The sequence below is a fragment of the Bombina bombina genome, chromosome 3 (assembly GCF_027579735.1).
Source record: "Bombina bombina isolate aBomBom1 chromosome 3, aBomBom1.pri, whole genome shotgun sequence".
Classification (NCBI taxonomy): domain Eukaryota; kingdom Metazoa; phylum Chordata; class Amphibia; order Anura; family Bombinatoridae; genus Bombina; species Bombina bombina.
Window position 1 is genome coordinate 86,618,566 of NC_069501.1, and position 144,179 is coordinate 86,762,744.

General features: G+C 36.1%; 1 protein-coding gene across 2 annotated transcripts; it reads left to right on the top strand.

Moving 5' to 3' along the window:
• The first annotated feature begins 4,918 nt into the window (after positions 1–4,918).
• TMPRSS2 (transmembrane serine protease 2) lies at positions 4,919–120,061 on the top strand. 2 transcript variants are annotated; one of them, XM_053705906.1, is made up of 14 exons: positions 4,919–5,031; positions 33,659–33,735; positions 45,072–45,288; positions 55,217–55,303; positions 57,839–57,949; positions 59,131–59,260; positions 68,268–68,378; positions 70,611–70,654; positions 78,742–78,910; positions 82,930–83,102; positions 85,116–85,211; positions 89,496–89,638; positions 96,211–96,363; positions 115,142–120,061. In XM_053705906.1, exons 2-14 carry the CDS (start codon positions 33,721–33,723, stop codon positions 115,151–115,153), a joined length of 1,461 nt encoding a protein of 486 aa, XP_053561881.1. In that variant the 5' UTR covers positions 4,919–5,031; positions 33,659–33,720; the 3' UTR covers positions 115,154–120,061. The 2 variants fall into 2 exon arrangements, with proteins under 2 accessions (XP_053561881.1, XP_053561882.1); XM_053705907.1 differs by having other exon boundaries at positions 4,941–5,094.
• Positions 120,062–144,179: the final 24,118 nt, after the last annotated feature.

The window sequence follows — 144,179 nt, forward strand, 5'->3', positions numbered from 1 at the left end:
GAAATGTGTGTAAATACAAATTTCTTGAGTTGCCAGGGACTTGCGGCACGTTAGAAACTGCTGGCGCCTAAGGAAAAAAAAAAAAAAAGTTAAATATCCTGTAAAAGTCTAACTCGCCTCCCAAAAATAAACCCGACACGTCAAATCCCCTTTATCCACCCTCACCCCAATATCAGAACTAATAATAAATGTATTAACCCCTAATCCGCCATTCGCCCACATCACAACCTACCTAATAAATAGATTAACCCCTAATCCGCCATTAACCCACATCGCAATAAACGTAATAAATGTATTAACCCCTAATGTGCCATTAACCCACATCGCAATAAACCTAATAAAACTATTAACCCCTAATCCGCCAAACCCACACAACACAATAATCCTAATAAATCTATTAACCCCTAATCTGCCAAACCCCCACAACGCAAATAACTAATTAAATTACTAAGCCACCTAACCTAACATCCCATAAATTAACCAAAATTATCTAAATTTAAAAATACTAAGTTACAGTTTGTGCCGAGAAACGCATTGCTGTGCAACATTTTGTTTTTATCAACAATTTAATAAATCTTTTTTATTGCACCTTGCTCTTCCTTGCGGTTATTTGGAGACACGCTGGTGACCCTGTGTTACGTGGACCTCTTCGGAACATGACGTCATAGGAGACGAGCCCCTCCATGGCCTTGCTGTCTTGCCGGAGTGCTTGAGTCAGCCGAGCGACTCTGAAGCCTCGGTCTGTACAATATTGCACTGGATGTGCATCTCCCTTTGTGAGTACACTACTGTTGTTTTTACACGCTACTACACAGTTCTTTGAGATACTGCACCATAAGGCGCTTCTTCTCCTTTTGTCTTATAGCACATTGTTTTCTCTTACCTACTTCTGTCGAGAGAGCAGCCTGTCGTTTTCACATCGTCCAGTCGCCATTTGACACACTTGGGACTTTTCAGACTTTTAATTTAATTTAATTTAATTTTATTTGCTCCTAACATGTGCCACCATTTGTTCATATGAGTATATGGTTAATTCTATCTACCGGTATTGTTACACTGTGATTTGTACTTTGCCTCGCACCTCTTACACAATATTTGGTCATATATTGTGGTGTTAAACATCAAATGTATACAGAAATATGTATTTATGAATAAATAGAACATTTTCTTCTATGTGAAGAACATTGGAATGTGAAATACGAATATTTTCATGCCGGGTTAGCTCACTTGAGAAAATGCGATTGGGTTAGCACGCAATGTTTTTTCCCTTTCAACCTGTAATATAAGGGTTACCCGATGCATACAAACAGCTTACTTCTAGCAGAGTTACCTCTCGAACAGGAGCGTTTAATACTGCTCCACTTGTAATCTGGCCCATAGTTTCCAAATGGTTTTATTTATATATAGTATGGAGCCCTTGAAATCATGCACATTCCTTTTTGCTTTATTATGCAGATGATTTGCTTAAAGTGATGTTAAACAGTCTGTTTCATTGTTTTAATAAAAAAAAAAAAACACTAAGCAGTTTTTTGTACTTAATATAAATCACTGCAATATGTATTATTCATATATTAAAATGGATTGTAGCTTTTATTTATTTTTAACACTACATTTGTGCTTCCTGTCACAGCCCTACAAGGAGGAGGACTTTGCAGGAAGTTTTATCTTAGCCTGATGTCATCAAACGTCTAGGCTAGTGAATAGACCAGATAACAGGGAGTCAGATTTGCTCATAAAAATGTAGGTTTTGAAAATCATCTGCTCATCTCACACTGGGGACTACACTGAGAATTTCTAAGTAAATTATTTGCTGATTTTTTACACAATCTGTTTCTTTTTATATTCACTTTGATTTAACATATTTGTTTTTACCAAATGAGCACTGTTTAATATCCCTTTAAAGTGAAAGTAAACTATACTGAACCTCTAAGTTGCAACTGAAAGTACAAATCAATTAAGGTGGAGTTTAATTCATGAATTTCTTTCTTTTGTTATAATAAAACTATAATTTTGCCTTTAGATCAGCTAATCTAAACCGCCGTCACTCTGCCTGGTTCTAAAAAAAAATATTTTTACATGACGAAGATCATCTTCTACATTCTGATAGGTCCCCCAGTGGCATCTAAATTCTAACTTTATGCCCCTAAATTAAAGTACGCATGCGTGTCTCATTGAATTGAATGACAACAAACAAGCGCGTTCATGAGACACGCATGCGCATTGCAGGTGGGACCGCTCTTACTATTGAAAACGGAAAATCCGTAAATGAGCGGGTGGGTGGAGCAACATAAATATCGGTATATTCATACAATACTAAATAAAAAATAAATAAAAAGGTATTTCTTTAAAAAAAAGGTAGTGATTACATAGAGGTTTAGGAGATGAATAGATGTTAATAAAGTTTGGTTGGAAAACTTACTTTCACTTTAACGCTGTGCATGATTCCTTAAATAGGGTCACAAAAATCACTAAGCTGGCACTCTGGGGCCCCGTAGCGTGGAAGTATTTTATACAATATTTTATAAAGTATTCCTTAACTTTATATGAGGTCTGTTACTGGGCTGCATCTACTACAAGGGGAAATGATTGTCTTTACAGTTCATTTCCAGGGAGAGGTACTGAAGGAAAGAATGAATTGCTGTCATTTTATAGTAAAAGTTACCAATCCCTTCATATCTTGTTATTTATCTGATAAACATAGAAATGAACCAATCAGCCTTTGTTATAAATGACTTCACTGTTCCCTACTGTTTTATTGATTCTGCTGATGTCATTGAGCAGAAAGGAAATAGAGTTGCACAAATGTGACAATCATTAATTGGATCCACAGATTATTTTATTAAGGGACAAAAGACAATAGATATTATATGTTTACCTCTCACTCCTTGGGACATTACTTGTTTTAACCCTTTGGATGGCCAGACCCATGTGTGAAGGTAAAAAATGATCTAACCTACTTTGTTTCCCAGTTTCTCATGTGTATCTCTCTCTACTGTACATTATTGAATTTATCTGCAGTATTTAATCTAGTTAAGGAGACAGAAAAGTAAATAAAATGTATTGTATTGTAATGTAACACAGCATGCTATTGGCACTTGCATATACAGTTACTATGGGTTTAATTCCTGCAAAGAGGTTAAACATATAGGTAAAGTCAGCTCTTGAGCAGCTATGCACTACTAGGAGCTAGCTGAACAATCTAGTGAGCCAATGACAAGAGGCATATGTGTGTAGCCACCAATCACCAGCAAGCTCCCAGTAGTTCATTATTGCTCCTAAGCCTACATCAGATTTCAAGAATAACATTGTTATTGCATCTTAAGGAAGAATATAACAATTATAAATTATAAGTTTGTTTAGTGGTGATCTTCAATATCATTTCTCAAAAATTCCCCCTTGTAGTCTACAATCTGCAGTTTTTAGCCTCTTTATAACGGACATACAAGTGAAAAAAAGCCTTTTTATTGCTGCAATATAAATGTGTGTTTAACCCCCTACAAAGGAGTTAACACATAGTTAAAGTAAATTCTAGTAGTGCACTACTAGGACCTAAAGGAACACATTTAGTGAGCCGGTGACAAGAGACAAATGGGAATAGTCACCAATAACCCTTTAATTTTAGAGAAGAACAGACAGATAAATAGATAGATAGATAGATCTAGATACATTGATAGATGATAGAGAGAGAGAGATAGATCGATCTAGATACATTGATAGATGATAGATAGATATACAGCAATAGAAGATAGATAGATAGATAGATAGATATAGATAGATAGATAGATAGATAGATGATAGATACATCAATAGATGATAGATAGATAAATGATAGATAGATAGATAGATAGATAGATAGATAGATAAATCATAGATATATTGATAGATAGATATATTATAGATAGATAGATACAGCAATAGATGATTGATAGATAGATAGATAGATAGATAGAATAGATATATAGATGATACATCAATAGCTGATGATAGATAGATAGATAGATAGATAGATAGATAGATAGATAGATAGATAGATAGATAGATAGATAGATAGATAGATAGAATAGATATATAGATGATACATCAATAGCTGATGATAGATAGATAGATAGATAGATAGATACATACAGCGATAGATAAGTGATAGATGATAGATTATTATTATTATCGGTTATTTGTAGAGCGCCAACAGATTCTGCAGCGCTGATAGAGATAGATAGATAGATAGATAGATAGATAGATTGTAGATAGAGAGATAGATAGAAACATCAATAGTTGATAGATAAATTGATAGATAGATAGATAGATAGATAGATACTAAGAAAGAAAGAAAGAAAGAAAGAAAGAAAGAAAGAAAGAAAGAAAGAAAGAAAGAAAGAAAGAAAGAACACTAATCCCTAAATCAAGCCTTATGTTGATTTTGATTTTTAAACTCTCCTCCCCAAACTCATCACCTCTTTTTTCTGTAGCGATGAACAGGTAATAAAATGGTGTGGAATTTCCAACTCATTATTCTTTAAGTTTTTTTGTTTCCTTTTGTTTAATGTTTTTGTGTTTGTTAGCTGGAAATGATGTGAAGTTCCCAAATATACAGTCATCTTTTACAAAGAAGCAATTTGCATATTGTATGTGTTTAAGTTCATCCAGGTGAGGGTGTATGACTGCTCACACAGGTATGAATGCACTCAGATGTTTTATAAAACCTGTCACATACACTGTCATCATGCGTGCTTTACCACTGACAGCCGGCAGCAATTCCAGCCTAAGGCTTGTTTTTTTTATTCTATCCAGTCACCTGAGCCAAATAACTGAATATCTTTTGCAATCCCTCCACATGTTGTGCCATCCAGTCCTGCAAAGGTTAAGCCTAGGAATCTGTGTACACCTTAGAGAGAGGTGTGACCTGTGTACTGGGGGAGGAGAGGAAACCTATACCTGTGTCAATAACTAACTGGAAGTCCATGGTGCACAGCACCACCCAAGCAGAGAAATACCCAGACCTCAGAAAGATTTACAGAGAACATCCCAATCAAGGTATTGATACGAGCTCTGTTGATTATGGGAGACTTTTTAATATTGATTGTGATTCTATGAGAGGTCAGTGTGTTATAAAGATGAGGTTAAACTCACTGCTTTACATACACTTTATGGTTGCTAAGATTGTGTGATTAGCTGCTGTTATACCATTTTGTGATTTGCTCACATTTATTAGTTATTATAATTTTAGGTTTTTTTTTAGTTTTTCTTTTGTACTGGTAATATAGTGTGTATGTTCTTGTTTTTTGTTTTTGTGTTTTTGTTTTCTTCATTTTATTAACCCCGTGGCTCCCAGAAACAGATGAAACACTTTGTAATTCAATTGAAAATCTAAAATCCGTCCTTGGGATCAGTATTTTGTATATAATTTCCTCTGTTTATAACATTACTTATATTGTTGTAAATTATAGGTTGTGCTGTAGTTTTTATAATCTACAATAACTTATTAAATGGAAGCTATAACCATGTTAATTATACATTGGAGTTTAGTTTGAGATTTTAATTAAGCATGTCTAATGAAGACAATAATAATTTCTTATATAGACAAATATAATTTTTATATTTATACATAAAATGTGCTTTATTTTTTGTTTATATGGCCGTAATAAATCAAATATCCTAGTTATGGTTTTATTGGCTGCATTTTTTATTTTCAATCGATGCTATATATTATCTATAGATTTAATAGATTTAAAAATTTTTTTTTTAATGATTTTTAATGTCCGTTTAACTATAAAAAAATAACATGGAAAGTGAGAGTAGTTATTTATTTTTGTTTTTTGTTTACAAGATTTTAATCAATTTGGCTACATTCTCTAAAATATTTTCCACCCCTGTCCTAGAGGCAGTAAGGATGGCCTAGATCCTTATATTTTTACTTGTGGATCCTAATATTTTTGGTTGTATTTATGAATGTCCAAAAATGTTTCCATAGTGTGTTAATGCCACAATAATAGTATTGTTACTTAAAGGGACATGAAACCCAAATGTTTTCTTTCATAATTTACACAGAGCATACCATTTTAAACAACTTTCCATTTTACTTCTATCATTTAATTTGTTTATTTCTGTTGTTATCCTTTGCTGAAAGGTTTATCTAGGTAAGCTCTGGAGCAACTGAAAACCTAGGTTCTAGCTGTTGATGGGTGGCTGCATATATGTACTGATTGTCATTGGCTCGCCCATTTGTTTAGTTAGAAACCATTAGTGCATTGCTGCTCCTTCAACAAATAATACCAAGAGAATGAAACAAATTAGATAATAGAAATAAATTAGAAAATTGTTTAATATTGTATTCTCTATCTGAATCATGAAAGAAAAAATGTGGGTTTCTTGTCCCTTTAATAATAATAATAATAATAATAATAATAAAAGAAGAAGAATGCATTTGTTTATCTTATGGATGAATTAAAGCTGTATGTGCCGGCTAGAGAGGTTTTCTGCTTTGTAATTGCTGATAAAAACCTTTCCTTTTCTGTTCAAGACAATGAGGACCATTGCATGTGGGGTCAGAGGCACAATATGATTGTCACGATTTTGTGTTATTACATTACAGTTAGCGTTATACATCACACAATTTAAAATGTTATTTTGCCTGCATTTCCATTCATTTTGCTCTCATTTTGTTTTTACCTATTCCACCGTCCTTGTCACAAAAAGGAAGACAGCATAAACATACAGAAAGCTTTTTAAAGGACCAGTAAATACAGTCAATTTGCATAATTAACAAGCGCATGATAAAAATACAATGCAAAAGCACTGAACCTGAACTTTAAATGAGTAGTAGATTTATGTATTTATTTTTAATTTCAGTTATATCTATTTCCACTCCCCCTGTATAATGTGACAGCCGTCAGCCAATAAGAAATGCATATACATATTCTGTGAATTCTTGCACATGCTCAGTATGAGCTGGTGACTCAAAAAGTGTAAATATAAAAAGACTACACACATTTTGTTAATGGAAGTAAATTGGAAAGCAGTTTAAAATTGCCTGCTCTATCTGAGTCATTAAAGTTTAATTTTGAGTGTCGCTTTAAGGGGTATATTCTGGTCTTGTGAGTTAACTAAATCATGTAGGGTAACAAAATGATAGTAACAAATTAAATTTGTAGATTGTTGAAATTCAGTGCATAATTGATGTTGTGACCAGTTTTCCCTCTAAGGCCAGATTTTGTGAGCGGCCCAGCAGTGAAACAGGTAATACGGTTACTATACCTTGTTGTCTGCATTGTGTAGTGTTTGCTAACTACAGGGTGTGGTTCACTAATTAACTGTTTCACTGCTGGTCTGCTCACAAAATCTGGCCTTAGAGGGAGAACTTGTTACCAGGGATTTTCAGGAGATAGAACTGATTACCTAAAATATATTTTACTCCATATTTTGTGGTGCTTCACCTAATATAACGTTTTGTATATACAATTCCTTGCAAATTCCTATAATATTTGTGTAGTGCTTTTACAATTCTTTGTTTGTGCAAATTCTTTGCAAAGCTGGAGATTTAAACATATTACCCATCAGAATCCAAAAATGCTTTTTTTTCGGTTTCTACCCAAGTATACTTGTTTTTAATGGAATGATACTGAAGTTTAATAGATGGCAAAATATTGTGTAATGTTTTCTAGGAAGAAGGAAGTCAGGGTGCAAATGTTTAGCTGGTGCTGGATATTTTAGCAATGTGCCACTGACCAGCAAGGGCACTAGAATACTGGCATTTTGAAACAGTGACTGTATATCTAAAAACATATTTGAATGCCCCTTTTTAAAGGATCCTTGAAAAAGCTGACATTATACCAGTGAAACGTACGTTGGATGTTATAGGACTGAAATGGACTTGTGTTTTGCACTGAAAGGTTCTCTAAGCATACTATGTAGTGTTGTTATATGACAATGAGTAATACAGTGCCTACACATGTATTTTCACAGACTCCCCAAAAACGTTCCCTAAAAAACTTAAAACAAATAGCAATAGTACAAGGTAAGGGAACGCCAAAAGAGGCTAAAGTTAAACAATTAGTACATATATTTAAAAGGTAACATTTATTCTCTACAATACATAACAGTAGGGTACCCTATCAAAATAATTCCTAAAACAAATTATGATACATATGGAAACAATAGTAAAAGTCCTAAGATAAACGCAAATGTTCCAATTTTATAAAATGTCCTGTAAAAGAAAATGGCAATTACGCCAATATTCCAGCCTTCTGTGAAATGTGTCCTTCGTCGTGATGGGATCCTTTAAAAAAAAGTTCCAAAGTGTGTATCCCAAATGTGTCTTTCCATTTTTTTAATAATTTGGGATACACACTTTTGGACTTATTTTATAGAATTCCATGACGACGAAGGACACATTTCACAGAGGGCTGGAATATTGGTGAAGTTGCAATTTTCTTTTACAGGACATATATAAGATTGGAACACTCTCCTTTATCTTAGGACTTTCACTATTGTTGTTTCCATATGTATCATAATTTGTTTTAGGAATTGTTTTAATAGGGTACCCTACTGTTATGTATTGTAGATAATAAATGTACTAATTGTTTCACCTTAGTCTCTTTTGGCATTCCCTTACTTTGTACGATATGTATTGTTGTTTAGCAGGCTTGCTGTTACCCTGGCTGGCGACTCAAGATTGGTTACTTGCATGCTGTGTAGCTACCATGTGTATACGGTTTGTACCAGGGTCCTGTGTTTTTTAGAACTGATGTTGTATTTATACCCTAACTTTTGGGCCCTGAGTTTCCTGGGGAGCCATGAGGCTTTAAACCAGTCTGCTCAACAACTAAGAGTAATTAGTGATAGCTCAGAAAAGTATTAATCCATTGTGGTCTGGCCATATTGTCCCTTCAGTCTTCACTAATATATATTCTTCTCTACTGTGAGTTGGATGAAGATCCCCACTACAACCAAGCGGCTTTGGGACATTATCCCTGTCATTCTCATTAAGATACCATTTGCATACTGGACTTTCTTACATATCCTTAATCATTTGGTATAAGACTGGTTCTACTACCCCCTTATACAATTATAATTAGGAAGAAAGCCCCCAAATGCATTATAGCTCTTTTGTGATATTTTGCAATAAAAAAATAAACCTTTAGTCCATTATTATTATTATTATTATTATTATTATTATTATTATTATTAAAAAAAGTCTACAAAATGATTATAATTGCAAAGGAAAAATAAAACAAACAAAATAAGAGATTTACAATCGAAAACAAGGTGGCTTTTACCCACCAAAAGTGGCACTTCCATCACTCGTATTTGTAGTTTCCATCGCTTGTATTTTGATTGGTTCCCGGTTGAAAGATACAGGAACCAATCAAAATACAAGCGTCGGAAACAACTTAATTCCAATAGGCAGCTTGATTACTTACATTTTAGGCTTAACATAGGCCTGTATACATGCCGAAACATGTAAGCTTAGGAGCTGGCCTATTTTTGATTCAGCACCTGGGTAGCTCTTGTTGAATGGTGCCTAAATGTAGCCACCAGTCAGCAAGCGCTACCCAAGTGCTGAACCTAAAATGGGCTGGCTCCTAATCTTACATTCTTGCTTTTTCAAATAAAGATACCAATGTAAAAAAGTGTCTCCTTGCAAATTCATTGTAACTGACTACACCTTTGAGATCTGGGGGAGCTAATGCTATAGTAATAATTTGGGATGTATAGCATTATGCAAAACTGCCAGATATGCTCATATAGATGCATTACATTGTATTTAGCAGAACTCTATAGTCTACTTTATTTCTTCCCTTCAGTGCCAACCACCCGTATCCTTGTATGCAAAGAATGTGGTGACAGTGGTCAGATGAGGCTAAATGTTTATTTTGTTTTAATAAGGCAGTGATAGGATCTCGCTTCAGACAACATTCTCAAATTTGTAATGAATAAAGAAATGGATTAAATTGCATTAACTTGCTGAGCACAGAATCTCAAGGGGATTTCAGTCCCTATTTGCTGGGTGCTCTGACAGTGGTGCAGGGAGATTCTACTGCTGATATAAATAGGTACAAGCATGGGTAGTCTCAGACCAATGATGGGCAACTAGTATCATTTAAAAAGCCACAAATGTGGTCTCTGAGTTATCAAAAAGTTTATATTCTATTTTTAAACCCTTATATGACCCACAACAAATTTAAATCCACTGTCTAGGAGAAAGTTTATTAATCAGTCAAATCAGTCAATATGTTGTACAGGTGCGTGGGGATAAAAGATGATATATAGACAACAAAGGAAACCTCTGAGAAACCTGTGCAGCTTTAAAGCTGATATATATATATATATATATATATATATATATATATATATATATATATATATATATTCTAACAGTAACTGTAAAGGTCACAATTTCACAATGGATTTATAGGAAAAGAGGACAAAATAAATATTGAAACTATATTGCAAAGTTTTTTTATATATGATGTATCATTTTATATTACCATCTCAAAGTGTTTAATGTCCTTTTAATTTGTGTTTGTATTTTATTTACTATATGGCATCATGCACGTATGTGTTTTTTTTTTGGACAAATAAATTATAATATTTTATATACTCAAGTTTCCTGTTTGATGTAGGCAAAAAGAGGACAATTTATGATGGATACACAGACACATGCACAAGTGCACAAACACACACCGACATGCATTCACAGACAGACATGCGCATACAGACACATGAATATATACATGCAAACACACACATGCACAAACACAGACACAAACACACTCAAACAACACTCACAACATGCACACACACAGTCGAAGACACGTGCATACAGACACATGCATACATACACGCAAACACACATGCACACACACAAACTCTCACAAACAGACACGCACACATGCACACACACCGACACGCATGCACACACTCACAGACATGCACACATACATGAAAAACACACACGCACACGCACAAACCCACACAAACAAACATGCACACGGACATACACATGCATATTCCATGCACACACATGCAAATACACACACACATGCATTGTCCATACACACACATGCAAATACACACACACAAGTACACAGACACATGCACACTCACATTCATGTACACACACAGACAACCTTACCCTTCATGGTTACTGTCATTTACCAGAAAAACCTGATTGACTTTTGTACAACAGACTCTGCAATAAAACGACAAGCTCAATTAACTTGCAGTGGTCAGAAGAAATTTGAGATCAGATCACAATGTTCTCAGTTAGGGTCAAGTTATGTTACTGGAATACTAGGGGAAACAACAATATAATAAACTTAAATGTATTGTAAAGAGTAAATATTAAACTTTAAGTATTCAGATAGACATGCAATTTTGAACAAATTTCCAATTTCCTGTTATAAAATTTACTTTTTTCTCTTGGTATAGTTAGTTAAAAAGAATACCTAGGTAGGCTAAGGATAAGCAATGCACTACTGGGAGCTAGCTGATTAGTGGCTGCACATATATGCCTCTTGTCATTAGCTCACTCAATGTGTTCAGCTAGCTCCCAGTAGTACATTGCTGCTTCTTCAACAAAGGATACCAAGAGGATGAAGCACATTTGATAATAGAAGTAAATTGGAAACTTGTATAAAATTGTGCACTCTCTCTGAATTATGAACTAAAATGTTTGTTTTTCATGTTGCTTAACTTACAAGAATGAATTATAGCCATACAGATGTTATGTGGTTTGGCTGCTCCATCCACCAAATGCAAAACACATCTCACAGCTGTCCTGATATCTGATTGGCTGTACAAAATATGATGGGTTATGAGAGATGGTGGAGCTTTAAACTGTGGAGCAAAATAATTTAAAAATATATATATACCTTATGAGAGGAGGAAATTGGGATATGAATGTTTTGGCACATTTGTTAAATTTGTTAAAGAATATTAGACACAGGGGAAATGTATTAAGCTGCATTCACAGCAGCTTTTGAGGCTTTGTGGTGCTGTAGCACAATTTTAAAAATCAGAAACTGCTTCTTTAGCCTCTTTGTCACCTCAGAGATTGGGAGATAAATCACCCTGACACGCCTGTGTATTGTATCATAGTTTTACTTGCATCCATTGTACCCATGGACAGTGCTGAAGAATATGTTGCTGTATTATAATAATAATAATAAATATACTTATATGCTGCAAACTCTTGCACATACTCAGTAGGGCTGGCTGGTGCCTCAGAAAGAATGCATATAAAAAGATGCACATTTTGAAATTGAATTATTTATGTTTTATATACATCCTCTATCTGAATCATAAAAATATAATTTTGACTTTAATGTCCTTTTAAACACGCACAAACACACACAAACAGACACGCACACGGACATACACATGCATAGTCCATACACACACATGCATTGTCCATGCACACACATGCAAATACACACACACAAGTACACAGACACATGCACACTCACATACATGTACACACACAGACAACACATACATGTACACACACAGACAAGGACATTAAAGTCAAAATATAATTTTGATTTTAATGTCCTTTTAAACAAAAGATAAATATATGAACTAAAACTTGTCTTTTTTTTTACCAATTCTGGTTGGTCTATTTTCTTGATAAATTCCATTAAACATTACATTTTGTCTCAGTCATATCGTTTTTACTATATCAGGAAATATCTTCTGAGAGCTCAGAGTAAACATATAACTTGTGTGGGTAAATCACAAACAAAAAAAAAGAAGTGCATGATTTTAACTGCAAATGTCCAACGACCTATACCTGGTTTATCACAGGATTTAACAAAGTTCAGTAGCAACTGTGCCAATATTTGATTTTACTTATGCGTTTATTTATTTTTCCTTGACATAATTAAGCTACAAGAAGCATAGTCAGACTAATACTAACTGCCAGATAATTTCAAAATAATATAATTCCTAGGAGACAATGAGCACCTTTATAGCAGACATGTCTTTAAAATAAGCTCACTATCCAGGTCTCCATGCAACCTTCACCTAGGCAACCATGAAAGTGGTATCCTAATTAATAGCTAATTATAGGAATTTACAAAGCATCATCTGTGATCCTCGTTGAACACAATGGTTTGCCCTTGGATATAACTTTAGAAAATAATAACAGAATATTAGTATATAATACATTGAATGCAACTGACTGTAGTTCACTATGGCACTTTTTAATGTGATTTTGTTTTTTAGAATAAAGTATTGTCCACTTCATTCATTCATGTTTATTCACCTGTAAACTGTGTAATGGATTTGCATTACAAATAAATTTGCTTAAGTGACATTGTTTCCAGACAAGTGAGCACTGAAGTGTCTTTATATTTTGTTTGGTTTAAATTACTGGTACATTAAATAAGGTTTATAGCCTGCGTCATGTTGAAGATAGTGACAAGGCACAATTCTACTTATTAACCCTTTAGCTTAGCTGCAAGATCACGTCTAACCACATCTACAGGATGTTTATTTAAAACGAGACGGTCACAACACAAAGGAATATTATGAAATGGAAACTCTTTTCTACTCACATATCACTAATTAACCTTATCTTATACAGCTATTAGCTATATGATTATAATTATGTTGTATAAAACCAGGGTTACTCATTAACTTAAAGCTACAAAATCATAATGGTAGCACTGGTTGGTTATTGTCAGTATTCTGTAAGTTCCAGTTGAGTCATAATGCTGTGTTTATTGTTTTTGTTATTTATTTATTATGTTCTTTTACATGTTGAAGTGACTATGAATCAAAGTTTAAGTGCAATTGTGTACCTGTACTTTGTAACTGAACACAACTTTATAACTGAACAGAGATTTGCAAAGATTGATTGATTGGTAATGATTCTTCAAATCAAATTCACTGTATGACACCTCAGCTTGGTGGGCTGTTTTGGTGCAGGCAAACTCATGGGATAGTGCAGTGATGTGCGGTGACTTCAGAGGCTGGTGAGGCAGTGTCTAGGAATCGGATACGCCTTCATTCTTTAGATGTCCTTTGTTGAAGAAATAGCAATGGCACATGGGCGAGCCAATATCTATATGCAGCCACCATTCAGTATCTACTGAGCATATTTAGATATGATTTTTAACAAAGGATATCTGATTTTCTTCATTCTTTTGATATCCTTTGTTGAAAAGCATATCTAAATATGCTTAGAAGCTATTGAGCATATTTAGATATGAATTTCAACAAAGGATATCTGATTTCCTTCATTCTTTTGATATCCTTTGTTGAAAAGCATATCTAAATATGCTCAGTAGCTAATGAGCATATTTAGATACGTTTTTCAACAAAGGATATCAAAAGAATGAAGGAAATCAGATATCCTTTGTTGAAATTCATATCTAAATATGCTCAATAGCTACTGAGCATATTTAGATATGCTTTTCAACAAAGTATATCAAAAGAATGAAGAAAATCAGATATCCTTTGTTGAAATTCATATCTAAATATGCTCAGTAGCTACAGAGCATATTTAGATATGCTTTTAAAAGGATATAAAAGAATGAAGAAAACCAGATATCCTTTGTTGAAAATCATATCTAAATATGCTCAATAGCTACTGAGCATATTTAGATATGCTTTTCAACAAAGGATATCAAAAGAATGAAGGAAATCAGATATCCTTATTCTCATTTTTGAATAAGTAACAGATATTTTCAAAGGGTTAATAACCATTGGGCCACTGATTTCACTATGAATTTATACAGGGTAGATCCCCCTCCATGTCATGCAATTGTTTTTAGCCTGGCCCAATGGTGTTTTTGGCACATAAATTGATGCCAACACTGGCATAGGTGACATAATTCTCATTTTTGAATAAGTAACAGATATTTTCAAAGGGTTAATAACCATTGGGCCACTGATTTCACTATGAATTTATACAGGGTAGATCCCCCTCCATGTCATGCAATTGTTTTTAGCCGGGCCCAATGGTGTTTTTGGCACAGAAATTGATGCCAACACTGGCATAGGTGACATAATTCTCATTTTTGAATAAGTAACAGATATTTTCAAAGGGTTAATAACCATTGGGCCACTGATTTCACTTTGAATATATACAGGGCAGATCCTCTTCCATGCCATGCAATTGTTTTTAGCCTGGCACAATGGTGTTTTGGCACAGAAATTGATGCCAACCCTGGCATAGGTGACATAATTCTCATTTTTGAATAAGTAACAGATATTTTCAAAGGGTTAATAACCATTGGGCCAGGCTAAAAACAATAGCATGGCATGGAGGGGGATCTACCCTGTAGATATTCATAGTGAAATCAGTGGCCCAATGGTTATTAACCCTTTGAAAATATCTGTTACTTATTCAAAATTGAGAATTATGTCACCTATGCCAGGGTTGGCATCAATTTCTGTGCCCAAAACACCATTGGGCCAGGCTAAAAACAATTGCATGGCATGGAGGGGGATCTACCCTGTATATATTAATAGTGAAATCAGTGGCCCAATGGTTATTAACCCTTTGAAAATATATGTTACTTATTCAAAAATGAGACTTAGAGCACCTATGCCAGGGTTGGCATCAATTTATGTATCAAAAACACCATTGGGCCAGGCTAAAAACAATTGCATGGCATGGAGGGGGATCTACCCTGTATATATTCATAGTGAAATCAGTGGCCCAATGGTTATTAACCCTTTGAAAATATATGTTATTTATTCAAAATAGTAATATTTGTAGTGGTGCCAACGTATGCCCTTTTTTAAAGTTTGTATATATGTTATATAAAGAGATTCCACCTCTGTGTAACTACATTTATATGAATCATATTATTATTTTAATAAAACCTATTTTTTTATTTTAAAAAAAATTGAATAAGAAACCAACTTCCATGAATAAGAAACAGAATTTCACGAATAAGAAACAGCTTGAATAAGAAACCAACTTCCTTGTCATGTGACTGAGCCTGCTGGGGCCCTGGGCCATCTTTTCTTTTCTTTTAGGCGGCACTAAGTTGAAGTTAGATAACTTGAGTTGAACTTGTCAATTTGATATACATTTATTACAACGAACTTGACTATTTTGGCAGCGAGGCTGCAAGTTCGTTGTAATAAATGTATAAGTTCAACTTCATCTCACGTTATCTAACTTCAACTTAGCCGCACTGCCGCCTAAAATAAAAGATTGGCCCAGGGCCCCAGCAGGCTCAGGAGTCACTATAAAAGGCTGAGGCCCGCCACCGCCACTGACAGTCTGAGTGACACCTACCTATCAATCTAATCACAATTATTATATCACATCGAACTTAGTGCCGCACTGCCGCCTAAAATAAAAGATTGGCCCAGGGCCCCAGCAGGCTCAGGAGTCACTATAGTCAACCTGAACCCCGCCACCACTGACCTACCTAAAAAGATGCGCCGCCGCCAAATATAGATAACAACAACAAGTTGAAGTAGTCTCCGGTTGCAATCAATGCTGACTGACTGTTAATAACGGTCGTTGTTCAGTACCTCCACGTCTGATTCTAGTCTGCGTTGAGCTGCTCTGAGACACGTGACCGCACGCAGAAGGATCTATTTTATTCCCGCCCGGCACTCAGAGACAGCCAGCCCCAGTCAGATTCAGACGAGTTCTGAATTCTGAATCTGATTGGCTGAGAGTCAGACTAGTAGTGAGAGGCGGCCAGGACGGAGGCTAGCCTTCTGTGGAAGCGTATGGGGCGCATTGGAGAGCACTGCATTAGCACCTTTTCTCCTCTGGTGGCAGTCTCTCAGCGTCCCATACACTTCCACAGTAGTCAATGCATTCATATTGCGCAATGCAAGGACAGCCGGCTGTCCTTGTCTTGCGCAATATGAATGTATTGATGTATAAACAGTGAGTCGGTTTTAATAAAATTTACACAGAATCATGATTTTGGTGGAGGGGTGGGGGGGTAGGGGGGGTCACCTTATTTTATAAAAAAAAAAATATGAAAAAAATAATAATATTTTTTTTATTTTTTTATTTTAAATAAATGCTGCCTGTAATTACATAGATTGGCCAGGGGAGGCGCTGCCTCACCTGCCTCCTGTGACTGCACATCACTGGGATAGTGTACGGTAAAACTGCGTTCCTACTAGTTATACCAGCTGCAGAGTATAAAATATGAGAAATTGATCCTTTTTGCTTATTTTTGTGAATTAGATAGCCAGATTTGCTCTTTGAAACCACAACCCATACAAATAGGCTAAGCATGTAGAGAGATAAGACTTCCTTATCTTATCACTTAAATCCTTCCGTTCCTTATCTCTGTCTATATACAATACTTAGAACAATTACAAATTAATATTTTAGAACATTATCTCTCACACACCCCACTTGGAGAGTAATTTCTTCTCTTGGCTGTGTTTACACAGCTTGTTTATAGGCAATACTTAAGTATTGAAATATTCAGTATAGATAAGGATAAAACAGACACAATCAACTATTTCATATAACAAAATAAAGGTAATGTATATATTTGTAAACAATTCAATACACCCCAGAGGGTAAAATAGAACATTAGAAACACATTAAAGGCAAGACAAATTTTGAGTACCTATAAGAAGACAACTTCTATAGGATGACTGACAAGCCTTGCTCTCATGCAATTGGTTGAGTGAGAGCAGGAGGATGGGGTTGCATGAGAGATCTTAAATTCTGGCAGCCAGTGTGGTTTAGGAGGTCCCCCCAAAGGTGTGCGGACAGGTTCTGTTTGTGATAAATGGGTCCCCAAGGCTTTAAGCAAGATTTCAACCAGCAGGAAATGTATTATTCTGAATAGGTGATACTACTGTATTAATGGTAACTGGATGACAGGACAACTACTGGGAGCTAAATGCTGATTGGTGGCTGCACATATATATCTCTTGCCATTTGCTCACCAGCTAGCTCCTAGTAGTGTAATGCCTGCTCCTTTAAAACAGGATAGCAAAATAGTAAAGTCAATTTGATAATAGAAATAAATTAGAAAGTTGTTTAAAATTGCATTTGACTCATGAAAAGAAAAATTGTTTATTTCATGTCCCATTAAGCACAAAAAAATGCCAATTTCAGGGGTTTTGTGATTATATCCCAGGTTGAAAGTCCTGCACATTGATTTATCCCTTTTAATAGACTGTAGTAATTTGTGATGTGTGCAGCACCAGCACCACAGAGATATGTGTGATTGTCTTTTTAAGGATTTAAACAGGGGCATTATCAGCATTAGGCAAGTGCATTCGGCAGTTTCATTAGCTGCTTACTGAGGAAGAAGATGGCCGCTCACAGCTTTCAGCTGGATTTATTCCACTAAGATCTGGAATTGTACAGATTTTAGTGTGTTGCATTTTCATAAGAAGAACTGTTTTCCCACGAGCATAAACCCAATACGTGCAAAAAGCCGAACTTAGGATATGTGCATTAATGTAATCCCCATATAGCAAAACCTGATTGCATATTCTCAAATGCGCTAACCCGACATGAAAATATGAATATTTCACAATGCACTTCACATCATAGCAGAATATGATCTATTTATTCATGAATACATATTTCTACATATGTCTGATGGTATTTTTGGTACAATCTAGCTATCTCTTTCTCTCTCTCTCTCTCTCTCTCTCTCTCTCTCTCTCTCTCTCTCTCTCTCTCTCTCTCTCTCTCTCTATATATATATATATATACATGATTTTATATAGATATATATATGGGAATATATATTTAGAAATACATAGATCCTATTCTGATATGTGCAGAACATTGGAATGTGAATTATTTACAGTACATATACACTATAACACACACACATATATATATATGTGTGTGTGTATATATATATATATATATATATATATATATATATGTATATAGATAGATATAGATATGCCTGTAAATAGATACATACACTTATAAATACATCTGTACACACACACACACACATATATATCTTATCATATCTTTGAGCCCTTATAACTTTTTTGTGCAATATTCTTTTAAAATAATTTTCATCAGAGGCTGTTATTATGATGTGTTTTATAACACAGTTAACCAGAGCTCTGAGGACGCACTATCCCGATGAGTATTAACTTCAATTTCAGTCAAGCGATCGCATTTACTTTCAACTTGTAATATGAGCAAAGAAACCAGCGTGCGAATTGCTTGTAACTGTTAGCGCTCCACTCATAATCGGACCCTTTATGCGGAATTCGTTTTTAAGTTTAAGGTCCCTTTAACTATGTTTTATGTAAGTCATCGGGAAACTATGCACACCTATATTAAAATAAAGAACAATAAATGTTATATAAATAGAACTGTAGTGGTATAAAACAATATAATAGTATAATAATATAATATAATAGTGTATATACAGCTCAGCTGGCAGCTGCAGGGCACCAGTGCGTACCAGACACACCCTGTAGTTTCACTTATGACTTTCAACCAAATTGTGCTTAATAAATAACAGTCACCGTCATGAGACTATTATTCACTTTTTATTTAAGTAAAAATGTTTCCAGATATGTTACCTGATAACCAAATAGTTTATAAATGCGCAATCTTATCAGCGCAGCCACAAACAAACAGGGGTGTAACATGAGATTCCTTGCAAAAGCCGAAGAGATCGTACGTTGCAGTTGAAAGACTGATACTTATCAGGACATTTTATTTGTTATACAGTGAAACTGCTAAAGGTGGTTCCCACGGTACCAGCTCCAAGATCTGCTGTAAGCGCTAAGTGACGATAAACAATTTGCAGTCATAGACCTGTGTTTTTTTGTGGACTTACCTGCCCTGCAGGTGTTCTGTATATGTCCAGTATCCCATTTATTTTTATAGTGTTTAATAATAAATTGTTAACCTGAAGATCCAGTGGTTGTCCTGGTTGCCTTGTCAGAGAGAGGTGCTTCACACAACGCTTATTTGACTGAGAGCTCAGTTTTAGCTCTCTAACACGTGAGTAAGGTCCTGTCGTATTTTGGAGTTTATCTAGCTCACACAGCACTTTACTACATGTGCTTATTTTATTTCATTTGAGTTTCTTTTTCGACAGCAACGTTCCTCATTATGGGACAGATTAAACGTGGAGCGAGAATTTATTGTGTGCCCGCAAATGGGCAAATACCCAGCCTTTACAAGTAGCAATTAGAGCTCAAAAAATTAACCAGAGATCAGATCTCTGGTTAATTTTCTAAAAGTCCCCCAAATTCGCCCCAAATGTTAACATAGTAATCTTTATTAAAAATAAAAATGGTAGCATCTTTATTTTTTAATAAAGTAACTGCACAAAGCAGTGAGTGGTGTTAGAAAAAAAAAGACAGCACTGAAAAGTGCCTTTATATAGCGTTCTATGTGAAATGCGTTTGCATTGCACCTCACTTGTAATAGCAGTGCACATTTGCGTGCGCTGGTATTACTCAGTTGAGCGCACTTTTGCAGCACAGTGTTAAGTTCAGTACTATTTTTGTCTTTTGATTCTAGTATATATTTTTGTGTACTTATACTGAATGTGATATTTTGTTTGTTTTTAAATATCTACATGCCTTTTGTTGGACTGATTCTTAACCTTTTATCGCCGTTATGCCGTTGTATTCCGTCACTGGGCTTTAAAGCCGTCATGACAGAATAGAACGTCATAGCTAACAGCTGTCCTGAAGCCTACTGTGCTTCTCAGATTTGATCGCGGTCTGGAGGGCGTTCCTAGGGTTATAGGGACACCCCCCAGACCTGATCCAATAATTGAAATCTTGCGATCATGTGCACGATCGCGTGATTTCAATTTGTCTACATCGGAACAGTTGTTTCGATGTAGTTACTTTAACCCCGGCAGGAAAGGGCTAAAGGGACAGTATATTGTGTTTTGTCTCTCCTTTAATGTGTTCCCAATTATACATTTTACTTGAATGTATTAAATTACTTACAAACAGATCCTTTACTTTTATTTTGCCATTTGAAATAGCAAAGTTTGCCTTATTTTATCCCACTTATACTGAATATTTAAATTCTTAAATATCAACTTTAAAAAAAGCTATGTAATCAACACAGTTTAGAAGAACTTACACTGCCAGTAAGTGGTGGGACAAAGAAGTACTAAAATGTAAATTTTTCCTTGTTCTCTCTAATGGCCCGATGATGTAAAGGTCTCTGGTCTAGAGAGATTACTAAAGAAAGCTCACCATTACTTCTATTTACCTGGTGGAATTATCTAAAGCCCCCTTTTACCCTGAAAACAGGGTGTCTCACTAAGGGGCGTATACAGCATTTTTATATGAAAAGGGCACAATAAAATTTGTATGTTAAAGAGACAGTAAAGGTGTAGAATAATGTTATATAATTCTGCACACAGTGCAGAATTATATATCATTATTTTAGCGGTAACTTCAAAAATTTTCAGATTCTGCAGTGTAACGTTGGACTCCGCTCCAGGATCTACTGAGCAGGTCTTGGATATCCAAAGCACTTTGCGGGCTTCCTGGCTAGCATTGGAATAAATGTAGCTCGCTCCCACTCAGGTCTAGTAGCGGGAGCGAGCTCCAAGATCCTGGAGCGGAGTCCAATGTGACACTGCAAAATCTGAAAATACTTTTAATTTTTGAAGTTACCGCTTAAATAATGTTTAATGTGTGCAGAATTATATAACATTATTCTGAACCTTTACTGTCTCTTTAACCCTTTAATGACCACAACACTTTTCCATTTTCTGTCCGTTTGGGACCAAGGCTATTTTTACATTTTTGAGGTGTTTGTGTTTAGCTGTAATTTTCCTCTTACTCGTTTACTGTACCCACACATATTATATACCGTTTTTCTCGCCATTAAATGGACTTTCTAAAGATACCATTATTTTCATCATATCTTATAATTTACTATAAAAAAAAATATAAAATATGAAGAAAAAATGGAAAAAAACACACTTTTTCTAACTTTGACCCCCAAAATCTGCTACACATCTACAACCACCAAAAAACACCCATGCTAAATAGTTTCTACATTTTGTCCTGAGTTTAGAAATACCCGATTTTTACATGTTCTTTGCTTTTTTTGCAAGTTATAGGGCCATAAATACAAGTAGCACTTTTCTATTTACAAACCACTTTTTTTCAAAATTAGCGCTAGTTACATTGGGACACTGATATCTTTCAGGAATCCCTGAATATCCATTGACATGTATATATTTTTTTTTAGAAGACATCCCAAAGTATTGATCTAGGCCCATTTTGGTATATTTCATGCCACCATTTCACCGCCAAATGAGATCAAATAAAAAGAATTGTTCACTTTTTCACAATTTTTTTCACAAACTTTAGGTTTCTCACTGAAATTATTTGCAAACAACTTGTGCAATTGTGGCACAAATGGTTGTAAATGCTTCTCTGGGATCCCCTTTGTTCATAAATAGCAGACATATATGGCTTTGGCATTTTTTTTTTTAATTAGAAGGCCGCTAAATGCCACAGCGCACCACACGTGTATTATGCCCAGCAGTGGAGGGGTTAATTAGGAAGCATGTAGGGAGTTTCTAGGGTTAAGTTTAGCTTTAGTTTAGTATAGTAGACCAGTGTTTTTCAACCAGTGTGCCGTGGCACACTAGTGTGCCGTGAGAGATCCTCAGGTGTGCCACGGCAGACTGACAACAGTGTGACATATTTTTTAAACTTTGCTTGTTTTTTACTCCCAGTGCAGGGGTAGTTTGTAGGAGGCATGGCATAACAGCACAATACCTACAGTATGTGTGTGTTTGTGTGTATGTGTATATATATATGCTGTATTAGACTACAATGTGTGATTTTTTTTAAATTTTGGGATGGTGGCGTGCCACAGGATTTTTTAATGTAAAAAAGTGTGCCATGGCAAAAAAAAGGTTAAAAATCACTGTAGTAGACAACCCCAAGAATTGATCTAGGCCCATCTTGGTATATTTCATGCCACCATTTCACCGCCAAATGCGATCAAATAAAAAAAAAACGTTCACTTTTTCACAATTTTAGGTTTCTAATTGAAATTATTTACAAACAGGCTGTGCAATTATTGCACAAATGGTTGTAAAAGCTTCTCTGGGATCCCCTTTGTTCATAAATAGCAGACATATATGGCTTTGGTATTGCTTTTTGGTAATTAGAAGGTCGCTAAATGCCACTGCGCACAACACGTGTATTATGCCCAGCAGTGAAGGGGTTAATTAGGGAGCTTGTAGGGTTAAGTTTAGCTTTAGTGTAGTGTAGTAGACAACCCAAAGTATTGATCTAGGCCCATTTTGGTATATTTCATGCCACCATTTCCCCGCCAAATGCGATCAAATAAAAAAAAATCGTTCACTTTTTCACAAACTTTAGTTTTCTCACTGAAATTATTTACAAACAGCTTGTGCAATAATGGCACAAATGGTTGTAAATGCTTCTCTGGGATCCCCTTTGTTCAGAAATAGCAGACTTATATGGCTTTGGCATTGCTTTTTGGTAATTAGAAGGCCACGAAATGCTGCTGCTCATCACACGTGTATTATGTCTAGCAGTGAAGGGGTTAATTAGGTAGCTTGTAGGGAGCTTGCAGGGTTAATTTTAGCTTTAGTGTAGAGATCAGCCTCCCACCTGACACATCAGACCCCCTGATCCCTCCCAAACAGTGCTCTTCCCTCCCCCATCCCACAATTGTCTCCGCCATCTTAAGTACTGCCAGTACTAAAATAAAAGGTATTTAATATATATATATATATTTTAGCATATTTACATATGCTGATGTGTAGGATTCCCCCCTTAGCCCCCAACCTCCCTGATCCCCCCCAAACAGCTCTCTAACTCTCCCCCTCTACCTTACTGGGAGCCATCTTGGGTACTGGCAGCTGTCTGCCAGTACCCAGTTTCTGCAAAACAATGCTTTTTTATTATTTTTCTTTTTTTTTCCTGTAGTGTAGCTTCCCCACCAAAGAACAACCCCCCTCCACCTTCCAGATCACTTCGATTTTTAAAAAAATCATTTTTACCCAACTTTTATTTGCAAGAGTTTTCTGTAGTGTAGCCGTTCCCACCCGCATCCACCCCGTGCACGTGCCCGCTCCCCCCGTGCTCGTGCACACGTCCTTGCGCGCCCTCCAGCGATCCCGCCCATGATCCCGCCCCCCCTCGACGTCACATGGCCCATCGATGGCCGCCCACCCGCCTCCCACATAAGCTCCCACCCACCAACGATACCGGCCATCGATGTCCGGTGCAGGGAGGGCCACAGAGTGGCTCTCTCTGCATCGGATGGCCAAGGGGGGTTATTGCAGGATGCCTCGATATCGAGGCATCACTGCAATAACCGGAAAGCGGCTGGAAGCAAGCAGGATCGCTTCCAGCTGCTTTCCAGACCAAGGACGTACGCCATACATCCTCGGTCATTAACTGTATTTTTTTTGAGGACGTATGGCATACGTCCTTGGTCGTTAAAGGGTTAAACATCATACAAAATGAATAATTGAAGCATTCACACAAAAATAAGCAGGAACATTTTTTTTTATTTTTTTTGCAGGATCATTTTTTTATAGTTAAGGTGCATCAAATATTGTAATTAAAATGTTCACCAAAAATCATATTTTTATTAAAAACGTAAAATTTGTATGTAAATTACACAGGAATAAATCGTATTAACTATGCACAGCGTAAATTGTAATTTTAGTACACTGGATGTGCAAACAAAAACATTAGTAAAATGGTCTGAACATTGGTGTTCTTTGGGTGTATATGAAATTGTCTCTGTAATCCCAGCGCAATTCTGTAAAGATTTTCCCACTACAGATCTCACAGTTTTTTCTCGCCAACTAAAAAGATGGCGAGCTTTTATCGAAATAATTATAACCCTAATAGACAAACAAATGCATATGGACATATAGGTGATTTTAAGATGCTATAGACAGAATGCAGCATAATGTGATTTAAATTGGCTGCAGGATTTAATTTTGAAAGTGCGTCCCCAGTCCCCTTACTGCTCACTTTGCACCACAGTGTGATTTTCCTTTCCGGCGAGCTCCATTACTTTCAATAGGGGACTTGTTTCCACTCTCACGGAGTGCCCCTCTTTTATGACAATTCCACCAGGGCAGCCCCTGCGAGGGTCGGCAAGAAAAAAAAGCCACGTCTGAAATTGGCCCTAAGGGTTGGTTTCACTGCGTATTCAGAGAAAAGGGGATTTTGTGTAAATAGAGGGAGATGACTTAATGAGGTCTGTTTTCATTAGATTGTGGTTTTAATCAGCAGGGCCAGTTATTTCATATTCAAAAGTACAGTATACTAAAGCGAGCAATTTCCACATTTTAAACCTTGCAGCTAGTATAACAAGTCATTGTAAACACATTAAAGGGACAGTCTAGTCCAAAATAAACTTTGGATAGGGCATGTCATTTTAAACAACTTTCCAATTTACTTTTATCACCAATTTTGCTTTGTTTTCCTTGGTATTCTTAGTTAAAAGCTAAACCTGAGAGGTTCATATGCTAATTTCTTAGACCTTGAAGGCCGCCTCTTATCTCTGAATGCATTTTGACAGTTTTTCACCACTAAGGGTGTTAGTTTATGTGTGTCATATTGATAACACTGTGATCTTGCACGTGGAGTTACCTAGGAGTCAGCACTGATTGGCTAAAATGTGTGTTAAAAGAACTGAAATAAGGGGGCAGTTGCAGATGCTTAGATACAAGGTTATTCAAAGAGGTAAAAAGTGTATTAATATAACTGTGATGGTTATATAAACCTAGGGAATGGGTAATGAAGGGATTATCTATCTTTTAAAACAATAAAAATTCTGGTGTAGACTGACCCTTTAAGGGGAACCAATTTTACAACACACTGTCCTTTTAATGTCAACACCATGCACCATGCAACAGCAATACCATATAACTGAAGCATAAAAAGGAGCAATTTCACTTTTTTTTCAAACATATCATTTATATCAAATCTGAATAAATATAAAAATACAAACTACAAAGCTACAAGCATTTCTTTATGTTTTGGCTGCCTTTTTTCCCAATACCTGTGACCTCCTACCTTTGAGCACTTATAACTTTTTTGTGCAATATTTTTTTTCAATAATCTTTTTTTGGATAGTGTTATTATGAGTGGAACTGTAATTTGTAATGTATTTTCAATGTGTTTTGTAACACTTTTTCGTTTCGCGAAACAGTTAACCCGGGCTCTGAGGACGCGTAATCATTTTAGTGCGTGCTCAAGCGAATGCATTTTCTTTCAACTAGTGGTAACTAAGCCCAATGAGCACAAATACCCGCTATAAACCCCTTATCGCTCGTGCAAACGTTTGCGCTTCACTCATAATTTGGCCCATATTCTTTTGCCTTTTTTTAAATAAATATAAAAATAGAAAGATGGCTTGAAGCGTATTGACACAAATTGTAGCCAAAAAAAGCTTGAAAGTGTGTAACTGTTTTTAAGTCTAGCAGTTTATTTCTTTGATATATATCTGTAATCAGTTTGACTTTCTCTGTTTGATAGAGGCAGCATTCTGCATGTTTGCTCACTGGTGAGTTGAAAAGTATTTCAGGTTCTTCAGGTTACAAAACAAATCGGTTTAAAACTAATTTATTTACTGTACAGTTATACGTTGTAGTTTTGTGTGTAAATGAGCAGATACAGGGAAGCAATGGTTAATAAAAATGTTTTTACTATTAACCATTTTATAACCAGAGGGGGCAACACACTACACAACAATGCACTGTTACCCTTGTGGCTGACAAAGGGTTAAAGGGCCAATGTACTCACATTTATTTATTTATTTATACATATAATAAAAACATATATCATTTTGTATGAAAATATGAAAGTAAAAGATGGTTAGTGGGACAGAAAATGAGAGAATGCTTTAGCGCATTTTATTTTATAGCTATGCGCTTAACCCCTGCAAACCCCTGAATCTGCATTTGGCCGTATGCACAAAGGACATTTTGACTAATAAAAACTCCAAGACAAAATGTAAAAGTTTATTTTGTGCATTTTGGAGCGTGCAGGTTTTTAAGATACATTTGTTTATATATCCCTTTAAATATTCTTTAAATAAAAAAGAAAAGGGTCTTTAAAAATGTTTTCATCAAGCAGTTATCAACCATATTAAAGGGATGCTAAACTCAAAATGAAGCTTTCAGCATTCAAATAGAGCAGTCAATTGTTCTTTCCAATTCACTTCTAATATCTAAATGTGCACAGTCTTTTCACATGCACAATCTCAGCAACTGAGCATGTGTAGGAGTTTACAGTATAAACATATAGGAGTCTGTTATTTGCTGGTGGCTGTCACATGATACAGGGGGGCCAGCAAATTTATGTACATTTTTAAATGTGCCAGGAAAAGAAAAATCGACTTCTTATTTAAAAATCATAGTAAGGGGTCGATTTATCAAAGGCTTTTTCCAGCCTTTGAGCCCCGACGGCTGCAGGTTCTCATACAAGAACGGTTCGAACCTGCACACCGTATTAAACAAGCAGCAGTAATTAGACCGCTGCTTTGCTAACCTCTTCGCCACCTCTTGTTTGACGGAATTCAATCTTCCCGGTCTTTTCCGACTGGGGAGACTGACAGCTCCTGCTCGAGCATGATTGGCTGGGCAGGGGGCGGATTGCATGCGAGCACAAATAGCGTGTGCAATGCTGAATTCTTTAAGGAGAATTCAAACCGAGCTGCGGAGGACAAGGGCTCATATATGCGCCCCTGTCCGCCTCAGCTGGATAAATCGCCCCCTAAGTGTTATTACATTCATTTTATTTTAGCCACGTATACTTTGCTTCTTTTGGGGCTTTTGAATACCCCTGCAAAATCCTCATTGAAAAGCTTGTGAAAAAAAACTATTTATTTTGTGTGTGTTTGTGTATTTAACCAGATTTTTATATAATATTGTGTATTCATTTGTGCTCTTCTAGCAGATTGATGGGACCAGAGTTAGCATTAGATGTAAAAAGCTACAGTTTGGTGTCACTGCTAGTTTTTGTAGCAGAACAATGATCAAGTAATGATTGTATTGACCACGCCCACCTAATTCCATAACTCCGCCCACACATCTACACACCAGAATCCATTATTCAAGAGTGCAATAGTTTAGCAGGCTGTTCAGTAAAATTTTCAAAAAAAGACTTGACACTTAAATGTCCAGTTTTTTAAAGTCCATGAGTGTTAAATGTATAATGCTGCCTGGTTCTCAATGCATTACAAATATGGAGCAGAAAAAAAAGTGAAGGACAGTCAAGCGAGACAAATCTCTACTATTTATTTGTGTTACTGGCAATCAAAGAGGTATAATTGATTTGTGTGTTACTGGTAGTCAAAGGGTAAAATTACTGCCTATTTATGAAAAATATACATGGTAGAATCAAGAGTGCGGTCTAAGGTAGAGCGTTGGTGAGGGGGGCATTGTGTGATCGTACAGACCCTCATGTCTAGTCGGTCACCTACAGATTGTGCTGTATTGTACAGTGTTTTTATAGAGAACTGCTGGCAACCATAACCAAAACATCCAATGTAAATTGCACACAATATGCACAAATGTTACATATGGTGTTATTGAATGGTATTATTTAGTATTCAGAGAAAGACCTCACATCTGATTCCCATAGTCAGGCATGCTAAGCTCACAAATCTGGGCAAATTTTTAAAATATGAGACTCCTGGGACAATTCTACCACACGACAGGAGGCTAAAAACCGGGACTGTTCCGGATAAGTTGGGGCAGTTGGCAATTATGATAATGACAGCTGCATCTGTAGATTTATTTTCTAAACATTAGTTTACTAATTTTGTATGCAAAAGTAATTTTTTAATGTCTACACCATGCTTATTTAACCCCTTTGTTGACTGAGGTTGAAAGTTATCATTGGGTTAAATATATTATGTACGTTTTCAGGCTTCTGTCTTCAGGTTAATATTTGCCATGTATAGATTTCAGAATTTACATTGATACACGAAAAATGAATTACAAAACTATTCTTTTTCTCATTCTTCCTGCGACACACCCTAGTAAATGATTCTTTTTCGTCTAAGCCAAAAATGACTCATTTGTCTCCCAATTAATTTTAAATAACCATATAATGAGCTGTACAAAAAGTGTTTATGTTTAATTATATAATTAATTGAAAAATTATAAACATTTTCATATAAATTACATTGTAATGAAAACCTGTAGTTTAATTAAAGGGAAACTAAACTATAAGATGAACAGCATACATTACATAGTATCTGATTTAATAGCCTTTGTACCGTGCACATGTCATGCTGGTTTTTGATATCAATGTGGTGCTACTGTAAATCTTTTAAAGGGACACTGAACCCAATTTTTTTCTTTCATGATTCAGATAGAGCAGACAACTTTCTCTTTTACACCTGCTATTAATTTTTGTTTGTTCTCTTGGTATCTTTATTTGAAAAAGCAGGAATGTAAGCTTATGAGCCGGCCCATCTTTGTTTCAGCACCTTAGTAAAGCTTGCTAATTGGTGGCTAAATGTGATGCTAGGAGTAAATTAGAAAGCTGCTTAAAATTACATGCTCTATCTGAATTATGAAAGAAAAAAATGGGTTCGGTATCCCTTTAACTACTGTATGCAATATATAGTATTTTCATTTGGTTTAGGTAAATAATATAGGTACATAGGCACAGTTAAAAAGAGATGTAAACTCCAAAACAGAAGAAGTGGCACTTAAATAAACATATTTTTTGTAGCCTCAGTAAGTTTTGCTGAGTTGGTTATACTTCAGGTTTTTCCAGATACATGGATAAGAAATAGTAGTGATATTGACTAAGTTAGGTTAAGATTCCATAGTTGGAGGATATAGAATATTATATTAGGATCCTGGGGAAGGGGGGGGACATTTCTCCTCTTTTTTTTTTTTTTTCTTCTTTTTTTTTTTTCTTTTGCCTTATTCCATAGGTGTTTTAGTTTATGTATATTAGCAAAATTAGCCACTTTAATTCGATTATTGTCGGAAAAGTGGGACAAGGTTATTCATATTGGGGAGAATGTTTCTTTAATATGTTTTTTTATCAGTCTTGTTATATAATGTGTCCTGCATGACATTGTTTATGTTGAGATCATGTGTCTTCTTTTTTTTGTTTGTAGTGGGTAAATGTAAATAAAAAGAATTAAAAAAAAAACAAAAAACAAACATATTTTATGTAGAGTAAAAGGTTGATAAAATATGATGCAAAGAAGGAACAAAGCAACAAAAAAGTGGTCTGATGAATTTTAGTATATGCATTACTTATAGAACTTTGCGCAGAAGCATCTGATTCCCACTAACCACCAAGCCACATTCGGAAACCATACTGACTCCACCCAGCCACACCCATAGAACTTCAGACACACCCACAGAACTCCAGCCACACCCACAAAACTCCAACCACACCCATAGAACTCCAGCCACACCCATAGAACTCCAGCCACACCCATAGAATTCCAGCTACAGCCATAGAACTCCAGCCACACCCATAGAACTCCAGCCACACCCATAGAACTCCAGCCACACCCATAGAATTCCAGCCACATCTATAGAATTCCAGCAACACCCATGGAACTCTAGCCACACCCATAAAACTCCAGGCACACCAATGGAACTCCAACCACACCCATAGAACTCCAGACATACCAATGGAACTCCAGACACAACCATAGAACTCCAGGTACACCAATGGAACTCCAGCCACAACCATGGAATTCACCACACCACATATGGGCTGATCCTTCCCCAGGCTTGATTCCCTCTTTCCTGGTCCTTTTTTTTGCTTTACATCACAATGTTGAGCAGTATGCAGTGCCGCAACAACATTTTTCTGTCCTAAGCCAGATCAATTACTGGGGCATGATTAGGAGGGAACTCTGAATTATTTAAAAAAATATTTAAAACATATGCCAAGGGTTTTCGTTGCATTAGTTTGTTATTTTGCATGTTATCCTGGAAGCCATATTTCCTGGGCAAATGCTAATGTACAGCCCTAAGCAGCAGGGAACAATTTTCAGTGGGAGAAGTTGTAAGATATTTTAAGAAGTATAAAAATAAAAACCTTTGCATAAGCACATGCCTAATTATTATATAAATACCTGTGTTATCCCTTAACTATGATCAGTTCCTACAAGCCTTAATCCCAACCACTACCTCAGGTTGCCAGTTGTCCTCTGCAAACATAATTGACAATCTGTCTGTGACTGGGCACAGCTATTGCACAATATCCCCCTTGGCTGCCAGTAACATACAAATAAATAATTTTACCTCTTTGGCTGCCAGTAGCATACAAATAAATATTTTTGCCTCTTTGGCTGCCAGTAACATACAAATAAATAATTGTACCTCCTTGGCTGCCAGTAACATACAAATAAATAATTGTACCTCTTTGGCTGCCAGTAACAAACAAATAAATAATTGTACCTATTTGGCTGTCAGTAACATACAAATAAATAATTTTACCTCTTTGGCTGCCAGTAACATACAAATAAATAATTGTACCTCTTTGGCTGCCAGTAACATACAAATAATTAATTGTACCTCTTTGGCTGCCAGTAACAAACAAATAAATAATTTTACCTCTTTGGCTGCCAGTAACAAACAAATAAATAATTTTACCTCTTTGGCTGCCAGTAACATACAAATAAATAATTGTACCTCTTTGGCTGCCAGTAACATACAAATAAATAATTGTACCTTGTTGGCTACCAGTAACATACAAATAAATAACTCTTTGGCTGCCCGTAATATACAAATAAATAATTTACCTCTTTGGCTGCCAGTAACATGTAAACATAAGTTATTTGAACCCTTTAGTGACCCTCACTTCTTTTTGCTCTATATTTTGAATGCCTTTTACATTTATCTGGACAGCCTGCTAAAATACTGGACTGTTCAGTTGAATTCTGGACACCTGACAATCCCACCAGCACCACTGCTTTTAACCACATACTGCCTGGGCTACCACTGCACCTATCGCCATAACATTAACATATTATTTTTGTCAACCTTGTGTGTTGTGCCCACTCACACACTGTCTTGCCAAATGACCACCTGCCACCTCATTTAAACCTGTCTGTGACACAGCACATAGCAGATGTCCCTTCTAGTATCCAACAGTCTCAACAAAGAACCTAAAACCAAAACACGCAAGGCTCCCACCCTATTAACCCCTGTAATCATAAGGCCTTCCTCCCTCTAGCATCTAATTATTACCCAGCCTTATCTCCCCATAACCCTCATCAAAAGACCACTCTCACACTAGCACTTCACACTCATACAGGTTCCTCTTGCCCCCACAAGCCCCTCATAGCAAGGTTTTCTATCTTTAAAACCTCCCACTCAATGCAAGGGGGTAAGTGTTGTACTGTTACAGTATTTTAATCTACAATAACCATCTCAGTAAACCTTAATATATAACATTCTAATACATAAACATGTAACAAATGCAGAGTAATTGTGATCTCTTAATAATGTACAGCAGGCAGGTGCATTACTTCTAAGTCATCAGTGACTTATTGTCAATAGATGAGAAAAAAAACTTACTTAAACCATTACATCAGCTGAATGACTAACACAAATCTCTCAAAACAAACCCTCTGGAGGTAAAGGTCGCATGTTAGTGACAAACTGATTATGAAGCGTCAACACAATCTGATGCTGAGTTTTTCAAATGTTTGAGAAAAATAAAAAAAATGACAGAATTTGTTTGCAGTTTCTTAAGTTAATTTTTTATAACATCTAAAAGAGGACATTTTAAATTGTATTTTAGTTTTTTAACTTATATTTCTATTTTGTAAAAAAACTAATTTTGCTGGTACATTTACAGCTTACAGTGAAGTTACATTTTCAGCCAATGAGAATCAAAAGGAAGTATAAACACAGCAGTATTTGTTTTTAACAAATTTAAACAGGGGAACATGTATAAAGGCCTCTGCCAGGCTGATCTTCCTTACAAGTCGCTCCTCATCTGCTGCACCTCTCTGCCAATCCTTTCAGTGGCCTCCTCTAGTCTCCAGAATAAGTCCTGACATTCAAGGCCCTCAATAACACTGCTCCCCCTATATCTCGTCCCCAGACACTCACCCCCTGTCCCCTTCGCTCTGCTCATGACCTCCTTGTTGCCTCCTCTCTTGTTACTTTCTCACCTTCTCATCTACAGGACAACTCCAGAATGCCCCTATCTTGTGGAACTCTCTGCTCCACAAGACTCTCCCCTAATTTTCATTGTTTCAAGCTCTACTGTTGAGGGATGCATACAATATATGCTAACCCTTTCTAATCTCAGTTTCTCTCCTTCTCCTTCGTTATCACCGCAAGACCCCCTTAGCATAAGTCTACGAGCCCAGCTGTTTTGTGGATCACATTCATGAGAGGTGATTTACAGCAGCACAACTCTTGTCAGGGCCCCCTATGCATTTGTCTCTTAGAAATGCTTATGTTTATAGCGCTGTGGAATCTGTTGGCACTTTAAAAATAATTGATAATAATAATAATCATAAATGTTTTTGTTTAAATTATAGTTGAAGGTCCCTTTAAAAGAGTAATATAGTTGTATTCTAGTAAGTAAAACATTGCACTATAAATAGGTTTGTTTTTGTAGTACTTTAGAGCAATCACTCAGGTTTCGGGTGTACAGAGATCAATATATATATAAATATATAATTTGAAATTTGTTTCTTTACAATTTTTGTGTTTTTTTTTCTTTTTAGATTATTTGAACAAAACTCTTTGAAAGTATTAAAGGACTCCACCTTCTTAACGTGTGCTTGGCATGGCATATAACACGGTATGTTAGATTATGGTTGAATATAAATGCGCAGATAATAACTAAAAAGTTGTATACAAACATATATTTTCTTTTATTTATTTATTTATTTATTTATTTATTTATTTATATATATATACAGTATATATATTGTATTTGTTTTTGTAAAATGTTTTATAGTGATCTTTAAATACAAAGCCAGACTTTTCGTTTCCTTTTGTATAAAAAGATCTGGAACGTTAGCAATATTTTAGATGGAGTTTAAATAATCAGTTGTAATGATTAATGTAGTGCTGAAATTCAAATAACCCACGCTCATTTTTGTGAACTAACTGTTTAAACTGCTCTCCAGTTGGCGCTCTAACCATATAGCACTCACACATTTTTTTGTGTGTGTGTATATGCGTGTGTGTATATGCGACTGTGTATGCGTGTGTGTATGTGCGTGTCTGTATATGTGTGTGTATATGCGACTGTTCATGCATGTGTGTATATGTGACTGTGTATGCGTGTGTGTATGTGCGTGTCTGTATATGTGTGTGTATATGCGACTGTTCATGCATGTGTGTATATGTGACTGTGTATGCATGTGTGTGTATGCGTGTCTGTACATGCGTGTGCATATGAGACTGTTCATGCATGTGTGTGTATGTGCTGTATGTATATGTGACTGTGGGCTCGTTTCCATTGAGCCGTAATTAGGTTTGAGTGCGCTCGCAAACCGATAAATCTGCTGTCGGAAGCAATATCGTTCACCGACTGATTCCAACGGCCCGTTATAACTCAATTTCAGCAACTGGACTCCGGCTGCCGAAAACATTTTCGTGTCCCATAGAAATTATCAGAAGCCGCTAGGCTTTAAATAATACCAGGTTTCCAATGACCATGCAAACCGTTAATACACTGTCGGAGGTTGCTGATAGATTAACAAAAATTACACCCAGCTCAACTAGGTGTAAAATAGGAAAAAAGTGCTTTTTCAGACCTTTTTCCCATTGAAATCTAACCCGCCTCCCAAAAATAAACCTGACACATCAAAATCCCTCTATCTGCCATCCCCCCACATCGCAACTAATAATAAATGTATTAACCACTAAACTGCCATTCCCCCACATCGCAACTAACAATAAAATGTATTAACCTCTAAACCACCATTCCCCCACATCACAACTAACAATAAAATGTATTAACCTCTCAACCGCCATCCTCCCACAACACAATTTACTTATTTAAACTATTAACCCCTAAACCGCCATCCCCCCACAACGCAAAGTACCTATTTAACCTATTAACTCCTAAACCCCCATCCCCCCACAACGCAAAGTATTAACACCCCCTAAGTTAACCTAAAACATTTTAATATAAAATTAAAAATACTGTTAAAATTAAAATAAAAATCCTAACATTACTTTAAAAAAAACAACTAAGATTAAATTAAAATAAATCTAAAATTACAAAAAAATGTCTGAAATTACAGAAAAAAATAAACCAATTTTTTCAAAAATAAAAAAATCTAATACCCCTATAAAAATAAAAAAGCCCTCCAAAATAAAAACACCCCCTAATCTAAGACTAAACTACCAATAGCCTTTAAAAGGGCCTTTTGTAGGGGATTGTCCTAAAGCGATCAGCTCTTTTATCTCAAAAATACAAATTAACCCCCAGCCCACCAAACCCCCCAAAATAAAAAAACCTAACACTATAAAAACCTAACTTACCCATTGCCCCAAAGGGGCATTTGTATGGGCATTGCCCTTAAAAGGGCAATCAGCTCTTTTGCAGCCCATTAAAATAAAAAAACCCTCATCAAAAACCACCCCACCCAAAAAAATAAAAAAAGCCTAAGTCTAACCCCAAAATAGGTATTTACAGTTCCTGAAGTCCGGCGAAGAAGGTCTTCTTCCAGGCGGTGACATCTTCATCCAGCGCTGGGACCTCCTCCTCAATCTTCAGTGTGCGACGGCGATCGCATGAAGAGGCCACCACCGATCCGCGCCGCCTTCCCTCCGGATGAAGATAGAAGAGGTCCCCGCGCTGGTTAAAGATGTTGCCGCCTGAAAGAAGACCTTTTCCACCGGACTTCAGGAACTGTGAGTACCTATTTCGGGAGTTAGATTTAGGCTTTTTTTTTGGGGGGGGGGGGTTAGATTAGGGTTTTTTTTGTTTTTTTAATGGGCTGCAAAAGAGCTGATTGCCCTTTAAAGGGCAATGCCCATGCAAATGCTCCTTTAGTGGCAATCAGTATCTTAGGTTTTTTATTTTGGGGGGTTTGGTGAGTTGGGGTGTTTACTGTTAGGGGTTGATTTGTATTTTTTAGGTAAAAGAGCTGTTTAAATTAGGGCAATGCCCTGCAAAAGGCCCTTTTATTTTAATTTAATCTGTTTGTTTTTTTAAAGTAATGTTAGGATTTTTTATTTTAATTGTAACTTAGTATTTTTTTATTTTATATTATTGGGGTTAATTTAGGGGATGTTAGGTTAGGGGGCTTAGTGATTAGATTAGTTATTTACGTTGTGGGTGGATGGCGGTTTAGGAGTTAATAGGTTAAATAGGTACTTTGTATTGTGAGGGGATGATAGTTTATGGTTTAATAGTTTAAATTGGTAGATTGAGTTTTGGGGGGGATGGCAGAATAGGGGTTATTAGTTTAAATAGGTACTTTGCGTTGTGGGGGATGGTGGTTTTGGTGAAGATCACCCTACCTTGAGACGTCTTCACCCAGCCGGGCACAAGTGGTCCTCCATACGGCAGAAGTCTTCATCCGATCGGGGCAGAAGAGGTCCTCCAGACTTTAGAAATCTTCATCCATGCGGCATCTTCTATCTTCATCCTTCCAGAGCGGAGCGGAGGCATCTTCTATCCAGCCGACGCAGAGCCATCCTCTTCAATCAAAGTCCTAACGAAGAATGAAGGTTCCTTTAAATTACGTCATCCAAGATGGGGTCCCTCGAATTCCGATTGGCTGATAGGATTCATCTTGGATGACGTCATTTAAAGGAACGTTCATTCTTCGTTAGGACTTCGATTGAAGAGGATGGCTCCGCGTCGGCTGGATAGAAGATGGCTCCGCTCCGCTCCGGAAGGATGAAGATAGAAGATGCCGCATGGATGAAGATTTCTACCATCTGGAGGACCTCTTCTGCCCCGACTGGATGAAGACTTCTGCCGTATGGAGGACCACTTGTGCCCGGCTGGGTGAAGACGTCTCAAGGTAGGGTGATCTTCCAGGGGTTAGTGTTAGGTTTTTTTAAGGGGGGTTTAGGTTGGTTTTAGAATAGGGTTGGGTGTGTGGGTGGTGGGTTTTAATGTTGGGGGGGTTTGTATTTCTTTTTTTTACAGGTAAAAGAGCTGATTACTTTGGGGCAATGCCCCACAAAAAGCCCTTTTAAGGGCTATTTGTAATTTAGTATACGGTAGGGAATTTTATTATTTTGGGGGGCTTTTTATTTTATTAGGGGGCTTAGATTAGGTGTAATTAGTTTAAACTTCTTCTAATTTTTTTATTTTCTGTAATTTAGAGTTGTTGTTTTTTTGTACTTTAGTTATTTTTAGTTAATTTTATTTAATGTTAGGTAATTGTAGTTAATTAATTTAATTTATTTAATGATAGTGTAGTGTTAGGTGTAATTGTAACTAAGGTTAGGATTTATTTTGCAGGTAATTTTGTATTTATTTTAGCTAGGTAGCTATTAAATAGTTAATAACTATTTAATAGCTATTGTACCTAGTTAAAATAAATACAAACTTGCCTGTAAAATAAAAATAAAACCTAAAATAGCTACAATGTAACTAATAGTTTTATTGTAGCTATCTTAGGGTTTATTTTATAGGTAAGTATTTAGTTTTAAATAGGATTAATTTATTTAATTATAGGAATATTTATTTAGATTAATTTAAATAATATTTAAGTTAGGGGGGGTGTTAGGGTTAGGGTTAGACTTAGGTTTAGGGGTTTATTCATTTAATATAGTGGCGGCGGTGTGGGGGGGTAGATTAGGGGTTAATCAATGTACTGTAGGTGGCGGTGGTGTAGGGGGGCAGGATAGGGGTTAATAAATGTAATGTAGGTGGCGGAGGGCTCCTGGTGCGGCGGTTTAGGGGTAAAACAATTAATTTATTTGCGGCGGGGTCCAGGATCGGCTGGATAGGGGTTAATAACTTTATGTAGGTGGCGGCAGTATAGGGGCGGCAGATTAGGGGTTAATAAGTATAATGTAGGTGGTGGTGGGGTCCGGGAGCGGCGGTTTAGGGGTTCATATATTTATTATAGTGGCGGCGGGGTCCGGGGGCGGCGGTTTAGGGGTTAATATATTTATTATAGTTGCGGAGGGGTCCAGGAGCGGTGGTTTAGGGGTTAATAAGTTTATTTAGGTGCGGGGGGCTCCGGGAGCGGTGGTTTAGGGGGTAAAACTGTATAGTATAGTGTGGGTGCTTAGTGACAGGCTAGCAAGAAAGCTGCAAAGAAGCCGATGAGCAGCGAGATCGATGACTGTCAGTTAACAACAGTCCGCTGCTCATCGCACTGTACTTGGTGCGCGGCTTTTTGACAGCTTTCTTGATAACTTTGGCGAACGTATTCAGGTCCGCGGCGGCGATGTTAGGCGAGCTTAGGTGAGCGTATTGGGCCGGCGAATGCAGGTAAGTAGACACGTTGATACCTAGAGGCCATAGTGTGAATGAGAGTAGTTTTGTGTTTGAGAGTGTGTGTGTTTGAGAGAGGGAGTGTGAGAGTAGGTTTGTGTGTGAGTGTGAGAGATAGTGAGTGTATGTGTGAGTGAAAGTGAGAGTAGGGTTGTGTGAGAGAGAGTGTGTGTGTATATATAGACAGACAGAAAGATAGATAGATAGATAGATAGATAGATAGATAGATAGATAGATAGATAGATAGATAGATAAACTGTCACAGAATAATAAAAAAATGTGTAAGTAATTAGAGACAATAATGTCAAAACAAAAAACTTTCATGAGTCAGAACCTTTAAGCACCATTATGTGTAGCCAAATACATCTCGTAAAAAAGAATAAAGTGATGTAATTTACTTAATCTGGGCTTGTCCAATCAGAATAAAGAAAAACAAAACATATAATAATAATGAATTTGGCTAAACCCTATATTTACATTTCCTATAAGTAGTTTCTGTTCTTTAATTCTCTAAATATTATTCTATAGCAGCAAGTGCCAGTAAAGATGAAAGAAATAGATAATCCTCAATTTGTTACTCTGGATCTATAATTACAGAATTTTCCCAAAGGAAAGCAGAAGTAGATTAGCAGCAGGAATGTCACCTGTGTTGCAGCTAACACAACCGGTAGTGACACATTTAAGGGATCATTAAAGGGAATTATGAAATCCATAGCATTTGTTTATGTAGTTTGTCTCACTTTAACCTCTCCCCTGCCAGGAGAAGAACTTGCCCAAAATACTGGAGAATCTTTAGCATTTTTACTATCACTCCATTTAAAAATAAATAAAGCCTTGTCTTTTTTTATTCACCTGTGAAAGCTATATATTTTTTTGCATAGATAACCCAAGGTATTGATTTAGGCCCATTTTGGTATATTTCATGCCACCATTTTACAGCAGAATGCGATCAAATAAAAAAAATTGTTAACTTTTACACAAACTTTGGGTTTCTCACTGAGATTATTTACATACCGCTAGTGCAATCATGAAACAAATTATAATAAAAGCTTTTCTGGAATCCCCTTTGTTCAGAAATAGCAGAGATATATGCCTTTGCCATTGGTTTTTGATAATTAGAATGCTGCTAATTGCAGCTGTGCACCACACTTCTTTTAAACCCGGCAGTGAAGTGGTTAATCAGGTAGCTCCCACCTGACACTTCCCACCCCCCCTGATTCCTACCTGATCCCTCTCAAACAGCTCTCTTCCCTCCCTCACCCACTCACTGGTCACCACCATCTTAGGTACTCACAGACAGTCTGCCAGTTTGTGGTTTAGCTTTTTTTTAAATTATTATTATTATTTATTTTTTTGTAGTGATCCTCCTCAACCCTCCCACCTCCCTGATCTCCCTACAAAGCTCTCTAACCCTCCCACTTATTGCGGCCACCTTTAGTACTGGCAGCTGTCTGCTAGTAACCATAAATTTTTATTTTTTTCTGTAGTGTAGTGGTGCCCCCACCTCCCCCCTCCCGTAACCATGAATTTTTATTTTTTTCTGTAGTGTAGTGGTGCCCCCACCTCCCCCCTCCCGCCATCATTATTTAGGGTCCCCTGCCTTTTTTCTGTAGTGTAGGTCCCCATCCCACTCCCTCCCCTACCTCCTCCCTCCCCCTTCCTCTGCTGTACCTCCCACCCGCCTCTCGGTTTCCTTCCCACAGCTCCCGCCGGCACTAGCAGATGATAGTTACAGACGGTGACACAGACAGTGCCACCATCTGTAAAGATCTGGCATCTGCCTTCATATGGAACTGTGCCCCAGTTATATATGCAGGCAGATGCCTGCAGCTCAGGAACTCCAGCTCTGCTGAAGCTTCCTGCAGCTCAGATGTATATATACATCATGTGATACTATAGGCAAAGCACCACATGACGTATATATACGTTCTTTTGGGTTAAGGGGTTAAAGGAATATGAAACCCAATTTTTTTTCTTTCATGATGAAGATAGAACATGCAATTTTAAACAACTTTTTACTGTACTTCTTTTATCTAGTTTGTTTTGTTCTCTCGGTATAGTTTGTTGAATATCATACCTAGATAGACTCAGAAGCTGCTGATTGTTGGCTGCACATATAAACCTTATTTTATTGGCTCACCCTTGTGCATTGCTGTTTCTTCAACAAAGGATACCAAGAGAATGAAGCAAATTGGATAATAAAAGTAAATTGTAAAGTTGTTTAAAATGATATTCTCTGTCTGAATCATGAAATAAAAAATGTGAATCATGAAAGTTTAATTTTGACTTTACTGTCCCTTTAAGTTCATATGAAAATTACCAAGTTTCTTATTCTCGTGGCAAAATGTTCCTTTTCTTTTGTTTATCTTAAAGGACCAGTCAACACTGTAGATTTGCATAATCAACAAATGCAAGATAACAAGACAATGCAATAGCACTTAGTCTGAACTTCAAATGAGTAGTAGATTTTTTTTCTGACAATTTTAAAAGTTATGTCTTTTTCCACTCCCCCTGTACCATGTGACAGCCATCAGCCAATCACAAATGCATACACGTACCATGTGACAGCAATCAGCCATTCACAAATGCATACACACTTATTCTTGCACATGCTCAGTAGGAGCTGGTGACTCAAAAAGTTTAAATATAAAAAAAAAGTGCACATTTTGTTAATAGAAGTAAATTAGAAAGTTGTTTAAAAGTGCATGCTCTATCTGAATAATGAAAGTTTAATTTTGATTGAGTGTCCCTTTAAATGAATAAGTAATCTATTTGAAATGGAGATAGATGTTAAATCTTATCAGCAAATCTGTAAGTACATATTGCTGAGAGCAAGTCACAAGCATAGAGTATAGTAAAGAGCCATGACATAAAAAAAAATCATAGAATAGTTTAATGCATAAATTAACAATTTATTATAATTAAACATTTTAAGGGAACATTATAATGTCAAAATGATATGCTCTAATTTGTTAAAACATGCGATTTAAACACTTGCGACACTGCAATGAAATTGCAAATGAGTTAAACACATAGTTAAAATACCTTTTGGAGCCAGAGGTACTGCTGGCCCTGAGCAAAAGCTGCCATTGACTCTACAGCAGTGCTTGTCACACAACCCAGCAGTGCAAGTAGGATTGTTTCAACTGCATTTCCCGCTTGGAACCAGCAGTTCTCTGTGTTTCTAAGCTGTACTTTAGCTATGTGTTTAGGGGTTAAACAAATAGAGTTGTTGGGTGGGTCCCTTGTGTTAAATGACATCATGACCTAACAACTTAGAGCATGTAATTGTACTAGAATGTCCAATGAACAACATTTGCCTTAGCTGACAGAAGGGACAGATTCTCTGGCAACCAATCAGTTGGACAAATTAAAGTAACTTTATACAGGTGAAACTCGAAAAATTAGAATATCGTGCAAAAGTTAATTTATTTCACTAATGCAACTTAAAAGGTGAAACCAATATATGAGATAGACTCATTACATGCAAAGCAAGATAGTTCAAGCCGTGATTTGTCATAATTGTGATGATTATGGCTTACAGCTCATGAAAACCCCAAATCCACAATCTCAGAAAATTAGAATATTGTAAAAAGGTGCAATATTCTAGGCTCAAAGTGTCCCACTCTAATCAGCTAATTAAGCCATAACACCTGCAAAGGGTTCCTGAGCGTTTAAATGGTCTCTCAGTCAGTAGGAATCACAATCATGGGAAAGACTGCTGACCTGCCAGTTGTGCAGAAAACCATCATTGACACCCTCCATAAGGAGGGAAAACCTCAAAAGGTAATTGCAAAAGAAGATGGATGTTCCCAAAGTGCTGTATCAAAGAACATTAATAGAAAGTTATGTGGAAGGGAAAAGTGTGGAGGAAAAAGGTGCACAAGCAGCAGGGATGACTGGAGAGGATTGTCAGTAAAAGGCCATTCAAAAGTGTTGGAGACTTTCACAAGGAGTGGACTTAGGCTGGAGTCAGTGCATCAAGAGCCACCACACACAGACGGATCTTGAACGTGGGCTTCAAATGTCGTATTCCTCTTGTCAAGCCACTCCTGAACAACAAACAACATCAGAAGCGTCTTACCTGGGCTAAAGAAAAACAGACCTGGTCTGTTGCTCAGTGGTCCAAAGTCCTCTTTTCTGATGAGAGAAAATTTTGCATCTCATTTGGAAACCAAGGACCCAGAATGGGGAGGCACACCCTGCAAGATGCTTGAAGTCCAGTGTGAAGTTTCCGCAGTCTGTGTTGATTTGGGGAGCCATGTCATCTGCTGGTGTTGGTCCACTGTGCTTCATTAAGTCTTAAGACCGCTGCTTCTTAACCTGAAGGCTCGAGCGAAAACAGCTGCATCAAGCTCCATTCGGAGCTTGATGAATTGGGCCCTATGTGTTTAACCCTGATAAAATGGTTAAACTCATATTTAAAGTAGCCACAGAGAACTGCTGGACCCAAGTGGACATGGCTGGTGAGCCAGTTGGCAGCTGCAGTCCTGTGGCTCGGTTATAGAACAAATGTAGCTTATTGACTTACAGGCCTTGTTGCTTGGGATCAGTAGTTATCTGTGGTACTTTACCTTTGTGTTTATTCCTTGCAGTGGTCACTAGTGCTAAAATCACACACACATACAAATCATAGCATGTTATTTTTTTGCACTATAATAGCCCTTCCAAGCATTGCATAGAATTACCTTTTGTAATTCCATAATACTGTAAGGTTACGTATAATGGTTTACTGGGTCCAAATAATCCTATTTTTGCTATTGAATTTATGCCCTTTTTATACTTATTATTTCAGATAGTTTGATAATATATATAATTAGGTTTATCTTGTGAATGTACAAACGCATCACCTGTTCTTCTATTTAAAGAATATAAAGGTTTTTCTATCTTTTGAAGTGACATTTGACAGCTAATGTTTACTGTTGCAACAATCAGCATATTATTCATACGTCAAAAGCCACCACATTGTAGTACAGACACATTTTTAGATCTGTGATGAATTATTCACCAAGGATTGTTTAAGCTGATCTTAAAAAGAAAAAAAATATTTTTATTAGAGGTGTAGTCCTTAAACTAATTTCTCATAACATTTTTAATAAACAAAAGTACTTTAAATCCTACAAGTAATTAAATAAAATGTATTTTGTCTGCAAGCTGAACATTTTTATGCTGATATCACTGAGAACAAGTGTGTTTATAATGTGTGACCTGTGCCTAGGGCTGTTATAGATGTAAGCCTATTTGTAATAAGGAGCTTTCATGCTGAAGAGATATAAAGGAACATAAGGTGATAATTATAAAATGCTCTAATATGCCAGATCATGTTTTATTGTACAGTTGCATGATCTGAAGAACCAATGTATTTGTTCCACCCCTGCAAAGGGATGAAACACATAGTTAAAGTCAGCTTTGGGGCAGCAATAGACTGTAAATCCTGAGCTGAACATGGTGATTGGTGGCTACTTATATCTGCCTGTCTATTGGATCAGCGACCATTTTCAGCTCCAGATCCCGTTTGAATAGACATCTGCAATACTAAAATTCTCTTACATATTAGCTTCCTTTTACAATTTTAAGTTTCTTTAATTACTATTTGGCATTAGTAAGTAAATGTCTCAATTATAATATTCAAACGGTAGAAAAAAAGTTCCCCTTGACATTTGTTCTGCCATTAAAATGTTTCTATAAAACAAATGTTAACATTTGAATGTTACATGTCACTTTTGCATCCCACTTACACTGGGACTTACACTGGTTTATGATAATCAACATTAAGATGTTAATATCTGAATGTTACATCATATAAAGGGATGTTAAAAGGAAAGTGTACTGTAAAATGGGTTTTCCCTTAAAGGGCCATAATAGTCGAAAAATTACATTAGAGCATATCATTTTAAGACTATCATCCATGCACTACTGTGTGTTTGTGGGGGTTAAACACATATTAGTTCTGGCTCATTAGTCTTAAAATGACATGATCTAACACCAGGGGCAGACTGAGACAAATCAGGGCCCCGGGCAAAATTTAGTGAAGGGCCCCCACTGTCTCACACTGACCCAAATGTATTAAAATGTATGCAAATTAACATGGTAGCCTCCCTGCCCTACCCCGGCCAGGACCCACAACGTCAAGGGCCAGATACAGGGCCCCCAAACTCCAGGGCCAGTCCCCACCCTCCATGGCCCTCATAGCGACAGACCACCCCATGCTCCAGTTCCCCTGAGCAACAAACTCAACATCAAGGGCCCAGACCCCACTAAACCCACACTTAACTGCTTAGTTACTGATAGGACAGCTGTCAGCTCCAGCTAAAGCAGCACACCAGGAGCCATAGAGATGCCATTTGAGGGCCCCTACATGCTGGGCCAGCGGTCCAGGTCCCATTTGCCTAGCTGATCAGTCCACCCCTGTCTAACACAATGCTCAACAAATATGTTAAATATTAAAGGGGAGGAACAACTATAGTAAACTGTCCCTTTAACATTTCTTTGCAAAAAAATAAAGGTTGAATGTTCAGCAAACATTCAGCATTCGTTTAAAAAGGAAAGTTTTTGGGCAACAATCCTTATTTTTAACTAATGCATCAAAACATTGCTCTGTGGGATTTTCTTGCTTCTTGGATAAGCTTTCAGAAATATAACGTCTTTAATGAAAAATGAAATACTTCTGCAGTTTATTTTGCTAACTTTTCTTTTCTTTTTCTGTTTGGATGTAGAATTCTCGGCCACCTCCTTATTACGATAACTCTGGTTTTCAGCAAGACAACTTTCATTCTTATAACTACCCAGTTCAACCCAATGTGTATGCACCTTATACTATACCCCATAACCATATATCTTCAGTGCCTCACTATATCCCACAAGTAGCTCCTCACCAGTCGGTTCCAGTGACACAGACGCTTCCAGTAAAATCCCAGTCATGCTTTTCTGCAAGTAAGTAACAATCATGGCTTCTACTTCATTTCCTGAGTGAGACAGTCTACACCAAATGTGTTATTGTTTAAAAATATAGATAACGCATTTATTACCAATTCCCCAGCTTTGCACAACCAACATTGTTATATTCATATAGATTGTAACATATAAACCTCTAAATGTCTGCCTGTTTCTAAACCACTACAGACAGACTCTTATCACATGCTTTTTTATTAGCCATTCACAAAAGACTGCAAATTAATGTGAGCCATATAGATAACATTGTGCAGGGCACAGCACTGATTGGCTAAAATGCAATAGATAATAAATAAATAGTCATGTGATCAGGGGGCTGTCAGAAGAGGCTTGGATAGCAGGTAATCACAAAAAGTATATTAATATAACCGTGTTGGTTATGCAAAACTGGTGAATGGGTAATAAAGGGATTATTTATCTTTTTAAACAATATACATTTTGAAGTAGACTGTCCCTTTAAAGCTTACTGATTTTATAATGTATTAGTTGTTTTAATTTAAAGGGACAGTCAACACTAGAATTTTTGTTGTTTAAAAAAAAAGATAATCCCTTTATTACCCATTCCCCGGTTTTGCATAATCAACACAGTTATAATAATACACATTTTACCTCTGTAATTACCTTGTATTCTGCTGACTGCCCCCTTATTTCAGTTCTTTTGACAGACTTGCATGTTAGCCAATCAGTGCTCACTCCTAGGTCACTTCACGTGCATGAGCTCAATGTTATCTATATGAAAGACATGAACTAATGCCCTCTAGTGGTCAAAATGCATTCAGATTAGAGGCAGTCTTCAAGGTCTAAGAAATTAGCATATGAACCTCCTAGGTTTAGCTTTCAACTAAGAATACCAAAAGAACAAAGCAAAATTGGTGATAAAAGTAAATTTGGAAGTTGTTTAAAATGAGATGCCCTATTTAAATCAATTTTTTAGACTTGACTGTCCCTTTAAAGAACATCAGATTCATATCTATAAAATAGTTTGGTTCCAGTTCCCAACATTTTTATTATTCTATTTAATTTACAAAATTAATTAGCTTCCAATTTATGGTGTCACCCATACTGGACTACACTCCTGTTATTTTTCTTTACCCTTCTTCTTTCCATATATTCTTATTAATATTAAATATTTTTACATTAAAAGGAGATGGTATTTTTTTTCTTTCATGATTCAGACAGAGTGTTCAAAAATATTTTTTTTCTTCTAATATCAAATTTATTTTGTCCTCTTGATATCCTTTGTTGAAGAGCATACTTAGGTAGGCTCAGGAGCATGCATGTTTGGAACACTATATGGCAGCATTTTTGCAACAATGGCAAGGCTATAATGTGTGCTGCCATATTGTACTCAAGACAGCACCCTCATAAACATACAAGGTATGCTCTTCTACAAAGGATACCAACAAAGTCATGTTTTACAAAATACATTTTGTTTCATGATCTTTTACATGTAGTCTATACAGAACTGTGGCAAACAAAACAGTAGCAGTGTCAGTATTTATAGTGAAAAGTTAACAAATCATATAAACCTAAAAAGTTAAACCTAACTTTTATGATTGGAAATTTGAAATAAATTATATATAATTATACATATTTTTTTAGAGTTCTGTCTTCTTTATTTTTTTGTTGGTTCACGGATATTTGTTTCTCCCTGATTTTTCCTTCTGATTTTTGTTAAAACTTCATAGTTCTATGGTTTATAACATCTGTTATTGCTCTTGGAAATTTTTTTTCTTCTCATCTAAAAATTCAAAATGTTAAATATATAGAAGGAAATTATTTGAACAATATAGCTACATGATCACATTTTAATATTTAACAATCTATTAAAATGAAATACAATGTTATTAAAGGGACAGTAAACACTTTGTAATTACATTTCTGTGCAGACTTCCAATAGATTAATGTATCATCAGAGTTTAAATAAAATTAGATTAAAACCTTGTTTGCTGCAATGTTTTTTTAATACTCAAATTCCACCCACCACTTTACTTATATGGAGGAGCCAATCTGGACTTGTCCCAACAGTGCACGTTTAACCTCTCCATTAGTTAAATCATGCTGGTCAGATCCAGCTGGGATGATTGACAAGCCCTGCTCTCACACAATGGGCACAGCTGCACAATGCAGAGCAGGGAGGTTCCCAACCAAATCTCCATTGTTTGCAGAAAAGATAACATTTCAAAATGCAAATTTTGAACATATATGTGGCAAGGTTGGCCTGTCATGTGCTGTTTCAGTTTCCAAGGCTGGAAAATCCACAATTTTCTGATTTAAATTAAAGGAAAAGGTGAGGGGGGTTATAGAAGTGGGGGACTGAGTCAGGGGGCAGGGTGGTAATTGCCCCCAGGCTATCTTGGTAATCAAATTAGGGACAGTGCAGAAGGTGCAGTGCCCAGAAGTTTTTATTTTTATTTTGTTATCAGTATTCTGTATATACAGTATGTTTATCTATCATTATGTGTATATAAACCTGCATGAATATATATTGTGTGTATATAGTGTAGTGTTTCTTTGTCGCTGTAGATATATGTGTAACATGCGGATGCTCCTACACTGCCCATTGGCAGAACTGTACCTGACCAGCCTGTTGCATGTACCCCCACAGAAGCCCTAGTTAAAGGGTCAGGAAACCCCAAAATTTTCTTTCATAATTAAAGGGACAGTCTAGGCCAAAATAAACTTTCATGATTCAGATAAAGCATGTAATTTTAAACAATTTTCCAATTTTCTTTTATCACCAATTTTGCTTTGTTCTCTTGGTATTCTTAGTTGAAAGCTTAACCTAGGAGGATCATATGCAAATTTCTTAAACCTTGAAGGCCACCTCTTTTCAGAATGTGTTTTAACAGTTTTTCACCACTAGAGGGTGTTAGTTCACGTATTTCATATAGATAACACTGTGCTCATGCACGTGAAGTTATCTGGGAGCAGGCACTGATTGGCTAGACTGCAAGTCTGTCAAAAGAACTGAAATAAAGGGGCAGTTTGCAGAGGCTTAGATACAAGATAATTGCAGAGGTTAAAAGTATATTAATATAACTCTCCATAAGAGGGGCGTTACCCCATTACTAGAGACTAACAAGTTCCTTAAGAGTTTAAAAGTACCGTATTTTCATAGGAAAGTTAGGCAGTTTATACTATCTAGTTGCTTTTGGCTCAACGTGTAAACATGATACTCATGACTTATAGTTTTAAACATAGCCTTTTTACTGAGTGGCTGAACACTTTCTCACTACCCTTGTATCCGGGCTATTTGGCCCCATACTATATGCCTGAATCCTTAATGTTAATATTAAAATGTAGCTCTATATTGCATCTCGAGACTTTATACATCTTGATTATATCAACATGAAACCAGATATAGCACAACAAATCTAATAGTCTCTCTTGTCTTAGTGAGACCTATAGGAGATGATTTTACTCATGACTTATAGCTTTAAACATAGCCTTTTTTAATGAGGGGCTAAACATTTTTTCACCACCCTTATATCTGGGCTATTTGGCCCCTTACTATATGCCTGAATCCTCAATGTTAATATTAAAATGTAGCTCTATTTTGCATCTCAAGATTTTATATATCTTGATTTTAACACCATGAAACCAGATATAGCACAACAAATCTAATAGTCTCTCTTATTTTAGTGGGACCTATAGGAGATGATTTTTAGTCTTGTAAAACTAGCCTTATATGTTTCCCCCTCCAAGAGTTTGTCACACTGATTAAGCTATTTCCAAGTAAGCTTCCTCTTGATCCAACTGTAATTTGGTCCATGCTTCCTGTCCCTACACATCATCATGACTGATATAAGGCCTCCTTCACCCCCCTAAGAAATGAGTCCCCTAGCAATAGGAGAACTAAATACACGGCTTCTCTTGCCTATGCCGTAATTTTCATTACCCCCTAAGCACTTATTTACTCTTTTATAAAACCACAGTATAGAACCCATCCCCTTATTTAGATCAGCAGGTCTGATCTACAGTACCTGTTTACCAAACCACCATTTCTAAAGCATTTTTCAGAGGCTTCTTTCAAGATCATCGAGATTAGAGCAAAGCCTGTATGTGCCTCTATATCTAGTTTGATGTCCCTAGTATGGATTCTATTTGTTAATAGGGGAGTGTATATTACATTTTACTATACTACAGAATGTATCATATCCCACATTTCATATTTTATTTTGTACTGTAGCTTTATTTCATAAATCCTAATCCTGCCTACAAATAGAGTTAAAGCTTTTTGAACCCAAGCTTACTGTTTATTACTACACTACATTCTACTAAATGCAACATTCCCATATATTATATTACAACGACTATCTATAATATTCTTAACTCTATCCATAACCGATATAAAAAAGAAAAGAGGTTGGTTTGAGACCCAAAAGTGGTCTCTCTTATTATATATTAACCTTCGGTAGAAGCTCTATTTTGCTTATGTTTGAGGTTTTGGTGAGACCTCTAGAGTGCATTAGAAGGTTTACACCCAAATTGGCAAATCACAACTGTAATCTAGTGTTGTTTGTTCTTCTTTCTAGATGGTTTGTATACACTCAACATTGTAATGTACTTGACATTCTGTGTAATGACTAATTATGTATACTGTTTTTTTTTTCTTCTTTTATTGTGATTTGCTCTTCGAAACCTCAATAAAAATATTTAAAAAAAAAAAAAAAAAAAAAAGTATATTAATATAACTGTGTTGGTTATGCAAAACTGGGGAATGGGTAATAAATGGATTATCTATCTTTTAAAACAATAAAAATTCTGCTATAGACTGTCCCTTTAAGATAGAACCTTACATTTTAAACAACTTTCCAATTTACTTCTATTATCAAATTTGCTTCATTCTCTTGTTATCCATTGCTGAAGAAGCAGCATTGCACGGCTGGCAGCTAGCTGAACACATCTAGTTAGCCAATCACAAGAGACATCAGCTGCTATTTCCCACTAGTGAAGGATATATTCTTTTTAAACAGGGGATACCAAGAGAACAAAGCACATTTGTAATAGAGGTGAATTTAAAAATGTCTTAAAATGAAAGCTTTCTGATTCATATAAGTTTAATTTTGACTTTCCTATACCTTTACTATGACTGTAGGCAGCTCTGCATGGGGTCGATCCGATAAAAATCGTCGCCCGCAAAAGCCGGCGACGCCAATATTTGCGCTGGTTTGGTATCCTATATACGGCGTAACCTAGAAGTTACGCCCGTATATTTCTGCCGTCGCCCGTAGTTTTTTTGGCTATAGGCAGGTATACCAAACCAGCGCAGTTTGGTATCCAATATGCAGCGTAAGGACTTACGTGGCGAAAATGGAGAAAACTTACTCCATTTTCACCTCGCCACAAAAAGCAGCCGTAAGAAGCCTTACGCTGACTATTGGAGCCCCGTAACTCCCTAAACTAGCTAGAAAATAAACCTAACACCTAACGCATGCGCAATGTCTATCTACCTGTCACCCGCGATCTGCTAAATAAAACCTAACACCTAACGCATGCGCAATGTCTATCTACCTGTCAACCGCGATCCCCCCCCCCCGAAATCCCTAATAAAGTTATTAACCACTAAACCGCCGCTCCCGGACCCCGCCGCCATCTACATAAACTAACCCCCTACTGTGAGCCCCTAAAACCGCCGCCATCTACCTTATCTATCCCCTAATGTGAACCCCTTACACCGCTGTCATCTACCTTATCTATCCCCTAATCTGACCCGTTACACCGCCGCCACCTATATAAAAATTATTAACCCCTAATCTAATCCCCCTATACCGCCGCCAGCTATATTAATATTATTAACCCCTAATGTAAGCCCCTTACACCGCCGCCATCTCTATTAAAATGATTAACCCCTAATTTAATCTACCTACCCCGCCGCCAGCTATGTTATCTATATTAACCCTAAGTATATTATAGTTAATATAGGTATTACATTATATATATTAACTATATTAACCCTAATTATATTAGGGTTAATATAGTTAATATAGTTACTATAGTATTTATATTAACTATATTAACTCTATCTAACCCTAACACCCCTAACTAAATTTATATTAAATTAATCTAATTCATTTATAAACTAAAATATTCCTATTTAAATCTAAATACTTACCTATAAAATAAACCCTAAGATAGCTACAATATAATTAATAATTACATTGTAGCTATGTTAGGGTTAATATTTATTTTACAGGTAAATTGTTAATTATTTTAACTAGGTATAATAGCTATTAAATAGTTATTAACTATTTGATATCTACCTAGTTAAAATAATTACCCAATTACCTGTAAAATAAATCCTAACCTAAGTTACAAATATACCTACACTATCAATAAATTAAATAAACTACAAACATCTATCTAAAAATACAATTAAATTAACTAAACTAAATTACAAAAAAAAACAAACACTAATATACAAAAAATAAAAAAAAGATTACAAGATTTTTAAGCTAATTACACCTATTCTAAGCCCCCTAATAAAATAATAAAGCCCCCCAAAATAAAAAAAATTCCCTGCCCTATTCTAAATTAAAAAAATTTCAAAGCTCTTTACCTTACCAGCCCTTAAAAGGGCCTTTTGTGGGGCATGCCCCAAAGAATTCAGCTCTTTTGCATTTAAAAACATATACAATACCCCCCCATTACAACCCACCACCCACATACCCCTATTCTAAAACCACCCAAACCCCCCTTAAAAAAGCCTAACACTACCCCCCTGAAGATCTCCCTACCTTGTCTTCACCACACCGGGCCGAACTCCTCATCCAATCCGGGCGATGTCTTGCTCCAAGCGGCAAAGAAGAATTCTTCCTCCGGCGATGTCTTCCTCCAAGCGGCAAAGAAGAATTCTTCCTCCGGCGACGTCTTCCTCCAAGCGGCAGCAAAGTCTTCATCCTTCCGGCGGCATCTTCAATCTTCTTTCTTCGCTCCGCCGCCGCGGAGCATCCATCCCGGCCGACGACTGAACGACGAATGAGGTACCTTTAAATGACGTCATCCAAGATGGCGTCCGCCGAATTCCTATTGGCTGATAGGATTCTATCAGCCAATCGGAATTAAGTTAGAAAAATCTGATTGGCTGATTGAATCAGCCAATCAGATTCAAGTTCAATCCGATTGGCTGATCCAATCAGCCAATCAGATTGAGCTCGCATTCTATTGGCTGATCGGAACAGCCAATAGAATGCGAGCTCAATCTGATTGGCTGATTGGATCAGCCAATCGGATTGAACTTGAATCTGATTGGCTGATTCAATCAGCCAATCAGATTTTTCTAACTTAATTCTGATTGGCTGATAGAATCCTATCAGCCAATCGGAATTCGGCGGACGCCATCTTGAATGACGTCATTTAAAGGTACCTCATTCGTCGTTCAGTCGTCGGCCGGGATGGATGCTCCGCGGCGGCGGAGCGAAGAAAGAAGATTGAAGATGCCGCCGGAAGGATGAAGACTTTGCTGCCGCTTGGAGGAAGACGTCGCCGGAGGAAGAATTCTTCTTTGCCGCTTGGAGGAAGACATCGCCGGAGGAAGAATTCTTCTTTGCCGCTTGGAGCAAGACATCGCCCGGATCGGATGAGGAGTTCGGCCCGGTGTGGTGAAGACAAGGTAGGGAGATCTTCAGGGGGGTAGTGTTAGGCTTTTTTAAGGGGGGTTTGGGTGGTTTTAGAATAGGGGTATGTGGGTGGTGGGTTGTAATGGGGGGGGGGTATTGTATATGTTTTTAAATGCAAAAGAGCTGAATTCTTTGGGGCATGCCCCACAAAAGGCCCTTTTAAGGGCTGGTAAGGTAAAGAGCTTTGAATTTTTTTTAATTTAGAATAGGGCAGGGAATTTTTTTATTTTGGGGGGCTTTATTATTTTATTAGGGGGCTTAGAATAGGTGTAATTAGCTTAAAAATCTTGTAATCCTTTTTTTCATTTTTTGTAATTTAGTGTTTTTTTTTTTTTGTAATTTAGTTTAGTTAATTTAATTGTATTTTTAGATAGATGTTTGTAGTTTATTTAATTTATTGATAGTGTAGGTATATTTGTAACTTAGGTTAGGATTTATTTTACAGGTAATTGGGTAATTATTTTAACTAGGTAGATATTAAATAGTTAATAACTATTTAATAGCTATTATACCTAGTTAAAATAATTAACAATTTACCTGTAAAATAAATATTAACCCTAACATAGCTACAATGTAATTATTAATTATATTGTAGCTATCTTAGGGTTTATTTTATAGGTAAGTATTTAGATTTAAATAGGAATATTTTAGTTTATAAATGAATTAGATTAATTTAATATAAATTTAGTTAGGGGTGTTAGGGTTAGATAGAGTTAATATAGTTAATATAAATACTATAGTAACTATATTAACTATATTAAGCCTAATATAATTAGGGTTAATATAGTTAATATATATAATGTAATACCTATATTAACTATAATATACTTAGGGTTAATATAGATAACATAGCTGGCGGCGGGGTAGGTAGATTAAATTAGGGGTTAATAATTTTAATAGAGATGGCGGCGGTGTAAGGGGCTTACATTAGGAGTTAATAATATTAATATAGCTGGCGGCGGTATAGGGGGATTAGATTAGGGGTTAATAATTTTAATAGAGATGGCGGCGGTGTTAGGGGCTTACATTAGGGGTTAATAATTTTAATATAGATGGCGGCGGTGTAAGGGGCTTACATTAGGGGTTAATAATTTTAATAGAGATGACAGCGGTGTTAGGGGCTCACTTTAGGGGGTTATAGATTTAATATAGCTGGCGGCGGGGTACGGGAGCAACGGTTTAGGGGTTAATAACTTTATTAGGTTGCGGCGGGGTACGGTAGCGGCGTTTTAGGGGTTAATAGCTTTTTTTATTGTTAGGCTAGTGAGGGGGGATAGCGGATAGAGGGTTAGACGTGTCGGGCTATGTTTAGGAGGCGTGTTAGTGCGGGTGATTTAGACTTTAGTCAGGTTTTATAGGCGCCGGCAGTTTCTAACGTGGCGCAAGTCACTGGCAACTCCAAAACTCTGTACTTACGCAGATTTCTGGACATCGCTGGTTTGTGAGACTTGCGCCACTTTAGCAAGTGACGGCGCCGCATATTGGATGGCTCGAGTTGCGAGCTGAAACTGCGGGCGACGCGGGTTCCCTCGCTTGCGCCGCAAACTGCGATCTATATCGGATCGCACCCCATGAGTGCTGTAAAAATGTCCATATTATAACCAATGATCCACTACCAATTCATTTTTAATTTATAGCAAATATAGCATTTTCAGAGGGGTGGTTTATATACCTAGGCCACTTGTTCGTTGTATATTACAAGAGAAATTGCAACATGAGAATGGAATATTTAAATAACTTTAAATGTTATGTAAAATGTGTATTGTATACAAATATGTGATCATCTAGTTATCTAATAAATCATTTCCTTCTATAAAGGATACAATGTGTCTGCCATTACACTAAATTATAAAACTGTGTATTGTATACAAATATGTGATCATGTAGTTATTTAATAAATCATTTCCTTCTATAAAGGATACAATGTGTTTGCCATTACACTAAATTATAAAACTGTGTATTGTATACAAATATGTGATCATGTAGTTATTTAATAAATCATTTCCTACTATAAAGGATACAATGTGTCTGCCATTACCCTAAATGATAACTATGTGTATTGTATACAAATATGTGATCATGTAGTTATATTGATTCAATAATTTCCTTCTATAAAGGATACAATGTGTATTGTATACAAATATGTGAACATTTAGTTATATTGATTAAATAATTTCCTTCTATAAAGGATACAATGTGTCTGACATTACACTAAATGATAAAACATGTAGATAATGTTTTTGTGTAACCCATATTTGTTTACTAATTCTGTCATTTACTTCTTTTAGAATCAAGAAAGTATGTTTGGATTGTTGCAGCCATCTGTATACTCGTTGTGGCAGCAATTATTATTGGCGTACTCTGCTGGAAGTTTTGTAAGAATAATATTTTTTTATATTTTTTGTTAAATGGAAGAAGTTTGATAAACCAGATAAAGAACCTTTATGGAAGGAATTGAAAGATTGAGGTTACAAACAAAATATTTCTGTCTGTATAATGTTCATTTCATAGGGGTCTTATCAGAAGCAGCTGGACTTTAAAGGGACAGTAAAGTTAATATAAAACTCTCACGATTGAGATAGAGAATGCCATTTTAAGAGACTTCCCAGATACTTTCTTTATTAAATTGAGCACTGTAAAGTGAAAACTGCCTTAAAGTGAAACAAGGCAGTTTTAGCTATCTTTTACCTTGCCAGTGTGTTTAAAAACTTAAAAAACATGTTTAAACTAACATATATTAGAGATGCAATATTGCTAAGTTTAGTTTAACACTAGCTCAGCACAGTATTCAATAAATACTGTACCTGTAAAATAGTGACAATTACTGTAGTAAAATTTGCCAGACTATAACACTGAGACACAGATTGCACTGTAATGCTGTAAACAAAGTGAACTGTGCATAACAAAATGGTGCCAGTCATTTTTCTCGCAATCTCACGAAGATTACAGCACTGTTTCAAATATTTGGAGGTTGAACTGCAGCTCCACAAAGCGCTGTAAAGTGAAGCGCTGTAAAGTGAGGTATACCTGTATATGAATATATACATATATATATATATACACATATTAACACATAAATATATATGTATATAAGCATATACATATATATATACACATATTAACACATACATAAATATGTATATAAGCATATACATATATATATATATATATATATATATATATATATATATATATATATATACAGTCACATATTAACACATAAATATATATGTATATAAGCATATACATATATATATATACACATATTAACACATAAATATATATGTATATAAACATATACATAAATATATATATATATATATATATATATATACTGTATATATATATATATATATATATATATATATATATATATATATATATATATATATATATACATTTATATATACATTTATATATATATACACACATATTAGCACATAAATATATATAAGCATATTCATATATATATATATATATATATATATATATATATATATATATATATATATTCACATATTAACACATAAATATATATGTATATGAATATATACATATATATATATATAAATATATATATATATATACATATTAAAACATAAATATATATGTATATAATCATATACATATATATATATATATATATATATACATAATAACACATAAATATATATAAGCATATTCATATATATATATTCACATATTAACACATAAATATATATGTATATAAGCATATACATATATATATATATATATATATATATATATATATATATATATATATATATATATATATATATATATATATATACACACACATATTAAGACATAAATATATTTTTTATATAAGCATATACATATATATTTATTGAGAACACATAGTCCGCATATACCGTAATGGAAAGGCACTTTTCAGTGCCAATTTGTTTCTAACACCCCACACACATCAACTTTAATCCCTAAAAAACTGCTTTGTTCAGGGTTTTTTTTAAAAAACAAACAAAGATGTTATTATTTTTTTTCAGAAGGCACTACACATTTTTTTGGTGGGGCAGTTGGGCACATCTAAAAAAATTAACCTGAGGTCTGACCTCTGGTTAAACTTTTGAGCGTTAATTTGCCCGTTAACAGCATGCAATAAATTAGCGCTCCCCTTGTAATCTAGGCCATATTTTTTTCCAGAGTATTTTTGTGTGAATGGTTCAGTTTTCTTTCTCTTATTTTAGTAATCGATTATACAGGTTGCAAAAGTTCTGACCACTCCCACCATTGCTATTTAAAGCCCCGCCCACTGTGTGTCACCACAAGACATCTAATACAAATTGCACACAATTTGCACAAAAGGGACATGAAAACCAGATTTTTTCTTTTCTTTCAAAATTTAGATAGAGCATACAATTTTAAACTTTCTATTTTATTTCTATAATCTGTTTCCTTCTTTTTGTATCTTTTGTTGAAAAGTATACCTAGGTAGGCTCAAAAGCTGCTGATTGGAGTTTGCATATATATGCCTCTTGTTATTGGCCATCAGCTAGCTCCCAGTAGTCCACTACTGCTCCTTCAACAAAGGATGCAAGGAGAATGAAGCAAATTAGATAATAGAAGAAAATTAGAAGTTGTATGCTCTATCTGAATCATGTTAGAAATATCCATGCCAGGGCAGATTTTTACAATGTGGGACATGTTCCTGAGACACTTATACTACAGCATAGTAGACCAAAAACTTGGGCTGTCCCAGGAAAATACTGACAGTTGAGAAGTATGCAATATGTGCTTTTGCACTGACACTGAAAACATTAATCCCTAAAGTAGTTTATATGTTATGGGAATGGATATTTTATGCCAGTTAGCTGCAAATTTGTCTTATGGGTTGAGATTATTCCAAACATTTATTTCATGTGTTTTTACAGTATCATGTAGTTCTGGCATGGCGTGTGGCTCATCAGGAAAGTGCGTCAGCGCATCAGAGTGGTGTGATGGGACACCGCAATGTCCTAATGGAGAAGATGAAGCATTCTGTGGTAAGTATGTTACAGCGAGTCACCAAAAATGTTCTAACAAATAATTATATGTTAACAAGCAACCCCCCATGACCCCTTTTTTAAAACTATGATAAGTACCACTGTGCACCTTTCCTTTCTGGGCATTAGACTCTTGTATTTAAAGGGACACTGAACCCATTTTTTTTCTTTTGTGATTCAGATAGAGCATGCAATTTTAAGCAACTTTCTAATTTACTCCTATTAAATTTTCTTAATTCTCTTGGTATCTTTATTTGAAATGAAAGAAAGTAAGTTTAGATGCTGGCCCATTTTTGGTGAACAACCTGGGTTGTTCTTGCTGTTTGGGGTTAAATTCACCCACCAATAAATAAGTGCTGTCCAGGGTTTGAACCGAAAATAGTGTAGATACCTTCTTTTTTCAAATAAAGATAGCAAGAGAACGAAGAAAATTTGATAATAGGAGTAAAATTAGAAAGGTGATTAAAATTGCATGCTCTATCGGAATCACGAAATAAAAAAATTGGGTTCAGTGTCCCTTTAAGTAATGTTTTTTAAATATAAAAAAATCAGATCTCAAATATTTCTTCAATATTTAGCACTTAAAATGCAAAAATGATATGTATAACCTGCCGTATTAGGATTTGTTCATTTGTTAGATTTATTTATCCACAATGACACTATACCATGTTTGTTTGAGAAGATAGAAGCAGTAGATTAAATGGACATTATATTTATTTTTGTTATATATGCATAGTATATATCAGTTGTTAAAAGTACATTAAACACTTGTTGCTTTTGTGTAAAAACTGTGCTTCTCACACACGCCCTAGAGAGGCAAACAAAGCACATTCTGTACCCTGTAAACAGTGCAAATCAATAGCTAGTTTGGGTAATTTAGAGCATATGGAAAACCTAGGTTACATTTTTTGCTTTTCTGCCTCTTTAGGGACTGTAGAAAAAGTCCAGTGGTTCACACAAAAGCATGAGATGTTTAATATTTCTTTAAATTCCTATTAATTTTGTATAAAAAGTGTTTGTCCTACACACTGTGCACAATGTATTAGGATTCTAAAGTCTGTAGTAAACACTCCAGCCTATCTCGGGGCAATAGAAAACCACAATTTTAATAATTATTTTTTTAGAAACAATTGCCAACATAAATCATGAAAGTACATAATAATCTTGCATTTCTGTGACAGTTCGGCTTTTCGGACCTACGTTTCAGCTGCAAGCCTACTCATCAGAGAAAACCACATGGCTCCCCGTGTGCAATGAGAATTGGGATAATGAGATTGGAAGGAAAGCCTGCAGTTCAATAGGATATAGTGTGTAAGAATAATCATCTCTTATTTATTTATATTTTAGAACACATTACTAGAGCTAGACAGGAAGTTTCAAGATCAAGGTATAAAACCTTTTAAAATTCATTAAAAAATACAAAAAGCATAAACTGTTCCTAGTACAATTTTTTTTTATTACATATTTATGTTTCAATAGTCAAGTATTAAATCATTGCTAGAAATGGAAGGTTATTGCATGACTACTTAATTATTTTAATGCTAAATTATGCCTCATTAGAGTTCCTAGATGTCCCATCTTTTTCGGGACAGTCTTGATTTGGAGCTCTGGGCTTCTGTTTCTCTCAAATCTATTATATATGTCCCTGTCTCATAAAATAAAACCAGGAACTTCCTAAAATCTACCAAGTAATTCTAAATTACACCAAGAACACGTAGCAACAATCCCAGGTCACCTGCCTGTACACAACCCATCCTGAACCCTCCCAGGATGCACTGACTCCGCCATGTGTTGTATGGCCCTACCATACCAGGTTCCACATACCTGCTCTCACCCAAGGTTATCCTGAAAACCTGGCCTGTTAGGGAGGCCTGATGACAGGTTTGAAAACCAGTGCCCTAGATTAGACAAGAATGCAAAGAAAAATGTAGTGTGACAATAATCTTTGGTTACATTTGAGCTACATCACCCTCCATAGAAAAATTACTGTATAGAATTTTCTAACTAAATATGTCCTTGAGAATCTAGAGAAGTAGGTAATATCCATAAATCAGTAGCAAAAAAACAGAAGCCTTACCTTATACCAGAAGAAGATTTTTTTTTTCTATAGTTTTATCTGTGTCTTTAGAATTATTTACTTTAATGAAAGTCAGTTAATCCTCTATGCATGACTTGCAGTTTGTTACCAGAAACTGAAAATCCTACTTCTTCTTTCTCCTAGTCTTAAAAGGACATTAATGATCTCTTGCTTTTGTGTAAAAATGTTGCTTGTCACACGCTCCCTAGACAGACCAAAAAGCAAAATCTGTAACCTGCAATTTCTGCAAATCAGTAGGTGGTTTAGGAAATTTGCTGCATCTGAAAAACCTAATTAATATATTTTGCTTTTTGGTGACATTAGGAAGCGTGGAACAAAGTACAATTTTGACACAAAAGCAAGAGATGTTTAATGTCTCTGTTGATTATTTGTTGATAAATGAAATCCTAGAGGGACGTTACCAAACCTAAAAACCTGTACATAAAAGGTTTGTCCATCCATTTTTTTATTTAATCTTGTCCTTGTTATTTGTAATGAAAATATGTTTTGGTAAAATGAATTACACTAGTAGCTTCTCAAATCAAATACAACAGGAGCAGTCCAACTATTTCTCAGAGAGGGAACAAGGTGCATATACTGTATATATAAATAGCTCATCTGTTTACATTGCTGAGAATTCTGAAAACCAATTTCTAAAGATAAACAAAAGCATAGTTGTGTAGACAGGTGTCTCCCTAGATAACAAACTTTTAAGTAACCTTACTGTTTACTACCTAAACACTAAGGGCTAGATTATGAGTGGAGCATTAACAGTTACGCACAAGTGAAAAGGGGTTTATCCCGGGTGTTTGCGCACGTCTATTTTTTCACTCGTAAAACAAGTTGAATGTAAACGCAATCGCTTGAGCGCAATTGAAGTTAAGTATTTATGTGTAGTGTGATAGGAGCGCCTAAAGGTGGATTCCTGCTGCTAAAAAAGTTCTTCCCTCAAAGAGAACTAAATGGTGGATAAGAAGAAAAAATGGGGTTTATTTAGCAGCGCTAAAAAAAGCTAGGAAATGATGATACCAATCTAATTTATGTTTTATACAATCTATTTTATTTAAAAATTCTTATAACACATAAAAACAACAGCAAATGCTTTTCCTAATTAATAAAGGGACGTCTCCCTTATACAACACTTATAAAAACAGACTAGAACCATATAATCCTAGAATTTAAGGTATAAAGGAATTAATTCTATAGATAACATATGGCAAGCAACAAATTTCTAAGATAAATGGTGAATTAAATATTTAAAAGGCACAAATGTATCAATCCTAATAGCTTTACAGTTCTTCAGTAACAAATTCAGTTATAAAGTTACACAGTTACTTTCCTTGGACATATAATTGGCTCAGGTGTGCTGGATAGTTAAAAAGGCAAAAAACAGCCAATATTCTGATTTAGGTGCCAAAGCAATTGTGGTTAATGGAAATGGTTAATTTAACAGATGAATACCTTGATGTCTTTAAAGTTCAGTTTGCGTGTTTTAAAAAACGTAGTGCAAATTAGTGTAGAGGTACCTTAATCTGTCCTGGTTGCAACCGCTGATTATCTTCACTGTGAGGGATTCACAGACTGTTTGTTCCTGGTGCTTCTGATAAGTCATCTGACCTTCTCTTTGATTCAGAGGTCAGGGGTGATGATCCGTTCTGGTGATGTAGTTATCCTTTTTTTGTTTTCCTTTCTTCTTATAGCCCAAATATTGTTTTCATCTGGGTTCCCTCAGACTTCTTAAGGTTTGAAGAAATCTTTGGTCAGTGTTTAGCAGTAACACCGTATTCCCTGAAGTTACCAAAGGTAGATTTTAACTTGCAGGGTCAGGAGAAAAGTTTAAAGTTGCAGGGTCACACAGCTTTGTGACAGTAGTAAATGAAGTTTAGTAGAGTGTAGCAGGTCCCATTCAACGCGTTTCACCCTTCTGGGCTTTATCAAGAAGCCCAGAAGGGTGAAACGCGTTGAATGGGACCTGCTACACTCTACTAAACTTCATTTACTACTGTCACAAAGCTGTGTGACCCTGCAACTTTAAACTTTTCTCCTGACCCTGCAAGTTAAAATCTACCTTTGGTAACTTCAGGGAATACGGTGTTACTGCTAAACACTGACCAAAGATTTCTTCAAACCTTAAGAAGTCTGAGGGAACCCAGATGAAAACAATATTTGGGCTATAAGAAGAAAGGAAAACAAAAAAAGGATAACTACATCACCAGAACGGATCATCACCCCTGACCTCTGAATCAAAGAGAAGGTCAGGTGACTTATCAGAAGCACCAGGAACAAACAGTCTGTGAATCCCTCACAGTGAAGATAATCAGCGGTTGCAACCAGGACAGATTAAGGTACCTCTACACTAATTTGCACTACGTTTTTTAAAACACGCAAACTGAACTTTAAAGACATCAAGGTATTCATCTGTTAAATTAACCATTTCCATTAACCACGATTGCTTTGGCACCTAAATCAGAATATTGGCTGTTTTTTGCCTTTTTAACTATCCAGCACACCTGAGCCAATTATATGTCCAAGGAAAGTAACTGTGTAACTTTATAACTGAATTTGTTACTGAAGAACTGTAAAGCTATTAGGATTGATACATTTGTGCCTTTTAAATATTTAATTCACCATTTATCTTAGAAATTTGTTGCTTGCCATATGTTATCTATAGAATTAATTCCTTTATACCTTAAATTCTAGGATTATATGGTTCTAGTCTGTTTTTATAAGTGTTGTATAAGGGAGACGTCCCTTTATTAATTAGGAAAAGCATTTGCTGTTGTTTTTATGTGTTATAAGAATTTTTAAATAAAATAGATTGTATAAAACATAAATTAGATTGGTATCATCATTTCCTAGCTTTTTTTAGCGCTGCTAAATAAACCCCATTTTTTCTTCGCAATTGAAGTTAAGCCACGTCAGGTTAGTGCAACCTCAGAGCTCTGGTTACTGTTTCACAAAACAAAAATGTGTCACAAAATACAACAAAAATACATCACAAAGTACAGTTACACTCATAATAACACTGTCTAATAACAATTAATTAAAAAATATTGCACAAAAAAATTATGAGGACTCAGTTGTTAGAAAAAAAGGCTTCAAAGGGCTTTAACATAGACATACATATATATACATACATATATATACATGTCTAAAGATGTATATGTGTATATATGTATATATATATGTGTGTGTGTGTGTGTGTGTGTGTACATATGTGTATATAAAATTATCTACTGTATGTATTTATATGTGTATATATGTATTTACAGACATATACACACATATAAACACATAAGTACATATCTATACACACATATATATATATATATATATATATATATATATATATATATATATATATATATATATATATATATATATATATATATATATATATGTATATATATATATATATATATATATATAAGTTCATTAGTGCCCTTGGCAGTTAAGTAGATGAAAACATTTCAAAGCATATTTATACAATATTCATGTTTAATAAAGTGTTATACTGTGTATTTACTTTAAATATTTCACATCCAATGTTCTGCACATAGCAGAATATGTTCTAAGTATTTATTAATAGATGTTCCTATATATATATACAGGGAGTGCAGAATTATTAGGCAAGTTGTATTTTTGAGGATTAATTTTATTATTTAACAACAACCATGTTCTCAATGAACCCAAAAAACTCATTAATATCAAAGCTGAATATTTTTGGAAGTAGTTTTTAGTTTGTTTTTAGTTTTAGCTATTTTAGGGGGATATCTGTGTGTGCAGGTGACTATTACTGTGCATAATTATTAGGCAACTTAACAAAAAACAAATATATACCCATTTCAATTATTTATTTTTACCAGTGAAACCAATATAACATCTCAACATTCACAAATATACATTTCTGACATTCAAAAACAAAACAGAAACAAATCAGTGACCAATATAGCCACCTTTCTTTGCAAGGACACTCAAAAGCCTGCCATCCATGGATTCTGTCAGTGTTTTGATCTGTTCACCATCAACATTGCGTGCAGCAGCAACCACAGCCTCCCAGACACTGTTCAGAGAGGTGTACTGTTTTCCCTCCTTGTAAATCTCACATTTGATGATGGACCACAGGTTCTCAATGGGGTTCAGATCAGGTGAACAAGGAGGCCATGTCATTAGATTTTGTTCTTTTATACCCGTTCTTGCCAGCCACGCTGTGGAGTACTTGGACGCGTGTGATGGAGCATTGTCCTGCATGAAAATCATGTTTTTCTTGAAGGATGCAGACTTCTTCCTGTACCACTGCTTGAAGAAGGTGTCTTCCAGAAACTGGCAGTAGGACTGGGAGTTAAGCTTGACTCCATCCTCAACCCGAAAAGGCCCCACAAGCTCATCTTTGATGATACCAGCCCAAACCAGTACTCCACCTCCACCTTGCTGGCGTCTGAGTCGGACTGGAGCTCTCTGCCCTTTACCAATCCAGCCACGGGCCCATCCATCTGGCCCATCAAGACTCACTCTCATTTCATCAGTCCATAAAACCTTAGAAAAATCAGTCTTGAGATATTTCTTGGCCCAGTCTTGACGTTTCAGCTTGTGTGTCTTGTTCAGTGGTGGTCGTCTTTCAGCCTTTCTTACCTTGGCCATGTCTCTGAGTATTGCACACCTTGTGCTTTTGGGCACTCCAGTGATGTTGCAGCTCTGAAATATGGCCAAACTGGTGGCAAGTGGCATCTTGGCAGCTGCACGCTTGACTTTTCTCAGTTCATGGGCAGTTATTTTGCGCCTTGGTTTTTCCACACGCTTCTTGCGACCCTGTTGACTATTTTGAATGAAACGCTTGATTGTTCGATGATCACGCTTCAGAAGCTTTGCAATTTTAAGAGTGCTGCATCCCTCTGCAAGATATCTCACTATTTTTGACTTTTCTGAGCTTGTCAAGTCCTTCTTTTGACCCATTTTGCCAAAGGAAAGGAAGTGTTGATGCCATTAGACCACACCCCTTCTCATTACAGAGATGCACATCACCTAATATGCTTAATTGGTAGTAGGCTTTCAAGCCTATACAGCTTGGAGTAAGACAAAATGCATAAAGAGGATGATGTGGTCAAAATACTCATTTACCTAATAATTCTGCACTCCCTGTATATTTATATATCTTTACCTATATATAATCATCTATATATAAAGGTATACATATATATTTTTGCAAAAACAAACAAAAACATTAGATATATATAGAAATATGTATTTATGACTAAATAGAACATATTCTATGTGAAGAGCATTGGACTGTGCAATATTCATATTTTTATGTCGGGTTAGCACACTTGAAAATATGCAATCAGAATGCGCATGAGTAGGGTGTTTGTTTTCTTTTTTTGCTCTATTGACTTCTATTGATTTCTAATCGACTTACGCTTGTCGGGTTAGCGTGCGAAAAACAGTTTACTTTCAACTTGTAATACAAGCACAACCCAAGGCACAGTTAACGCTCGATCGGGAGAGTTAAATCTGGCCCTAAATGTGTTAATGTTAAATAGAACACTAATGGCTAAAAATGTTAACCTAGTTTCCGTAAATAATACACTTAACGCTAGATAACAGATGAAAGCTATCTGATAGGTAGCCAGATATCCTATTGTAACAATGTGAAAAAACCTGTGAAAGAAAAAATATATAGTGCAATACTGCTAAATATTCACCATGCACAATAACAATAACCGGATATTATGGAATAAAAGGTCAACGTGTTTTTAACTTTTTTGTGGGACATATATTTTTGGAACATAACACAGACTCGTCTAAGAACTTTTTCATACATTATTCTTGTTTTTTTTCTATTTGGGACTTACAGGACTTTTTTTCATCTTTGTCATATGTTTTTATTGTACATGTAATATATGGATCCATATTTGTATCTTTTGTGAGAGATCTCAATAAATAAATTGCTAACTATTTTTATTTTCATATTTATGCTTAAATACATTGCTACATTTGTCTGTATGGCAGATTAACCCTGCAGCTGAGCTTTTGTTTAGCGCTTCTGACTTTACACATATAAAAATCTTAACCTGAAAATTGAATATATATATATATATATATATATATATATATATATATATATATATATATATATATATATATATATATATATATATATATATATATATATGTTACGAGTAAGGTAAGATATCCGGGTAATCCTAGGATTACCCGGGTAAAACGGACATTACCCAAGTGACTGTGGGTAAAGCCCGATGTACTGTAATTCCCCCATCTACATTATTTTTTTTTTGCCTCCATTTGGAGGGTTGAATGGTGGTGCCCTGCCGATCCTCTGCCATCCATCCCAAGTAAACCTTGGGGAGTAAGGTTTAAAAGGGGGGCTTCGTCCACCTTTAAACCCCCAGGCAGAGGCAAAAAATATAGTAAAGATGGTGGAATTACAGTGTATCATACATGTTTGATGCGGTGACTTGATGAAGCGCATGCACTCTGAGGGGATTTATGATCTTACATAAGGGTTTACCCACAGCCGCTTGGGTAATGTCCGTTTTACCTGGGAAATCCTAGGATTACCCAATATTAGACTTTACCCATAACATATATATTATAGAACTTGTTAATATACATTGAACTTTGCTAATATAAGATTTTTTTAAATATATGTATGAAATATGGTTCAAACTAGATTTTTTTTTATTATCATTTGTTTTGTTTTTTTTGCTTGTTTAAGACTCTTTAGTGTTGCAGAATTCTCTGTATGTTAATTTGTGGAACACAGTTATTAGTGGTTGTTGCCGGTCTGTGTTTGGAGCCAATGTCATCTCGAGAATGGCAGGTGCTTTACTGTTCTCTGTACAACATTTTGTTTATGTTTATACATTGTTTGCCTATATGAGCTTTGTGCATTATTAGACTAGTCATGAAAAACGTATGAAATATATTATTCAGTGTCCCCTACATAGAGCAGGTATCTGTGTATCTAGACACATTACACATCTGTATACTTAGTGGATGTATATTTCAGTGAATTTAGGTAAAATTTGTCTCTCTATCTACCGCTGTCCACCAATAGAGTAAAGGGAGTTATCCTTCCCCCTAGAGATAAACCTGTCTCTGGATGAGCTGTGCACAAATATGTATTTTTTTTTATTTTTTTTTAGTTTGAAAAGCAAAACAAATCATTTTTAATTCATGCAAAATTATAAAACCTTTTTTTAATTAGCATAATAGTTTTTTTGCTTGTAGTTTAAAGGGACAAAAACCCCTATATATAGATGTGTTCAGCTAGCTCCCAGTAGGGCATTGCTGCTCTTTCAGCAAAGGATACCAAGAGAGTAAAGCAAATTTGATAGAATAGATGTAAATTGCATATGTCTAAACTTAAAAACTACACTTTTTTTGTAATAATGTAACACTTTTGTTTGCTGGTAGGATTTATGAGGTATTGTAAGCCAATGGTAGTTTAGGAGTACTCCCACCGGTGACATCAGTGTTCCTGTTCTGCTTTGCCTTGGCCAGTTACGGGCAGATGGGCATAAGCTCATTGTGTAGCTTTGTTATTTAAAAACAAGCAAAACGAAGCACAACTTCCTCAGCCGTATTGTTGGAGAGGGGCACGCCACTACTGTATAAGCATGAAAATAAAGTTTTGGTTTATTACGATAAATAATAATAATAACAATAATAATACATTTTTAAAATACTCCATTTAAGATAAAACAAATGAAAAATAAATGAGCTACAATGTCCCTTTAAGTATGGAGTGGCAAATCAGTCAAAATGAATAATTATCATATACGGCAATGCTGTATAATTTTCCTTTATTAAATATTTTATGTGTGATTACCGTTTGAGTTTAATGTCCCTTTAATACATCACTTCCATTTCCACAAGAGAACTGCATAATAGAGCCATTTAAAATATACATGTTTTATACAATCATATTCTCAGTGTACCTAAGCCTATTCCTGCAGCCTCAATTCATCACTCACTGGTACCACTTTATGTGATGGTTGCAGCGAAGCAGTCTTTTTTTCTATGGCAGCACACAAAAGCCTCTGATTGGCTATAGAGCCCACAGCAAAGGAAGTGTTATGTAAAACATATAGACATATAACATGCATATAAAAGATTACATGTACTGCTCTGATGATAGGAAATGAAGTGAAGCTTCATGTATCATTACCGCGTCCTTTTCTGCCTATTTTGACAACCTAACTTTACCATTCTGTTTTGCAGGAGCACGTATTATAGAAGTGAACCTGCAGTGCTTTCGTCTTTGGATAGTGGTGTTATGAAGCTGAATACAAGCAGCTCCAACTCTGATTTCTATAGGAAGCTTTACAGAAGGTACATTCTACCTTATTATTTAGCTGAATGTTCTGGCTTTACAGACAACTTACTGTGCATAATCACATTTTATGTTTCTGATTCTAATGTCTTTGTGGAAGCTGATAGTGAACACACAAAACTACATAAATAATTATGGCATTTATCCTCTTATAGGCTCCATAACATATTTTCCTTTGTTCTTTCTCCGACAGGCCCATTTATCAAGCTCCGTATGGAGCTTGAAGGGCCGTGTTTCTGGCGAGTCTTCAGACTCGCCAGAAACACAAGTTATGAAGCAGCGGTCTAAAGACCGCTGCTTCATAACCCTGTCCGCCTGCTCTGAGCAGGCGGACAGGAACCGCCGGAAATCAACCCGATCGAATACGATCGGGTTGATTGACAGCTCCCTGCTGGCGGCCGATTGGCCGCGAGTCAGCAGGGGGCGGCGTTGCACCAGCAGCTCTTGTGAGCTGCTGGTGCAATGTTAAATGTGGAGAGCGTATTGCTCTCCGCATTTAGCGAGGTCTTGCGGACCTGATCCGCAGTGTCGGATCAGGTCCGCAAGCCCTTTGATAAATGGGCCCCCTAGTCTTAAAAGGACATAAACCATCTCTTGCTTTTGTGTAAAAATGTTGCTTGTCACACGCTCCCTAGACAGACCAAAAAGCAAAATCTGTAACCTGCAATTTCTGCAAATCAGTAAGTGGTTTAGGAAATTTGCTGCATCTGAAAAACCTAGGTAATATATTTTGCTTTTTGGTGACATTAGGAAGTGTGGAACAAAGTACAATTTTTACACAAAAGAAAGAGATGTTTAATGTCTCTGTTGATTAGTGGTTGATAAATGAAATCCTAGAGGGACGTTACCAAACTTAAAAACCTGTACATAAAAGGTTTGTCCATCCATTTTTTTTATTTAAACTTGTCCTTGTTATTTGTAATGAAAATATGTTTTGGTGAAATAAATTACACTAGTAGCTTCTCAAATCAAATACAACAGGAGCAGCCCAACTATTTCTCAGAGAGGGAACAAGGTGCATATACTGTATATATAAATAGCTCATCTGTTTACATTGCTGAGAATTCTGAAAACCAATTTCTAAAGATAAACAAAAGCATAGTTGTGTAGACAGGTGTCTCCCTAGATAACAAACTTTTAAGTAACCTTACTGTTTACTACCTAAACACTAAGGGCTAGATTATGAGTGGAGCATTAACAGTTACGCACAAGCGAAAAAGGGGTTTATCCCGGGTGTTTGCGCACGTCTATTTTTTCACTCGTAAAACAAGTTGAATGTAAATGCAATCACTTGAGCGCAATTGAAGTTAAGCCACGTCAGGTTAGTGCAACCTCAGAGCTCTGGTTACTGTTTCACAAAACACAACAAAAATACATCACAAAGTACAGTTACACTCATAATAACACTGTCTAATAACAATGAATTAAAAAATATTGCACAAAAAAATTATGAGGACTCAGTTGTTAGAAAAAAAGGCTTCAAAGGGCTTTAACATTATTTAACGTTATATTAAAAAAAGAGTTTTTGGTTCAGTACCCTGGATAGCGATTGCTTAATGGTGGCTACATTTAGCCACCAATAAGCAAGCTTAACCCAGGTCTGAACCAAAAATGGGCAAGCTCCTAAGCTTTACATTCCTGCTTTTAAAATAAAGATAGCAAGAGAACGAAGAAAAAATGATAATAGGAGTAAATTAGAAAGTTGCTTAAAATTGCATCTTCTACCTGAATTAAAGCCCAGATCGTGATGTCATCAGTGGGCTGAGCTTGACAGCCATTTCAGTGTCCAGAAACAATAGTCATTTTAAAATATTTTTTTTACTGTTCCTGCTGCATTATATAGAGAGGGATGCAGGGGGCTATTTGCAGCTTAATCTAAGGTAAGAGTTTAAGATGACTAAGGTGTAGACTGTCCCTTTAAGGTTTTGGTGAGACAAAAGGACTCTTTTGTAGTTCAAAGGAAATTTTACCCAAGTGCAAAAACAGAAAGTTTGTAAGATAAATATATCAAGACAAATGACATCATCAGCCTTGTTACCAATCAGAGACCTAATTTCTTCTCTATTTCTACACTAAAGCTATATCAAACTGTACCTCTATCTCTTGGTATCCTTTATGTAAGAGCATACTAAGGTAGACTCACTAGTGTGCTTGTCTTGAGAACTATGTCCCTTTAAAAGAAAATATATATTATGATTTAATCAGCTGATCTATTTTAATTTGTTTTGCAGTAATTCTTGTTCATCTGGGAGTGCGGTTTCATTAAGGTGTATAAGTAAGTACCACTATAGAGCAAATTAATATTTCTCAACTCCTGTCCTCAAGTCTAAATGTATTTTTGTCTATCCCTATTGGAAGATGTAATAAAACCCTGATGTCTTTTGAAATATTAATTTGTAGATGTTTCAGAAGGTTATCTGGCGTACTGATCTTGTGAATTTAAAGGGACAGTTAACACTTGTTCTGTTACAAATGTGAATTCGTGATGAGAACACGGATATTTGTTTCATGAAACAAATATTCGAACAAATGCACTAACGAATTTAAAGAAAACAATGAAATACTAAATATGGTTAAATTCTTACCTCTAGTGCAGTGGAGAGCCGCGCTAATCACGACCCTTCTTTATAGCACTACGAACTGTGCTAATAGGGGGTTTAGCTTGATGTATCCCAGGGCCTGCGTTAAAGGAAAAGGTCCTTTAGAGCGGCCTCTGGGATCCGCCATACTAAGCCTAGTATTAGCGTGTCCCAGAGTTTAATGATTAAGGGTCGGGATTAGCGTAGGTCTGAAGCTCGCTAGAGGTAGGTAAAGCCTGAAGCTTTTTACCTGTAGCAAATGAACATTTACATTTAGTTAACGAAAAATAATGTAAATGTCCCCTGAATATTCACTATTTTAATAAAAAACATAGTTACAAGACATTTCTGTTGTTTTGCTATAGAAAAACATTTGATTAATAAATTGAAAAACAATCTAAAGCCCTTAAAAGGACACACTCCACTGGTGTCACTAAGACTGGATGTGACCTCTGACCCTGCTCACAGGTCATCCTGGATCAGTACCCAGTCTTCCAGTTTTAGATACTGTTTAAAAAATGTATTTTAGGTATTTTATTATGTAGTCTGAAGTTCACAGCCTTCCAACCAAATGAGCTCAGTAGAATGGAGATCATGTATGTCTAAGTGAATCTAAGAATTTTTCCCAGCATTCCTAGCATGAGCATACCTCTTGTTTGAAGGTGTTAGTGTTTATTTTGTGGTTGCAGGCCTGTCAACTCAGACAAATATATAAATACAATGAACTTGCAAACTAAACAGTCCCTTTGTTCTTTCCCAGCGTCTGCAGCACTATGCAACAGAGTATGTTATGGTTTTATTAGTCACATGAATACATAGAGCAAGTTTTGGAGACTTCTCCTTTGTCAAGCTCAACTTTGAAAAATATTTTGTTACTGTGTATTAATTTGCATATCTGGCAGTATCAGAGATATTTACTATATCAGGACTTGACAAAGTAGCTGAAAATATAGGAGCCATCTAGGAAGTACAGCCAACGCTAATCTTTGTTGCAGGTAGCTAGTGAGCAGTGTAAGAAGCAAGAACAAGCGGTTGCCATCTCTACCACTGCAAACAACCAGTCACGATTACTGTTAGATGCACATTGCTGTGTGGATGTTTCTGTCCAACTTTGTATATCAGTCAGACTTGTCTCTCTAATATGCTGCTCTAATACTGCCCCTAGATGACTTTCAGTAGTACGGCAGGAGGTAGAGAACACTGAACCTTTCTTCCTGGCCAGACAAAATGTCTTCTGGTTGTGCGGCAAATCCATATCGTGTGATGAAGGAGACGTGGCTGCTAGTCTGCTAGTCATACATCTCTCTCTTTTTCAAGGAACAATCAAGGAGCCCCTCGTGTTCAGTTGCTGGGGATATTCAAGCCCTGTACTGTATCATACAAATTGGCTTCTCCTTCTTTATATTTTATTTAAAGGGACATAATACTCATATGCTAAATCCCTTGAAACTATAACGGTAAAAAGCTATAAGGAAAATATCACCTGAGCATCTCTATGTAAAAAAGGAAGATATTTTACCTCACAGCTCAGCAGAGTAAGTTCTGTGTAAACAGTTATACTCAGTTACTGCCCAGCTGCAGGTAAAAAAAAAATCGAAGAAATGAACAGCAGCCAATCAGCATCATCAGTGCTGAGGTCATGAACTCTTTTACTGCGATCTCATGAGATTTCACTTAACTCTCATGAGATTTCATAGTAAACTTCCTTAAACTGAATAGGGAAATAAAATGAGTGTGCACGGAGCTCAATCCTTCGACTGTCCCGGGACATACATACTGATTTGCTGCTTAAAGTCCTTTGCAATGGGGTTTGAATACTTAGGACATTTTTAGGTAAAATATCATCTTTCTTTTTTATATAGAGATGTTCAGGTGATATTTTCTAGTCAGCTTTTTACAGCTATGCTGCATCACTTTCATGTACTTCAACATTTGGGTATCATGGCCCTTTAATTCTTAGGGATCAATGATAAAAAAAAAACTCACCAGCATAGAGAGAAATCACACAGAATGTTTGAGATTTTTTTTAATTTAATATTGTAATGTATGCATCTCTCTCACATCCAGAACCTGCATAATGAGATAAAGAGCCCTCACACTAAAAGTTACCTTTCTAAGATTCCTTGTGGGACTGGCAGTGCTGACAAGACTTTTTAGCTAATCTCACCAGAGGCCCCTAGTGAGGGATTAAGTTTAAGATTTTGTCATTTATTGTTCACTAATTTCTTAATATGATTCTCAAAGAAATGTAAATATTTTATTAGCATATACAACTTTGAAGTAACCATATTTTGGTTATAAAACTATCTAGATTTACTTTTATTACTTTAAAAATAAATGATGTAAAGTTTAATAGTGAAAATTGCTTTTAAGGTGAAGAAATAAGATGTATGTATTGGGTACTTGTAAAGCGCAGCTAATCACCTGTAAGGGTCTCAAGGCGCTGCTCATTTTATCGACCTCGGAAGGATGAAAGGCTGAGTGGACCTCGCCGGGGATCGAACCTGCAACCTTCGGGTTGCTACAGAGCTCAGCCACAGTGCATTAGCATGCTTAGCTATCTGTGTCCGGCTGGGACAAATGTAAACTTCTTGCATATTTCCGAGACCAGGGTTGACAAACCTTTTTCAGTATGTGCTCCAAATTGGCAATAATCTTCAAAAATATCTCAAATAGTGATGTCCCGAACTGTTCGCCCGCGAACAGTTCACGGAGAACTTAGGTTGTTCGCGTTCGCAGCTGCGGGCGAACACATGCGATGTTCGATCCGCTCCCTATGTGTCATTATTGAAGAAACTTTGACCCTGTATGTCACAGCCTTCTGACACATTAGAGCCAATCAGCATCAGACACTCCCTCACAGACCCTCCCCTCTTCTTGGCAGCAGCCATTTTAGACTCATAACGACCTTGCTTTGTTAGTGAGAGGACGTTTTGTTTTTCTGCTGCTGACATTATAGGGAAATAGATAGCTTGGCTAGTGTATTTAGTGTCCACTACAGTCCTGAAGGACTCATCTCATCTCTGCTGCAAGGACAGCACCCCAAAAAGCCCTTTTTAGGGCTATAATTTTTTTTTTTTTTTTGTATTTTTATTAGCATTTGCCTGGATTTCAGCCTGTGTGCAAGGCTCACAGCATATGCTGTGATTACTGCCACCACTGATATCTTCTTAACAACATTAGTTTAAATTTAACCAACAAAAATTTGAAATTATTTTGCTAGTGTAATTTATTTTCATTTTCTATCAGGCCTGTGTCACACAGCATATACTCTGGTTCATTGCTCTGTGCCAGCCACCAGTGGTTATATCCGCTTATAACATTATTTTAAATTTAAAAAAAAACTTTTAAATCATTTTGCTAGTGTAATCTAATTTCATTTTCTATCAGGCCTGTGTCTGTCAGGCTCACACAGCATATACTTCAGTTTTTTTCAGTCTTTTGGTTAATTGCTCTGTGCCAGGCAGCCACCACTCATATCTGCTTCACCTTATTTTAAATTAAAAAAAAAAACTTTTATTTTTTTTTGTTAGTGTAATCTAATATCATTTTCTATCAGGCCTGTGTGTTTTGCTGACTTACAGAGCATACTGTGTTTAATTGCTGCCCTCCCTAGTCTATGAGCCACGACTGATGTGTGTTTAACCTTTTTTTAAATTCCCCCCCCAAAAAAAACTTTAAATCATTTTTCTAGTGTAATCTAATTGTATTTTCTATCAGGCGTGTGTGTATCAGACTTACAGAGCCTACTGTTTTTAATTGCTGCCCTTCCAAGGCTATCAGCCACGACTCATATGTGCTTAACCTTTTTCTTTAAATTCCCCAAAAATATCTTTAAATCATTATGCTAGTGTAATCTAATTTTATTTTCTATCAGGCCTGTGTCTAACTGTTTATCTGACTTACAGAGCATACTGTTGTTAATTGCTGCCCTACGTAGCAGCCAGCCAGTGCCACCACTCATATGTGCACTGCTTAACATTATTTTAATATTAAAATATAAACTTTTAAATTATTTTGCTAGTGTAATCTAACTTAATTTTCTATCAGGCCTGTGTTTTTCTCGCTTACACAACATACTGTGTTAAATTGCTGCCCTACCTACCAGCCACGACTCATATCTGCCAGCCTGTGTGCCAGGCCCAACTAGCCAATTAGTGCCACCAATCATAGTTGTTGTAACAGTATTGAAAACATTGTAAATCATCACTTTTTTGACTGTGAATCTGCAGTCTAGTAGTGCCATTGAATTGCAGTTCCCTCCTGCCTGCCAGCCTGTGTGCCGGCCGACTTGCCAACTAGTTACACCAATCCTAGTTGTTGTAACAGTATTGTTAATCTTTAAAATTACAAATTGTTCGATTGTGAATCATCAGTTTGCTCGTGCCATTGAATTGCACTTTCCTCCTGCCTACCAGCCTGTGTGCCAGGCCCAACTAGCCAATTAGTGCCACCAATCATATTTCTTGTAACAGTATAGAAATTTTTTTAAATCATAAGTTTTTTGACTGCAAATCTTCAGTCTCCTAGTGCCATTGAATTACAGTTTCCTCCTGCCTGCCAGCCTGTGTGCCAGGCCCAACTAGCCAATTAGTGCCACCAATCATAGTTGTTGTAACAGTATTAAAAAAATTGTAAATCATAACTTTTTTGACTGTGAATCTGCAGTCTAGTAGTGCCATTGAATTGCAGTTCCCTCCTGCCTGCCAGCCTGTGTGCCAGGCCCAACTAGCCAATTAGTGCCACCAATCATAGTTGTTTTAACAGTATTGAAAAAATTGTAAATCATCACTTTTTTGACTGTGAATCTGCAGTCTAGTAGTGCCATTGAATTGCAGTTCTCTCCTGCCTGCCAGCCTGTGTGCCAGGCCCAACTAGCCAATTAGTGCCACCAGTCATAGTTGTTATAACAGTATAGAAAAAATTGTAAATCATCACTTTTTTGACTGTGAATCTGCAGTCTAGTAGTGCCATTTTAATTGCAGTTCCCTCCTGCCTGCCAGCCTGTGTGCCAGGCCGACTTGCCAACTAGTTACACCAATCCTAGTTGTTGTAACAGTATTGTTAATCTTTAAAATTACAAATTGTTCGATTGTGAATCATCAGTTTGCTCGTGCCATTGAATTGCACTTTCCTCCTGCCTGCCAGCCTGTGTGCCAGGCCCAACTAGCCAATTAGTGCCACCAATCATATTTCTTGTAACAGTATAGAAAAAATTGTAAATCATCACTGTTTTGACTGTGAATCTGCAGTCTACTAGTGCCCTTGAATTGCATTTTCCTCCTGCCTGCCAGCCTGTGTGCCAGGCCGACTTGCCAACTAGTTACACCAATCATATTTGTTGTCACAGTATTGTTAATATTTAAAATTAAAAATTGTTTGATTGTTATTCTGAATCATCAGTTTGCTCGTGCCATTGAATTGCACTTTCCTCCTGCCTGCCAGCCTGTGTGCCAGGCCCAACTAGCCAATTAGTGCCACCCATCATTTTTCTTTTAACAGAATTGAAAAAATTCTAAATCATCACTGTTTTGACTGTGAATCTGCAGTCTACTAGTGCCCTTGAATTGCATTTTCCTCCTGCCTGCCAGCCTGTGTGCCAGGCCGACTTGCCAACTAGTTACACCAATCATATTTGTTGTCACAGTATTGTTAATATTTAAAATTAAAAATAGTTTGATTGTTATTCTGAATCATCAGTTTGCTCGTGCCATTGAATTGCACTTTCCTCCTGCCTGCCAGCCTGTGTGCCAGGCCCAACTAGCAAATTAGTGCCACCAATAATATTTCTTGTAACAGTATAGAAAAAATTTAAAATCATAAGTTTTTTACTGCAAATCTTCATTCTCCTAGTGCCATTGAATTGCAGTTTCCTCCTGCCTGCCAGCCTGTGTTCCAGGCCCAACTAGCCAATTAGTGCCACCAATCTTAGTTGTTATAACAGTATTAAAAAAATTGTAAATCATCACTTTTTTGACTGTGAATCTGTAGTCTAGTAGTGCCATTGAATTGCAGTTCCCTCCTGCCTGCCAGCCTGTGTGCCAGGCCGACTTGCCAACTAGTTACACCAATCATATTTGTTGTCAAAGTATTGTTAATATTTAAAATAAAAAAATGTTTGATTGTTATTCTGAATCATCAGTTTGCTTGTGCCATTGAATTGCACTTTCCTCCTGCCTGCCAGCCTGTGTGCCAGGCCCAACTAGCCAATTAGTGCCACCCATCATATTTCTTTTAACAGTATTGAAAAAATTGTAAATCATCACTGTTTTGACTGTGAATCTGCAGTCTACTAGTGCCCTTGAATTGCATTTTCCTCCTGCCTGCCAGCCTGTGTGCCAGGCTGACTTGCCAACTAGTTACACCAATCATATTTGTTGTCACAGTATTGTTAATATTTAAAATTAAAAATTGTTTGTTATTCTGAATCATCAGTTTGCTTGTGCCATTGAATTGCACGATCAAACTATCAAACGTATCTATCAAATGTAGATTGCATCTATTGATCGATGTAATTCGTATCTATAAAATGTATATTAGATATTTTGGTTGATGTAATTCGTATCTATAAAATGTATATTGCATCTTTGATTCGATAACATTCGTATCTATTAAATGTATATTGCATCTATTGATCGATGTAATTCGTATCCATCAAATGTATATTGCATCTATTGATCTATGTAAATTGTATCAATCATATGTATATTGCATCGATTGAGCTATGTAATCTATGTATCTATCTATCTATCTATCTATCAAATCTATCTATCTCGTGGTTGTGCAAATGGACTGTTCGCGGTTGATTGCGGTGCGTTACACTTGGAGTTTGCTCTGTCACTGTGAAGCGGCCGTAACCCTTACACTACCTGATAGATACAACATCATAACAGATGTTTTAAAGCACGTTATTGCAAACAATTTGGTAATGTTAGGTGATTTAGGCCCTTTATGGGTTTAAAGCAGACTCTGCATAAACTAGGTAATTTTCCATGGGAGTTTTGCCAGGGATCCCCCTCCAGCATGCCACAGTCCAGGTGTTAGTCCCCTTGAAACAACTTTTCCATCACTATTGTGGCCGGAAAGAGTCCTTGTAGGTTTTAAAGTTCGCCTGCCTATTAAAGTCAATGGCGGTTTTTAGGTTCGCGACATCACTAATCTCAAATCCCCATTTAAAAAATAAAATAAAATAAATAATAAAGTATTAATCCATATTATAAAAATCTGTAGTGCTGATATATAGCACAAGAAAAATAATCCATTAAGTACTAACATCCTGTACTACTTTTTCTCACATTATTATTATTCTTTATTATTATTATTATTATTTTTTATTATTATTATTAATAATAATAATAATAATAATAATGTTATTGTTTTTATTAATATTATTCTTTCTTCACCTTCCATATGTTCTCTCCTTGCTCAGTAGAGAGTGCTGGAAATAAGGTACTAGTTTGCAAATTCAGGGCAGCTTCTGCTTTTGAGGGGGTGCTACAGTAATAATATTGTGGGTATATGGAACCATAGCAATCCCACAGAAATAGCTCTGCGCTGTTTCATTTTAAATTTTTATTTTTTGAACAGACCTCAAATATTGTGTCACATTGTCTCACAGAGGTTGATTTTGATATTCCAATAAGACTCAGCCTCTGTCCTGGCTTCTTGTTTCATGCAACATCACAGAAACCAATATCAAGGGTCATTTTTGATAAAGAAATATAAAATACATTATGTGTTTTTTGTATCACTGCAGCGAGTAATGCATGGTTTTAATTTTCAGATTGTGGTTATTCTACAAAGGCTTCAAGAACCAGAATAGTAGGTGGCTCACAAGCATCTATCGGAGAGTGGCCATGGCAAGTAAGCCTGCAAGTCAATCAAAAACATGTGTGTGGTGGATCTATCATTTCCCCCAACTGGATAGTAACTGCAGCTCACTGCGTTGAAGGGTAAGTTCATGTGCAGTATACATTATTCAATTAGATTTCTATTCTAAGTACCATTATGATTAAAAGGGTTCATAGCACAAAATAAAACTGTCTCAGCATGAAAAAAATGTCCTTTAAACATGTGAGGAAGTTCCACTCCAAAGGAACCATTAACCACCGTCAATACCAGAACCTTCAAGGGACCTGTTACACAGATTAGTAGCAATAATTCATCTCCAAAAACTCCACTCTGGTACTGGTTAGATATTCCTATTACCATAAAGTGCACAGTGCCTTAGAATATTTAAAAATATATCCTTTATTGGTACATACGCTAAAGATCAGTTCACAGGAAATGAGCCCAGAGAACAGGGTCACAAGGTGTACTACACCTCTGACGCATTTCACATCATATTGTCGATTTCTCAAAGATAGATGATAGGTGTAGCCACTCTCTCTCTTTCATAGCATTGCTATGGAGCGCTCCTTAGTGACATATTCTTAAACATGCTTAATAATACAAAAACAGTACAGATTGGCTAGACAAATTCGTCACATAAGTAAACTTAACACCAGGTTTATGTACTTAGGCTAATATAGAATCAAAATTCAATAGTCTATACCATTACAAATGTTGATACTATTACAAAGTAATATAAGATTTGGATAACAACTAAGTAATTAGTTATTGGTACAAGAAGAAAACTTTGTACAACTAGCGCAAAGCTGTTGGTTTTATTTATATATATATATATATATATATACATCAGCAATGTATCTGAATCAGAGAGCTACTGGATATTTTCATATCCATAGGACTTTTCTTATTTAATTTAGGGTGACCAATTCCATAAAGAGTTACAAAAGATCCTATTTCATTAGAAACAATTATAAATCTTGGTATAAATCTAAATCCCACCGCAGGTTAATGCCCCGTAGTTCTTTTGTTCCTAATATAAATATCTATTGAGCCTCCCTATCTAGTAATTTTCTAAAAGCGATCACCTCCTCTTTGATTTATTGCTACATAATCAATAGCTTGGAAATAAAAGGCTTTTTTGTTCTCAGTGTGTTTACAAAAATGTTTTGCTATTGGAGTCTTTTCTCTATTAATGTTCACAAATTCTATCCTTTAGGGTTCTACTAGTATATCCTGTATACTGGTTGTTGCAGACTGTAGAGGTTATTAGATAGACCACATACCGAGAACAACAATTAATCCTATATTTAATCTTATAGGAGTTCCCTGTAGTTGATGACTCAAAAGTGTCCCCTATAATACAATGTGGTCAGACATTACAGGGATGATTGCTACATTTAAAAAAACCTTTCCTAGGGAACCAAGTCTATTTTGTTATTAATTTGAATTGTACACATACTGTGACTGCTTACTTCCTATAGTTGGCATTCGCCTGGATACAAATTTGACTCCACCTTTCAGGATATCTTTCAGTGTTTCATCAAGTTCTAGTATATTAAAATTTTGTTGAACAATGTTACATACCCTATTAAAGGGACATAATACTTATATGCTAAATCACTTGAAACTGATGCAGTATAACTGTAAAAAGCTGACATGAAAAATATCACCTGATTATCTCTTTGTAAAAAAGGAAGATATTTTACCTCACATTTTCCTTAGCTCACCCGAGTAAGTGCTGTATAAAGATTTATCTTTCAGTTACTGCCCAGCTGCAGGTTTAAAAAAAAAAGAAGAAAGAAGTGAACAGAAGCCAATTGGCATTAACAGTGCTGAGGTCATTAACTCTTTTACTGTGATCTCATTAGATTTCACTTAACACTCATGAGATTTAGTAGTAAACTTCCTTAAACTGAATAGGGAAATTACATGAGTGTGTATGAGGCACGCTCCCTTGCCGGTCCCGGGACAGAAATACTGATTTGCTGCTTAATATCCCTTTAAAATGAATACTTAGGACATTTTGAGGTAAAATATCTTTCTTTTTACATAGAGATGTTCAGGTGATATTTTCTAGTCAGCTTTTTACAGCTATGCTGCATCACTTTCAAGTGTTTCCACATTTGTGTATCATGGTCCTTTAAGGACTAGATTGCTGTGTGTTAACTTTGATAGAAGTAAGCTTTTTGAGTGCGTTGGGTAGCGCACATAATACAAGTTGAAAGTTAAAAGTAAAAATTGTTGCATTAGCGCTAACCAGAAGCACTCAAAAAGCGAAAAGTGATGATATAGAGGTTAATAGTGTAGAGGTTTAGTTTGTAATGTGGGGGTATGATGATTTAGAGGTTAATAGTGTAGAGGTTTAATTTGTGATGTGGGGGGGTGATGATTTAGAGGTTAATGGTGTAGAGGTTTAGTTTGTGATATGGGAGGTGGTAGTTTAGGAGTTAATAGTGTAGTTTAATGCAAAGTTTGAGCAGTAAATGTGATTGCATTCGCGTGATCACATTTACTTTCAACTTGTAATACAAGTGCATATTACCGCTCAACGCTACTCATAGAAAATATGGGAAGCATAAATTACCATGAATTTGCACAATCAAATTTGTGGTAATTTGAACAGTGCGCCACTTGTGAATTTGAGTGTAAAGAACACCGCAGTCTCGCTTCACTCATAATCTAGCCCTTTGTGTATATGTTAAAATGCTCTTAAACTGCTTTATTTTTGTCACCATATTAATGCAGCAATATTTCTCCATCTAACATAATTACCTAAACAGATCTGCAGCATTTTATATTAAAAAGTCCTTAAAAGATACTGTACCCTGAGTGGGCACAGTCTCATTGAAAAATTAAAAAAAAAATCAGTTTTTGTTACTTCCCAGTTGAGTGAGTCTGTCGCTTTCTTCTTTGTGTGATGAGATCAATCCCTTTTCCGTAAAAGGTCAAATGTTCAGGCATAATTTGGAATATGATCCAATTAAAATAAGGCACAGTTTACTCAGGCATTAGATTTAAAGCAGCTACACGAGCTTCCTTTCATATGGGCTGGTCTCTCTCCCACCACCAATGTGGGGTTCATTTATGCTGATGCCTCTTGTCTACGTAGCTTTTCTATAGCCAACACTGCAGTGTTGACATTTTTTGTATAGGCGGTAGTTTTAACTGGTTAAAGCAGATATTTCAAATGGCAAAATAAAGGTAAATTAACTATGTGAAAGAATATAATACACTCCAGCAAGTAAAATGGACCATTGGAGATGCATTAAAGGGGACAGAAATTTAAAGCACAATGTTCCTTTAAATCCCATTTTTTATCTTGAGATTTCCTGGCCTGTTGGGAGGAAGGTTTGAAAACAGGTTTATTCTCCAGTGTCCAAAGCCACACACAATATTCTTAAATTTGGTTTCATGCTTCAGTTAGTACTTAAAGGGATAGTAAACACCAAAAATTTTATTTTGTAAAAAGATAGATAATCTCTTTATTTACCATTCCCCAGTTTTGCATAACCAACACTGTTATAGAAATATACTTTTACCTTGTAATTACCTTGTATCTAAGCTTCAGCAAACTGCCCCCTTATCTCAGATCATTTGACAGACTTGCATTTCAGGCACTTAGTGCTGACTCCATGTGCATGAGTACAATGTTATCTATTTGACACACATGAACTAACGCCCTTTATCTGTGAAAAACTGTCAAATGCATTCAGATAAGAGGAGACCTTCAAGGGCTTAGAAATTAGCATATGGGCCTGCCTAGGTTTAGCTTTCAACTAAGAATACCAAGAGAACAAAGCAAGTTTGATGATAAAAGTAAATTAGAAAGTTGTTTAAAATGTCATGCCCCATCTGAATCATGAAAGTTTAATTTGGACTTTACTATCCCTTTAAATTATATTTCAAACTTGGTGCCGGTATCGACTTCATGGTCATATACAAAAGTCCTTAGAGAGTGCACAGGATTTACAGGGCTCTATTATCCCAAGGCAGATAAATCCCCAATAAAAATCCAGCTCCACTTGAAAACGAGTGGTGCTGGATTTTTATTGTGGCTGTGCCTGTATGGAATAAAGCTTACTTCATGTCCTACCTTTAATTTTTCCTTTTCATTTTTCAGGAGCCTTTCATCTGCTTACAGATGGTACGTTTACGCTGGAACACTAACGTCACAAAATTTCGGCTCCAATTACGTAAGAGTAAACAAAATCATTTCACACAAAGATTATGATGCAGACACAAAGAACAATGATATCGCTCTCATGCAATTAAGCTCAGATTTAACATTTTCTCGTAAGTATTTTTTTCATTATGTAGCTAACAAAAAATAGAGAGTGTTCACAAATAGACAAACTTAGTTCAGTGTTTTCCCAAATTGTAAAGATACCAATAAATATCATTACTAGCAAGATACTGTGAAGTTTGCTTGCGTGGTCTAATCTACCAAGACCACAGTCCTCCTCTCACTCTGAGTTTTGGGAATACAAACAAATCAACAGAAACGCCATAGTGACGGTGTGTAAGGTAAATAGATCCCAATATTTGTATATGAAGATCCTCAGTAACGTTTATAAAAAACAAATCCTTTATTAATAAATGCTTTAAAATATGACAACCCTCTATCTATCTATCATCTATCTATCTATCTATCTATCTATCTATCTATCTATCCTAATCTATCTATCTATCTATCTATCTATCTATCTATCTATCATCTATCTATCCTAATCTATCCAAATCTATCTTTATCTATCGTTATGTATTCTCTATTACGCCATACTGAGGTAGGTATAGGAGTGTGGATGTGTGAGCATGATATGACAGTAGTGTTTACAACAATGTTTGTAATTGTAACAATGTAATAAATCTAGTGCACAAGACACGTTTCAACAAAGCATTCCAAACGGAGAAGAAAACATTAATAATGCAAGAGAATTGTACACTCCATCTGAATCAATAAAGTTTAATTTGGACTTCCATATTTTTTTAATATACTTATATGTTTATTTTATGCTTCTAGTATTGATATTCCATATTTTATTACTAATGTGTCTGTTTTGTTTTATTTCTTTTTATATGAATGTAAAATCATAAAAAAACTTTAGGTTTTATAAAACTATGTATTATTTGTGGTCACATGATTCAATGAAAGGGACAGTAAAATACAAGTACCAGGTAGCCCTCAGTTTACGCCGGGGTTAGGTTCCAGAAGGAATGGTTGTAAATCGAAACCGTTGTAAATTGAAACCCAGTTTATATTGTAAGTCAATGGGAAGTAAGGGAGTTAGGTTCCAGGTCCCTCTCAAAATTGTCATAAGTAACCACTAATACATTATGTTTAAAGCTTTGAAATGAAGACTTTAAATGCTAAACAGCATTATAAACCTAATAAAATAATCACACAACACATAATATATCATTAAACTAAGTTAAATGAACAAAAAGATTTGCTAAACAGCATTATAAACCTAATAAAATAATCACACAACACAGACTTCACTTGCATTTTTCTGCAAACAGTTCTTTCTATGCATTCCAATCTGGACTGATTTATAGACAGGAAGATCTTGTTCCTTTGAAATCTGCTCTATAGCTCAGGTCTGGTTAAACTGATTAATTTCAGCTTGCTTGGCTTTGCCGCAACACAAGCGGACAGCTCCACCTACTGGCTATTTTAATAAATGCACTGCTTCTCAATGCTTTTCAATAGCAGTCACATGACTGGAAAAAAAGGTTGTTATTCTGAAACGGTGTAAATTGAACCGTTGAAAAACGAGGGCTACCTTTATAATTATGCATAGTAAAACAACATATATTATTATTTGTGTTCCACCCTTTTCCTATATTTTAAGTTTTAATAAACACATAACAGGTTTCACAAGTCTAACCCACATATCTCTCTCTAATTTGTAGTCCGTTATATTTTCTGTTCAAGTTAAACAATCCAGATTTTGTTAACGTAATGACAGTGGCAAGCTCTGTCATCATTAGACTTTTATTGGCTCCTCTAAAGAAGAAAAATAGAGGGTGGAGCTTGATCAGTGAAAAACAATTGCACCAAACAAGATGTTAATCTATTCCTATAACATTCAGACTCTGATCTGTTAATCTATTGAAAGACTTAAAAACCAAACTGATGTCATTACAAGGTGTTTAAGAAATGTATTTTGTACCTATTTTGCTGTTGATATTGTATGGATAGTTTAATTAAAGCTCAAGAATGTATGTAGTTTACAAAATATTTTTTAAAAAGTTTTGTTAATAGTAAATTGAAAATAAAACCATTAAAATATGCTATTATTTCAGCGACCATCGGGCCGGTTTGTTTACCTAATGCTGGAATGCCTTGGGCGGCCGGGCAGACTTGCTGGATTAGTGGCTGGGGAGCTACTTTTGAAGGAGGTAAGGCAAAACATTATAAAGATGAGCAAGATTCACCATTAAATGCACCTGATAGGGTTAATATGTTAGTAAATTTTAGCAGTCAGTTTAATAATTGGAGTAAATTAGCATGTTGTTGTTTTTTTTAATTGTATACACTTTATTATGAAAGAATAACTTGAGGTTCCATCTGCCTTTAAAGGAATAGTCTAGTCAAAATTAAACTTTCATAATTCATCAGGTAGAGCATGCAATATTATCAATTTTTATTCGTTCTCTTGCTATCTTAATTTGAAAAAGCAGCAATTTAAGCATAGGAGCCGGCTTATTTTTGGTTCAGCACCTGGGTAGTGCTTTCCGATTGGTGTCTAAATGTAGCCACCAATCAGAAAGTGCTACCCAGATGCTGAACTTTAAATGGGCCAGCTCCTAAGATTACATTCAAATAAAGATAGCAAGAGAACGAAGAAAAATTGATAATAGGAGTAAATTAAAAAGTTGCTTAATATTGCCTGCTCTATCTGAATCATGAAAGTTTAATTTTGACTAGACTATCCCTTTAAGAATATATGGCTAATTTTAAGTATTTTTGTTGAAAACTCTTTAAAAACCTTATTTTCTTATATTTAGATCCTCTCCTCCCACCCCCCCCCCCCCCCAACCTATCTCCTCCACTCAACCAGCTGCATCTTTTCTTTCTTTTTAATTTGTTTTTGTCTGTGCAGCCAATAACAGATCTAAAGTAGCGCACTCTCCTGCTGCTGATGCTGTTAATCTCAAGGGAGTAAGTGCAGTTTGCAGCCAAAACCCTTGAGCTAAATAGCAATAGGGTAAAACCTGATCTGCTATAGATATTTATACAATTCAGGGACATCTTTAATATTGACTGGACCCTGGGGAAACATGTTCTTGGGCCCCCCCATGCCATTTCGCTCTCCACCCCAACATCCCAAAACACAACTAAATCAATTTTTTATTTTTTTTTAATTATTAGCCCAGCAGTGGATCATCCACTGCTGGGCTAATCATTTTTTTAAAAAAAAATTAAACAAATTGCAAAATGTGAAACTTGATCTAAGAAATACTAATAAGTAAATAAATAAATAAATTCATCCACTGTGGATTAATTTAATATGCTTTTGAATGTGATTCTGGTGTGAGGTTAGCTGGTTAAAGAGATTTAGGGCAGCCAACAGGAGCAAAGCAAGGTAAAGACTGAGGAGGAAGCATGGAGGTGCAGACAAATATAAGTTAAATATATATAAAAGAGAGAGGAAAAAAAACTATAAAATAAACCTTACCTTAATGTGTGAAGTATCAGCATGACACTATTACATCAGCCACAGCAGCACATGCCACTTATTTGATAGGAACAAGTTGCCTCTCACCCTGCACTAGACAACGCTGCATGGGGGAGGGGCGTGTGTGCACTCACTTATTCTTCCCACTGACACCTTTCTACAAAGCACTGTTCCTCTAACAAACTTCGGTTAGTTGATCTTAGGGCCACAGCAGAAAGAGCAGGGCTAAGGGGACCAGCAGACTGGATGCTGTCTGCCCAAGGATGCATGGATACAGTGTGAGACGAGTCACACAGCCTCAGGAATGAAGAGAGTAGTGTGTGCAGCTGCACAGATGCTCAAATCCTCACATGCCTGCTGCTCCAGCTTTCTGCTGCATGCGCCTACAGTCAGCCCTACCCAGAAACAATCCCCACCACCAGAGCAGTAACCTGGTAACCCCAGCAGGACATTTTCTGATGCAGTGGGATTGGCTGGATATCGAGTTAGGGCTTAGCATTCAGTGCTGCACAGTGCACATCTAAAACAGCACATGGCACTAGCTTGGCATGTCACATGACACTGGCACGGTCTCACAAATAAATATAAGCAGAGAACTTTTGACTGTGACAGTATTAGGACTGGCTGTGTGTTCCCCATGTCACATAACATGAGCATTCTGGCATGAATTTTTTTTTTTTTGGACTCTTGGGCCCCTCAACAAAGACTGGGCTCTGGGTAGCTGCCCCTTTTGCCCTGTGTTAAAGACGGCCCTGATACAATTCAACGTATATTTGCCATTGGATGCAAAAAAAATGCACTGAGTTGAGCATAGGATACAAGGTTTTTGGTTGTTAGTTTTATTTGGGAGTGGGGTCTAAATGTAACATCCTAAATTATAAAAGGCCAGGTATGTTTGTCCGATGCAGTCATGCGCAGTAGACACTGCAGCGTGAGACAAACATACCTGGCCATAAGGAAGGATCAGCAGTGACCACTGTGAGGATCAGACACCAGAGAGGGTGCAGACGGAAGGTGTGTGTGACGGGAGTTGGCGTTGTGAGGGCAGGAGTTGGCGTGGTGGGGCAGGAAGGGGCATGGCGGGGACATGGGCGTGGCCGGTCGGGCCAGTGTACACAAGCTTTAGGACTAGTAAGAAATTAAACATTTAAAAAGTGATTTAGAACAAAAAATGTAATTAGCCATGAATTGAATTTTTGACATTTATTGAGATTAAGGGCTAGATTACAGTTGGAGCGCAACGCTCCCATGCGCTCACATTGGGGCAAAAATGCACCTTTTTGTGCACACCCGAAAACTACTCATTTTACAAGTTAATGCGTCCGTGAGATCGCGTTCACGTTTTGCGTATTGGTAAACACTGTTAACCTTAAACCTCTGGTTAAGTGAAAAAAGTTGCACAAAACAACTCAAAAATACATAATAATTTCCAGTAAAACTCATGTTAACACTGTATGATAAAAACTGTTTCATAAAAATATTGCACCAATAAGTTGTAAGGGCTCAAAGTGAGGAGATGTGAGGTGTTAAAAAATAAAACAGGCTGAAAGTTCTTTTATATAGGGATCCTATGTGACACATTTATTAACATAGAAATATATTTAAAGGGACACTAAATCCATTTTTTTTTTCTTTCGTGATTCAGATAGAGCAAGCAATTTTAAGCAACTTTCTAATTTACTCCTATTATGAACGTTTCTTTATTCTCTTGCTATCTATATTTGAAAAAGAAGGTATATACGCTAAGGAGCCAGACAATTTTTGGTTCAGACCCTAGACAGCACTTGTTTATTGGTGGGGGAATGTATCCACCAATCAGCAAGAATAACCCAGGTTGTTCACCAAAAATGGTCCGGCATCTAAACTTACATTCTTGCTTTTCAAATAAAGGTACCAAGAGAATTTCAGTTCTTTTGACAGACTTGCAGTCTAGCCAATCAGTGCCTGCTCCCAGATAACTTCACGTGCACGAGCATATGAAATATGTGAACTAACACCCTCTAGCGGTGAAAAACTGTTAAAATGCAATCTGAAAGTGGTGGGCTTCAAGGTCTAAGAAATTAGCATATGAACCTCCTAGGTTAAGCTTTCAACTAAGAATACCAAGAGAACAAAGCAAAATTGGTGATAAAAGTAAATTGGAAAATTGTTTAAAATTACATGCTCTAGCTGAATCATGAAAGTTCATTTTGGCCTAGACTGTCCCTTTAACTATCAACTTGTAACGCTTGTGGGATATTTCCCTATCAGACCAAACTTGGCCAGTAGTCTTCTTATCCCTGCATCAAGAGGTAGGATAAGGAAATATCCCAGAACAAGAGAACAGAAAAGTAAATGAGGTAAGCAGGGCTCACAGCAGTTTCCCAGCTGCAGATATTGCATTACATAGCACTGCAAAGGACATAACACGAATACTAGTAAGAGCAATGTGCATATATAAGAAAAAAAACTAAATAACTAAACAGTCGTGATAGAAAAAGCGACATCCCTTCAAAATGTTCTGGGGACAAAGTTAAAAATGAGACAATCCAAGACCGGACATCCGGTCACCCTATCCTAAGTGGGAATAAATATTTATAAACCAAATATTAAAAGTAATCCATTGACCTAATATAAAGTAGATTCCTGAGTATTTAGGCACAGGTAATAATGGAATTGTCTGGGTTTTTTAAAAAAAAAATTATTACACATGGGTTCTTGAAATATTCAATACCCTGATACTTAGGAATATCAACACAGATCAATATTGCTGTCAAAACTTTATATTTTTTAAATGTTTTATTACGTTTCAGATATTAACTTTCTAATGGTACAATAACTATTAAGGCATCATTCACCCTTGTTTTTTGAGGGAAAGTCTGAAGCTAACTGTGATTATCAGATATTGAATATTGTTAAAACTAGATATTGTTATTTTTCTCTCTCTGTCTATATATAAATAATATTTTCTAAAATGTGCTGAAAATAAATCCATGTCTTTTTGTTCTGTTCTATTTGACAACAGGCTCCTCCTCTTCTACATTGAGGGCTGCTTCGGTACCGCTGATTAGCCCCACCACATGTAATAGGCCGTCTGTTTACAATGGCGCCATAACGTCTGCCATGATATGTGCTGGCTTTATCGAGGGAGGGGTAGATTCTTGCCAGGTAAAGAAAACAAAAACTGTTTTTTTATACTTACTGCTATCAAAATGATTGTTCCTTTTTTTTCCACTTTACTTTTATTAAATTTACTTTATTCCCATGGTATTTACTTCACTGTCATGGTATTTATGGTGGTATTCATGGTACACTACCTAGGTAGGTAGTGTGCACATGTCTCATGAACCATATAGCTTTTAAAAATTATAAAAACTTTTGAACACTAGAGGGCAGCATATAGTGCTCCAAACACATATTGCTACCATATATAGTGCTCCAAACATATGTGCACTCCTGAGCATACCTACCTGCTTTTAAAAGAGAATTAAGTACATTTGATAATAGAAATAATTTGGTACATTTTTTTTTTTAAAAAAACTTGAATTATTAAAGATACATTTGGGTTCTATTCCTCTTTAAAAATTGTAAAATATTTAATCTATTTTTGTTTCAATTATATATGATGTATTTGCAACTCTTTAAACTATTAAAGGGACACTAAAGTCAAAATTAAACTTTCATGATTTAGAAAGCTTCTTAAATTGTTTCATTAGAAAAGTGTGTGCAACCCCTAATATTTTAATATATTTCCAATCAAACCCCTTGTCAGGTGGGTATACATTTTTTTATATACATCAATATACCACACAAATGATGGGGTTATTAAAATAAGTAAATTCAACTTTTGTAGCCATTGCTTATCATTAATGGTTAGACTATTCAGATTCCATTTACTTTCTATGTAGTCTTCTCTTGCGTGTGGCAAGAGCAATGCCCACACATTTGAAGAGGTACACAATTATTGTGCCGAACTTATATTAAGCAATATATGTAAAACAAATGACTCCCTCATACACAAACACACACACTCATACTCAAACATTCACACACACATGCACGTACATACACATTAATACACAGTCACAACACACATGCACTCATACATACCACACACATTCACTCACACAACACACATACACTCATAAATTTACACACGCTCACTCACAATACACATACATTCACCACACACACTTATAAAACATTATCAAATATTTTGGGGACCCCAAAATTTGTATAAGGAACCTCCCAGCCTCCTTTTTTTCATAAGGTGGTAAGAGTCCATGAGCGATTACTACTGGTAATTCAACTCCTGGTCACTAGGTGGAGACAAATATACTCAATATTCCACAGGCCCCTCTCACCTCTCTGATATCCCAGTGTTTATCTTTGCCTCACAGGAGTAGGTGAAGAACTCAGGTGCTCCAGATTCTTTGTGAGAAGGGGTTCTCTGAATTAAATTCAGACCCATTACTTCCCTCTGACAGCTATTATAAGAAGAGAAGGATATAGGAGATTATTAAAGGGCCATGAAACCCACATTTTTTCTTTCATGATTTAGAAAGAGAATTCAATTTTAAACATCTTTCTAATTTACTTATATTATCTAATTTGTTTTATTCTCTTGATATTCTTTGCTGAAAAGCATATCTAGATATGCACAGTAGCTGCTGATTGGTTGCTGCACATAGAAGCCTCGTGTGATTGGCTCACCATGTACATTGCTTTTTCTTCAACTAAGGATATCTAAAAAATGAAGCAAAATAAATAATAGAAGTAAATTGTAATGTTGTTTAAATTTGTATTCTCTATCTGAATCATGAAAGAAAGATTTTGCGTTTAGTGGCCCTTTTTAAGTCTGTGTAAAGTAATTTTCCTGCAGGAAATTTGGTCACTAGGCCTTCCACAGGTGTCGCAGGGATTGGTCCCTTGCCTCCTACTGTTTGGCCTCATTGTTTTTCTCAAATGGAAAATTTTCTGCTGTTTTATACAGTACTGGATGGGCTCTCTACTGAATGCAGCAACTAGTCAGCTGGATAAGCACAGTAGAGTGGGTTTCTGTCAGGTAAGTATATTCCCTCATATAGCCCACATGCTATTAGTAGGTACATATGAACATGTATATCATATCCAGAGGACATTTATTAGGTAGGTACAGACAGTGTCACGTCAGGAGCTGGGTGCCTGCAACATGTATTTGCTTATGTCACTTTATTGTTTAATGAAAAACTGACAATGTTGCATTACTTTTATTTTGGGGACTTAACATTGTTTTTAGTACTTTTTTAGTGCACTGTTAGTTACAATGCACAGCGTCTCACTCAGGCAGCAGGAGCGCTAATCATTTTTCCCACCATGCTACAGTTGGACGCTCACTCTCTCTTCCTCAGTCGTCAGTAGCCATTATTTCTATTCAGTAGTGTTGTTTCTTGATTCTGGTGTCTGCATTAGCTGGGAAGAGGTAGGCGTGCTTTATAAGAGGGGGGGGGGGTGCTCCATAAGATATTATTAAAGCTGCAACAATTATATGTAACATTTTTGGGGAATTTAATTTTGTCAATAACATTATTAGCTAAACTTGTCTTTACTTTTTCACTTTGTGCTGTGTATTTCTTGGTTATATGGGGAACACTTTTTTGTTTCTTCATATTATAAGTGACTTTACTGAGCAATGTTATTATTCCTTATTATCTGTCTGTTCTGCATACTTTATAGTAAACAATGGCTGCTTTGCAAACTGGCTATTGTATTTCTCCCAGTTCATATATATTATATATAAATATATTATATATAATTCATAAAAATGTACTTACTATTACTGGTGGGTTCTTTGTATTGATATTGCTGGGGTAATTGCAGTCTCTTTAGTTTGATGTATAAAATCTATCTGATCTAGTTTCAGAAGATACCGCTGTTGAAGTTTTTCAAAATCATTTGAAATCATTTTTAGTCATTATTCATATTAATGCTAATAAATTACTTTTGCAATTCACCTAGGAGAGCTCTGTGGCTCAATTCATGTTTAGTAAACATGGTCTTTATGGTAGACTTTATCTCTGCTTTTTTCTAGGTAAGGCTTTACCTATCCTTAGTTACATACCATTATTTCTGCTGTGCCTGGAGGATGTAGGACCTTCCTTTATGAGGACAGAAGTCTAAAGGCAAATACTTATTTTAATAGCCATTTTTGTTCCTTAGTCAATCGAGGAACTTAAATTTTCCTCCTTTTCACAAACTCTAGATTTTTCCAGAGCTGCCTAGAAGTCTAGTATTATTTGGAATAAGGCCAAAAAATCTAAGAAACCTTCTTCCTCTTACAAATAACTTGAACCACCAATCCATATTCTATTTTGGTAAATGGTAAGCTATTCCTTTCTCAAAGGGCCTAGTTGCAGTATGTCCAGAATCTCTGGATCCTAATTATAATTGCCTATGGTTACAGTATGGGGTTCAGGCCAATATTTCCTTCAATGAAGGTTATTCTGGCTTCTTTCTGACAGATGCTGTACAGACAGGAGTCCTTTTTTCTCTCGGCCCTTAACCTGGAACCTAGGAGGTGTTATTTCCAGTTTTTAGAATAAGACCAAGGATTTTATTCCAATTGTTCTTTGTTTCCATGAAAGAGGGAACTTTTTGACCTATTTTGGATCTCAAAACTTTAACAGGTTTCGCAGAATTCCTGCTTTAAGATGTATTCTGTTTGGTCCATTTTACCGTAGTTCATCATGGTTCATTTATGTTTATGATAGATTTGAAGGATGCTTTCCTTCATATTCTTATCTCAAAGGACCTCCACCAGTTCGTATATCTTGTCATTCTAGACAAATGCTTTCTGTTTGTGACTCTTCCTTGGAGTTTACTATGGCTCCAAGAAGTTTTGCATAGGTACGTGGAATTCCTTTATCTATTATAAAACCTCAGGGTATTTCAGTGGGCCCATTTGTGGAGGCTATTTTTAACCTTTAGCTGTATTTTAACAATAGTTTACTTTTATTTTTCACAGGCTTGGTAGGAAAGTCAAATTTTCAGAATGTTCTTTCTCCTTAATTATCAGTTTTATTTCTAAGAGTCTTTGTAGACTGTACCATGCAACTTTATTTCTCTTAATAGATCAATGCAGATCCAAGTTCAGACAGCTTGTTCTTTCCTCCAATATTTATTCCATGTATGGAAGTTTTGGTTGAATTGTTTCACCGTCAGATGTTCCTTTGCACATTCTATATCAGCTTTATAAATTTAGTTTGTTATTTTCTTAATGCAAGGATCACAACAATCTGTCTTCTAAGAAATCCTTTTGATCTCCTCTGTAAAACAATCTTTGTTACAGTGGTTTATTCTCCACTCCAGTTTTAAGGAGGCATTTTTTTAATCGTCTTTTTGGACAATATTTTCTACAGACACCAGTCTCTTGATTTGGGGTGCAGTCTAGGATTGAGGAGAGTGCAAGGAATTGGTTTCCTCAGGTTACCATTTATTATCTTCATACTATGGGCAATCTTCTTTCTTCTCAGACTTGTTTTCTTCTCAAATAAAATACTTGTCTCTGTTTTTCAAGTCAGTCAAGGTCACTGCTGTGGCAGAGAGGATCCTCTAGTTTCCTTACCATTAATGGAAGTTACTTGAATTTGACTTAAACTGAGATCTGTACTCTTCTGCATTTCACATCCTAGTAATGAATTTTTTGAGGCAAATTGCTTCCGTTTACTAATTTTGTGTATCCTTGGCTCAATTTCACTTTTAGTTTCTGAATGTTTCTACAGCTATTTGGTATTTAATCTAGCTTTGCTTTTTATTTTTTCATTTGTTGAACCACTCAGTCAATTATCATCTAGGACTTTTGCTAATCAGTAATTCTGATAGCTTCACATTGATCATGCAGAGCTGGTTATATATTCCTAAAATGAATGTTCAGTCTTTTCCTTTTTATTTTTTACCACTGAGTCGATATTCTTCTTCTTTTTCTTTTGTCTCAGGTTTATCAATTTAAAGTCCCAGAGATTGAACTCCTGATGATTCATAGAGGCCCATTTATCAAGCTCTGAATGGAGCTTGAGGGCCGTGTTTCTGGCGAGCCTTCAGGCTCGCCAGAAACACAAGTTATGGAGCAGCGTACTAAAGACCGCTGCTCCATAACCTTGTCAGCCTGCTCTGAGCAGACGGACAGAAATCGCCACAATTCAACCCGATCGAGTACGATCGGGTTGATTGACACCCCCTGCTGGCGCCTGATTGGCCGTGAGTCTGCAGGGGGTGGCGTTGCACCATCAGCTCTTGTAAGCTGCTGGTGCAATGCTGAATACGGAGAGCGTATTGCTCTCCGCATTCAGCGAGGTCTTGCGGACCTGATCCGCACTGTCGGATCAGGTCCTCAAGACCTTTGATAAATAGGCCTCTATATCTAAATTTTTATCAAGATAGTTAAGACCTTTCTTCAGGCAAGGCGGCCTGTAACAAGTACTTTTAGCAGCAGTTTGGAATTCTTTCTCTTTCCTGGTGTGATTAACATGATTTTACCAGTATTTCTTACAATTTACAGGAATTTTTCAATTTCATACAATAATCTGCAAGTTTCTTAAGGTCTCTGACATTCAGATCTCTTTTCTAGATCTAGTCAAAGTAAGTTTAACAGTTTTTCTGATTTTCTCTTCCTGTGAACCTTACTGGTTTTAAGAGTTTTTCAAACTCCTCTTCTGAACCTATGAAGGGTTTAAACATTCTGCTTATTTTGAAAGTGATTGTTTCTTTTTGTGGACTCCACAACCTGTGAGTCCACAGCAAGTGCTACCCAGGTGCTGAACCAGAAATGGGCCGGCTCCTAAGCTTAGATTCCTACTTTTCAAATAAAGATTGTAAGAGAACAAATAAAAATTGATACTAGGAGTAAATTAGAAAGTTGCTAAAAATTGCCTGCTCTATCTGAATCATGAATGAAAAAAATTGGGCTTAGTGTCCCTTTAACTTAAATAAATATTACTGCTGCTTTTAAACACATCATATAGATATTTTGAGTTATACGTCACTTTAATAATTCTCCTCCTCTGTAAACATTGCCAATATATCTCCAGGGTGGTCTGACGTCCCAGTCTGGCTCTGCTGCAAAGGAATTAAAGTGACATGAGACCCAACATTTTTCTTACCCTTTCAATTAACTTTCAAAATTTGGGTCTATTATCTAATTTTCATTGTTCCTTTGGTATCCTTTGTTGAAAAGCATACCTTGGTAGGCTCAGGTGGTGGGAGCTAGCTGCTGATTGGTGGTTGCATATATATGACTCTTGTCATTGGCTTACCAATATGTTAAATTAGCTCCCAGTGGCGCATTGTTGCTCCTTAAATCAAGAATACCTAGAGAATGAAGCAAAACTAATAATAGAAGTAAACTGCAAAGTTGTTTAAAAATGTTTGCTCTGTCTGAATCATGAAAGAAAGAAATTGTGTTTCATGTCCCTTTAAACATGTAGCTAAAGTCAACTCAAGAGCAGCAATGCATACTGGGAGCTAGTTAAGCATATCTGGTGAGCCAATGACAAGAGGCATATGCATGTAGCTGCCCATTAGCAGCTTGCTCTCTATAGTATGTTGCTGCTCCTGAACTTTCCTAGGTATGCTTTTCAACAAAGAATACCAAGAAATCAAAGTAAATTTGATCAAATAAGTCAATTCAAAAGGCTCTTAAATTTGTATGTTCCATCTGAATCACAAAAGCTTAATGTGCATTTAATTCTGTTTGTTATTCACAGGGGGACAGTGGCGGGCCGCTGGTCACCAGAACAGACTCATTGTGGTGGCTTGTGGGGGATACAAGTTGGGGAACTGGCTGTGCTAATGCGTATAAACCTGGTGTTTATGGAAACATGACGGTATTTGCAGAATGGATCTATCAGCAAATGCAGGTACAATCTAACATAGGCATTTTCTAATAATATTTAAATACATATGAGATTTGTTTACCTACATCGTTATTATTTAGGTCAAGAGGACATTTTATTTTTTGTGCCCTCCCCTGTAAAACAAAAAACAAACCTACAGAGGTTTTTTGGCCAACCATTCATCTCCCAGCATCAAATGGGGCTTTCATCCGCCCTGTTGACTCGGCGCATCTGCATCTTAGGAATGTTCCTGACCACCTCCCTTTAAATGCTTGCAGTGGTCCATGGTTTTCAATCTAATCTTTCTTTATTACTGCTGAGGATACAGTTATTATTATAAAATGGATGACATATTTTCTTTAAATGATGCCATTTTTGAGCATTTTGCATACTGACCTCAGATAACTATGGGGTTGATCGCAATCTCTAGTTTGATAATTATTGTCATATTGTCATGGCTGCAGATGAGCTATTTTTTAATGTGAACACAGTCACAATTAGCTAGTTATATTGCTTATCATCAGCACTTTTTGAATATTGTTTATATGCTTAACATGTGCCAATCCTGTTTAGCTGACCACTGTCAAAATCCTCGAAAATTAAAGGGATAGTCTACTCCAAAAATGTTATTTAAAAAAAATATAGATAATCCCTTTATTACCAATTCCCTCGCTCTTCTGATTTATCGTCCTCGGTTTACTATCATCGGCTCCTTTGGCAATCATTGGCCTAGATTACGAGTTGTACGTTAGGGTTAAAAAGCAGCGTTGGTCGGTCCCAACGCTGATTTTTAACGCCCGCTGGTATTACGAGTCTTGCAGGTACAGGTGTACCGCTCACTTTTTTGGCCAGACTCGAAAATACTGCAAATCCACTTACGTCAATTGCGTATCCTATATTTTCAATGGGACTTGCATAGCACCGGTATTACGAGTCTGACCAAAAGTGAGCAGTAGACCCTCTCCTGTCAAGCCTGGTACCGCATTTAAAAGTCAGTAGTTAAGAGTTTTACACTACAACGCCGTAGCATAAAACTCTTAACTAAAGTGCTAAAAAGTACACTAACACCCATAAACTACCTATTAACCCCTAAACTGAGCCCCCCCCATCGCAAACACTAAATAAATATTTTAACCCCTAATCTGCCGAACCGGACATCGCCGCCACTATAATAAATATATTAACACCTAAACCACCGCACTCCCGCATCGCAAACACTAGGTAAATATTATTAACCCCTAATCTGCTGTCCCTAACATCGCCGACACCTACCTACATTTATTAACCCCTAATCTGCCGCCCCCAACATCGCCGCCAGTATATTAAATGTATTAACCCCTAAACCTAAGTCTAACCCTAACCCTAACACCCCCTAACTTAAATATAATTACAATAAATCTAAATAAAATTACTACAATTAACTAAATAATTCCTATTTAAAACTAAATACTTACCTATAAAATAAACCCTAAGCTAACTATAACTAATAGTTACATTGTATCTATCTAGCTTAGGGTTTATTTCTATTTTACAGGCAAGTTTGTATTTATTTTAACTAGGTACAATAGTTATTAAATAGTTATTAACTATTTAATAACTACCTAGTTAAAATAAAGACAAATTTACCTGTAAAATAAAACCTAACCTAAGTTACAATTACACCTAACACTACACTATAATTAAATAAATTAACTAAATTAAATACAATTAATTACAATTAAATAAAATTATCTAAAGTACGAAAACCCCCCACTAAATTATAGAAAATAATAAACAAATTACAAGATTTTTAAACTAATTACACCTAATCTAATCCCCCTAACAAAATAACCCCCCCCCCAAAATAAAAAAAACCCCTACCCTACACTAAATTACAAATAGCCCTTAAAAGGGCCTTTTGTGGGGCATTGCCCCAAAGTAATCAGCTCTTATACCTGTAAAATATAAAGTACAAATCTCCCCCCAACATTAAAACCCACCACCTACACAACCAACCCTACTCTAAAACCCACCCAATCCTCCCTTAAAAAAAACTAACACTAACCCCCTGAAGATCCCCTTACCAGGAGATGTCGTCACCCAACCTGGCCGAAGTCCTCAACGAAGCCGGGAGAAGTCTTCATCCAACCGGGCAGAAGTGGTCCTCCAGACGGGCAGAATTCTTCATCCAGACAGCATCTTCTATCTTCATCCATCCGGCGCAGAGCAGGTCCATCTTCAAGACATCTGACACGGAGCATCCTCTTCTTTCCATGGCTGACGATTGAATGAAGGTTCCTTTAAATGACGTCATCCAAGATGGCGTACCTTCAATTCCGATTGGCTGATAGAATTCTATCAGCCAATCGGAATTAAGGTAGAAAAAATCCTATTGGCTGATGCAATCAGCCAATAGAATTGAAGTTCAATCATATTGGCTGATCCAATCAGCCAATAGGATTGAGCTGGCATTCTATTGGCTGTTCCAATCAGCCAATATGATTTTTTCTACCTTAATTCCTATTGGCTGATAGAATTCTATCAGCCAATCAGAATTGAAGGGACGCCATCTTGGATGATGTCATTTAAAGGAACCTTCATTCAGTCGTCGGCCATGGAAAGAAGAGGATGCTCCACATCGGATGTCTTGAAGATGGGCCCGCTCCGCACCAGATGGATGAAGATAGAAGATGCCGTCTGGATGAAGACTTCTGCCTGTCTGGAGGACCACTTCTGCCCGGTTGGATGAAGACTTCGGCCCGTCTGGAGGACCACTTCTGCTCGGTTGGGTGAAGACGTCTCCCAGTAAGGTGATCTTCAAGGGGTTAGTGTTAGTTTTTTTTAAGGGGGTATTGGGTGGGTTTTAGAGTAGGGTTGGTTGTGTGGGTGGTGGGTTTTAATGTTGGGAGGGGAATTGTAATTTTTTTTCAGGTAAAAGAGCTGATTACTTTGGGGCAATGCCCCGCAAAAGGCCCTTTTAAGGGCTATTTGTAATTTAGTGTAGGGTAGGGCTTTTTTATTTTGGGGGGGCTTTTTTATTTTGTTAGGGGGATTAGATTAGGTGTAATTAGTTTAAAAATCTTGTAATTTCTTTATTATTTTCTGTAATTTAGTGTTTTTTTTTGTACTTGTAATTGTATTTAATTGTAATTAATTGTATTTAATTTAGGTAATTAATTTAATTGTAGTATAGTGTTAGGTGTAATTGTAACATAGGTTAGGTTTTATTTTACAGGTAAATTTGTATTTATTTTAGCTAGGTAGTTATTAAATAGTTAATAACTATTTAATAACTATTGTACCTAGTTAAAATAAATACAAAGTTGCCTGTAAAATAAAAATAAACCCTAAACTAGCTACAATGTAACTATTAGTTATATTGTAGCTAGTTTATGGTTTATTTTACAGGTGAGTATTAAAGTTTAAATAGGAATTATTTAGTTAATTGTAGTAATTTTATTTAGAGTTATTTAAATTATATTTAAGTTAGGGGGTTTAGGGTTAGGGTTAGATTTAGGGGTTAATATGTTTATTATAGTGGTGGCGATGTTGGGGCGGCAGATTAGGGGTTAATAAATGTAGTTAGGTTGCGGCGATATTGGGGGCGGCAGATTAGGGGTTAATAAATATAATGTAGATGTCAGCGATGTTGGGGGCAGCAGATTAGGGGTTCATAACTTATAAGTATAATTTAGGTGGCGGCGGTGTCCGGAGCGGCAGATTAGGGGTTAATAATATAATGCAGGTGTCGGCAATGTCGGGGGCAGCAGATTAGGGGTTAATAAGTTTAATATTAGGGGTGTTTAGACGGGTTCATGTTAGGGTGTTAGGTGTAAACATAAATGTATTTTCCCCATAGGAATGAATGGGGCTGCATTAGGAGCTTAACGCTGTTTTTTTGCAGGTGTTAGGGTTTTTTTCATCCGGCTCTCCCCCATTGATTCCTACGGGGAAATTGTGCACGAGCACGTTTAGCCCGCTCACCGCTAACGTAAGCAGCGCTGGTATTGAGGTGAAATGTGCAACTAAATTTTCGCTTTTTTGGGGTTAACCCCGGGTTTGTAAAAACACGTAATACCAGCGCTGTCTGCAAGTGAGCGGTGAGCATAAACTGCTCGTTAGCACCGCACAGCCTCTAACGCAAAACTCGTAATCTAGGCGAATGATTTTAAACCTCCCTGTGCAGGAAAAGGTTTGATCCTTCCTGTACGGACAAAGTTTGAACCTTCCTGTACTGAACAAGGTTTGAATCTTTCACGGTTCGTCTTTGCTGAATTTCTATAACTGTAATAAGATGACGATACAATAATCAAACTATTGTAAATGCTGATTATGAAAAACACGTTTTTGGGACTTCTGTTTATTTTTGATAGACCCATACAAATATCTTGGTTTCCAACAAACAAAATGGAGTGGAACATTGTTAAGTCCCAATTGTGACAATGCGATATCCAAGAGAAATTCCATTTAAAAATACGATATTACTGTAACTTAAAATCACAAAAATGTGCGCATGAAATAAAAAGATGTATTTTAAGAATTGGATTGCTAAACACCATATGAACAGTGTGAGATTTAATGTATATATGGTTATTAATTTCATATTTATATATAAATTTCTGTACTGCCCAATACCGGTAAATTATACAATAGCAATGGTTAGATGCTAAAAAAAGGCTGTTTTGCGCTAATCTCTGAGCTGGTTAAACATAATGGATAAGCATGCAAACTGTATGTAAAATGAAATAAATGCACAATTTTGTGAAGTGATATTTTTACCATTTCACAACTGGCTATTGTTAAACGGACATTAAACACAAAGGCCTAGAATACAAGTTGAGTGCTAAATCTCTTTGTGCGCAAGTGATATTAGCGTTTCAGTGAGTAATACCAGTGCACGCTAATGTGTGCTAGGAAGCATGAAGCTCACGAGAGCGCACTTCCATAGGCTCCAATGGGAGCCTCGTTTTCATGCCATCAGACACTGCACGAGAACCTAGGACAGCGAAGGGGGTAAGTCGCGCAAGAGATTTAAATATATATATGAATATATACATGTATATACACATATTAACACATAAATATATATTATATGAATATATACATGTATATACACATATTAACACATAAATATATATTATATGAATATATACATGTATATACACATAGTAACACATAAATATATATGTATATACACATATTAAAATACAAACACAATGAAACCCAAACAGTACGGCCGTGAGCTATGCTTGGCTCACAGTTTGATGTAGGGCCCAAGTTGCACAAAGTCAATCCTCAGTATCACTCCTTTAGTATTGGAGCAAAAGCATAAGTAAAGAATAACTCACCACACCACTTCATAAGATCGACACATATATTCCGCCACTCGCGCTGCCAGTATCCTTCGGCTACTCCTGTGCCGCACACGAAGACGCCAGCTTCAAATTACGCGGCTCACAGGGTTTACGCTGAGTGGCTCATTAGAAGGTGTGGGTGATGACGTGCTCGGCAATCCACCAATCATATGGACTCTTTACCAGGAAAGAAACTGCCGCTCGGGTCCGCTCCAAAACAGTAACACAGCTGATGTGTCGGATGACACTGGAATAAGACATGCATGAAAAGAGATTCCGACATCCATCAATTATATAAAAGTATTCAGTCTTTATTCATATTCATTAAAAACAGGAACACAGCAAACAAACGGTCAAGTGAACCTAGGCGCAGCACGCAGGCATACGCGTTTCGGAAATAAATTCCGTAGTCACGGCCTAAGTGCTAAACCCCCACATCCCATTTAAAAAGCCAAGTGGGTAAATGTGATTGGTAAAAACAAAACAACGCCCTAGTTTTTCTGACCAATAATATAAAGTATGTAATTAAGAAACTGATGTCTATTCTTAAAGGAGTAACATAGTGGCACAAGTATTACACATGTGAATCTAAGATATGAATAAAAGACGAGGAGCTAAATAGACAAAACCCCGGATATATTTAAGGCTAAACATGAAAAAATGAGAAAATGAGAGAGAACGAGTGAGAAACCAGACTATGTGTGTACATTCCAATAAAAATTATATATATATATAAATCAGATACTCTTGCTGCATGTACATATAAACAAAATGATTAGCGAGAGATATATATTTGTTTGTGTACATCCATAACAAAGCAATTATACATAAGCTAAGGGTAAATGCCCAAAAGAGCTCAAAAAACATTTTGATATTGTCTTTAGCACAAAATCTATTGATATACTCTCATATGATAGTATGTAACATCAGTGCTATGGTGATAGTAAACAGAATGTATGTTAATAACAACGTAAATAAAAAAATATATAAGCACACAGTCTATATAACCTTAGTAGCTAATCATATGTAGAATTCGTATATATCGTTACATAGTTAATATTGTATCAGATATGTAGGTAGACTTAGATATTAAAATCTATGATTGATACATAAGAACCTAGTCTGCAATAAGTGTTCTAAATATATCACACTATATTCACTCTCAAAATTATCAAAGATAGATAGATATATCTTGTATAGTAGGACTAAAAGATAGAGGACCGGGCTAGGGTACAAATCTATACAGTAAACTGACTATTAGGTTATAGACTATAAGTGGAAGGAGAGTGAACAGAGAATACTCATAAACAAAAGTGGACAGAGAATACTCACTCCCAGTGGTTGATAATATCAAACCTGGAGTTAAGTCCATTTGGCAGCCTAGTATCTAAAGTAAATATCCAATATGCTTCCCTTCGTGCCAAAATGGTGTCAATGTCCCCACCCCTAGTTGGTCTTATGATCTTCTCTATGGCACACCATGAAAAATGTTTTAGATCATTGTTATGAAAACCTCCAAAGTGCTGAACTATAGGTGTAGTTGCTCTATTTTGTTTAAATGATGATAAGTGTTCACGTATTCTAGTATTAAGATCTCTGGAGGTGAGCCCTACATACTGAATATTACAAAGGGAACATTCGATGAGGTATATGGCATATTCGGTAGTGCAGTTCATGCAAGTGTCAATATCATAGGTTCTGTGAGTAACCTTACTACAAAAATTCTTTGTCACTTTCACATGATCGCACGGTTTACATTTTCGTCTACCACATCTGTACATGCCAGTATGCCTTAACCAAGATCCCCCTGGCTCATCCTTTGGTTTAAGTAGTGTAGGTGCCAGGATATTACCCAAAGTTGGGCTCCTCCTGTAGGAGCATCTGATGCCATTTTTAACAGTGTTAATTAGTTTGTCATCCGCAGAGAGGAGTGGGAAGTGCTTGCGGACAATTTTACAGATGTCATGATACTGTGCACTATGATTGGTAACAAAGGTTACACCTTTGAACCCAGTCCTCTCAGCGGATTTCAAATGCAGAAGATCTTTTCTCTCTATGGCACTGACTGCCTTCTTTGCTCTTCTTACTATAGCCCTTGGGTATTTTCTACTGATCAACCTCTGTTCGAGATCTACAGACTCTTTTTCAAACTGCACAGAACTTGTGCAGTTTCGTCTGAGTCTTGTAAATTCACCTTTTGCGATAGCAAAAGGGACATGTTTCGGATGGCAACTAGTACCTTGAAGCAAAGAATTACCTGATATTGGTTTTCTATATACAGTGGACTCAATCTTACCTTGTTAATGTTACATCAAGATAATTAATGCTATGTGAACTGTACTCATAAGTGAATTTGAGATTAATGTCATTCATGTGTAGATACTCCAGAAAATCTGGAATAATTTCTTCCTCACCTGTCCAAATAAAAATGAGATCATCTATATATCTCTGATAAAGAGATATATGATCTCTGAAAGGATTACTATCTCCAAAGATGTGGTAAAACTCCCACCATCCTAGAAATAAATTTGCATAGGAGGGGGCAAACTTTGCCCCCATGGCTGTACCACACCTTTGGAGATAGTATGTGTCCTCAAACTTAAAAAAATTATGAGTAAGTAAAAATGTGAGTACTTTCAGAATGTAATTCTTAAGTGTGGAGTCATAATCAGTGAAATGATCCAGAAAAAAGGTAACAGCTTCCACTCCTTTAGAGTGTGGAATGCTCGAGTAGAGGGAGACAACATCGATGGTTAACCATATACAAGAGTCTGACCATTCTACATGTTCAAGTGTATTAAGAATGTGCTTAGTGTCTCTTACATAGGAAAGCAATGACAAAACCATAGGCTGCAGAATATTGTCGATCCACTGGGACAAATTTCCCAGAAGGGATTCAACACCACTCACAATGGGGCGGCCTTTGACCTCAGTGAGAGATTTATGTGTTTTTGGAAGATGCGTGCTGCGCCTAGGTTCACTTGACCGTTTGTTTGCTGTGTTCCTGTTTTTAACGAATATGAATAAAGACTGAATACTTTTATATAATTGATGGATGTCGGAATCTCTTTTCATGCATATACACATATTAACACATAAATATATATGTATATACACATATTAACACATATATATATATGTATATACACATATTAACACATAGATATATATGTATATACACATATTAACACATAGATATATATATGTATATACACATATTAACACATAAATATATATGTATATACATATAGTAACACATAGATATATATGTATATATACACATATTAACACATAAATATATATGTATATACACATAGTAACACATAGATATATATGTATATATACACATATTAACACATAGATATATATGTATATACACATATTAACACATAGATATATATGTATATACACATATTAACACATAAATATATATGTATATATACACATAGTAACACATAAATATACATGTATATACACATATTAACACATAAATATATATTATATGAATCTATACATGTATATACACATATTAACACATAGATATATATGTATATGAATATATACATGTATATACACATATTAACACATAAATGTATATATATATATATATATGAATATATACATGTATATACACATATTAACACATACATATATATGTATATGAATATATACATGTAAATACACATATTAACACATAGATATATATGTATATGAATATATATATGTATATACACATATTAACACATAAATATATATTATATGAATATATACATGTATATAGACATATTAACTCATAGATATATATGTATATGAATATATACATGTATATACACATATTAACTCATAGATATATATGTATATGAATATATACATGTATATACACATATATACACATAGATATATATGTATATGAATATATATATGTATATACACATATATACACATAAATATATATGTATATGAATATATACATGTATATACACATATATACACATAAATATATATGTATATAAATATATACATGTATATACACATATATACACATAAATATATATATCTGAATATATACATGTATATACACATATTAACACATAAATATATAGCATGAAGCTCACGAGAGCGCACTTCCATAGGCTCCAATGGGAGCCTCGTTTTCATGCCATCAGACACTGCACGAGAACCTAGGACAGCGAAGGGGGTAAGTTGCGCAAGAGATTTAAATATATATATGAATATATACATGTATATACACATATTAACACATAAATATATATTATATGAATATATACATGTATATACACATATTAACACATAAATATATATGTATATGAATATATACATGTAAATACACATATTAACACATAGATATATATGTATATGAATATATATATATGTATATACACATATTAACACATAAATATATATTATATGAATATATACATGTATATAGACATATTAACTCATAGATATATATGTATATGAATATATACATGTATATATACATATATACACATAGATATATATATATGAATATATACATGTATATACACATATATACACATAAATATATATATATGTATATGAATATATACATGTATATACACATATATACACATAAATATATATGTATATGAATATATACATGTATATACACATATATACACATAAATATATATATATATGAATATATACATGTATATACACATATTAACACATAAATATACATGTATATACACATATTAATTTCAAGTAACAAATGTAGGTAGCAAGAGTATTCACTGTAAGTTTGTCCTGTACGCTAATAGTTGCGTTGTGTTAGTGAAGCTTCTTAGCCTTAAGGTACAGTTAGGATGGCGGTCTTAGAGCAACTAATTAATAGTATGGTAATCAGTCCTGTTTATCAAACAGCAGATACACTGTTTACACAAAGTTCATAGGTGGGTCGGTATGTAGCGGACACAAGCTCATGTGCTGGCTGTAACAAACAAATCCCAAAATTTGGGCTCGGCGGCCCTCCCGGATAAATGCAGTTATCAAGCGCTGTGCACCATACAGAGATATATTGCCACGGCAGGCCCTCGCTACATACCTGTTCCCATACTTCAGTTCCGTGTCAGGATCCTTCTCTAGGTAGCGTGTACGGGTGTTTGCCGGAGACTCGCAGGGAAACCAGGTTCCGCTCCTTGACCCTTCCACTTGCTTACGCTCCTGAGCCCCAGATTCCTCTGTTCGATCCAACTTGCGGTACGTCAGTGACGTCACGGACAGGTGTGTGCTTGCCAGCCAATCCTATTGCGACTTCGATAGACCTGATTCGGCGTGGTGCAAATGGCAAGTAGATAATTTTCAAAGAACAAGAGAGCACCAACGCCGTTAAGTAAAACAAAATTCTTTATTTCAAAAGGTTAAAAAATGTTACAGGACAGCAGTACCCTGTAATTAGTTAGATCAAGTGTAGAAAAATTGGCTTACGCGTTTCAGCATATAGCCGTAGTCATAGCCTGTCATTTTGTAATACACTTCGGTTTAAAAAGTACTGCCTAAAATATTATTGGTTATCCAAACTCCACCTCTAACTAATTAGCCAATGCCAGGTTGGGATTTTGTTGTTAGTGTTCAGCACAGTCATTGATTGCGAAAACATATGTACACAATAAACCCTATTAACAGGGCATATGTGCTGACAACTGAGGAGTTTGATATATTTCAAACAATGATAGATGTAAATAGATTAGTGAGAAACATCACTTTAAAAAAACATTTCTCTGGACAGGATAATACCTGCCAAGACATTCCTGTTACAAACATCAATATTAGTGATAGTTCAAATAGACTTAGTTTCTTAGAAACATGTGATGTAACAACTCTAGATGAACTAAGAATGGAGACAACTAATGATGAAGGTAACATCACAAGGGGAATACATATGAAATCTAAATCTACATTTTATCCCATTCAATCAAGGGGGGACATAATTGAAACCTTTCATTCAAGAATAGAGAGAGATCTCATTAATTTGAAAACCAATAACAGTGCACCCAAACACAATATCTCTCTTAAAGAGAGAATGGCTATAAAGACACTGCAACAAGATGATAATATAATCATCAAAAATGCAGATAAGGGCGGCACAGTAGTGGTAATGGATAAATCTATGTATATAGATGAGGCAATGAGACAATTGAACAACAGGGCCAATTATTCTGTTCTACGAAAGGATCCCACTAAACAATTTGCAGAGGAACTTGGTCACCTATTGGACGATGGTGTAGAGCTGGGGTGTATTGATAATGAGACAGCATTATATCTGTATGTAGAACATCCTAAAATACCCCAGTTCCACCACCTTCCAAAGGTGCACAAATCTTTGGACAACGTCCAGGGACGCCCAATAGTAAGTGGAATTGGGTCAATCTTTGAAAATCTCTCAAAGTGGCTAGATTCTATCTTAAATCCACTAGTAAAGACTCTACCCTCTTACATCAGGGATACCAAATCTGTATTGAATATAATGAAAAACACAAAATGGAGTAAGAACTATTGTTGGGTCACTGTGGATGCAGTGGCGTTATACTCCTCGATACCCCATGACGATGGTATAAGAGCAATAGAATTTTTCTTGAAATACTACACAGAATTCTCATTGGATTTTCAGAAATATATCATCAGAGTTACACGGTTTTTACTTTCCCATAACTTTTTCCAATTCCAGGATATTTTCTATCTCCAAAGATGTGGAACTGCTATGGGGGCAAAATTTGCCCCCTCATATGCCAACCTATTTTTAGGTTGGTGGGAGCAGTTCCACATCTTTGGAGATGGAAATGAATACAAAAAAGACATCCTCTTGTATGTAAGATACATTGATGACCTCCTCTTTATATGGAAAGGGGAGGCAGGGGATGTGGTAAAATTTGTCAATAGACTGAATGAGAATCAAATAGGTTTAAAATTCACTTTTGAAACTGGTCTTGATGAAATTAACTATCTAGATGTGACTCTTAAAGGCATTCATGACAAACAGGTTGTTACTAAGATCTATAGAAAAGCAATAACAGGCAACTCATTGCTTCATGGTAAGAGTTGTCACCCGAAGCATACAGCTCATGCGGTAGCTAAAGGTGAATTCATTCGCCTGAAGAGAAATTGTACTCTTGAAAGTGATTTCTCACAGGAAGCAATTGCTTTGGAAAACAGACTCAAAGAGAGGGGGTATTCCAATATGGTAATCAGGAAAGCGAGAAAAGAAGTAGACAAAATAAATAGGTCATCCCTACTAACTGAAAAAGGCACAGGCAAAGAAATGTTTAAGGGGGTCAACTTTACCACCAATTATAGCAATCAATATCCTGAGATTGTAAATATAATTAAGAAACACTTTCATATTTTGGAAGCTGATGAAAAACTGGTGGAAGTTGTCAAAACAGGTATTAGATGCAGCTCCAAAAAATGTCCAACATTGGGATCACTGCTGTCCCCAACAATGCTAAAAACTGAGACTGCCAGATCTTCTTCATGGTTAACCAATAATGGTATGTACCCCTGTGGGCATAATAAATGTAAACCATGTGAACATTTGACTAGAACAAAAACTTTCTCCTCCAATGTGACAGGAGAAACTTTTAAGATAAAGTCATGTATGAACTGTATGTCTACAGAGGTTGTATATCTACTATATTGCATAGTATGTGGAATGCAATATATAGGTCTCACCTCTAGAGACATAAAATCCCGAATAAGGGAACATCTATCAACCATCACAAGAGGAAAGTCTAGCACTCCATTGGTATGTCACTTTAAAAACAGACACAAGGGATCTATACACACCTTGCGATGGTGTGCGATAGAAAAAGTAAAACTTCCCAAAAGAGGAGGTAATATTGAGAAATTGTTGGATAAAAGAGAAGCATTTTGGATGTTCAGACTCAGAACACGATATCCAGAGGGTCTGAACTCCAAATACGACTTGATAAATTACTGGGAATAAATTTGGTAACTGTGTCAATTATAATTATTTTTATAGTCTGAACAAGAAAGAAGACAGTATTCCATTCCTTTGAGGTCCTTGTTATTTATATTCATATAATAATTTCTCTCTAGTCAAAACAGTGATAACATAGAATCACCCCTTTCCCATTATACTCAGACATTTTGAGAATTATAACATCCTATCTATTCTATATCTTTCTTACAACAATTACCCACAAATATTAAAACAAAGAAATCTAATAGTTAACTATGTTACATTGTACCTATCCTTACTAACCGAGTATTTTGTATATTGTATCAAGCAACCAACTACTATATATAATGGTTGCTATACTCCAACAAGGATTGAGAGTAACTAGGGAATATGTTACAAGAGAGTAATACTAACTTACCCACTATAATAGCAACATAGCTTAACGGAGGGTAATAGGACACACAGTTTATTTAGAATACATCATTCACTTATATCCACAATGTATCTTTCATATTGAGTTTTGTTTTGTTATTTGTCAGCACATATGCCCTGTTAATAGGGTTTATTGTGTACATATGTTTTCGCAATCAATGACTGTGCTGAACACTAACAACAAAATCCCAACCTGGCATTGGCTAATTAGTTAGAGGTGGAGTTTGGATAACCAATAATATTTTAGGCAGTACTTTTTAAACCGAAGTGTATTACAAAATGACAGGCTATGACTACGGCTATATGCTGAAACGCGTAAGCCAATTTTTCTACACTTGATCTAACTAATTACAGGGTACTGCTGTCCTGTAACATTTTTTAACCTTTTGAAATAAAGAATTTTGTTTTACTTAACGGCGTTGGTGCTCTCTTGTTCTTTGAAAATTATACACATATTAACACATAGATATATATGTATATGAATATATACATGTATATACACATATATACACATAAATATATATGTATGAATATATACATGTATATACACATATATACACATAAATATATATGTATATGAATATATACATGTATATACACATATATACACATAAATATATATGTATATGAATATATGCATGTATATACACATATATACACATAAATATATATATATATATATATATATATATATGAATATATATATGTATATACACATATTAACACATAAATATACATGTATATACACATATTAACACATAAATATACATGTATATACACATATTAACTCATAGATATATATGAATATATACATGTATATACACATATTAACACATAGATATATATGTATATGAATATATACATGTATATACATATATTAACACATAGATATATATGTATATGAATATATACATGTATATACACATATTAACACATAGATATATATGTATATGAAAATATACATGTATATACACATATTAACACATAGATATATATGTATATGAATATATACATGTATATATACATATATACACAAAAATATATATGTATATGAATATATATATGTATATACACATATTAACACATAAATATATATATTATATGAATATATACATGTATATAGACATATTAACTCATAGATATATATGTATATGAATATATATATATATATATGTATATACACATATTAACACATAAATATATATTATATGAATATATACATGTATATACACATATTAACTCATAGATATATATGTATATGAATATATACATGTATATACACATATTAACTCATAGATATATATGTATATGAATATATACATGTATATACACATATATACACATAGATATATATGTATATGAATATATACATGTATATACACATATATACACATAAATATATATGTATATGAATATATACATGTATATACACATATATACACATAAATATATATGTATATGAATATATACATGTATATACACATATATACACATAAATATATATTTATGAATATATACATGTATATACACATATTAACACATAAATATACATGTATATACACATATTAACACATAGATATATATGTATATGAATATATACATGTATATACACATATATACACATAAATATATATGTATGAATATATACATGTATATACACATATATACACATAAATATATATGTATATGAATATATACATGTATATACACATATATACACATAAATATATATGTATATGAATATATAAATGTATATACACATATATACACACATATATATATATATATATATATGAATATATACATGTATATACACATATTAACACATAAATATACATGTATATACACATATTAACACATAAATATACATGTATATACACATATTAACTCATAGATATATATGAATATATACATGTATATACACATATTAACACATAGATATATATGTATATGAATATATACATGTATATACACATATTAACACATAGACATATATGTATATGAATATATACATGTATATACACATATTAACACATAGATATATATGTATATGAATATATACATGTATATACACATATTAACACATAGATATATATGTATATGAAAATATACATGTATATACACATATTAACACATAGATATATATGTATATGAATATATACATGTATATACACATATATACACATAAATATATATGTATATGAATATATACATGTATATATACATATATACACATAAATATATATGTATATGAATATATACATGTATATACACATATATACACATAAATATATATATATGAATATATACATGTATATACACATATTAACACATAAATATACATGTATATACACATATTAACACATAGATATATATGTATATGAATATATACATGTATATACACATATATACACATAAATATATATGTATATGAATATATACATGTATATACACATATATACACATAAATATATATGTATATGAATATATACATGTATATACACATATATACACACATATATATATATATATATATATATATATATATATGAATATATACATGTATATACACATATTAACACATAAATATACATGTATATACACATATTAACTCATAGATATATATGTATATGAATATATACATGTATATACACATATTAACACATAGATATATATGTATATGAATATATACATGTATATACACATATATACACATTAAAAATATATGTATATGAATATATACATGTTACATACCTCCCAACTGTCCCGATTTTCACGGGACAGTCCCGATTTTTGGGGTCTATCCCTCTGTCCCGGGTTGCTAGCCATCTGTCCCGCATTGCCCCATGCATTTAAAAAAAAAAATTTTTAAATTCTATTGGGCTCATACTCAGAAGCAGCTGGCTTTTCTCTCCCAGTGTTATATACCTGTTAGATTCCTTGTGGAAAAGGAATGGTGTGTGGGTTAAGTAGGAGTAAGAAGGCTGTATACCCTCTGACCTCAGGTAATGGTGACCTCTAACCCCTGGTAGTGATGACGTCTAACCCCTGGTGATAATATGATGTAGTTTGTTTCTATCTGTATCTATAAGTGTGTATGTGTGTGTATCTGCATGTATAAGTGTAAGCTGTGTAGTATGTGTCTATCTGTATCTATAAGTGTGTGTGTGCATATCTGCATGTATAGGTGTAAGCTGTGTAGTGTGTGTGTGTGTGTCTGTATGTATAAGTGTAGGCTATGTAGTGTGTGTGTGTATATGCATGTATAAGTGTATGCTATGTAGTGTGTGTGTCTGCATGTATAAATGTAAGCTATGAAGTGTGTGTATCTGTGCATGTATAAGTGTATACTATGTAGTGTGTGTATCTGCATGTAATAGTGTATGCTATGTAGTGTGTGTGTGTGCGTATCTGCATGTATAAGTGTATGCTATGTAGTGAGTGTGTATCTGTATGTATAAGTGTATGCTATATAGTGTGTGTCTGCATGTGTAAGTGTATGAGATGTAGTGTGTGTCTGCATGTGTAAGTGTATGCAATGTAGTGTGTGTGTATCTGCATGTGTAAGTGTATGCTATGTAGTGTGTGTGTGTATCTGCATGTGTAAGTGTATGCTATGTAGTGTGTGTGCATCTGTATGTATAAGTGCATGCTATGTAGTGTGTGTGTGTGTGTATCTGCATGTATAAGTGTAAGCTATGTAGTGTGTGTGTGTGTGTGTGTGTCTGCATGTATAAGTGCGTATCTGCATGTATAAGTGTATGCTATGTAGTGTGTGTGTGTTTGTGTGTATCTGTATGTATAAGTGTGTGTGTATCTTCATGTATAAGTGTATGCTGTGCTGTGTAGTGTGTGTGTGTATCTTTATGTATAAGTGTAAGCTATGTAGTGTGTGTATCTGCCTGTATAAGTGTATGTTATGTAGTGTGTGTGTATATCTGCATATGCAAGTGTATGCTATGTAGTGTGTTACTGTAGTGTGTTACTTTTGCTAAGTTTAAAGGCCAGCATCTAGAATAATAATGGGGAACGCAGAGAGCAGTTTTAAAGAATCTATTATTAAATGTCCAATTAAGATAAAAATATTTAGCACTGTCTCTGCAAAGGCTAATTAAATACAGAGCTCACATAGCTATACCAGTGGTTTGAGCTTATGTTTGATTTGCTGCCTAAGAGTATTAAAAGATATGACTTTATTTAGAATTTTTTTTATATTACTTTGGTCTTATGATTTTTTTTTAAGCCCCGCCCCTGCTCCTGCCCACCGCATTTCAAATTTTTGCCACGGAGTGGGGGGGGGGGGTGTCCCTCTTTTGAATTTTGAAATATATTAACACATAGATATATATGTATATGAATATATACATGTATATACATATTAACACATAAATATATATGTATAAAACATATACATATATTTTTACTGGGAACACACAGTTCCCATAGACCGTAATGTAAAGGCACTTTTCAGTGCCGTTTCTTTCTACCACCCCCATACCCGCCAACTTTAAAGCTCCAAAACTGCCTAGTGCAGTTGTATTTTATTTTTAAAAAAATAGCCTTTTTTTTTTTAAATAGAAAAACTATAATGCACTCTATTTTAGGGCACTTTTAGAATCTCTGGTTAATTTTCTGAGCAGTAACTTTTAATGTTTATTTATCGGGCACATTTTTCAGTTTGCGAGCACGCTGTAATTTAGCGCCCCACCTGTAATCTAGCCCTAAATATATATTATAAGTATAGTATTGAGGTTACGTCTCCCAGCCTCTAGTAATGGGAGCTGCCATGTTGAAATCTACCTTTCACTACATTCCAGCACTGAAGGGTTTGCACATGTGCAGTAACTCTCCTTCAGATGCCTGCAGTGTAACCTACGTTCCAAAATAGAGCCACACAAAATTAAAATTCAGTGCACGAAATGTAGTTATTGTTTTATGTCCCTTTTAACAATGTAAATGCAACCATAGTTAGCTACAGTGACAAAAAATCCCTAGTTATACGTTGCAACAAATAGCATACATCTGCGAATTGTAACATTTTAAATATCTGTAATAATTGTCTTATCTTTTGCAGGCAAACCGATGAAGAAATCGTTATGAAGCTCAACAGCACACGCAGATTTAGTTTTACTTGTTCATCGTGTTTTTTACATTTTTAAATTAAGAATCAAAAATGTTCATGAAGGGAGCTGCAAATTTATATACGGTTTTAAAAAATGAGTTTTGGCATGTGCCTCTGAATGTGTAACCGTGCCCTTTTAATGTCAATACGTATTTATTGAGTTTGCTAATCCTGATTAAATGTTGCTCAAGTGTATATATATATATATATATGTGTATGTGTATATATATATATATATATATATATATGTGTGTGTGTGTGTGTGTGTGTGTGTGTGTATGTATATATATATATATGTGTGTGTGTATATATATATATATATATATATATATATATGTGTGTGTGTGTGTGTGTGTGTGTGTGTATGTATATATATATATATGTGTGTGTGTATATATATATATATATATATATATATGTGTGTGTGTGTGTGTGTGTGTGTGTATGTATATATATATATATATATATATGTGTGTGTGTATATATATATATATATATATATATATATATGTGTGTGTGTGTGTGTGTGTGTGTATGTATATATATATATATATGTGTGTGTGTGTATGTATATATATATATATATGTGTGTGTGTGTGTGTGTGTGTATGTATATATATATATATATGTGTGTGTGTGTGTGTGTGTATGTATATATATATATATATATGTGTGTGTGTATATATATATATATATATATGTGTGTGTATATATACAGTATATATATATATTATTGCAAAAACAAAACATGGAGTGCTTCCTAGTGTAAAATTATTTTAGGGGCACAAATACTAAAACACTGTACTCAGGGATGGCAGGAAGCATCCGAAAAATGTCTGTATAACAGACTATATATTTAATACATTATTAGTTAAAGGAACAATAAACACCTTGAGATTTGTAAAGGGAATGTTTATTTATGCAATATATTTTCATTATTTATTTTGTTCTCTTTTCATGTAATTCAGCTTTGAAAGTAAAGAAGTTTCTAAATCTTAGAACCTGAAATGTACCCTGCTGATTTCTCAGGGTTAACCCTGCTACATATCGGTCCCTAATTAGCTTTATCAGTTAACAACTGCAAAACAATACCTTTCTATTTACTTTAACAGTGGTGAGCCTTGTTGTCTGTGGACTAAAACTCAGATTGGCTGCTCCCATTAAAAAAGATGGTGAATGGAGTCTGGATACTGATAAATAATTGCAGTAAAAAAGGGTTTTAAGACTTCACTAATATATTCTATAGCAACACAACAAAAATGTTTTGTAATTACAAGGTGTTTACTTTCCCTTTAAAGGAACATGAAACCCAAAATTTTATTTCATGATTCAGAAAGAGCATGTGATTTTAAACAACTTTCCAAGTTACTTCTATTATTTAATTTGCTTCCTTCTCTTGATATCCTTTGCTGAAAGGTTTAGGCAAGCTCAGGAGCAGCAGAGAACCTAGGTTCTAGCTGCTAATTGGTGGCTGCATATATATATATATATCGATTGTGATTGGCTCACCCATGTGTTCAGTTAGACACCAGTAGTGCATTGCTGCTCCTTCAACAAATGACACCAAGTGAATGAAACCGATTAGATAACAGAAGTAAAATTGAAAGTTGTTTAAAATTGTATTCTCTATCTGAATCATGGAAGAACATTTTGGGGTTTCATGTCCCTTTAAGTATAGCTCTACCTGTTAGGCGCTCCTTGATGACAAGATCACTCCTGTTTCACTGGGTGGATTGATCAGTGGCTGCTAAAGTTTTAAACTTCCTGGCAGCAAGTAACCTCCCATTAACTGCTTAAAGGGGCATGAAACCCCAAAAATGTCTGATACAAACAAAACATACAATTTGTAAAATATTTTCAATGTATTTCTATTGTGACATTTGCTTCATTCTCATGGTATTCTTTGTTGAAGAGATACCTAGGTAGATAAGAACTGCATTGCATTGCAAAAGATCTGAATACAAATATTTTACAAATATTTAAAGGGACATCCAAGTGAAAAAAAAAATGTTTAATTGTGCTATAGCAATAGCACTATGTTTTAAAACAAATTCCCTTCTTGTACTATGTATTTAACTCTTCAAAATGGATTGACACATATTCTGTGACTGGCTTTTCCATGCCTGCTTTTCCTTTACACCAGCTCTATCCTTGTCTGAAGTGGCCCACTTGGCAGAGGTTAAGCACTAAAAAGGACCGTTTAACAAATAAAATGATCTAACATGTATTTATTTTTTTCACTTTAGTGTCCCCTTAAAAGAATACTAAACCCATTTTTTTTTTCTTTCATGATTCGGAGAGAGCATGTCATTTTAAGCAACTTTTTAATTTACTGCTATTATCATTTTGGAGCCAGCCCATTTTTGGTTCAGCACCCTCGATAACGCTTGCTGATTGGTGGCTACATTTGTTTGCACCCAGGTGCAATTTTTTTAAACTTTTTTTGTATGCGGATCATTTGCAATTCTGGGCCTTATTGATAATATATACTAAGCATATATTTAAAAAAAATATATAGTTAAAGAGAGATGAAACCCAACTTCTTTTTTTAAATAATTCAGCTAGATTATACAATGTTAAACTGCTTAGCAATGTACTTATATTATCAAAGTTGCTTCACTCTCTTGGTATTCTTGGTTGAAGGAGCACTACTGAGAGCTAGCTAAATGCATATGATGAGCCAATGACAAGAGGTATATATGTGCAGCCGCTAGCTCCAAGTACTGCATTGCTGCTCTAAGTTACCAAGAGATAAAGGCAAAATATATAATAGAAGTATATTGGAAAATTGTGTAAAATGACATACTCTATCTGAATACTTCAAGTTTAATTTTGTCTTTACTGTTCTTTTAACATCCATTTAAGTAGCATTTCTATTTCTACTGAGCAAACTGAAATGTTGTTGTGTGACAGATACATAATGTAAATATGGTTTTATACAGAGTATAAATCTTTTTCTTTTACACATGTCAAATGGTCACTGATAATTTAAAGTTGTACTTTTTTATGTTTAAACAAGCGTACTAAATGTTGTAAAAAGTGATTTTAGTGTACATAGACAAAACACTGAGGTTGTATGTTTTGCACTGATTTGTAAATGCAACATTCAAGTTTTATGATTTGCAATGATTTTTACATTAATTTCTGAAACAAATAGAAGCAGATTTTTCTTCTGTGATTTAGACAATGTGAGATATGTAAAACCTTCAACACATAACAAAGCAAATGGAGGGTGGCATTAACCTTTTAACACCGTTATGATGTTCTATTCCGTCTTAACCGCGCTGGGCTTTAGTGCCGTTAGGACGGAATAGAATATCATAACCGCTTGGCTGTCCTGAAGCGTCATAGTTACGCTCCCCTGACCCGATCCCATCATTGAAATCTCGCGATCGTGTGCACAATCTCAGGATTTCAATTTGTTCCGATGTAGATGAGTTAGCCCTGTCATCAAAGGGTTAATATAGACATGTTAGTAAATCATAGGATGGGTGTAAATATTAGAATCATAGAACATTTAAAACAAAATCCTACCTCAGTGTTTATTTTCTACTATAATATGAAGTGAGGCAACAAGCAACTTATTGTGGTCTCTTCCGGTTGGTGTTTAATTTGTTATTATCTAATATTTAACTACACAGAGATATGATTAACCAAAGTACATATTTGTTTTGCTTTAAAAGTGGTCCAAATGGTGAAATTCCTCTTTTCAAAACTATATATGATTATTATTATTATTATTATTTTATAATAATTTCTGATTTGTTTCTTTAAAACTACATACCAAATAATACCCTTTTATTTTGAGAAATAGGTAGTCTGTGGATGATAAAAAGCAAAGAATAAATACAAATTATGCTAATTCAAGTGAAAATGATCATATTTACAATCAAATTCAGTTAAGGTGGATTTTCTAATTGTTGTATAACTCCCAAATCCATGAATATTGGTGACATCATATAACTAGAAATTGATTAACTTTGGGGCAAAATGTGATAAAGAGATATTAAAGGGACATAATACCCATATACTAAATCATTGGAAAGTTGCCAAGAAAATATCACCTCAACATCTCAATGTTAAAAATGAAGACATATTACCTCAAAAAAAATTTCAGCTCACAATAATAGGTTCTCTGTAAACAGTTATCCTTCAGTTACTGTCAGCTGCATGGTGAACAAAAAAAAAACAGCCAATCAGCTTCATAAGTGCTGATATCAGACTTTGCTTTACTGAGATCAATGCCTTTCAAATACCTCACATGGCAGCAAAAGTGTGAAACTGGTTAAAGAGATATAGGTATGTGAGAACAATTCAAAAATAATATTGAAACAAAATAATTCTCTATTTCACCAACATTAGTATAATTATTGATCTATCACATACAATGGTGAAGGTAGTCAATGGGTTTTACAAACATTTCCGAACCAAACTGTTCACATTTATGAAATGAAGGAATTTTTAGGAATGTTAAAGCAGCATTTCCAGAATATGGGAAGCTGCATGTGCTATTTATTTAAATAGGTGTGAACATTTTTTTCCAGTACTGGAAAAACATATTAGTGTTCATGCATTCAAAATAATATACAGTATGTCCAGTATTATCACTGGCTTTAAACATATTGGCTATCAAAATATTAACAAAAATATCTGCTGCCTAAATTGCATAATATTTCAGTGATTGTTGGAGTGACAAACAATTTTATTGGTGCCAAAAATCTTTTATACCTTTTGATATACAATATAATGTATAAATGAACCATACTATGATTGTATATGTTTACATTAGTTTTATCTATTCAGTAAATATGTTACAGTAATATAACTTTTTTTTAAAACAAAGAATTATAATACAAATACATTTTACAATTATTTGTTGGTTTGCTGTTTTATTTATTATTATTATTATTATTAGTATTATTATTATTATTATTATTATCAATTTGTAGAGTGCCAAGTTTGCATTATAGGAGACACATGGATAGAGGGCCTTACCAAGAGTTGTACTGTTGTAAATCAGCTATCATGAAGGTGAAATATAAACAGCTGGGCTCGTAGACTTACATGATAAGGGGGTTCAAGGGGATGAAAATAGGAGGAGAGGAAATAAGGTTAGAAAATATAAGTGTTTATAATATGCATCCCTGAACAGTAGAGTCTTTAAGGAGCGCTTGAAACTTTAAAAACTAGGGGAGAGTCTTGTGGAGCAAGGCCGAAAATTCTACATGATGGGGGCAAATCTGTAGAAGTCTTGTAGATGGGAATTTGAAGAGGTAGTAAGAGAAGGGGAGAGAAGGAGGTCATGAGCAGGAAGATGGGGACGGAAGGTAGAGTAGCAGGAGACAAAGTCTGAGATATAGGGCAGAGCAGTGTTATTGAGGGCCTTGAATGTCAGTGTCAGTATTTTGTTTTTCATTCTGTAGGTTGGAGAAATCCAGTAAAGGGATTGACAGAAAGGTATAGCAGCGACTGTAAGGAAGATCAGCCTGGCAGAGGTATTCATTATGGATTGTAAAATAAATAAGCAACAGTTAGGGAGACCAGAGAGGATGGAGTTGCAATGGTCAAGACGGAAATTATGAGTGGATTAATATCTTAGTTGTGTCTTGTTTGAGGAAGTGGCACATTTTCAAAATGGCAGGAATTTGCCAAAAACTGGATGTGGGGAGTCAAAGAAAGATCTGAATCAATTGTGACCCAATACATTGGGCATGTGGTGTTGGGGTAATATGGTATTATCAAAAATTAAAGAAAGCCGGAGGATATAGATTTGGAAGAAGGGGGGATAAGGAGCTCAGTTTTAGAGAGATTTAGCTTAAGGTAATGAGAGGACATCCAGGATGAAATATTAGAAAGACATTTAGTGACATGAGTTAGCAAGGAAGGGGATAGGTCTGGTGTAGAGAGCTAGATCTGTGTATCATCAGCATACAAATGCTATTGAAACCTGTGGGACTTTATTAAGGAACCTAAGGATGATGTATAAATTGAGAAGAGAAGGAGACCAAGGAGAGAGCCTTGTGGTACTCTAATAGAAAGTAGTAAAGGTACAGAGGGCTACACTAAAGGTACGATTAGACAGGTAGGAGGAGAACAGAAGAGGGCTGTGTCACAGATGCCGAAGGATTGGGAACATGGGAGAGGAGCAAGCAGTATCAAAGGCAGACAGATTGAGAAGGATTAAAAGAGAGAAGTGATCATTCATATTTTCTGTAATTAGGTCATTAGTCACCTTAATGATTGTTGTCTCTGTGGAGTGTTGGGGCGAAATCCAGATTGCAATGGATCAAGGATAGAGTTTAATGTGAGGAAATGTGCTAAACGTGTATATACAAGCCTTTCCAGACATTTGAGGCAAGGGGAAGTAGGGAAATAGGGCAATAGTAGGATGGGAGATGTTGGATTGAGAGTTTTTTTTGAGGATAGGTGTGATTAGTGCATGTTTATGGGGTGAGGGAGAGATTAAAAATATGTGTGAGGGGGCGGAGATAGCTACTGAAGTTGATGGCCGCATCTTTGTAGAGCTCCTGGCTCTGAACATATTATATGGGTCTTATCTACCCTATCCTACAGCCCAATGCTACTCAGAGACAGACTTTAATTTTACAAGCTTTATAGGAACGTGTCCAGGAGCGCTCAAAAGCTCTATTTCACCTGGTTTAATATGGTGACAAAGCTAACTCTATAGCGCTTCAGATAACTAAGAAACCCAAGATGGCGCTGACCTTGTGGGGTGAAGAAATCATGGCCATGATAGATACCCACTTTTCTAACCTAACACAAGTGCTTGCACAGGCAGTAGGGCAGGAACTACTAGCTATTGTTGATCTGGGCCATTAAGAAAAGCAGCAGAGTCCTTGTGACGACAGTCTCCGCAAGTACCTTGCATCGTATGTACAGAAGGTCGATTGTGTTGGAGTGGTTCCTACACAGGATGTAAAGCTCTTACCTATGCGGAACACACAGATTCCAGACACTGCAGTCACTTCTTCAAGTATTAAGGTGGCCAACTATGTGTTGCAGCTCACCAAACCTGCGGTTGCATCAAGTGGAGAGGATTCTCTTGGGTCTCTGCACCAAGGCTTCAGTTGGCAGATGCTGGAGTGGGAAGGTGGATTCAGCCTTGCCCGGAGCGATATACCCAGTTTCTTGACCTGGAGTTTGGGCATCACCAAATGAAGCACTGCTGAAGCAAACTGGCTCACGATGAAACTTACTTCTTCACCTCGACTCGTATCTGGCATCAGTTGAGGTTTGAATGTGTTTATACAGGCACCAGCCATACACTTGATATGCCTGTTGGACTAAGTATAAAAGGTTTCTAGAGACACTGTTTACCTGGCGATCTGTGTATGCTTCTGTTTCCTATTGGCCTTAGGGCCGGTACCAATTATGTATTTACACTATAATGCTTGCTCTTCTAGTTCATTTGGGTTGCGTTTCAACTAGAGCTGCAACAACTAATTGACATAATTGATAATAATCGATTATGAAAATAGTTGTCAACAAATCTCATAATCGATTAGTTGGTTTGCAATTAGTTGGTCTGTGCACAGCACCAACTGCTTCACTCCGCTGAACTCCTGCACATGGTATTGTGTTTTATGGTTTTGCCCTTAGCCTAAAGGATGTCTACAGGTGTATACTTTTCACTTTTTCAGGACACTATAAGTTTATTTTTAAGTTTACAACTACTCCTGTCTTATGTGCAACCCAGAAATAAAATAGGAGTCATAATTTGTTTTGTTTATATTATATCAGGTGATTTGGGATTGTGCTTTGCATGATATAGTGCTGAGCTTGTTATTTACACCTAGCTTTAGATTGATGGCATTCGTTATATGAATTTATGTCACTATTACCTGTTTGCACTGTTTTAGCAGATTGCTTGCTATTGCTAATTATATGTACTGTATAGATAAATGTGTAATTATGGATGTGTCCTGTTACTGATATATAGTATTTAGCCCTTTTGCCTTTTTTTGTTTTTTTATATTTTTCATTTTATATTTTTAATTAATTGGAATATGTACCAAATTCAACCTCTATAAGTATATAGCTGTTATTTTAAGTGTGGACTAGATATTTTTTTTATCCTAACCTTATAGCTGTTTGTTTACCATTGCATATTGTAAGGATTCCGCTTCATGTTTTACCTATGCCTTTCCCATTCACCTGACTTCAGCCTTACCTGTACTTAAGGCATCAGCTGACTGCAGACAGGTGCTTAATTATTAAGTTTCTAGACTAGCTCTGAAGTGTGTTTGTTTTCCAATTGCTGTGTGTTTTTTCTGAAAACAAACCAGTCTGCTTTTCTTCCAATTTCTGAACCAGCTACTACCTTGGGATTACTTATTTTTTACTGCCGGTTCATATGCTCACTTTGCCTACAGAAAGTTTTACAGAGGCGAGTTTTTCTTTTTAGCGTGCACGCTACAACAGAGACTTATTTCATACTGCAGTGTGTTTGCTGTCTTCTCCCTCTGAGTTGCTATCTCATTTGAGCCACTGAAGCGTTTTTCACACACCGGACTTCAACCTCTCTTCCACTGCAACACAGTGCAACTCATCTACAAACAACCTCCCACGGACTAAGTACAAGGACATCTCAGAATTAATTCTGCTTCTATTACACACCATCCGGTGACTGGGGGTAAGCACTGTAGTTACTTTAAGCTGTGCTGTACAAATAAAACTTGAACTTTGCTTTTCCCTGCTGCTTTACTGACCGCAAGACTATCAGCACATGTGTATATCATTCTGTGACAAACTAACTAACAGTGTCTAAAACTGAGAGTTACACTTCACACTGAACTGTTATATCTTACTCCAGCACTAATAGCAACACTACCTGCTTTCTGGAACTCTGCTTTTCTTTATCAAGATTTATCATACTGGGAGCTAGCTGAACACTAAAGTTTGCTACTAAGAAATTGATTTAATTTTTACATTTCTTCTGATCCAGCCTTTGTTTATGTTTATACTATTGCTGTGACGTTCAACAGCATATATGTTTTACATCATTCATTGCCAGACAAGTTTCTGATCTGCAATTCAATTACTTGAGAATAACAACTTCACTGAAAGCAGCTTGGTCTATGCTGTACAATAGTCCATTTGCCAAAAGTGATACAAATCATTTATTTTGCATACTCTGCAGTTGTGATCCATCCTCACTCTCTACTAAATCATTACAGAATAATTAAGCCTTAAAAAATATGGATCCAGCAGAATTGCCCCAATTCGTTTACAACCTGTCTAAAAGAGTAGATGAACTCAGTCAAGGCCTTAGAGATCTAAAGGTTGAAAATGAGACTTTAACTAAGGTTATAAGAGAGACAACTCCTCCCAAAGCAAAAGCTGCTGAATCTATTGTGGAACCACAGATTGCAGCACCTGATTTGTTCAATGGTGATAGGAGTCTCTATCGCCAATATAGGAATGCCTGCCTCCTCACTTTCAACCTTAAGCCACTCACATATCCTAATGATAAGATTAAAGTGCTCACAATGATTACCTATCTACGGGGTGAACCCCGAATCTGGGCAGACACGCTCTTTGAAACCAACGATCCTATTCTATCATCCCTACAGTCTTTTCTAGCAGTCATGGATGAACTTTATTCAGACTCAAATTTACAATTGACTGCAGAAAGCAAGATGCGGAAACTAAAGCAAGGCAACCGTCCTGTTGAAGTTTATATAACGGAGTTTAAACAACATGCCATTGACTCCCAATGGAACGTGATTGCCTTAAGAAACCAATTTCGCCTAGGACTCTCGGAAGCAGTTAAAGATGAGCTAGCCCGAACTGATCTCCCTGACTCCTTAGACGGCCTCATGAAGCTCTCAATGCAAATAGATAGAAGACTTCGCGAAAGGAAGTCAGAGCGTCAAATTGGGGATTCTTCTTACAAGAGATCATTCCATCCTCCTCCAACTGCTTCTTCATCAAATGTGCCTGAACCTATGGATATAGGCTTTATGAGGGGTCCATTGACCTCTGAAGAAAGGTTTAGAAGAAAATCAAAAGGACTGTGTATGTATTGTGGAAGTCCAAACCATCCTATCCGCGAATGCCCCTCCCTACGAAAAAATAAAAATAGTAAGTCTCTCTTACATTTGACTTCAATGATTGAACATGATAAACCAATTCACTGTACTTCTCTTTACAGTGGGACAGCAATCGCATGACGAAAGAAGCTATAATTGACACAGGAGCCCAAGGGAATTACATAGATAAAGCTATTGTTGAAAAAAATAAAATACCTCTCATCACTAAATTGTCTCCTGTCTCTATACGGGTTGTAGATGGGTCTGAGATTTCTTCTGGTCCTATTACTCAGCATACAATTCCCATTTTGGTATCCACCCTAGGTTCACATCAGGAATACATCACCTTTGATGTTATTACCTCTCCTCTATTCCCCATTGTACTAGGGTTGCAATGGCTCCGTTTACACGAACCTGTGATCAATTGGAGTTCTTTGGAAGTAAAATTTGATTCACCATATTGCCAGCAAACCTGTCTAAATCATTCTGTTCTCTTCCATTTGACAGAAACTCCACACATACCTAAAGTATATGAGAAGTTTGCAGACGTATTCAGTAAGAAGGAAGCTGATACTCTACCTCCTCATCGGTCGTATGACTGTCCGATTGACCTCAAACCTGGTACCACTCCTCCCTACGGTCATCTCTACCCTCTTTGCCAACCCGAGCTTGATCATTTAAAGACGTATTTAGATGAAAACTTAAAAAAAGGTTTTATACGTCCTTCAGTTTCTCCTGCAGCAGCCAGGTTCTTCTTTGTAAGAAACAAAGATAACTCCCTTCGACCAATCATCCACTTCAGGGAACTCAATAAAATTACGATAAAAAACAGGTATCCCCTACCACTCATCCCCGAACTCATTGAACGCCTCCAACATGCCAAAATCTTCACCAAATTAGATCTAAGAGGGGCTTATAACCTTGTCCGCATAAGAGAAGGGGATGAGTGGTTGACCGCTTTTAGGACAAGATACGGCCTCTTTGAGTACCTGGTAATGCCGTTCGGGTTAACTAACGCCCCGGCCACATTCCAGTATTTTATTAACGATATATTTCACAATCTTCTTGATACTTGTGTGGTCGTATACCTGGACGACATTCTAGTGTACTCAAACACGCTTGAAGAACATGTTAAACATGTTAGTTGGATACTTTCCAGGCTCCAAGTTCATAGGCTATATGCAAAACTAGAAAAGTGTGTATTCCACACCAAGGAAATAGATTTTTTGGGGTACTCCATTGGCCCAAAAGGTATCCAAATGCAGGCTAACAAAGTCGATTCAGTAAAAAACTGGCCACAACCAAAAAATAGGAAGGAACTACAACGTTTCCTCGGGTTTAGCAACTATTATAGAAAGTTTATTAAAAATTTCTCTCAAATTGCTAAACCTCTCACTGTACTCACCAGTTCCAGTACACCTTTCACCTGGAACTCCAAAGCAACTGAAGCTTTCAACTCATTAAAAAACTCCTTCTGCTTAGCTCCAATACTTCAATTTCCTGACCCTTCTCTCCAATTCATTTTGGAGGTGGATTCCTCCGATTATGCCCTTGGAGCTGTCCTCTCGCAAAGACGCAGTATATCCCAACCACTACATCCAGTAGCTTTCTATTCCAATATTCTTTCTGCACCTGAGATGAACTATGCTGTTGGAGAAAAGGAACTCCTGGCCATAAAACGTGCCTTTGAACATTGGAGGCATCTCCTGGAGGGCACCGTCTTACCAATAATCATCTACACGGATCACCGTAATCTCGAGTTCCTACAGAGGAATAAAACTCTCTCTAGTCGACAGGTAAGATGGAGCCTATACTTCAGCAGGTTTAACTATCAAATCATCTACAGGCCCGGCTCTAAAAATGGAAAGGCGGACGCACTTTCTAGGAAAGACCCTAGACCTCCAAACACTCGGGAATCTACTTCTATCATTCCCCCGGATAGATTTTTGGGTCATAGTTGAATTACCTGTGAGTTCAGGTTTCAACACCATTCTTGTTGTCACAGACATCCTGACCAAAATGGCTCATTTTATCCCTTTTAACAAACTTCCCACTTCCAGTGAGACAGCACAACTCTTCTTAAATTCGATTGTCAGATACCACAGAATTCCTTCCATCATAACAACTGATAGGGGTACTCAGTTTACCTCGAAGTTCTGGAAAAGTCTTTCTGCTCAACTGAAAATTGATCATCGCCTAAGTACTGCCTTCCATCCACAAACAAATGGCCAAACAGAGAAATTAAATCAATGGCTAGAGCAGTATCTACGCTGTTACTGCTCTTATCAGCAAAATGAATGGTCACAATACCTATATCTGGCCGAATTTGCCTACAATAACTCGGTTAATTCATCCACCAAAGTTTCACCCTTCTTTGCAAATTATGCTTTTCATCCACATTTTTCCCTGGAACAAACGGATAACCCAATTTCTCCTTCTGTAGATGATCTACTACAGAAGCTCGCTGAAAACTTCCACTTCCTAAAAACAAATATTCAACAGGCTCAGACCTCACAGAAGAAATACTACGACTTTCGCAGACGACCATCACCATCTTATGCCATAGGCGATAAAATTTGGCTTTCGACAAAAAACATCAAAATCCCTGTTCCCAGTAAAAAACTAGCAGGATTATATAGCGGACCGTTCACTATCACTCACGTTGTTAACCCAAATGCAGTTACTCTGGACCTTCCCAGTTCTATACCCATCCATCCTACTTTTCATGTGTCCCTTCTTAAACCAGCTTCAGATGATCCTTCAGTGAAAACCATTTTACCACCTGTACCTGTACCCCTAGATCCGGACACTTATGAAATTCAAGACCTCCTGGATTCCAGACGGCATAAAGGTGTCTTACAATATCTGGTCAGATGGAAAGGCTACTCACCTGATGATGACACTTGGGAGCCTTATACCAATATAGATGCACCTAGACTCATCTCCCGTTTCCACAGACGATATCCTCTCAGACCTAAACATCAAGCCGAGGATCGGCTTGCTTGAAGGGGGGCGTATGTAAGGATTCTGCTTCATGTTTTACCTATGCCTTTCCCATTCACCTGACTTCAGCCTTACCTGTACTTAAGGCATCAGCTGACTGCAGGAAGGTGCTTAATTATTAAGTTTCTAGACTAGCTCTGAAGTGTGTTTGTTTTCCAATTGCTGTGTGTTTTTTCTGAAAACAAACCAGTCTGCTTTTCTTCCAATTTCTGAACCAGCTACTACCTTGGGATTACTTATTTTTTACTGCCGGTTCATATGCTCACTTTGCCTACAGAAAGTTTTACAGAGGCGAGTTTTTCTTTTTAGCGTGCACGCTACAACAGAGACTTATTTCATACTGCAGTGTGTTTGCTGTCTTCTCCCTCTGAGTTGCTATCTCATTTGAGCCACTGAAGCGTTTTTCACACACCGGACTTCAACCTCTCTTCCACTGCAACACAGTGCAACTCATCTACAAACAACCTCCCACGGACTAAGTACAAGGACATCTCAGAATTAATTCTGCTTCTATTACACACCATCCGGTGACTAAGGGTAAGCACTGTAGTTACTTTAAGCTGTGCTGTACAAATAAAACTTGAACTTTGCTCTTCCCTGCTGCTCTACTGACCGCAAGACTATCAGCACATGTGTATATCATTCTGTGACAAACTAACTAACAGTGTCTAAAACTGAGAGTTACACTTCACACTGAACTGTTATATCTTACTCCAGCACTAATAGCAACACTACCTGCTTTCTGGAACTCTGCTTTTCTTTATCAAGATTTATCATACTGGGAGCTAGCTGAACACTAAAGTTTGCTACTAAGAAATTGATTTAATTTTTACATTTCTTCTGATCCAGCCTTTGTTTATGTTTATACTATTGCTGTGACGTTCAACAGCATATATGTTTTACATCATTCGTTGCCAGACAAGTTTCTGATCTGCAATTCAATTACTTGAGAATAACAACTTCTGATACAAATCATTTATTTTGCATACTCTGCAGTTGTGATCCATCCTCACTCTCTACTAAATCATTACACATATAGATCTTCAAGATATTTTTATGTCAGAATGAAGACCAGGCTTACTATGTTAAGAGGCCCCTTGCATTGGTAGAGAGCTAACAAAGATACATAGTCCACCTTGGGGAAATTGGCAAAACCCTACTTATGCATCTCAGGCACCTTAACACCATCTGAGCGCCTCTTCTCTGCTGCAGGCAAAAATAGCAAGCCAGCCTCAGCCAGGAGCATGTGAACATGTTGACATGTTTGCATTTCAATGCAAAGTTTCTGAAAGAGTGACTAACAGAATGTTATAAACAGTGGCAGTCTACCTATTACTAGTTTTACCTCTTTTCAAACAGTTTGTGGTTTGTTTTGCTTAATTATAAAAATTTGTTCTGCTGCTTAAAAAATTAGACCAATAGTTGTGTTAATGTAAAGTTTTAGTCTGAAGTTTATATTTTTAACACTCAGTATATGGATTTTATTTTAAATATAGGAAAAACATATTTGTTTTTTATCCGATTAGTCGATTAATCTAAAAAATAATCGGCCGATTAATCGATTATGAAAATAATCGTTAGTTATAGCCCTAGTTTTAACTATTAGTATGGTTCTAATCACGGTCCATTTAATCTTCTGACCTAATTTGCCTAAGGTTTCAACTGATGTGTTTGTATTGAATTTTTCTCACGGTAAAGAATAATGTGTAATGATAAGATGGCAAAGATTAGTAATGTTCCAATGTTTCAGGTATCTTGCTCTTGCCCTGGCATTTTTTTTCTTACAGTAGCATCCTATCATAGCGCTGTTGACTGGAGTGATTTTGGTACCTCAATAGTAAATCGGCATGAACATATATAGATGTGGATGGGACACTCCGCAGTCCAGCAATCAAAATTTAGACCCTATTTACAACATGTATCATGGGCTTAGGTCCGGTGCATGTACTAATATCAGCACTCATAATTATCTACACAATGCCTACTTTAATAATTTGTAATGCTATGTGGATGGGGAACCTCTATTCCTGACTAACTGATATTACCTGAATTCTCACATAACCTCTATAGTTGGGAATTGGGGAAGAAAGGACGGATTAGGATTGGGATGGTTATCATTTCACTAGATAATAGAGGTCTTATAATGGGAATTTTATATTGCACTCAGCTGAATACTATGTCTAATGCCGCAGGGCATAGGGCTCATGCCTTGTGGCAGATCTCTATCCTATTCTTCCACCCACGTAACTTTGCACTAAACCTTCAGACTCCCTATGTTTATTTAAGGGGTTGTAATGTTTAAATGTCCCTTTCACAAAAGTCACAGATCTGTGGTTTGGTATATCATTTAAAACTGGTCCTTGTTTTGAATTACAGTCAAGATAACCAATGTATAGGGGTCTATATGCAAATTTGAATGTTTCATCCTCCAGTTAAACAAAAATGTCCAGTGTAGTCCTGGGAGATAAGCCTTACTCACATATAATACATTTTTTGCTCACATATATATATATGGATAGTCATAGCAAATTTGTGTCTCTTTTTACTTTTCTTCTCTCATACCTTCGCCAAATCCTTGTTGCTTAGATTTATATATGTTTAGTACTTCGGTATAATGGATGTAATGGGGCCCATTTATCAAGCTCCGAATGGAGCTTGAGGGCCCGTGTTTCTGGCGAGTCTTCATACTCGCCAAAAACACCATTTATGAAGCAGCGGTCTAAAGACTGCTACTCCATAACCTGTCCGCCTGCTCTGAGCAGGCGGACAGACATCGCCGCAATTCAACCCGATCAAGTACAATCACGTTGATTGACACCTCCCTGCTGGCGGCAGGGGACAGCGTTGCACCAGCAGCTCACAAGAGCTGCTGGTGCATTGCTGAATACGGTTCACCAGAACTGCTTGTGCAATAATAAATGCCGACAGCGTATGCGGATATGATACGCTACATTGTACCATGTCCGCTCGCACTTTCATAAATCGGCCCCTAAACCTTTATTATACCTTTAAGATACATTAAAGGACCAGTAAATGCAACTGATTTGCATAATCACAAAGTGCATGATTATAAGACAAGGCAATATAGTACTTAGTCTGAAGTTCAAATGAGTCATTTTTTTCTGATAAATATCAGTTATGTCTATTTCCATTCCCCATGTATCATGTGACAGCCATCAGCCAATCACAAATGCATATACGTATCATGTGACAGCCATCAGCCAATCACAAATGCATATACGTATCATGTGACAGACATCAGCCAATCACAAATGCATATACGTATATTCTGTGAATTCTTGCACATACTCAGTAGGAGCTGGTAACTCAAAAACACCTAGATTACAAGTTTTGCGTTCATGTTTTAACGCTGAAAAAATGTGTTAAAACAGTAACGCAGCCATTATGAGTCTTGTAAGTATAGCTGTACCGCAAGCATTTTAGCCTGTAACTCAACGTCAATCCCGCACTCAAAAAAAAATATGTTTTTGCGTGGGATTTCCATCGCGCTGCCATTACAAGTTATGCGGTGAGGCTAAAATGCTTGCGTTGCAGTCTATACCGACAAGATCTATTCCGCAATCGGAGAGCAGTAGTTATGAGTTTTGCGCAACAAAACTGTTACACAAAACTCATAACTAAAGTGTTACAAAGTACACTAACACCCATAAACTACATATTAACCCCTAAACAGAGGCCCTTCCACATCACAAACACTAAATTAAACTTATAAAATTTATTAATCCCTATTCTGCCACTGCACAACATTGCAGCCACTATAATAAAGTTATTAACCCCAATTCCCTCGCACACCAACATCGCCCACACTATAATAAAGATATTAAACCCTATTCCGCCGCTCCTCGACATCGCCGCCACTAAATAAAGTTATTAACCCCTAAACCTCTGGCCTCCCACATCACTGCCACTAAATAAACCTATTAACCCATAAATCGACAGCCCCCCACATCGCAAAAAACTAAATAAAACTATTAACCCCTAAACTTAACAACCCACTAACTTTAAATTAAAATTATAAGATCTCTATCTAAAAATAAATAAAAACTTACCTAGGAAATTTAAAAAAAAAACAAGTTTAAACTATAAATTAAACTAACATTACTATTATACTAAAATTAAAATAACTATCAATTAAATAAATTAAATTAAACATAAAAAAAACCTAACACTACTAAAAAAAATTAAATGTACAATTACAAAAAAAATAAAAATACTAATTTAAAAAAAAAAAAAAACACCCAAAAAAAGTTTAAAAAAACCTAACACTAACCCCAAAGATCCACTTACAGTTTCTGAAGTCCGGACATCCGGGCGGCGAAGTCTTTATCCAGGCGGCGAGGTCTTCATCCATCCAGGCGGAATCTTCTATCTTCATCCTGGTGGCGTAAAGCAGGTCCATCCTGAAGACATCCGGCACGGAGCATCCTCTTCATACGGTCAACGCCATATACTCAATCTTCAATGCAAGGGAGCCTTTTCAAAATGGTGTCCCTTGCATTCCTATTGGCTGATTTGATTTTTGAAATTGAAATGAGCCAATAGGATGAGAGCTACTGAAATCCTATTGGCTGTTCAAATCATCCAATAGGATGAGAGCTAATGAAATTCTATTGGCTGATTTGAATAGCCAATAGAATTTCAGTAGCTCTCATTCTATTGGCTGATTTGAACAGCCAATAGGATTTCAGTAACTCTCATCCTATTGGCTGATTTGAATTTCAAAAATCAAATCAGCCTATAGGAATGCAAGGGACGCCATTTTGAAAAGGCTCCCTTGCATTGAAGATTCAGTATATCGCGGCGACCGTATAAAGAGGATGCTCCACGCCGGATGTCTTCAGGATGGACCCGCTCCGCATCGCCGGGATGAAGATAGAAGATGCAGCCTCAATGAAGATAGAAGATACCACCTGGATGGATGAAGATCTCACCGCCTGGATGAAGACTTCGCCGCCTGGATGTCCGGACTTCAGAAACTGTAAGTGGATCATCTGGGGTTAGTATTAGGTTTTTTGGGTGGGTTTTTTTTTTAGATTAGGGTTTTGGCCTTTCCTAAAAGAGCTAAATGCCCTTTTCAGGGCAAGAAAAAGAGCTGAATGTCATTTTAAGGGCAATACCCATACAAATTCCCTTTTCAGGGCAATGGGTAACTTAGGTTTTTGTTAGTTAAAGTTAGGTTTTTTATTTTGGGGGTTGGTTGAGTGGTGGGTTTTACTGTTGGGGGGTCTTTGTATTTTCTTCAGGTAAAAGAGCTGATTTCTTTAGGGCAGTGCCCTACAAAAGGCCCTTTTAAGGGCTATTGGTAGTTTAATGTAGGCTGGGGGTGTTTTTATTTTAGGGGGCCTTTTTATTTTTATAGGGCTATTAGATTAGGTGTAATTGTTTTTATTTTGGATAATTTCATATTTTTTATTTTTTGTAATTTAGTATTTTTTATGTTTTGTAATTGTAGATTTCATTTTTTTAGTAGTGTTAGTTTTTTTAATGTGTAATTAAATTTATTTAATTGATAGTTATTTTAATTTTAGTATAATAGTAATGTTAGTTTAATTTATAGTTTAAACTTAGTTTTTTTTAACTTCCCAGGAAAGTTTTTATTTATTTTAAGATAGGGATATTGTAATTTTAATTTAAAGTTAGGGGGTTGTTAGGTTTAGGAGTTAATAGTTTAATTTAGTTTTTTGCGATGTTGGGGGCTGTTGGTTTAGGGGTTAATAGGTTTATTTAGTGGCAGTGATGTGGGAGGCCAGAGGTTTAGGGGTTAATAACTTTATTTAGTGGCAGCGATGTGGGGGAGTGGCGGAATAGGGGTTAATATCTTATGTCAGGGTGTTAGGTTTAACCCCTTAGTGACCAGAGCACTTTTCCATTTGTTGACCGTTTGGGACCAAGGCTATTTTTACATTTCTGCGGTGTTTGTGTTTAGCTGTAATTTTCCTCTTACTCATTTACTGTACCCACACATATTATATACCGTTTTTCTCGCCATTAAATGGACTTTCTAAAGATACCATTATTTTCATCATATCTTATAATTTACTATTAAAAAAATTATAAAATATGAGGAAAAAATGGAAAAAAAAAACAATTTTTTCAAACTTTGACCCCCAAAATCTGTTGCACATCTACAACCACCAAAAAACACCCATGCTAAATAGTTTCTAAATTTTGTCCTGAGTTTAGAAATACCCAATGTTTACATGTTCTTTGCTTTTTTTTGCAAGTTATAGGGCACTAAATAAAAGTAGCACTTTGCTATTTCCAAACCACTTTTTTTCAAAATTAGCGCTAGTTACATTGGGACACTGATATCTGTCAGGAATCCCTGAATATCCTTTAACATGTATATATATATATATTTTTAGAAGACATCCCAAAGTATTGATCTAGGCCCATTTTGGTATATTTCATGCCACCATTTCACCGCCAAATGCGATCAAATAAAAAAAATGTTCACTTTTTCACAAATGTTTTCACAAACTTTAGGTTTCTCACTGAAATTATTTACAAACAGCTTGTGCAATTATTGCACAAATGGTTTTAAATGCTTCTCTGGGATCCCCTTTGTTCAGAAATAGCAGACATATATGGCTTTTACGTTGCTTTTTGGTAATTAGAAGGCCGCTAAATGCCACTGCGCACCACACGTGTATTATGCGCAGCAGTGAAGGGGTTAACTAGGGAGCATGTAGGGAGCTTGTAGGGTTAATTTTAGCTTTAGTGTAGTGTAGTAAACAACCCCAAGTATTGATCTAGGCCCATTTTGGTATATTTCATGCCACCATTTCACTGCCAAATGCAATCAAATTAAAAAAAACTTTAAATATTTCACAATTTTAGGTTTCTCACTGAAATTATTTACAAACAGCTTGTGCAATTATGGCACAAATTGTTGTAAATGCTTCTCTGGGATCCCCTTTGTTCAGAAATAGCAGACATATATGGCTTTGGCGTTGCTTTTTGGTAGTTAGAAGGTCGCTAAATGCCGCTGCGCATCACACGTATATTATGTCTAGCAGTGAAGGAGTTAATTAGGTAGCTTGTAGGGAGCTTGCAGGGTTAATTTTAGCTTTAGTGTAGAGATCAGCCTCCCACCTGACACATCCCACCCCCTGATCCCTCCCAAACAGCTCACTTCCCTCCCCCACCCCACAATTGTCCCCGCACTCTTAAGTACTGGCAGAAAATCTGCCAGTACTAAAATAAAAGTTTTAGGTTTTAAAAAAAAAAAATAATAATAATTCTTCTGCTGTGTAGGACCCCCCTTAGCCCCCAACCTCCATCATCCCCCCTCAAACAGCTCTTTAACCCCCCCCCTCTGCCTTTATTGGGCACCATATTGGGTACTGGCAGCTGTCTGCCAGTACCCAGTTTGAAAAATAATAATGTATTTTTTTTTTTTTAAATATTTTATTTATTTCTGTAGTGAGCTGCCCCCCCCTCAACATTCAACCCCCCACCCTCTCCCTGATGCCTTGATTTCAAAATCCCACCCTCCCCAGTCCTCTCTCCCACCCTCCAGATCTACAGCATATTGTGGTTTTTTGATAGACATCACGTGCACGCGCGCCCGTGCACGTGCCCGTGCACGCGCACGCACCCGCACTAGATCCCTTCTCCACCAATAACTGCCCACCCGCCTCCCTGGATGAGCTCCCACCCACCAACCATAACGGCCATCGGTAGCCGATGCAGAGAGGGCCACAGAGTGGCTCTCTCTGCATCGTATGGCTAAAAACAGTTATTGCAGGATGCCTCAATATTGAGGCATCACTGCAATAACATGAAAGCAGCTGGAAGCTATCAGGATCGCTTCCACTGCTTTCAAAGACCAACGACGTATGGGGTACGTCCTTGGTCATTAACTGCATTTTTTTGCAGGACGTACCCCATACGTCGTTGGTCACTAAGGGGTTAAACGTAACTTTTTTTTCCCCATAGACATCAATGCATCATTCCGCGATCGCAGGTGTTAGTTTTTTTCTTACACTCTCTCCCCATTGAGGTCGATGGGGAAAGCGTGCACGAGCACGTCAAAGCAGCGCTTGAATTTTGTGTGGTATGGAGCTCATTGCCACCATATTGCACGAACAAGGAGGCTTTTTAAAATGGCAGCGCTATGGAGGGTGAAATAACGCAAGTTTTGTTGCGTTCGTTTCGCACCCTCTATAGCACAAAACTTGTAATCTAGGTGAAAGTGTAAATATAAAAAGACTGTGAACATTTTGTTAATGGAAGTAAATTGGAAAGTTTAATTTTGACTTGAGTGTCCCTTTAATACAAGGTGTGAGTAAACTTACTGATGACTCCAATGTTACCTAAGTTAGAGGAGGCCTTGATGGCACCTGACAAGTGGGAGGAGAAGATTTTCCAAACTCTTCTCAGACATTTCCTGGTCCTTAAGCATCAGCATTGCAGTTCCTTAAGTAATCCGATCCCCCATTGTGTGACACCCCTACTCTCTGTAGCTGTCCAGAGAGATAGCAATCTAGATTGCTGTACGATTGCTAAGCCTGGTGATGTTTCAGGAGAACTCGGTGACTTGGAGGTGAGCCCTAAAGTACTGCAACTGGACCTGCAATATAACTCCTCTGCTCCAAATAAAGATGGGTATGAAGACGCGGCTCCGGGGTTGGATTTTAGAGGAATACCATGACACATCTCAAGTGAATGGAGACCACTGGCTCCAGGGTTGGATTTTAGAGGAATACCATGACACATCTCAAGTGAATGGAGACCACTGGCTCCGGGGTTGGATTTTAGAGGAATACCATGACACATCTCAAGTGAATGGAGACCACTGGCTCCGGGGTTGGATTTTAGAGGAATACCATGACACATCTCAAGTGAATGGAGACCACTGGCACCGGGGATAACATGATTCTAATTCATGTTTGCCTTACTTGTATACGTTTCCCTGTCCCAGTACCCTCTAACAAATTGGTCATACTTTTCCTTTTGGCCACTATGATTGTTTGGGACACTTTCTATACCAGGGACTCTTTTATTTTAATCAATCCCTCCTGAAAAGTCCTTTGAAAACTTGGAAAATTGGAGTGGGATAATGCAGTATGTTAAACTGTATATTTTTTACTTATATTTTATTATTATTATTTATTTATAAAGCACCAGCAGATTATGCAGCGATACACAAAGAATAAAAACATTACAGGGATACAGTAATACACAAACAAGTACAATATTGGGGTACATTACAGTTGTAGGTGCAATAATTGAGTTATACAAAAGGAGAAGAGTGCCCTGCCCTTGAGCACAATCAGTAGTCGTTCACTTTAAATAAAAGTGGCCTTCAGGTAGAGAAGCTCTCAAGCTTACAATATAAAGGAGAGGGAATGGACACAGAAGATAAGGGAGAAGGGAAATAAGTCTGATATAAGGCAGAGTAAACTGAGAGTGAGTGATGACATAGGGAAAAAAGTGTTTGGTGACTGAGCAAAAGAGGTTTTGAAAAGTATAAAAGAAAGTGATGAAATGTCAGTACAAAGGCTGTGAGTCTGAAGTGCTTTCTTTATCCTGGATTATTAGTGACCACTGCATATAATTACTGTTAGAAGGTGTGTGTATATATTAAGGTAAACACTAGGGTGGGATGGTGGTGGGAAGGGACTGGAGGGCTAGTGCTTGCAAATCTCTGAAGTCTGATGTTAGGCTTTGTAAATCTGATGTTAGGTATGAGGCTGTGGAAAGAGAAAGAGGGAGACATGCCAGGACTCGGTAGTCATTTCAGAGCTGCTCACCTCCTTCTACACGCCGACGGGAACGGAGAGCCCAGAAGGAGGTGAGCAGCTCTGAAATGACTACCGAGTCCTCGTTGGGGGAATCAGATGTCGGAGGAGACGTGGCGGCAGGAAACACAGCCGCAATCCCGACAAACAGCCAGCCAATCCAAGACACACAGAGGAGGACCCGGCAGGGGAAAAGACATTAGTAATAAACATTTCTAGTACACAGCTTACTGAAGATCAAAGTAATGTATTGGAGAAGGGACTTGCTTTTTGTAAACAGGAGGGCTGTAATTGGTTTAAACTAGAACAAGATATAAATTTAATAGAAGCCTTAAGCTAAAGTCCTTCTTTACTAATACTGATAATAGAGAAATGTTTACTAAACAAACTAATGTGAATGATAATGAGTTAATCATTAATAATCTTGGGTTAAAAAATAAAAGTGTATTTGTTCCAGCAGCATACGATTCAAGTATTGATGTATATATGAAACTGGTCAGACATGATTTAGATGCTTTAAAGAAAAAACAACATAAAGAACGATTTGTATCTAATATGTCTAAAAAAGTCAGTTTGGCTTTAAAATCACTCGCCTAGATTTAGAGTTTTGCGTTAGCCGTCAAAACCAGCGTTAGGGGCTACTAACGCTGGTTTTGGGCTACCGCTGGTATTTAGAGTCAGTCAGGAAAGGGTCTAACGCTCACTTTGCAGCCGCGACTTTTCCATACCGCAGATCCCCCTACGCCATTTGCGTATCCTATCTTTTCAATGGGATCTTCCTAACACCGGTATTTTGAGTCTTGGCTGAAGTGAGCGTTAGAAATCTAACGACAAAACTCCAGCCGCAGAGAAAAGCCAGGAGTTAAGAGCTTTTTGGGCTAGCGCCGGTTCATAAAGCTCTTAGCTACTGTGCTCTAAAGTACACTAACACCCATAAACTACCTATGTACCCCTAAACCGAGGCCCCCCCACATCGCCGCCACTCTATTAAATTTTTTTAACCCCTAATCTGCTGACCGCACACCGCCGCCACCTACATTATACCTATGTACCCCTAATCTGCTGCCCCTAACACCGCCGACCCCTATATTATATTTATTAACCCCTAATCTTCCGCCCCCAACGTCGCCGCCACCTACCTACAATTATTAACCCCTAATCTGCCGACCGGACCTCACCGCTACTATAATAAAGTTATTAACCCCTAATCCGCCTCACTACCGCCTCAATAACCCTATAATAAATAGTATTAACCCCTAATCTGCCCTCCCTAACATCACCGACACGTAACTTCAAGTATTAACCCCTAATCTGCCGACCAGACCTCGCCGCTACTCTAATAAATGGATTAACCCCTAAAGCTAAGTCTAACCCTAACACTAACACCCCCCTAAGTTAAATATAATTTTTATCTAACGAAATAAATTAACTCTTATTAAATAAATTAATCCTATTTAAAGCTAAATACTTACCTGTAAAATAAACCCTAATATAGCTTACCTGTAAATACTTACCTGTAAAATAAACCCTAATATAGCTACAATATAACGAATAATTACATTGTAGCTATTTTAGGATTTATATTTATTTTACAGGCAACTTTGTATTTATTTTAACTAGGTACAATAGTTATTAAATAGTTAATAACTATTTAATAGCTACCTAGTTAAAATAATTTCAAAATTACCTGTAAAATAAATCCTAACCTAAGTTACAATTAAACCTAACACTACGCTATCAATAAATAAATTAAATAAAATACCTACCAATAAATACAATTAAATAAACTAACTAAAGTACAAAAAATAAAAAAATAATTTACAAACATTAGAAAAATATTACAACAATTTTAAGCTAATTACACCTACTCTAAGCCCCCTAATAAAATAACAAAGCCCCCCAAAATAAAAAAATGCCCTACCTTATTCTAAAATACAAATAGAAAAGCTCTTTTACCTTACCAGCCCTTAAAAGGGCCTTTTGCGGGGCATGCCCCAAAGAATTCTGCTCTTTTGCCTGTAAAAAAAAACATACAATACCCCCCCAACATTACAACCCACCACCCACATACCCCCAATCTAACCCAAACCCCCCTTAAATAAACCTAACACTAAGCCCTGAAGATCTCCCTACCTTATCTTCACCATGCCGGGTATCACCGATCCGTCCACAAGAGGCTCCGAAGTCTTCATCCAAGCCCAAGCGCGGGCTGAAGAGGTCCATCATCGGGCTGAAGTCTTGATCCAAGCGGGCGCTGAAGAGGTCCATCATCGGGCTGAAGTCTTGATCCAAGCGGGCGCTGAAGAGATCCATCATCCAGCTGAAGTCTTCTATCAAGCGGCATCTTCAATCTTCTTGCTTCCAGATCCATCTTCATCCCGCCGACACGGAACAGGATGATTGAACTTGAACAGGATGATTGAACTTGAATCTGATTGGCTGATTCCATCAGCCAATCAGAATTTTCCTACCTTAATTCCGATTGGCTGATAGAATCCTATCAGCCAATCGGAATTCGAGGGACACCATCTTGGATGACGTCCCTTAAAGGAACCGTCATTCGTCGGGAAGTCGTCGGCCAGGATGGATGTTCCGCGTCGGCGGGATGAAGATGGATCCGGAAGCAAGAAGATTGAAGATGCCGCTTGATAGAAGACTTCAGCCGGATGATGGATCTCTTCAGCACCCGCTTGGATCAAGACTTCAGCCCGATGATGGACCTCTTCAGCGCCCGCTTGAATCAAGACTTCAGCCCGGTGATGGACCTCTTCAGTGCCCGCTTGGATCAAGACTTCAGCCCGATGATGGACCTCTTCAGCCCCCGCTTGGGCTTGGATGAAGACTTCGGAGCCTCTTGTGGACGGATCAGTGATACCCGGCGTGGTGAAGATAAGGTAGGGAGATCTTCAGGGGCTTAGTGTTAGGTTTATTTAAGGGGGTTTGGGTTAGATTAGGAGTATGTGGGTGGTGGGTTGTAATGTTGGCGGGGGGTATTGTATGTTTTTTTTTACAGGCAAAAGAGCAGAATTCTTTGGGGCATGCCCCGCAAAAGTCCCTTTTAAGGGCTGGTAAGGTAAAAGAGCTTTTCTATTTGTATTTTAGAATAGGGTAGGGCATTTTTTTATTTTGGGGGGGCTTTGTTATTTTATTAGGGGGCTTAGAGTAGGTGTAATTATCTTAAAATTGTTGTAATATTTTTCTAATGTTTGTAAATTATTTTTTTATTTTTTGTAACTTAGTTCTTTTTTATTTTTTGTACTTTAGTTAGTTTATTTAATTGTATTTATTTGTAGGTATTTTATTTAATTAATTTATTGATAGTGTAGTGTTAGGTTTAATTGTAACTTAGGTTAGGATTTAATTTACAGGTAATTTTGTAATTATTTTAACTAGGTAACTATTAAATAGTTATTAACTATTTAATAGCTATTGTACCTTGTTAAAATAAATACAAAGTTGCCTGTAAAATAAATATTAATCCTAAAATAGCTACAATATAATTATAATTTATATTGTAGCTATATTAGGGTTTATTTTACAGGTAAGTATTTAGCTTTATATAGGAAGACTTTAGTTAATAAGATTTATTTTATTTCGTTAGATAAAAATTATATTTAACTTAGGGGGGTGTTAGTGTTAGGGTTAGACTTAGCTTTAGGGGTTAATCCATTTATTAGAGTAGCGGTGAGGTCCGGTCGGCAGATTAGGGGTTAATAAGTGTAGGTAAGGTAGCGGCGACGTTGGGTGCAGCAGATTAGGGGTTAATAAATATAATATAGGGGTCGGCGGTGTTAGGGGCAGCAGATTTGGGGTACATAGGGATAACGTAGGTTGCGACGGTGTACGGAGCGGCAGATTAGGGGTTAAAAAAAATATGCAGGGGTCAGCGATAGCGGCGGCGGCAGATTAGGGGTTAATAAGTGTAAGGTTTGGGGTGTTTAGACTCGGGGTACATGTTAGGGTGTTAGGTGCAGACTTAGGGAGTGTTTCCCCATAGGAAACAATGGGGCTGCGTTAGGAGCTTAACGCTGCTTTTTTGCAGGTGTTAGGTTTTTTTTCAGCTCAAACTGCCCCATTGTTTCCTATGGGGGAATCGTACACGAGCACGTTTTTGAAGCTGGCCGCGTCCGTAAGCACCGCTGGTATTTAGAGTTGCAGTGGCGGTAAATTATGCTCTACGCTCCCTTTTTGGAGCCTAACGCAGACCTTCTGTGAACTCTAAATACCAGCGGTATTTAAAAGGTGCGGGGAAAAAAAAGCACGCGTAGCTAACGCACCCCTTCTAACGCAAAACTCCAAATCTAGCCGACTGGTTGAAAATAAAGGGTTGATTTGCAAACAGGCCGATAAAGGCGGAGCCACAGTGATTTTGGACAGGGAATACTATATTGGTGAAATAAAAGGCCAGCTATCTAAGGCTGATGGTTATATGCCTCTAACCTTTGATCCCTCTGCCAAAATCATGTGTGATATAAAAAGGTGTGTTGAGAGAGCCTTTCTGAATGGGCTTATTGACAATGAAACTAAAAAAATTCTTATTAAAAATGAATATACTATTCCAGTGTTGTATACACTCCCAAAAGTCCACAAAAATCTCAGGACCCCACCAGGACGCCCCATTGTAGCAGGCACTGACTCTATCTGCACTAATATATCCATTTACCTAGACAAGCTCTTAAGACCATTTGTAGCACAAGAAATGTCTTATATTAAAGATACAGATGATTTTTTATCTAAGATTGAGAGCTTGCCTGGTAATATGGATAAATGTATCCTGTATAGCTTAGACATTGTGAGTCTTTATACTGCCATACCCCACACTAGTGGATTAGATACTATTAAGTTTATTATGGCAAGAAGTAACAAATTTACAGTTATGCAACAACAATTTATTATTGAATTGATGGAAATTATACTGTAATTATTTTCTTTTTGAAGACTCCTATTTTGTACAAAATCAGGGTACGGCTATGGGGTCCAACGTCGCCCCCACCTATGCCAATATTTTTATGAGTATATTCGAGGAAAAGTTTGTCTATGAGAATAGATTATTCCTTCTGTGTGGCGCCACCTGGTGGCGCTACATAGATGACATATTTGGTATTTGGTGGGGCGACGTTGGCTCCCTGCAGCAGTTTGTTGCAGATCTCAATATGGCATCAAGATGTATCAAGTTTACCCTATCTTGGAGTGAAGAATCTATCAATTTCCTAGACACTAAAGTGTATAAGGATGGTTCCTTGTTAAAAAACAGATTTGTATAGGAAAAAAACAGACAGGAATAGCCTTTTACACTTTAATAGTGCTCATGCACCCTCACTGATTCGATCATTACCCTATAGCCAGATGCTTAGGGTTTAAACATATTGTTAAGGATGAAAGTTTGGCCTTCCAAAGGTTAGAAGAGATGGGGTGGAGATTTGTTGAGAGAGGGTATCCTTATGATATGATACAGGAAACTATACAAAGGGTGTTACAATCACCAAAAGATAGGGTCAATAATAGAAATTTACAAAAGAGAAAGGACCCTAATAGATTGGTGTTTGTCTCAGAGTTCAGTGCCCACAGTGCAGCAATACAAAAAATAATTTGCAAACATTGGCATGTCCTCAGGGAATGCAATCCAGAAGTATTAGCATTTCAACAGCCCCCTATGCCAGCATATACTAGATTACCTAGTCTCAGGGACAAATTGATCAAAGCAGATGTTGGGTCTAAGAAAAAATCTAAACAAGGCTTTATTACTTCAGAAAATAATGGTTGCTTCCCCTGCCTCAATTGTTCAAATTGCAACAACATGATAAAAGAAGATTTTTTTATACATCCCCTAATGGGTCAGAATTTCAGGATCAGGGGCTACTTTAACTGCAATGCAAATTTTGTGATTTATTTAATTAAATGTCCCTGTGGGCTGATTTATATTGGCGAGATGACCCAGAAGGTCAGAGACAGGATTGTCCAACATAAATCTAATATAAGAACAAAAAATCTGAATGCACTGGTAGCCTATCATTTTTTGAGTTGCAACCACACAATTGCACAATTGCGTTTTCAAATAATAGATCATGTACAACGCCCTAGGCGTGGTGGCAATAGAGAATTGCTTCTACAAAAACGTGAAGCTTTCTGGATAAATAAATTAAATACATTAGTCCCAAATGGAATGAA

Bases quoted from the DNA above. Each gene is read 5' to 3' on its own strand.
- TMPRSS2 (XM_053705906.1), top strand. The intron at 55,304-57,838 runs GTAAGAATAATA...GTGTTTTTACAG, and splicing joins CGTACTCTGCTGGAAGTTTT to TATCATGTAGTTCTGGCATG. The intron at 85,212-89,495 runs GTAAGGCAAAAC...ATTTGACAACAG, and splicing joins GGGAGCTACTTTTGAAGGAG to GCTCCTCCTCTTCTACATTG.